Source organism: Thunnus maccoyii, chromosome 2 (assembly GCF_910596095.1).
Source record: "Thunnus maccoyii chromosome 2, fThuMac1.1, whole genome shotgun sequence".
Lineage (NCBI taxonomy): Eukaryota > Metazoa > Chordata > Actinopteri > Scombriformes > Scombridae > Thunnus > Thunnus maccoyii.
Window position 1 is genome coordinate 8,069,093 of NC_056534.1, and position 137,569 is coordinate 8,206,661.

The 137,569-nt window shown below is 39.3% G+C and overlaps 6 protein-coding genes across 11 annotated transcripts; 1 reads left to right on the forward strand and 5 right to left on the reverse strand.

Moving 5' to 3' along the window:
• Positions 1–19,565: 19,565 nt before the first annotated feature.
• Positions 19,566–56,294, reverse strand: ncf4 (neutrophil cytosolic factor 4). The gene is made up of 10 exons (XM_042432214.1): positions 56,110–56,294; positions 55,484–55,568; positions 55,223–55,382; positions 46,398–46,468; positions 45,550–45,677; positions 41,964–42,012; positions 33,366–33,464; positions 24,814–24,965; positions 23,883–23,948; positions 19,566–19,973 (listed from the first exon to the last, which is right to left on the reverse strand). The coding sequence occupies exons 1-10, from the start codon at positions 56,136–56,138 to the stop codon at positions 19,766–19,768; spliced, it is 1,047 nt and encodes a 348-aa protein (XP_042288148.1). The 5' UTR covers positions 56,139–56,294; the 3' UTR covers positions 19,566–19,765.
• A 112-nt stretch (positions 56,295–56,406) lies between these two features.
• LOC121910858 (parvalbumin-7-like) lies at positions 56,407–73,704 on the forward strand. Of its 3 annotated transcripts, XM_042432223.1 has the most exons (6): positions 56,407–56,464; positions 67,922–67,947; positions 71,909–71,977; positions 72,294–72,423; positions 72,566–72,675; positions 73,618–73,704. In XM_042432223.1, the coding sequence occupies exons 3-6, from the start codon at positions 71,917–71,919 to the stop codon at positions 73,641–73,643; spliced, it is 327 nt and encodes a 108-aa protein (XP_042288157.1). In that variant the 5' UTR covers positions 56,407–56,464; positions 67,922–67,947; positions 71,909–71,916; the 3' UTR covers positions 73,644–73,704. The 3 variants fall into 3 exon arrangements, with proteins under 3 accessions (XP_042288157.1, XP_042288173.1, XP_042288165.1); XM_042432239.1 differs by lacking the exon at positions 56,407–56,464 and having other exon boundaries at positions 67,903–67,947; XM_042432231.1 differs by lacking the exons at positions 56,407–56,464; positions 67,922–67,947 and adding an exon at positions 69,054–69,140.
• A 440-nt stretch (positions 73,705–74,144) lies between these two features.
• Positions 74,145–85,463, reverse strand: baiap2l2b (BAR/IMD domain containing adaptor protein 2 like 2b). Of its 2 annotated transcripts, XM_042432193.1 has the most exons (15): positions 84,547–85,463; positions 84,214–84,289; positions 83,275–83,361; positions 82,075–82,136; positions 81,386–81,457; positions 80,504–80,593; positions 80,109–80,240; positions 79,055–79,159; positions 78,232–78,334; positions 77,671–77,878; positions 76,787–76,852; positions 76,217–76,559; positions 76,000–76,043; positions 74,946–75,045; positions 74,145–74,213 (listed from the first exon to the last, which is right to left on the reverse strand). In XM_042432193.1, exons 1-14 carry the CDS (start codon positions 84,598–84,600, stop codon positions 74,970–74,972), a joined length of 1,518 nt encoding a protein of 505 aa, XP_042288127.1. In that variant the 5' UTR covers positions 84,601–85,463; the 3' UTR covers positions 74,145–74,213; positions 74,946–74,969. The 2 variants fall into 2 exon arrangements, with proteins under 2 accessions (XP_042288127.1, XP_042288134.1); XM_042432200.1 differs by lacking the exon at positions 74,145–74,213 and having other exon boundaries at positions 74,702–75,045.
• Positions 85,464–85,647: 184 nt separating this feature from the next.
• LOC121910310 (extracellular serine/threonine protein kinase FAM20C-like) lies at positions 85,648–120,837 on the reverse strand. The gene is made up of 10 exons (XM_042431485.1): positions 120,323–120,837; positions 118,923–119,098; positions 117,026–117,104; positions 116,609–116,701; positions 116,282–116,397; positions 115,887–116,067; positions 115,135–115,244; positions 87,696–87,777; positions 87,532–87,591; positions 85,648–87,097 (listed from the first exon to the last, which is right to left on the reverse strand). Exons 1-10 carry the CDS (start codon positions 120,835–120,837, stop codon positions 86,827–86,829), a joined length of 1,683 nt encoding a protein of 560 aa, XP_042287419.1. The 3' UTR covers positions 85,648–86,826.
• On the reverse strand, positions 88,064–114,265 carry LOC121910298 (dynein heavy chain domain-containing protein 1). 3 transcript variants are annotated; one of them, XM_042431472.1, is made up of 44 exons: positions 114,076–114,265; positions 112,642–113,128; positions 112,141–112,314; positions 111,850–112,053; positions 111,396–111,506; positions 111,000–111,156; positions 110,467–110,721; positions 109,989–110,132; positions 109,524–109,635; positions 109,108–109,340; positions 108,748–108,985; positions 108,373–108,530; positions 107,698–107,820; positions 107,257–107,533; positions 106,718–106,845; positions 105,971–106,169; positions 105,792–105,883; positions 105,373–105,595; positions 105,060–105,185; positions 104,866–104,963; positions 101,582–104,738; positions 101,377–101,476; positions 101,032–101,191; positions 100,664–100,946; positions 99,001–100,558; positions 98,555–98,660; positions 97,883–97,997; positions 97,586–97,772; positions 97,066–97,168; positions 96,535–96,663; positions 96,194–96,385; positions 95,543–95,962; positions 95,017–95,440; positions 94,467–94,565; positions 94,127–94,303; positions 93,577–93,755; positions 91,709–92,743; positions 91,430–91,604; positions 91,148–91,231; positions 90,513–90,738; positions 90,199–90,290; positions 89,964–90,113; positions 89,050–89,672; positions 88,064–88,908 (listed from the first exon to the last, which is right to left on the reverse strand). In XM_042431472.1, the coding sequence occupies exons 2-44, from the start codon at positions 113,037–113,039 to the stop codon at positions 88,507–88,509; spliced, it is 13,626 nt and encodes a 4,541-aa protein (XP_042287406.1). In that variant the 5' UTR covers positions 113,040–113,128; positions 114,076–114,265; the 3' UTR covers positions 88,064–88,506. The 3 variants fall into 3 exon arrangements, with proteins under 3 accessions (XP_042287406.1, XP_042287387.1, XP_042287396.1); XM_042431453.1 differs by having other exon boundaries at positions 101,377–101,479; XM_042431462.1 differs by lacking the exon at positions 114,076–114,265 and adding an exon at positions 113,934–114,058 and having other exon boundaries at positions 101,377–101,479.
• An 8,853-nt stretch (positions 120,838–129,690) lies between the features above and the next one.
• On the reverse strand, positions 129,691–134,452 carry LOC121913449 (dynein axonemal light chain 4). Its single transcript, XM_042436122.1, has 4 exons — positions 134,346–134,452; positions 133,734–133,813; positions 131,055–131,138; positions 129,691–130,848 (listed from the first exon to the last, which is right to left on the reverse strand). The coding sequence occupies exons 2-4, from the start codon at positions 133,803–133,805 to the stop codon at positions 130,684–130,686; spliced, it is 321 nt and encodes a 106-aa protein (XP_042292056.1). The 5' UTR covers positions 133,806–133,813; positions 134,346–134,452; the 3' UTR covers positions 129,691–130,683.
• Between the last annotated feature and the right edge of the window lie 3,117 nt (positions 134,453–137,569).

Below are 137,569 nucleotides of genomic sequence, written 5' to 3' on the forward strand. Positions count from 1 at the left end.
GTTGTTGACCTTGGTGTATATGCAGGGCCTACGTGTCACTGTGTCCTATTTAAAGTGTTAAAAGCTGTGGTGGAAGTGGTTAGTGAGTGAAAGAGGATCCTTCTCCCATCAAGTCAAGTTGTTGATAGGGGAGTGATGCACTTTGGCTAACTTCTATCCTTTATACACACTGAGGGTATCACTAAAGAACCAGTGTATCTATTTCCCTCTTCAGGATGTTTTGAAAGTGAAAGTGGAGCCTTTTCTGACTTTTTACTTGTGTGTATGCGGGTACATGTACACTCAGACACACACAAACACACCAGCATCTTAACCTGCGTCTGTCGCCTCTTTAAGTGGAATTGTGGTGCACAGGTGTATGTTGAGGGTTGTGGGCCAAGACACAACACAAAACACACATAAAGGTGACAGACAGAGTCTCCCTCTTGAACCATATCTGAGAATTTTTAAGAGTTTGTGATACATTTTACTTTAGGATAAAAGACAGAAAATAATCCCTTTTGTATAGAGTTATGCTAACAGCCACTGAGCGACTGTGGGAGCTCTATGAGTTGCTCAGGAGAACCTTTCAAAAGCCTGCTCCAGGATTGAAGTATTGTTAAGTTTTAAATGCATTATTGCTAATTTGAATTTATGCTGAAAAAGGTCCCACAGCCGGTGCTGACTCACTGCCTCTTAACTAAAAACCCAGTGTCAGACATTTGGAATATATTACAGTAACACCCAATCTCCTTATTTGCCTCTTAATGCCTCTATACTGTATATAGAGAGGCACTGAAATCAAAATATGACTGGTTAATAAACACTGAAAAAGAAACATTAAGTATGTATCTTTTCAGACTCAGGTTGGAGACTCGTAACCATGGTAGCCCTTGCCAATAATAAAGTCTGAACTCATTTAAAAAATATATCACACCTAGCAAAGTGAAGTTACTTAAACTGAAGCGTTAATGATGTTGCGCCAGAGCTGCCTTGGTTGCTGTCAGCCATTGTATGTTCTGGTATTATTGTTGTTGTCACTACTGCATTGCATTGTGGGGTATTTATGCCAAAATAGTGTCCAGTGCTTGCATACTGCAAGTATGCAATTCATAAATAGTATGCAATTCACATACTATTGTTTTCATACTAAGGTTTCAGAGATACTAAAAAATCTCTACTCTTTTAGCATACTATATTACGTTAGTTTGAAATTTCAGATGAAGCCATGGCCTTTGTGCAGCAGAAATACTCACATGACCATAATGGTATAGGACTCAACTGAAACACAGCCAGAGACATAAAACTACATTATATAATTCAGGCAATTGTCACTGACCTGTGAGCAGAGGTCAAGTGTCATATAATAAAATATAAGCTGTTCATGCAAAGTGTCTTACAGTAACAGTATTTGTGTGAGTTGTCCTGGTGTAAAGTGAACTTCTGTCAGTGTTACAGTCTGGCTCTGCCCACTCAGCTGACAGGATGAGGGGATTTAAACTAAGGTCAAGTATAAGGTCAAACTTAGGTTGTAACTGGGGAGGCATTGACAGAATCTTATGTACTGGACATCTATGCATGAAGGCTGACAGTATCTTACAACCATAGAAAACATTTTTTTTCTGCTGTGAAAATGAATAGCATTAGCTATTGTAGTCCTCCAAATTAAATGACAAAATACATTGTTTGCCCATGCCCTTTTGAATGACACATATAAGCAGCTACTGATCTGATGCCCCTATCAACAGGTTGACATTGTTTGTCTGTACCTTCCTACCCTCTGTTACAAATCACTGTCTGCAAAATGAATCCGTTGTATGACATGATAATACTATGGTTAAGGTTCAATTAGGTTCAGGCACAAAAACAATTTGGTTTGGTTTAGGGAAACATCATGGTTTTGGGTTCAAATCACTACTTCTTTACAGTTAGGAAACAGCCGTGGTAATGGTCAAGGGAAACCAACACTGACTGTCAGCATTTTGATGAACCATCCATCCTCCATCTTTTGCTCCTGATGGACAAAAGTCATAATTACTACAGCTGCCAGAGGGCTTTGCCACCTGAACTGAAATGACTGTTTGCTTTCCCTATTGTACCAACAATAGCTACTTTTTGCGGATTAATTTGTTTTGTTCTATATACCAATAAACTTTTAAACAAAAATGTTTAATTGGTGTTTCGGTTGTACCTCACATTGGTAAAAGACAAAACAAACATTGTTTCAATGTGTAGTACACGTTTAAATCCTTTAAAAACATATAACAATGGTTATCAATAGGAATTTGGTGGTCATGAAGATCAGATTGTATGCTGATGATGAGATTATTTTCATGGACAAAGCTTTCACATGACTAAAAACAAACAGTACGTGTAGTACTTGTGGATATCAATTGGCAAAAAAGGATGACAAAAATAGTATCTATTGCAGCACAGTGTGGATGTTCTTTTGACATGCAATGTTTTTAGCTCTATTGAAGCATTTTCTTCCATCTAAAATATGAGAAAGTAACAATACTTATTATACTCTACATTATTCCTAGTTGCTCTTTTTCTGATAATCACTGTGAAACAAACTGCAAAAAACAACTCAAATACTCCTCGGCTGGGAGGTGCAGATACTTAACTGCCCCCAAACAACACTGGAGGTGTGAGTCTTTCAGTGGTTTGTTTTTATTAGTCTATTCAGTCAGGTTTTCGATCAGCACACAGCACTGAAATAGCTCTGCTCAGGGTTGTGCATGACCTGCTGATGGCAGCTGATGCAGGCTCCTTGACCTGAGCACTGCATTTGACACTGTGGATCACACTATCCTCTTAGAGCACCTCCACACAGCCATTGGACTGTCAAACTCCGCACCTAAGAGATTTTAGTCCTACATTTCTGGAAGGACAGAGTATAACTCACTGGGAGGATGCAGGTCTAGGTTGCTCCCTGTCACCTGTGGTGTTCTGCAAGTATCAATTCTCAGCCCCATCCTGTTTACCCTTTACCTGCTCCCCCTTGGACGTGTAATCAGCTGACATGGGATCTCTTTTCATTGCTATGCTGATGATACCCAGCTGTACATCAAAACTGCCCCAACCCCTTCTGCAGCTATGTCACGCCTCAGCACCTGTCTTAAGGAGATAAAGGCCTGGATGAGCACAGATTTCATCCAGTTAATCAGCAACAAAACTGAAGCTCTGGTTATTGGTACTCCACACCAGATTCATTCATCCTCCATACCTCATCTCACCTTTGACAGCCAGGACATCCCCCTTTTCTCCTCAGTCACTAATCAGGGTGTTAGGCGAGACCCTCAGATGACTTTTGATAACAGTATAAAACATCTATGCAAAACCTATTTCTACCATCTCAAAAACATCCCTAAACTCTGCCCCTCTGTAACCCTGTCAGATGCAGAGAAACCTGCCCATGCCTTTATCTCCTCAAGACTGGATCTGACAGGAACTTTCAGAAGCTCCAGTACATTCAGAACGGTGCTGCCAGGATCCTGATGAGAGTGCAAAAACACTAACATATAACACCAATTCTCTTTTCATTGCACCGGCTCCCTGTCTCCTTTAGGACTGACTACAAAGTCCTGCTACTCACATACAAATCCATCAACGGACATGTGCCTCCCTACCTACTGATCATACCACAAACCACCACCCTCAGATCTGCCAGCAGCTTGCTCCTCCGGGCCCTCAGTACTAAGCTCTGCACATGGTGGATTGAGCTTTCTGCTCTGCTGCACCTTGCTTGTGGAACAGCCTTCCTAACCATCTGAGGGCAGCATAGAGCCTAGACTCTCTTAATAAGGCCTAAAAAACCTTTCTATTCAGGAATCCTTTTTCAACACACTCATTACTATTTTCTTTATGTTGTGTGTTCTATGTTATTAATACTGTAGCCTTTGAGTTTCACTATGAATGAAAAGTGCGGTGCAAATTAAATGTATTATTATTACCATTATCCTCATAAGGCCCATCAAGGGCAGCAGCTCTTTGTAAAGGCAAACCCTAATTACAGTTTGGACCGTCATGAAAAAGCTTCCGCTCTAACATCAAATACAAAGTCACTGTAGTACAAAGGCTTTAATTTTTTCCTTTGTTTCAGATGCCAGCACAGCAGAGGGACCGGAGGACAGAGGAGGAAAAGGCGGAAAGATAACGGGATTTAGAAAGAGCCGGCAGAGAAAGAGAATTGGACCCAGACAATAGCGGAGACAGAAATGGCGCTGCAAGACAAGGAGACAGACAAGACTGAACAAAAAATGGAACCATGATAAGAATGATGGATGTAGAGAAAGAGAGAGAGAGAGGGAGAGAGAGAGGGAGAGAGAGCTTTATACACACATCAAACCGGAGGAAATGTCTTTAAGTTGATGTGGATGACATGCACAGAGATGAAGCAGATAAGAACAATGAAACGGAGATAATTTGCAAATTTCATGAGCAAGTTGTCCCAGTTTTTACTTTCGCAGCCTATATCAATACAGTGTGTGTGTGTGTGTGTGTGTGTGAGAGTGAGAGAGTGGGTGTGCGTGTGTATTTGTTAGTGTGTGTGTAATTTTGAGGGACTTTTCCTAATTGTTTCCCTTTCTCTCTCAGTTAAGATTAACAATGGTCTATTCTGTGTTACACTGGACAGGAGACCGACACACCCACACCCATGTCTGAGCACCATCCAGTGTGTGTGTGTGTGTGTGCACGCACATGTGTGTATGTGTGTTGGGTTGTTTTTTTTGGCGGGGGACAGGGGACGGGGGGGATGGGGGACGGGTATTCTGATGACAGTGATGGCATCCGATGATGATAACAGTTTATTCTTATTCGTGTCTGTGTGACAAAGACATATTTGGTGTGTGTGTGTGTTCCTGTTTGTCAGTAGATTGGACAGTCAGTTTACACCACATGTCCTGAGGAGGTGTGTGTGCGCGCATGTGTTTAGAGAGAAGTCTGTGTGTTTATGGGTGTGTTTCTGTATGTGTGGGCTTCTCCCACATAATATCCGCTTCTACCTTTGTACTTTGCCTCCATATTTATCTCTGTTTTGTCTCCAAAAATGGACATTGAAATGACAAGAGAAGGATGATCAATTTTTCTCTTATTGTTGAGCTTTCACTGACACTCTTGTTTCTTTATATCTCTGAACATTTTTGTCCATTAATAACAAATCCAAAAGCAGGATGAGCATATAAATGCATTTCAACATTAATAGTGACACAGTATAATTACAGGTAACGAATAAGATCCACTGCAAAAACTTGACTCTAGACATTCCTTTATTCGAGGCAGACATTGCATAGATTAATCCTGTCTTTAATCCCAAATTAATCACCCCAGACTAATTTGAGAATTGGGCAGAATTTCTGCTTCATCGGCTGTCGTTTGATGTGAGGTTTGAGGGGGTCACAATGCCTGATTAATGGCCTGAACAATCAACGATCTGGCAGTCAGTTGGATTTCAGGTCACACATTTTGGTCTGAGCAGCTCTACAGTTCAGTCTCCCACATGCTTGTTGTCAAAAGATCCATTATAAACTGCAGTGAGCTTGTTTTATTATTATTGGAGTAGCATTTTACACATTGTGGCCAACTGCAGTCCTGAGACTGAGTTGTGATATAAATTAACAGACTATATTGTCTGTGTTTTTCCTTTTTTCTTTATGATGTCTATTCAGAGTAGAATTGCTCAAAGCACATGGAGCCATCATTTATGATGGAGCCATCATAAAATTTTATTGAAATTTTAAATGGACAAAACTGATCAGGGGTGTAAAATATTCAAAATATATATTATGTATCACTTAAAAGAGAACTAATCTCCGCGCAGGTGTCAGCCCAGATTGGCAACTCACCTGTTAATTTGTTTGTTGCATTTAAGTGGATTGCACTCCCTAACTTACCACAAGATGTTGGGGATAAAAGATAGCGTTTGGTCTTGTTCTATGGCTGTTGTGAGGATTTTTTTTTTCTCCAAGTATGCGAGCCCAATGTGAAGGGTCTAACCCTATGGCAAGATACATCTACAATTCAAAGAAGCTCTGTCAACTTCGGCCAGCTATAATGGACCATATCTCCCTAGATCTACCTGCCGAAATGAGGCCAAGAAAAAGAGGCTGGAGAGAGGGTGCATGAATCAGGAATAGGCTCTACCGTAAGTGATTATGGGCAACGTGCAATCCCTGGTCAAAAAAGTTGACAAGCTAGTAGTATTGAGGAAGCACGATAGACTTGATCACCGTCTCATATGACCACATCTGACCCCATGATGAACTGAGGGCCTTCCTCACATACAATGATTGGTCCATTTTTCATGATGAGGACAATGTTAGTATATTAACTTCTATGTTGATATGATTATCCCATGCAAAACCATCAAAAGTTTCCCAAATAATAAGCCTTGGGTTACCAGAAAGATCGAGATTGCTATTAATAACAAGAAATCAGCTTTAAAAAATAGTGACAAGGATCTGATTGAATTGGCACATAAAGAACTAAAATGTGTTATTTGACCGGGGAAGCAGAATTACAAAGATAAAGTTGAGGGCAAACTACAGCAGGGCGACACCAGAGGTTTGTGGAATGGCATGAAGATAATCACAGGTTATCGCCCTGGCATTACTAGGTTACAGGAAGGGGCTTTCAGTGCTGATGAGGATAACCACTTCTTTGCCAGTTTTGATGAATATGATTTCTCTGCTGAGTTTGAATCAGTCTGTTCCACTCTTTCTCTAAGTGGGTCTAATAGTAATCCCAGCTAATAACAGTCACCACTGATGAGGTCTGCTCCCAGCTGAGGAGGCTCAGGGCAAATAAGGCACCTGGCCCAGATGGGGTCTTGCCACGGGCCCTTAAGATGTATGCAGATCAACTCATTGATGTGCTCCGGTTCATTTTCCCTAGTCTCTCAGTCAAAGATCCCTTTGAGATGGAAAACCTCGTGCATTGTGCCTGTTTCCAAAAAAACAAATGCCCAGGGACTTAAAGCCCTCAGGCCTATAGCTCTCACCTCTCAGCTTATGAAATACTTTGAAAGAGTTGTACTTGGGCATTTCAGCGGGCAAGTATCTGCGTACCGAGAATCACTCCAGTCTGCATATAGGAAGGGTGCTGGTTGTACTCTATATGCTTCACAGGGTCAACAGCCCCATAGGGTCAGCTGGTTCTTGATTCTTGATTTATCTAATGCTTTTAACACAATTCAACAACACATTTAGCCAATATGCTTATTGATTTTAACACAAACAATTCTACTGTTGCATGGGTTATGGACTACCTCACATCTAGACCTCAGTATGTGAGGCTTGGAGGTGAGGCATCTGATGCCATTATTACCAACACAAGCACACCCCAAGGCACTGTTTTGTCCCCATTTTTATTCACTTTATATATCTCCGACTGCAGGCTGAGTCTGGCATCTGGCTGACACCTCAAAAAAAATTCAGATGATTCTGTACTTGTTGGTTTCAAGACAAGACAATCACCTAGCTTACCAACAGGAGGTAGATGGTTTTGTCAAATGGTGTGATGAAAACCATTACATTTTAAATATAAGTAAGACCAAGAAGCTTATCACTGACGTTAGAAAGAAAAAGGCTGCAGTGACCCCTGTCATGATTAAAGATGAGGCCATTGAGGTGATTTCCCCTTATCAATACCTTGGTGTCATTTTGGATAATAGGCTGGACTGGAGAAAGTCACTCCTGCACATGTTTTATCAAAAAGCATTTTAGCAAGTGTCCTATTTTATGTTGCTGTCTGTTGGGGGTGTGGTTTAAGCTCAGAGGACAGGAACAAGATCAATAAACTGATCAGGAAGGCAGGATCCATTAATGGCTTGACCCCTGACTTGCTAGAAGTGATCATGGAGCAAAGAATGGGTAGGAAGCTCAAGAGTGTTATGCAAAATGAGGATCATCCAATGTAATATATTTTTAGCAAGCTGAAGAGCTCTTTTAGCAACTGGCTTGTTATGTCCAAGTACTCTTCAGAGAGATTCAGGAAGTCTTTTGTACCTGCTGCAGTGAAGTTATTTTATGAACATTGTCATTGACTGTCACTGTTGTTGATGAAGATGATGATCTGAGGTTGATGACTAGGATGGTGGTTGTACTGAGGATTGTCATAATACAATAATTATTCTTCAACATGTTGCAAATTTATTCCCATTCCCCAGGATTAGATTACTATAGAGACCATGTTGGAAATAAATGTTTTCACTTTAACATGTTATCCGTTTGATTTTTGTTTTTGTGTCTGTAATCCATAGATAAATCGTATCGTATCATATCGTATCGTATCGTATCGTATCGTATCGTATCGTCGTATCGTACTGTATCGTATCATAACATATTTGTTAGATTAATTTCATATTGTGTGCCATTTAGTATATATAAATAGAGCCAAAGATGTCAGCTTCTTGCTGTAAATATTGAGAGGAGTAAAAAGACTGAAAAATTACTTCCAACATGTCTATATGGAGGCATCTATCATTTGGTTGGTATGTTGTCTCAGTAAAACCATCAACTAGACTTGTATCCTGATGTTAAATACGTTTTACCATTCATCCGAATCAAAATAACAACAAATTTCCAGTGATTAGTTTATTTCAACTTGACACTTTGACAATTTGATGATCCAAAAGTGAAGAAGGGTAATGATAAAAACCTGGCAAACAGTATTATCCTCTTTTGCAGCACGAAGCAGTGGGGTTTATGGGAAATGTCATAACTTTTCACAGTAAATTGCAACTTTTTTACATGCTACAGCTTAGTCAGTAGCTCGTAATTCCCTTTGTTGGCAACATGAGACTGTAAATAATCAGTAACCCGTTGTAAAGAGGTTACAGGTCAGAGTCAGAGTGCCCTCACAGTATGTACCTGTGATCCTCAAAGGATCATGGATGGCAAAGATAAGCAGAAAATAGATCCTTTTTTTATTAAGTACTTTTCCAGGATTTTAGACTTCAATTATTTTGCTTTTTTTCATTCCTCGTCAGAGGTTGATCTTTGATCTTATTTATGAAAATCTCCGCCAACTCTATCACTCACATCTTTAACACGCACACATAAGATAAACAATTTGCCTGACTTACTGTAATCCAGGAAACAGATTTGTTACTGTAAATCTCCTTTTATTGTTGTCACGTATACCAAAGTCCATTTTAACCCTCCCCCTCTCTCTCTCTGCTACCTTTCTATTTCTGTTTTCTATTTTACTCTCCCTCCACCCACCTATCTCAACCCCTTACCAAGTTCTCTCCCCCCCCCTTTTCATATCTAAGAGAGAGACACAGATTTAGGATTCATGCAGAGACATAAACACACCCCCTGACACTGACACAAACACACACAGTAGCCTCACACCAACATCTCAGGCCAAGTTCTTGACAACAGACTCCCAGCAGTCTTGGCCTCCTCCACAGCTTCATAATTGTGTGTGTCTGGCCATCTGTGTGACTCCAGTCGCCCTGTTTCACTGTGAATGCTACTCTCCCAATCCGTCTCCACTTATTTTCTTTGCCCTTTCTTTCTCCTTCATCTTCCTATCCCTTCAAATCCCGCACTCCTAAATGGAGATGACAGTATTGATAAATTTCTCCCTTAAAACTCCCCATTTTCCTCCTCTCGCCTCTGATGGAAAATTTCACCTAGTCATGCTTCTGCTCTGACTGCAGTATGGCATTAATCATGTGTAGTTTTCAGTCAGGCATTAAATAGGGCTTGGATCCTAAAATTTCAGTAAGATGAGGAGTATAAAAGGAATTAGCATCAGTTATTTTTTGACAAAAACAACATTACAAGCAGTAGCAAAGCATGCAGGAGTCAGTGCCATATGCACTTAATGTCCTGATTGTATTCCTGCTGACAAACAGCTGGAAACACAACAAGTAAAGCAGTACAGAGAGTAGTACAGGGTAATTTTGTCTTCCTGTTATCTAATCTGCAGCATGTTGCTAATTGTGAGAATGTTAATGGTCCTGATCCTGATGACCTTGATGATAATGATTATATTGATGAGGAAGCACTTTACTTTTTCAGCACACAGTCATCTGACCTATGCACCCAGTAGATCCACAGTGCCTCCCTGTGGCAAATACGGAAAAGTTAAGCATGACAAAATTATATTGAAGGGACCTCATTGCAGGAATGCACAGTTTTCTGTGATTATTACAGACATGAAAGTGCTATTGGAATTTTATTTTGTTGGTAAATGGACTGCATTTATACAACACCTAATTATGAATTAACCATAGTTTGCCTCGCATTCACCTTTTCACATACACAACTCACACACTGATGGCAGCGAGCAACCATGCAAAGCATAAGCCTGACCATCAGGAGCAATCGGGATTCAGTGTCTTGGACAGGAGGAGCCTGGATCAAAGTGCCAACGCTAACTTTAGTGGAGGGCCCATTTGTTAACAAATTTATTTAGATGTTAAATTGACAGCTAAGAAGCGACACTCTTCACAGTTTAATTAAGTTCTGATTGGTCCCTGTGACTAAATAATCAATAATTTGTCCAATCACACCACTTTCCAGTAACAGAACTGGCAACGCTGTTAACCTTTTTAATTAAATGTTAGTTGGATATCTGGGGTTGTTGGCCAATCACAGTCAAATATCTGTTTGTAAAACATTACAAACAAATGTATTCTCATCAACCACCAGACTTAATAACATAAGACCTTTTTCTCAGAGACAGGGTCTAATTTAATGATATTTTTGTGGAGGTTATTTTTGATAATGACAATGATGATGATGATGACCCATTTAACCCAAGCAGGACATTTTTGTCACACACCTCCTAAAGCAATGACACAGTGCCATCTTGTGTCACAAAAACAAACATCAAGTCCAACCTAGTCGGGATGTTTAATAAATTAAGTTTATTTGTGAATACAATCAACAAGATTTAAGTGAGTCTGGATAGAAAAAATGAAAAACAAATGTTCAGTGAGCAGCTGTTATATATGATCTAGTTCACTACATGTTTCAGATTTCTTTCTCTGCATGCCAAATAAATGAATGCATCCATCTGTTGCTATTTTTATGTCTATCTGAAACTGTCTGTGTGTAGTATGTGAGTGTGTGTGTCTGCTATCTGTATGACAGCTCCCTATACAATCATAAATGAGGATGAGGAGGGTGAATGTCTGCCGGCCTGAACAGAATGAGATAAAGATGGATTGACCTCATCGCCGAAAACCAGGAGCAGACGTACAGATCCATCTCTCACCAGCCACTGTGTGTGTTTGGGTCATTCTGTACATTCCACATTTAGAAAGAAAGAGCAAACACATGTAAACATTCACAAATGCACACACATCTGTCTTTGTTTGGCTCTTTGTCACTATTCAGTATCATTCATCACAGTCTTTCATCAGCAGAAATACAACAGAACACTGTGCTGCTCTCCTGTAATCTGTGAAGTCTCACAAATATAAATCCCTGTTGATAAGAAAAGGTTAGTGCAGCAATTAACACAACATAAATTAACATTTAGTTGGATCAGCCGACACTGCAGTACCACATAAAGACCAATGAGTGGCAGCACTTTACAGCACTACAGCTGATGTGTGAGAGGATCAATGCAGAAGAGCGAAAATATGTTTTTACTCCTCAGAATCTTACGTATCAATCAAAATATATTTTATTTTAAGTTCTTAATAATTAAACATACAGTTCTGTTCTCTCTCTGTTAGATCTACTCTGTCTTAATTCAACATGAAAATATACACACCTGTAAGGCACCAGGTGCTCCAAACCAGCAGTTGATGTCATTTGATGATGATTCTAGATATGACTAAAGGTATGGTCACAAGAACCTATTTTGTGGAACGGGCACGTAGTGTGGCCGTACCTTATGACAAGAATGAAGCTGCACAAAAAGGCTCAAACAACTGGATCATCTTACAGCATCTGAACTCTCCCTGCCTCTACGCATTTTGGACGTTGGATTTAGCATCAGAAAATTTCTTTGACTTTCCAAAACCGACAAGCGAAACAAGCAAACCCACTTCACAAAGCAGTTGGCCAGCGGTGTGGCGGTGTGTCAGGCTCTCTTTTTCCATTCTTCACACAACTACTTCAGCCACTTTTCATGTGTACAAATGCGCAGTACCATGAATGGCTTCAGGAGAGACTGTGTGAAAGTGTGTGACATTATCTCCATATGAAGGATTATCACATCTCACCTCTCTTTGATGGCAGGGTGTAAAGCCATTCATAACAGCTAGAAACACTTCTGTCTTCACAGGTGGTCAGACAACACGTTGTATGAAGTACTTCGTTTTAAGCATACCCCAAGCTTTTATCATTTTTGTGACTTTCAGAAACTGGCAAACCAGTAATCACACCCACTTTATTCAGCAATTGTCAAGGTGTGCAGAGGTGCAAAAGTAGTAAGGGTTTGAATTTTTCTTTTTTTCATTCTTCACACCACTACTTCCTTCACTATACAAGCACACAACAGACTGTAACACCATGAATGCCTCTAACAAGGCACCGTCTGAAAGTGTGTGCTGTTATCCCCATTTGAACAAATATGGTGTGTTGCCCATCTCCATGATGGCTGCCTTTTAAACACTTTTTGCCTGTGACTAAAGGCTATAAACAGTTGCAGATATGAAACCATCATGATTACCAAATAAAAATAATTTCCCCTGGGTTCATAACCATTATTTTGGGTTGGTTCCAGGGCTGTTGCTAGAGCCATCATTTCACTATCTTCAATTTTTGCACTTGTCTCCAGCCTGCTTCATTTTCCGTTGGTTAAACGGGATTAATTTGGCATATAGCTAAACACTTTTCAAATAATACTGTTGTAAAGGTACATGTTTAGCAAACATTTAGCCCACGTCCTGCAAAAAAAGTCCAAAGAACTATATTCTACATCTGCATCACTCAAACTGATGGCAAGTTTTACCTTATCAGGAAGCTTTAAATGGAAATCCTCTTCACTGCAAAGCACCTCTAAAAGCAATTTGGATCGCAGAATAATGTGATTTAGAAAAAAGCAATCTCCCAAAACAACTGCAGTAAAAAAACAGCCACAGCAAGGAGCAGTAACCTATCATGGCGTGATTTAACTGCCCCTTGTGCTATTCTGAGTGGACACCCACTATAAGTAGAAAACTGTTATTCCAGTAAGTGAGGGGTGAGAGGATTTATCTCACTGGAGTTGCCAAACGAGAGCAGGAGCGGAAGAGAGAAGAAGGGGAGGTTAAAGGAAGGTCAGGAAGGTAGAGGAGACAGCACAAAGAGGGAGCAAAGTCACACAGGAACCAGCGTGTTGAAATTAACACCGTCCACCAATCACATTTTTAGGCCGAGTCCCTTACATTCATCTATTTCACCGGTCACTTAAGAAGGTGAAAAACCACAATTGAAACCACCATTTCAATCTCTTATACTTGAACCCCAGTGTGTGCACCGATTAAATCCAAATGAGCTACTGCATGAGCTGTTTTCTAGCCGACCCTACTCTTTAACTCAATTTTGGAGGGTAACTGGTAAGACGATTAATTTGCCCCTCCATGATCATTGAGGAATAACAAAAAATAGTGATAGTTACTGTGGTCAGGGACCTTACACAATGGACCTAATTTAATTAAACTTCGTTACCAGGTAATCTATGTTGCCTTTGTATCTTATAATTTGAGTTTATTATCTGTTACCTTGTTACCTGGCTGAAACACTTATTCATTTGGCAGGCGCTTTTGTCCAACGAGAAAACAAATTAGGTACAATCCAAACTACAGTAGATCAAGGAAAAGAGAAAAAATGCCCCAATGCTTATTTTCAAATTCCATCTGAAACCAGTGCCACAAGGTCAACGGTGCATGCAGTATTGCATGCGAAATAAAACAGATTTCTTTTAAAGGGGACATATTTCTGTAGGTCTATGTTAAACATGGTCAAAGTTCCAAAATTTGAGATGACGATATTAAAATTCATGTCAAAAGCCCAGGCTTCAACCTGCTCTGAACGCTTTCTTTGCAAAGTTACAAAGTTAGTCCACATAAACATGATTGAATCATTGTCAGAAGAAACCTGGACTCGACTGATCCTCCTGAAGTTCTGGTGCTATTTGGTCCTATCAATGAAACACCAAGGAAAGACGGTGCCCACCTGATGACCCCAGTGAAGCGTTTACAACCTACCCCCATTTAAGGAATGCTTGCCGATTATAATACAGGATTGTAAAACCAAGTCCTATATGAGCTCAACTACTTCCTCCTCCGGGAGCCGTCTGTTACGTAGCCTTTGTTGCTAAGGTTGTTCCATGTGTTGTTCACATTGTCCGCTCACATATTTCGGATTGGATTCGGGCTTGAACATGTAAGGATGTATTGGAGAAGTTGCCATTTCGAGTAAAGAACGAGAAAAAGAAGTGAAATCCTGCTACTACTGTTGTTTATGTAGCCTCTAGGCAGTTTCTGAAAGCTAACCAATCAGAACAGAGTAAGCTGATCAGGAGGTTGGCCTTAAAGAGACAGGTGCTAAAATGGCCTTTTAGAGAGAGGCTGAACTGATAGGCTGCATAAAGGGCCATTATAAGATAACTAACTGACTAACTAACTAACTAACTTAACTGTAATTCATGCAAAGATAAACCAGCAAAGCCCCAGAATATATAGACCTGCAAATGTGTATGACATGTCCCCTTTAAGACAAAGAGAGTGTTAGGTGAGTAGGTACTCTGAGACGATGCAGACAGATCTGCTGACTGAATCAAGTTAGGTATCTCATTCCACCACCAATGGACCACACAAGAGAGAAGTTAGGATTGAGATTTCCTGCCTCACAGTGATGATCGCTGTTAATCGCTGTTATTGTGAACAGGACTTTAGAGCAAAGTAAACTGCCTGTTGAGCCTACCCGATGAGCCCCATATCTGCATTCAAGTCCAGTCTTCTACTTCCTGCAAGGTAGCATTCAGTGAAGCACATAGCAGCTCTCTCCACAGCACTCTGGCTGATGTCCTCCAAACCCTGGATGTCAGGTTTCTCCCCGCCTTAGCAGATATTTTAACCTTTCAACATCTGAGTCCTCAGTCAGTGCTCCAGGTTGTGTATCTCCCACAATTACTTTGATGTCTTCCACTTCCTGGTGGTGACTTTCACTGCTTTCCCGGCTAGCCCTCTGCTTATTTCCCAGTCAGCTACCTCTTTCCTGCATCTCTTTTGGCTATTTTCCTTGCCGGCACCTCCACTGGCTAGAATCTAATGTGCTTTAATGCTGACCTGCCTCTTGCCTGTGTCTTCGCAGCTTCTGCAGCCTTTTTTTATTACTGAGTTTAAAACCCTAGTGTGCAAGATTCTACAGTTTCAGCCTGCTGCTCAGCTTGACAAACCTTCAACAAACCAGCCCGTCAACTTGGAGATGCTAGGTCCAAATACTGTTTATCACATTACCAGTCCAGCCAATACTGACCTGCCATCTACCATCTGGTGAAATTTAAAATAAACCCAGGCCCTGCTGATTTTGCTCACTCACAAAACTCCCCTAACTGTTCAGATTGACTGACTAACATATGTAATATATAAACAAATTAAAAATGCAATGTTTCATTGAATTCTTTCAGTCAACTCTCTCCATGTGCATGAGGAACACGTTTCACTGACGGTCCACAATATCGCTGGTTCACAGGCTGACATGACTTTGGCCCTACTGACATTCATTATGAGCTTAATTAGATGTACAACAGGCCATCATAGCAGCAAAGACGAAGGTTGATAATTAAATTCTGGGCAAAGGTTGACTTGAGAACATGCTACCTAGATAGAGTCTGCCCTTTCTCACCAAGTAGGTTATGAGCTGAGAGAGACTCAGGATGACAGACAGAGAGAGATAAAGAGCGTGAAAGTGACAGAATATCTGACAGGCAGAGAAATACAGACGTACAGGAATAAAATGTTTGATGAGGATAGGGATAAAATGATAGATGAGGAAGTCACCCCTCAGTAATAAAATTACTCATCTCCTCTTGCAGTTGAGTCCTTTCAAAGTTTGATATTAGTCAAGTCAAGTCAAACTTTTATTTATATAGCACATTTCATACACAGGGCAACACAATGTGCTTTACATACAGTAAAGTGACAATACAACAGAAGATAAATATGCATCAGCAGGTGTTAGTGCAGTTATACAAGAATCAGTGCAGAATATACAAATGTCAAAATATACAAAACACACACACACATATACAAACACTTAGAACTTAGCCATACACTTGTGAAAAAGCATATCAATCAGACCCACCAGTCTAATTCAATGCCAGATTACACTACACTTTTGATAAACAGCCTCTACCTGTTAATGCATTTTATCCATAAATATCTCTAGATTAGCAAATTAGCCAAGCTGACCTTCCACATTCAAATTAGCCATATTAGCTTAAAGCTGGATACCAATGAAGGAATGAAATAACTGCCACTGCAATTTGTAAACACGTATTTAAAAAGTAAAAACACCAAAAATTCAAAAAGATCTGGAAAGATTATAAATTATACACATTTTACGATTGGCTGAGGAGGAAAAGGTGGTGTATCTATAAACTCAAAATGCAACAAAGTGCAATGAAGACAGATTTACATAAATAATGACATACACGAAGCATGTGACCTAAATGTCCACTGATACTTCTGCTCCACAGAGGAGACGGAAAATAAGGGCAGACCAAAATATCAGATACGTATGGAGTGATGAGCAGACTGTAATGGTCCTGAAATTAATACGAGATGGGCAGAAATGCCATATTTCCATCATGTATTTACATTGTTTATCTCAGTTTGAGGTTTGATAGGCGCTCTCTTAATTACGTCGTGTTGTGCCCCTGCTTCTTCTGCAATGCCCGGCTGGAAAATTAACACCACTATCTGTTTATCTTGATGAACCAACCAATTTGCTGGATAAAAACAACAACAAAAAAACGCTACATTTGGACACCCAGCTATTGAGATTAAAATCTCTTTTCCTAGAGAGACCCGCCAAACAAACATTTCTCAGTATAACAATATAATGTAATTTAGTTTTAAATTTTACTCAAATATGATTTCTGCCTCCAAAAAAACCCAGAACAACAGCTCTGTCCATCAGTAAGGCTTGTCCTTGAACAAGCCCATTCTCTCAGTGTTAAGTTGTACTGGATGAACACACCAGCCAAATGTAAGTGGGAAACGTGATGGCAAGTTAAGACTGAGGTGGCAGCTGTGGGCTCTTTCTATTATCGCAATAACAACAAAGCAGTCCCCGAAAGCAATCACAAGGCTTCATGAGCCGAAAGCAGAACAAATGCAGTAAACAGTGATTGTGTGCATGAGGCCTGGCTGCCTTTTGAGTCACATCACAAAAATTACCACAAAGTATTTATTTCACTTCAGCTCTGCCAAGGTAAAACCAATGACACGGTGGCTGTCAATCATTGGAATTAAGGAAATCTCACTTGCTTTTTTCAGAAATGAAAAAGCCAACAGACTCAAGAGGAAACACAGTAATATGTATATAACTTCAGACAAACTGTTTTTTTCTCTTTATCTATTTTATTCCCCCTGCACTTTGATTTACACATTTTCAGATAAATAAATGTGTGTGCATGTGATCACTTATGTGTCTTTGTGTCCCTGTATTTGTGCATGCGACAACTGTTGCTTACCACTTGGTTTGCCAACATTTTTATGCTTTCGTTTCCCAAATATCAATGCAATTTCATTTTTTTTTTTTTTTTTTTGCACAAAGCACACCAATGAAACATTTGTTAGAGTGAGTTACAGTGATACAGTATGCATCCGTAATTGCTATGCAGGGCAGTGTGCTGTCCTTCACAGGATCTGATCATCGCCAAAAAACCCATTAACACCTGAAAAAGCATAATTTACACCTACAGGTGTCCAGGAATCCTAGGTGTAATTTAGGATAGTGAATTAATGGTGTTTTAGCTGTCTCAAAATAATTGCTGTTTTGGACAATGGTCCAAAATAAGTCAAAAAATGCCCCTTTCAGTATAAAAATGCATAATTGTAATGGAGGACACAGTACTGTATATCCAAAACACCAGAGCTGCAGTGTAGCAAAAGGTATGTGAAGCATGTAAAATCATGTCCTTCACAGAATCATCAAGTACTTTTTTCTGGATTTATCATTTTACCAGTAATGTTGATTCCTAGATAAAGAACAAAATACACACCTGAATATGTTATAGAATAAAAGTGTTTACACTTAAGTATGGGCAGGTGTCAGTTGCCTCTGGTGTGATAAGCAACTTTTGAAGATGCATCACTTCCACAGTGCCTAAGAGAGATTGTTAAAAAGGAATATGAAGCGAATAACTTTGCATTAAAGATGAGGAAAAACTGTCCTGCCAGCAAAGGCAATATCTGAATTTCCTGAGGCGAATGTGAATGAAATGCAGACACACGGACAAAATGTGATTGCATAATGTGAGCGAGACCGAGCCATGGAGAATACAGTCATTTAGAAACACGCACGCGCGCACACACACACACACACACACACACACACATAAACAAACAATGATCCAATTTTAAGTAGAAGATTTTCCCCTGTAGCGCCAAATACTTTTACCACAAAATATCTGAAAGCGGTTGACTGAGTTTACCGATGCTCAGTCTTGTTTTGGAAAAATTCCGATTTTGATAGCTGTTCTCCACTTAGAGCGTGCAAAGGATGATTGGGCATGAAGCAGCTTGACAGATTAAGTTAAAACATGTCAGTTAATCCCTACCCAAAGAAGACAAGATGCTGCAGTTTAAGTGGAGAATAGTTTGAGCTTGATTGAGAAAGAGGAATCTTTGATGTTTTTTTAATTTGGTTAAAAGATCAGCGCAACAAACAAACAATTAGTTTTATTATCTTGAGCATTAAGATTCACTCAACCTTGGGGGTATAAATCTGTGGTAAATATTCTTGTGCAAGTGCAAGGTCCACTGGCCATTTGAGGAAGCTAGTTTCTGTGTTTACTGCAGGGTGTGATTCAGAGAAATGTTTGAAATTATTCATGTAAAACGTTCATTTGGAAAGCTTTAGGAGGCTCAGCAGCTTGCCCTGATATATGTTGCTTTGCACGAGCCCTTGTTTCCCTGAATCTCTATAACAGAGCCGGCAAGTTCAAAGTTAGCATGACCCTCAGAGCCATAATGGACTTATTTATGGGAAATACGCCAGGTTGAAATACACCAGAATTATCCTTATCAATTTTGACAGCTTTCGAAGAGCACACTGCCAACTAAACAGCAACCACCACGAACATCCCGATGGGGGTTAGCAGAAAACTCTGGGAATAGGTAAGTAAATAGACTGTGTGTTTACTATTTCGCCATAATTGTTGATTATTTCTCCTGATGAATCAATTGATCTTTTAGTTTCTAAATTGTCAGAAAATACTGCCCAACACAAATTCTCACAACACAAAGACACATCGTCAAATTGCTTGTTTTGTCCCACCAACAGTTGAAAACATTCAGGGTATCTAGGCTGTGTGCAGCTCCACTCCCAATGTGCCAGAATGTAGAGCTAATGGAAGCTTTTAACCACGAAAAAACTGAAGCATGCAAAGTGTAAAAATGCTATTAAATTAGTTTATTACTAAGGGAAATGTATGGGCCATTAACAGAAACAGCAGTGAATATTTTAAAATGAATGTAACTTTGAACTCATTGAAAACTTCATGTTCGTTTGCACATGCAATATCAGCAACGATATTCACTTGGATGAGTTCATTGTTCGGATATAAGAATACTAAATATTTTCTCTCCTCTCTTTCTCTTTTAGGCCTCCGCATTGTAAACAGAAAGGTCAGAGGCCATGGTCACGTGCAGTTCCCACGGAAACTGATTGACAGGTCTCTTGACTTTGCCCTGCTGACCTCTGCCCTCCTTGATCATCAGCTGGACATCCTCGTCGTCGAGGATACGGATGAGGTCGCCCTCGGGGTCGCGGTAGTTCAGGGCGATGTTGTCCACCTTGAAGACATTCCTGAGGGAGACAAAGGACAGAGAGAGAACGACATCCAAGTGTTCAAACGTAACTTCACAAAACAATCAATAATAAATGAAAAAAAGTTTTTCTAACTTTTTGCTATGGTAGAGATTGAAAAAAGTAAGAGACGAATTGAAGCATAACATTCAATATGTTTAAAATATTTTTGCAAACGCATGTGGGGCGATAAAGTCAGAGACAAGCAGCCACGACCTCTCTGTGACAGGAACCGGCAAGATTCATGGGAAATGGAGTCTCACTTTCAAAAAACATGGTACACTGATGCTCATTTTGCAATTTTGTTCAACTACAGTATCTCTATCTCTCTGTTTATGGCAACTGCAACAAAATCACTACATGTAACCAATTTTACTTTGCAGTGTCACTTTGCTGCTCACTCACTCACTCTTTATCAGCTGATAAAACCCTGATGGAGTGTTTTTAAATGGTTAAAAACTTCTTATAATAACCTTGCAAACTTAAAAGCACAAATATAATGTGATGTAAGTTGATGTAATGTGATGTGACGAGACGTGACTGTTTATTAAATTTACTGGTTTTATATCATTTTACACTATTTATAGTAGAGACATGTCATTATATTTCAATTTATTAAATTATCTGGTAGTTTTGCAACATTTTCAGTTGCTACACTCCTTCCTCGCTATTTTTTTGCTCTGTCCTTTTTCTTGTTTGATGTGACACAATCCCATCTTTGCTTTTCCAACTTACTATCTCTTCCACCACCACCACCACCACCACCCTCTCGTCCTCCTGCTCCTCCTCCCCCTCCTCCCCTGCTCCCTTCATTCTCTCTCTCCCTTTATCAGTGCTAAGCCATATTAAAACTCAGGATCAGGGTCTCATCCATCCTACTCCAGGGCACAATAGGCCTGAACACAGGAAAACAATAATGAGCAGATAAGCAGTGGAAATGAACTGATTATGAATGGGGAGGGCTAATCATCGTAGCGCTCACCTATCTAAATTACCAGATAATGAGAGATAGAGAGAGAGGGAGAATGAAAGAGAAAAAGACAGAGAAAAACAGACAGTGTAATGAGCGTAAGCATTCAGTGATGGTGGTGCTGTGGGAGGGGAGGGGGGGGGGGGGGGGGGGGGGGGGGGAGTCGGCGGTCCCACAGAAGCTAATTTGAGTTGAGTAATTTTAGTGGTGATGATTGGCAACTGGCGATTTGCAGGTTTGCAGACCACAATTGGTAAATATGGCAGAGCAGGGTGGTGAATTAATAGACTTCTGCTCATCCTTGTTTGTTCTGGAATTTCACTGCAACCTCACACACAAAATACTGAGGGAGAAAAATGCTAAACAATGTGGTCACAAATGTCAGCAATCACCTTAGTTCATCAGTACATCTCCAGAGGAAACACTAGATATAGAAACCTGTTCCTTTCTGCATGTAGTTGAGAACGACATGCAGCTGATGCGTCTTTGCTTTTACGGAGACATGGCTGAACAAAAACATTCCAGCCACCGCCATTTAGCTAGACACATTCTCTCTCTGAAGAGCAGACAGAATAACATCTCTGTCTGGTAAGACCTGCGGGCTGGCCTGTGTGTCTATAACAACAAAGCCTGGTGTCAGGATGCTGTTGTTCTCTCTAAGCACTGCACAGCACTAGTGGAGCTCATGTTTCTGAAGTGCTGACCATAATATCTGCCGAGGGAATTCAGTTATTATCATTGTGACCGTGAATGTCCCCCCACATGCCAATGCTAAGGAGACTTTGAATGAACTGCACAACATCATCAGTGAGCAACAAACAACCCACCCTGATGGATTCTTCATTGTATTGGGGGATTTCAACCAAACCAACCTAAAGACAGTCCTGCCAAAGTTTTACCAACATATAAACCAGCTTATATGTTGGCACCAGCTCAAAGAAGGCATACAAGGCATCCCCATGCCACCACCTTGGCTCCTCAGACTGCATCTCTGTTATGCTAACACCTGCGTATACACCCCAGGTAAAACTAGGTAAGCCAGTAAGGAAACGAATAAGAATGTGGCCTGTGGGGGAGCACCTCAGCATTACAGCACTGCTTTCAGACCACAGACTGGAGCATCTTCAGAGAGGCAGCAACCCACAACCACCATACTGACCTACATGAGTACACAGAGGCTGAGATGGATTACATCAACAAGTGCATTGATGACAGTTAGCAAGACAATAACTGTTCACTCCAACCAGAAACCATGAATGACAGGGGTGGTCTGCTCCCTGCTGAGGAACTAAGATGCTGCCTTCAGAGCGGGTGACAAGGTATCTCTCAGGACAGCAAGGATTAATCTGTACCCCCTGAAGATCAACAGCCACTTCACAGGCAACAGAGATACACCACCCCTGTAGCAGGGAATCCAGGCTCTCACAGACTACAAAGCTCCACCACAGGCCTGTGATAGTCACCCCTCCCTCCCAGACAAGGTACATGACTTCTATGCATGCTTTGAAGCCTCGAACATTACACCCGCCCTGAAAGCCCCGCCACAGCCCAATGAGCAGGCTCTGTGTCTCACCTCAGCCAGTGTCAGGAGAGTGCTGTCCAGGATAAACCCCTGCAAGGCTGCAGGACCAAACAACATACCTGGACACATGCTCAAGGACTGTGCAGAGCAGCTGAAAGATGTCCTCCCAGACATCTTCAACACCTCTCTGTGCCAGGCTGTTGTTCCGAAATGCCTCAAGTCTGTGACGACAACCTCTCCTTAAATGTGGGGAAGACTAACAAGATGGTCACACTTCAGAAGAGGCCGCACTGACCATCAATGAAACTGCCGATCAAGAGGGTCAGTAGCACCAAGTTCCTGGGAGTGCACACTGCAGACAACCTGACCTGGTCCACCAACACCATAGCTCTCAACAAGAAGGCCCAGCAATGCCTCCACTTCCAGCACAGACTGAGGATGGTGAACACCCCCCAACCATCATGACCACATTCTAACGAGGCACCATTGAGAGCATTCTGGCGAACTTCATCACTGTCTGGTACAAGAACAGCAAACTCTCAGACTTTGTAGAGAATAATGAAAACCTCGGAAAGGATCATAGGTGTCTCTCTCCCTGCCTTAGCTGACATTTACAAAGCCCGGTGTGTCCAAAAGGCCTCCAACATAGTAGCTGACCCCTCACACCCTCCCACTATCTCTTTCCACATGACTATGGCTGACCAGTGTATATCTGTTTTTGGTGAATGTATATCTGTTTTTTAGTTATTTTTAGTGACTTTTAGTTGTGTCTCATCTATTATATGTTGCACTGTAGAGAACGATATTTTGCTCCCATGTATGCCGAGCATGTACTACGACAGTAATAATAAAGAACTTGAACTTGAACTTAAATTTCGATTTAAATCACCATCTTTTGCAGTCTAATTTATTAAAATGGCTTCAATAAGACAGGTTAAATGTGTTATAAAGCAGAGGTCAGAGATTACCAGTCAACAATTAATATCTTTTCATTGATGTAATTCTGTGGCACAAAGGCCAATAAGTAAGAAACTGGAGGAAAAAAACTCTTATATAGGAATATTAATGCGAATGCTGTGCAGAAATGTGAAGGTTTACATGCAAAAATAGTTAAATTGCTTTCATCAAATATGGTCTATTATCACTTTTTTTTGGAACGTGTGGGAATTCACTCACAAGTGTGAGGTTGCAAACAATTATTTTCAGTCAGCTTTTCACACCCAAAAATCTGATCCTCACATTTCTCTTAATCACTTTTTCCCACTTGAGTATAAATGCAATAAAAACATCACAAAAAATATACTTTTATATGTCCATTAAATTCTTTGCTTCTCCCTAAAAAGTGCTTCAACACTACAAAATAACTGAAAAGAAGTTAATAGAGGTCTGTCTATTCAAGAAACCAGTCTACACCTACCTCATTCGCAATATCAGGTCCTTGTACGTTGGCTGGATGGTGATGTCCTCTTGTACACACACATCTCTGTAAGTAAGAATAACACATCCATCTCCTTGAAGCACACTTTCTTAAAAACTGAATATGTGTTACTGTTTGGAGGCCTGGCAGCCATTTCAAAGGATAATGCTGAAATTAAAGATTCACTCCTTAAGGTGTAATTCGCAGAGATGCAACAATAATTTCAGTTAGCGTACCCAGTACAAGGTTAAAACATACATGCATCTGAATGAAGGCAATTAAAATGTTGAAATCCCTTAACAAAGTAGAGTTACTTTGTGCACATTTATAAGTACAACTTTGCACAGTTGCACTTGTTATTTTGGAAACATGAACTATTAAGGAACATTTTATAACCCTTGCTGTAGAATGATTCATTTTTTATTTTGAGGACTTAAAATAATAATCTAAACATTTACAAAATCTTTTAGCCGTTAAAAGTTAAAAGTAAAGATCATTTTCATCCTGACATCTGGTGTGTATTTACAGAATTTGTGCATTGGTGAAAACTCAGAGTTTCCTTAACTTACAGTCATTTCCCCTTTCACTTATTAAATCTACACAGTCGTAATGTGAGTTAAAGAGGGCTGACTAACAGAATGATGACCCAAAGGCTAATCTTGTAATCCTTGCCCTATATCTAATATTCAAAGAAGGAGGAGAAGAGGAAGAAGAACAAGAAGAACAAGAAGAACAAGAAGAACAAGAAGAAGAAATGATACAACAAATTTCTGTATCAGGAAAGTTATTTTCACAATTTTTAAGCCAGGACTTGAGCTAAGTTAGTATATGGTTATACATATCAAATAAGTAATCACTCTCATACATCCTCAAACACACACACACGATCACACGCACTCACAGACTCACTCAGTCATTCATTTAAACAGACCTGGTGTCGACTCCGGAGGGGGTGAGCAGGTAGCAGCGCAGACAGCTGAAGGTGTTGCCTCTGGCCTCAGCTTCCGAGTCACTCTCTGGGAGGGGCTTAATGATCTTAACAAAGGATTCTGGGAAAATACCTGTCTGATTGTTCATTGTGCCCTGACAAGAAAGAGAAGAGAAGAGAATAGGAAAATGAGATTGTAATAAATGAGTATAGTTCCACTAGGTAGAGTGATAAGGGACTGATGATGAGATGGGGTGGTGCCTTAAAGGAGAGAAACACAAGGAGGCATCTAGAGAGACATTTTCCTGACTAATTAGCTTGTTCATAATACGTTCCTGATATTACAAGCACTTAAGACAACTATACAGCCTTTTTACTACACCCCAGATGTCTGAGTGTCTGAGTTAGTTGGCATAAACACATAACAAGACCATCAAACAAACCATCCAGTGCACTCACACAGCAACAGATTGCAACAATTTTATGTAAAAAGGCACCGATCTTACCAGGCTACATTTATAATTTGGGACATCTCAACTGTTGTGTTGTACTTTCAACCTGTTTGCTTAAATTTAATTCATGTTAATTAATTTCATGGAAATAAAATAAGCGTTTACAGTATCCCATGCTGCAGATTAAAGGCATCAATAGTGAGAATGGCTGGTAAATATTTTTGACAACTGGAAATAATGACTGGGTCCTACACTTCCCATAATACAATTCAATATTGTGATGTCATTTGAGTATTTTTCTTAGACTTTACAAAGCGCATCCAGAGCCACAGAAGATGTTATTCAACTGTCATGGTGTTATTCAACTGGCTTTGATGTGTAAAATCACCGGAGTTCCCTTTTTAAGGCACAATGGATGGACAGTCTGAGCACACATGCTTTCTTCCACTAAAACCCTTCTGTGCTTTAACACCTCAGAGCTGCTCAGTACAATCAGCCTCTTCAGTGTTGGCCACTGAGCAGCTCATTTTACTCTTGGAACTGTTTGTTACCTCTCCACTTTGGTGTGTTTGAAACATTTACCTTGATGCACCAGTCAGCCAGTTGGATTTGTCACGTTTTCCACCCACAGCCACTCTGTCCACTGACTAAATCAAAGGCACTCAGTTAACTTTTCCCAAGTTGTAAGTGTTGCATTAACCTCATCCACCTCGAAAAAAAAGTAATACTAGCATGGATGCAAAGTTGCCAACAAAGAACAACAAGGTAGCGTTTTTCAGTGTTGCATAATGATAAATAGACTATTGGTCTTTTCCAGGTTTTTTTTGGATCTCTCCAGAAAGCCAGGGGCAGGATAAGTGCATCCTCCTCCTCGATGTTGATTCTCACTCTCTCTCTCCCACCACATCAGCTTCCACCTCCTCCTCCTTTTCTCTCTCTCTCTCTCTCCCACTCACCCACTCCCAGCTCTCAAACTCTATCTCAACACCTCACATGTTTTTATTAAACATATTTCCTGACCTTTCTTTAAGTACTCTGTGACAAAGCAGAATTTCTGCGACAACTGTTTGCCCATGTTCGACTGTTGCCTTTTCATGTTGAGCAGCTAATTAAAATGTCCCACATCCCGTTTTGGACGGCAACAAATTACACGTGGCACTTGCAGAGTGTAATCAGGACATTTTGCTCATTATGTAATTGTTCCTACAAAAGAAACTGGAGCAGGGCGGGGGCTTCTGGTTGACAGCATGCGTGACTAAGTAGCATGAGAGTGTCTCTACAAACCCCTAAAAAGCTGCAAAACTACAATAAAAACATAGAAAGATACCTCAATGATTGCAAAAAAAAAGCAAAAAACCTGCACTCAGAAGTGATTACACAAGAGTTAGTTAAGAAGACAAAGAGAGAAGATAAGGCGCACAGGACAAACAAAACACAAAACGCGATGGCTGCTGATAAAAGCTTAGAACGAAGGCTCAAGGAGATGCCAAAGCAAATGACAGATGACATCCCAAAGCAAATAAGCGAATTAAGATCAGAATTTGAAAACTTCTCGGCCGAATCAAAAGAACTTTGAAAGGACATGACAGATATCTGCTCTGGCCTATATGACACTTCTGGTAAGCTCAGAGAAGCTGAATAGAGAATAAATGACTTGGAAGAGAGGGAGGTAACAACAAACGAGGCTCTAAAGTACCTGTTATGCGAAGAAAAGACAAGGAGGGATAAATTGGATTATCTGGACAATAAATCTTGGCAAAACAACCTGAGGATCTATCAAGTGAAAGGAGCTGAGGGGAATGATATGTGGGTTTCGTTAAGAAACTTCCAACCAAGAAGCTGGGGATTTCACCCAAGCAGTCATTAATAGTAGCAGCACATTGTTCTCTTTTAAAGAAGCCTACAAAGAAAGAGGAAACTCTGAGAACCATAGTGGTTCATCTCCTACAATGGGACACTCGCCAAAAAGTGCTACAGTCTGCCTGGGCAAAGAGAGAGATATCTCTCAGAGACAGTCGGATTTATTTTGACAGAGACTACTCGGCAAAAGTGCAACAAGAGCAGAGTCTGTATGCATCAATAAGAAAACAGAGATAAGAATGTAAAATCACACATCATTTATTCAGCTAAACTGAAGGTGTTGGAGAGGGGCATGCTACAATCTATGAGTCACCTGAGGGGGCAGCTGAACACCTGAGTGAGCAAGGACTTAAAAGTGACCTACCGCAAGCAAGCATCCAAAGAATCCTTAAGTCAACTCATTTCCTGAAAGAGCAAACGCAGCGGAGAAGAACAGACAGTGACAAATCTCCTCAGGGAGTTAAAGGTACGATCTAAGAATTTAAAAGACTGAGAGACTTATTTCAAACTGGTAAGCAGACTCAATGGGCTCTATACTGTTATGTTTTCGGTAATTCAAGTATTCTTGTGCTACCCTCTCTTGTCCAATAAGGACACAATTAATGGGTCCTGAAAGTGATTCTTGAAAGTGAAATTCCACGACTGGGAGAAATAACGTAGATGTAGCCTATTCAACCCTGGTGGAGCATTCACTGCAGGGTTATTTTCTTTTTCTTATTCTATTATTATTATTATTATTATTATTAGTAGTAGTAGTAGTAGTATTTTCCTTTTACCATAAGCTTAGGCCATTTCCTGAAGTAGTGCCATTGAAAGAAGGCAATAATTTAAATTCCAGAGAACATACCTATACTTGGAAGGGTGATCATAGATTAGATCAGATTAGATTATTTTTTACCATTATGTCCTGCCATAGCGCAACACTATTTGGCTAAGTACACAGGGAAGCGTAGAATTAGTTATTATACCAAGGCTCAGAAATGTTGCATGTGGTTGTTGACTCAAATCGTTATAAAACTGATTGTAAGATTGTCAAAAAGAAACAAAGGAACTTTAAAGCTGGTGGAACAGAAATTCTCACTGACATTTACCAACGAAACTCGCCTAATCACCTAAAATCACCTAATATAATATAAATGGCTGTAAAAGCCCTATCAAACATAAAAAGATATTACATCAACTCAAAAAAGATGGAGAGGATATAGCATTTCTACAGGAGACTAATTTAGATCAAACTGAAAATCAAACCAGATTACCCTATCAGATCATGCTTTAATATTGTTAATAATAGAAACAGGAAGGGAAAAGAGTAGAACACTATGAAACGCTATATTATCTGGAAATTGATGATACAGGAGAGAACAACCCAGTTATTATCTGGGAAGGTTTGAAAGATGTTATCCGAGGTGAAATCATCTGCTTTTCATCCCAAGACAAAAAAAGGAAAAGGAGACAAAAATTGAAAAGTTCATAAAGCAAAGGGTGGAACTTAAGAACAAAACAAGAAAGGAACGAGCTCTGACCTTCACTAAAAATATTATGATGGAGGGACACTAAAAATAATAGAAAACAATAGACTAAATCAAATATTGTTTTTAAGAATAGTACTACAAACAAGATGCTAATAGGTAAACAGGAGATTGCGGAAGAGTTTGCTTAATATTACAGACAGTTATATAGTTCAGACAAAGAAGTTGTTCAAACTCAGCTGATAGATTATTTGCAAGATTTGAATCTGGCACAAATGACCGATGCAGAAGGTCAAAGCCTCACCGCACCAATTACTATCAAAGAGATATTAAAAGCGATTCAGGGACTAAACCCAGTCATGAGCCCAGGCAGTGATGGCTTAACTGGAGAAGTCTATAAAGGAGTTCAAAGTACAACTTATACCTATTTAACATAAAGCATTTGACTGTACATTAACAGATGGGATATAAGCAGATACATGGTGTAATTCCATAATAACAGTTATACATAAGAAGGGTAAGGACCCATTGCAAGGATACAGGCCTATAACTTGTTACTAAATATAGACCAAAAGCTGCTAAGTAGTATACTACCCAACAGGCTAACTAAAGTTAGGCCTGATATTATAGACTTAGATCAGACAGGATTCATTATAAATAGATAATTATCAGGTAATGTTAGGCGTACACTGAACATAATAGAATATGTACAGAAAAACAATAGACAGGCTCTCATACTCACCCTTGTTGCAGAGAAGGCATTCGACAGAGTGGCCTGGCCTTTCATTTTTGAGACTTGTTGTAGCTTTGGCTTTAGTAACATCTCCATTTCTTGGTTGCAGGCTATATATGGAATCTCAAAAGCTCAGGTCAGAATTAATGGAACACTATCAAGTCCCTTTGAGCTTAGAGGAGGCACAAGACATGGGGATCCACTCTCGCCTTTAATTTTTGCTTTATGTATTGAACCACTGGCAGTGAGAATCAGGAGAAATGAAGAAACAGAAGGGGTAGAAATTACAGGTATACCGCATAAACTAGCGTTATATGCAGACGACGTCATCCTATACTTAACAAAACTAGAAAGTACTCTTCCAGCCGTATCAGGGTATAAATTGAATATGCAAAAATGTGTAGAGATAAGTTTGGGAGACCCTATCTCTACAGAGCTAAAAAAATGAATACCCATGGAAATGGGATGAGAAAAAGTGTAATTCTTAGGCATAGAAATACTTAGGAATATGGATCACCTGTATAAATCTAACGATGACCAACTACAAACCAGAATTACACAAGACTTGAATGGATGGAGTTTAGTCCCTTTGTCATTATTGGGAAGGATTGACACCATCTGAATGAATATTATGTCTATTTAAAGCATTACCTTTTTATTTCAGTCCAACTACATTAAGGTGTTGGGATCAAATGCTACTTAAATTTGTTTGGGACAACAAAATGAAATAACTTGAATTGGCCAAAAGGAATAGGGGGCTGGCTCTCCCGAGTTTGCAGACTTATTATTATGCAGCCCAAATACAGGTAATACAAACATGGCTACATGATGACATACAGGCAAAATGGAGGTCCATAGAGCTGTCCCTATGCAAAGGCATGGGAAAACTCCTGCCATTCCTTAGAAAGACTTCTGCTATGAGAGATATTGGCTGGGAGAGCTAAATCAGCTGAGTGCACTTGATCTGCTATGCCCAGTGGGCCCAAAGGAGACCATGGCCTTGCCTGGAGCTGCACCAGAGAGGAAACATCGAAAGCGGTGCAACAGGACGTGGAAGTGGGGCAAGCGCAGAGTGCAAGCTAGGCTAACTTAACCCATGGTTAACCCAAGGTTAACCCATACAAACTGGCAGTTCCAACAATAATGTTGCCTAATGTTCTCTGGACAGCAAAATGGATTATAAACTCCCCCATCAGTGCCGGTCACTCGTTGACATGCAAGAACTGTCTACATTGAACTGAGACATGTACTTTTCTCTCTACATGCTTTTGTTTTGTTTTGTTTTTTTTCTCTTTTAAAGGGATTTTTTAGATATACAGTATATTGTTATCCTTTCTGTTGTTGTTGCACTGCTGTGGGCTGAGAGGAGCAGCATTTTGTTTTTTTTGTGTATGCAAATACACAAGAAAATGATAATAAACTAAATCTTGAAAAAAGTCAAAACAAAAGATAGACAACAAATGGTTTAAAAATACACTTACAGCCTGGAATAAAGTAAGGAAGGAACTAAAGATTCATAATGAACTGCTGGTATTGAACCAAGAGAACAAAGAGAAAGGCATTTAATTTGATTTGGAATCAAAAGGGCTGAGCATATTTGGACAGTTTATAGACAACAAAGGAATTGAGCAATTTGAATCATTACAAAGATAATATGACTTGCCATATTCTCATTTTTTTGACACTTACAAGCTAGAAGCTATGTTGAGAATAGTGATATACAAAAGAAAATCATCACAGACCTTATGACAGTTTTTGGTCAAAAATTACGAGTGTGTGAATGTTAAGTATCAAATCTCATTACTATATAACATCTTGGCGAGTGATAACAAACCAGAAGAACTGAGTGAAAATATAAGATGGCAAGAAGAACTTGATTTAACTTTATCTAAAATTGATTGAGAAAATATATTTCTATCTTCAAATAAGACTCAGCTCTGGTGAGAATATGCATGAAAGTTTCAGATGAGATATTTTGTAACAACTGTTCAACAAGCTAAATTCCAACATCAGTATCACCAAAAGGCTGGAAGGACTGTGGAGAAAACCCTGCTGATTACAGACACATCCTCTGGTCTTGCCCTGTTTTGAAAATGTACTAGAAAAATATCATTTATGTTTTGAGAATGGACCTAAAAATTAACCATGAGTTAATTTTGCAAGGAAAAATGCCAAAGGGGATAGTCTGAACGGAAGACAAGTATCTTATTAGAATATTAAGTATAACTGCTCTCAAACTTATAACAAAAACTGGCTTCAGAAACTAGGCCCTTGTGTAGAAATAACACAAGATATGAAGATATTGCACCTCAGCTTAACAAAAAAGTATAGTAATTTTATCAGACAATCAGACAGCCAATAGATTGTTATTGTATAAATAGATATTGGGAGGAGTCAACAACCAAACAGGGGGAGCACATCCTTTTATCCTTCTCATCCTTTTTAAATTAATCATTATTAGTATCAACATTATTGTCATGTATCTATCTATTTATTTATTTCTGTGATTTACCTCTCTCTTTCCAGTTGTATTATGTTTGTATATGAATATTGATTGGTTATTTAATTTGTACCCTGTTTTTTTTATTTATTAGAATTTCCCTAATGCTGTACAGCATGTAATTTAACTTGTACCATTGTGTGACCTGCTTTCAGTGGGGGAGGATGAAGGAGGTTAATGATGCAATAGGCAAGAGAAAGACCTATGAATAGTATGAATTTGAATGTATACATGGATGAATTGTGGGGATTTTAAGGTGTGTGTGTGTGTGTGTCTGTGCTGTATGCTGTTGTTTGTCATTCTTTTATCCTTTTTTTCTTTGTTATTTACCTTGGTTATATATCACTATGTTATCTCACATCTTGAAAAAAAAAGAAACTGGAGCAGAGCACTACAGTCACATCAGTGAAGTTACTCTGTGGTCACTGTACGAGGCTGCTGCCATGTGGGGAAGACATATTTTTAAAAAATCTTCTTTAAGTGTTATAATAATCTGTAATTAATGTTAAAAAAATTTGACCGCTGCAACGTGTGAAGGAACTGTTTTGCGTATTTCCTTTGTCACTTATTTGGCAGATGTTTGATTAAAAAAAGTTCATTGAAAAGACAAATTTTAGGCATCAAATAAACCAATACAGAAATACACCACAGGGTTAAAAGTATGTAGACATTTAACCAAAGTATGTGGATGACTGAACAACACACCATTATGTATGTAATCAAAACTGTGGGTATTAATATGCTGTTACAACACCCTCCACTCTTAAAGATTTTGGAACCTAGCTCCAGGAATTTGTTCCATTTCAGCCATAAGAGCATTAGTGAGGTTAACACAAATTTTTATAGATAAGGTCTGGCTCACAGTGAATGTTTTGGTTCAACCCGAAGCTGCTAGATGAGGTTGCGGTCTGGACTCTTTTCAGGCCAGTTCACACAAGTTCTTCCACACCAAACTCCGGACACTGTCGGTGATCTTGTGTCGCAACGATGGATGCGGTACATGAACTCTTTCAGGTCACAACAAAATCTCCTTCTATTCTTCTACTTCTCTCCTTTTCTGTCAGTCCTTATTAATTAATCCCCCACCTTTCATCTTTCTGTTCCCCTCCATCTCTCTCTCGTCTGTCTGTGTTCTCTACCCCTCTTATCTTTGCATCCCTCCTCTTTATTTCTCTCGGTTGCAAGCACTTTTCCCCGTCTTCCCTTTTCCCTCTCTGACTGTTCCCTATCTATCCCTTTCTCCATCTCCAGCCCTTTCCTTGTCTTTTCTTCCATCACTCTTCTCTTTCCTCTTTCTCTCTGTCTCACTCAATATATCTCCTTTCTTTCTCTTTCTGTTTCTCTTTTTCTATCTTCTCCTCCACCACGTCTCCAATCTTTCCCATTCCTACCTCTCATCCTCTCTCATCTCTCTTTCCCTGCCTTCTACTCTCCCACTCTTTCCATCCCTCCCTCCCTCCTTCTCTCCCTTTCTCTCTCTTTTTCTCTCCCCCTTCCCTCTCCCATTGCCTCTCTCTCTCTCTCTCTCTGTCTATTCTTACCTCCAGCCAGTCCGAGTTGACTCGTCGCAGCAGGAAGATCACCTCTCCCCTCTTCAGGTTCAACTCCGCCTTGCCGTTGCCGCGAAAGTCAAACATCGCCTGGGATACACACACACACACACACACACACACAGCCACACACACACACACACACACACACACACACACACACACGTGAGTGAGAGGAGAGAGAGAAGAGAGAGGAGAGAGACGGACACACTCAACACAGAGAGAGACGAGACGGTGAGAGCGGACAGGTAGGACTGAACACACTTTTTGCGCGTGCTGATAGAGAATGATTGAGTGTGTTTAAGTGTCTGTAAGTGAGAGAAAGAGAGAGAGAGAGTGAGAGATAGAGGGGGAAGCTACAGAAGACAATGATCATTGTTTTAGCTTTTTTAGTAAAGATTTGTGAAGAAAGGAGAGATGTGATGAAAAAAGGAGTCAAGTTTGGAGCATAAAAAGATTTGTGTATGAGAGAGAGAGAGAGCGGAGGGATGGGAAGAGATATTATTAGACAAGAATCATTTTCATGTTCATAGACTGTACTTGCTTTTTTTCTGCTTTGTAATAGTACTGATTAATCCATGTTAGTGTATGAGAGTATGTGTGCAAGTTATTGCAGATTAGTTGCAACTATTGAGCATCTTGATTATCAATTAGTATGTTGATTATTTTATGAAAACAATGAAAGATGCCAAGGTCTGAGGAATCGTCCTTGATGCTCATTTTGTCTGACCAACAGTCCAAAACCTAAAGACGTTCAATTTAAAATGTTATAAAACTGAAAAAGGCTCCAAATCTCTCTAATTTGAGATGAGCACAGGAAAAAGTTTAGCATTTTTGCTCTATAAATGATTTATAATAATTAAGTTGGCTAATCAGTTCATTAGCAAATCATCTCAGCGCTACTTACATTCGTGGATGGAACACTTATGTATGTAAATGTGTGAAAGTGTACGCGTGTGGGATGAGGTAAAAAGCATATATGCAGAGTTTTGAAAAGTGGTTCAACCTGAGGAGATGCTGTCAGATGCCCGGCAGAGTTGAATTTACATTTAAAGTGCAGCACAGTAGAGTCATTACCAGTGCTTTAAACCTATTCCTGTGCTTTTGCAAAGAGACTCCTCCAACGGATGGATGATAAAGCAGCCTGTTAGACACACACACACACACACACACACAAGCTAAGAGGCACAGTGCTACAACAATCTTTTCAGTGTATTAGAGCTTGTACTGTGCAATGACAAACTGAAATGCAAACACATGTGCTCACTCTTGCCGCTATTCAGTTGCGCAGACAAGTGAGCGGCGACATACATACACTTTATGTTCACTGATATCTATAGAGGAGGAGAGAGACAGAACGAGAGAATGAAGATCACAGTACGAGAGCGATTGCACGAGAAGGGGAAACTGACAGAGAGTTGGAGAAAGACTCACAGAGGTAGAGTAAGACTAAAAAAAGAATTAGGAGCAGTTAAAGCAGTGGGAGGGAGGTGAAAAAGAGGAGGAGGAGGAGGAGGAAGAAGAAGAGAAGGAGATAAGAAAAGTGAAAGTTAAACATAAGTGCTGCAGAGAGCTGATAGATCACTGCTGTCTTCATGTGGTCGCTTCACAGCGAGTGAGGAGCTGTGCTGTATGATAATGATCTCAGGACAATGAGTGAGTGAGTGAGTGAGTGATAAAGAACCCAAGCTTTCTTGTACCATGGGGGCCAAACGGGATAAACTTTAAGTTATCATGCTTAAAGCTGCAATAATCACTATTTTTACATTAACCATGGAAAAAATGATTACTCACAGTGACCAAGCTACAGAAATTTGAGTCTGCAGTCTCCCTCAGATGTAGAGTGTAGCGAGTGTCTTTAAGATCATTGTTTTGGTTTTACGGCTTTGCCATTTTGGTTCAGTCTCACTGCTCTCATCAGTGTCACTTACACATAAAGAAGGCAGAAAGGTCTAATAAACCCACTATATGCTTCCTGCCCAGCACCAAACAGCCAGTGAACACAATAGAGCATTTAACAGCTAAAGACCCAGATATTTCTCTCAGGAGTTGCTAAAGGCGAGTGACTAATGGATTTCCACTCATCAGGTGTCCAGAAATATGACTCTAAATTAGGGGGGGGGCCAAATATGTTGAGCGCGATCGACCAGTTGATTTCAAAGGCCATGCTGGTAGATCGCGTACCATTAAAAAAAAAACACATCTTTTAATATCAGATTTTTCAAATTTTCATCCCTCCTCATTATGACATCTGCCACTAGATTGACATAAAGAGCAGCAAGACTGCTGCTGATTCAGCATTTTTAACAGCTCTGACCAACATGTTGAATGAGTTTAGTTTAGAGCTGCGAGGAAAAGACAAAACTGTGGTCGACATCATCAGCTCAGTGAACGCTTTCAAATGAAAACTACAACTGCTTTCTTCAAAGTCACAGCGCCACAATTTGGGGAACTTCCAAAAAAAAAAAACACATCTGAGGTGGAGAAGAAGGGAAGGGATGTATGCAACTTGACAAGTTGACAGCAATTTAAATCCTGCAAAGGAGAGGCGGACTCCCATTAAAAGAATACTTCCCAGATTTAGCATTGAACATTGTCAGACCCACACTCATGTCTTCTTGTTTATTCTATGCATTCTTCTTCCTTGTCAACATTGCCTATATTACCCACAATGCAACTCGACTCAATTGACTTGACTGTACAGATTTGGGTGTGTTATGATAGTAGTAGCTAATGTAATGTCAAGCCGCTAGCCTCAAAGAGAGATGAGGAGCGGACTACAGAGGTCTGGTAACCTCATCTATTTCTAACTCCCCGACTTTATTCATTTTCAGACTTGTAGTCTTCAGTCCCAACTGACGCTGACTCAAGTGACTCACGGCAAATTATCAGATTTTGCACTGCTCCCTATGGAGACACAGAAGGCTTTATATGACTTCTTTCACAAAAGCAGTAGTGCTCCTAAAGACCTGTAAACAGACTTTGACACACAAGTTTACCCTTAAAAATTTAAAATACTACTTAGAGAGACAATTGGGTGGAAAAAAAGGTATGAAAAAAGATTTTTAATATGCTAAAAACCTTAAGACTTTACAGTACATGTGCAAAGAGAGTGTGTTGATGTGCGTGTGTCGTGAACTAATAAATGAATGAGTGAGCGAGCCCGTGCATGTGTGTGTGTGTGTGTGTCCACAGAAAATGAGACACGGCTAGTGGCAGATTAATGAAGCTGGGGAGAAAGGGAGCTGGCTGGATTAACAATCCGTTGAGATTACCCTGACCCTGAGGACACACGCACACACACACACACACCAGCACACACACTCTCTTTGCGCTGCTATTTTTAATGTATTATTCCAGACACTATTTTATTATACTGTTGACCTGCTGCTGGCTGTAATTTATAGATGATGTGAGAATGTGTTTGAAGGCGATAAGCTACTATCTCCAACACAAACACCAAATATGATGTGACAAAGCAATTCCCCTCTCGCTATATCTCCTTTAATCTCTTTCTCTCTCTCTCTATCTCCATCTCCTCACCATCATTGTTCCACTTCTCTTTCGCCTTAACTTTTACTTGTCTGTTTCTTACACTCTCTCTGTCTTCATGTGTGTCTCAAGGTGAGTTACAAGGTGTGATGAGGGTGAAAAAGGAAAAAAAACGATCAAAATCAGTGGTTTGAAATGTAACAGTGAAATATTGCAAAAAACTTTACAATTTGCTCAGTGCGTGACACTGTTCAACACAATCTGTTGTGTTTGTGTTAGCCAATTTCTGTAATTTTGTCTTGTTTTGCCCTAATCAATCAGTAACAAGTGATGTAACTGTCCCGCCAATGTCATTTTTAGTCGACACGGAAGCAGTCATTGCAGTTACTTGGCGCAGTTAACTTTAAGAGATTTAAGAGTTGTTAGCTCTGTAAATTGACTTACACCAACCTGAGCAGCTGCGTCCATCTCATCAAAGCTTCCACAATTTTCTATCGCTATTTTTATGGATGTAGCTAGGTAGCCAGTTACTGCATGTAGGAAAATTAGGTCTCCAGTTTTAATCTCTCTGACAAAGCTCTGATTGATAAACTGTTTTACCAACCTGGGAAACAGTCATCATGAGCACAACACCAGACAACATTGGACCTGTTGCTTAAACAAATCTAATAAGAGCGCAGCAATTCAAAGATATTGAATCAAGCTGTTACAGTTTGGCCGGATGTCAAGATTGGTGTCTCCATCCAAAGTGTTTTACAGACTAACAAACAATGCAGTTCTTAGGCATCGCTTGAAATCAAAGAGAAAGACGTTTATTCTGTGATTCAGCATTTTGCAACATTGCTAAAAAATCATGCAAGATAAAAACTACCATAGAAGAAGCAGAAAGATACATTTCTCTACCTCCAGCATTAACAATAGACTAGAATGGCATGTAGTAATATGAGTTATATGAGCCTCCTCAATTACGTTTTCTGGTAAATTAACTAACAATGTGAACTCGTTTTGTCTCCTGTCACTATGCTGTAGTTTCTCCAGGGCAGGTATTTTGTGTCAGTGTACCGCAGGTGCCCACTAAAAGGCAGATCTCTAAATGTAGCCACACAACCCTTGGGTTCAGCCAGCCACAAGAGCAATCATCTAGTACAATTAGACTGGCGCCGACCCCGCCTTAATGAGCTTGTTAAACCCTTGGCTCGTTAGTCTGGCAATAGGGAGGTGGAAATGAGAATTGAGGGTTTTTTTCTCTTCCTGACGTTTAATGAAATTGCATTTTTTTTTTAACTAGATGGCCCACTTTCTATAAGGCCCGAGGACCATAGGAGGATATTCATATGTACAGATCAGTGTGTGTACTGGGATTGTGTGTATATCTGTGCAGGTGACTTCTGCTTTTCACCTGTCACACAGAGACAGAGTCTATTCTGGCATAAGCTGAATCAAAAACATCTACTGTTAATGTATTGACTGTGGACATTTTGCATGCATGAAAACATCAGCGGGTATACTGCATTATGATAATCCAACCTGAAACTGATTCATGCAATTAAGTGTAGGTTCTTCCTTGTTGTAAGCGGTTAAAACATTTGAATTACAACCAAGTTTTTCCATTTTCTTGGCAAAATTCTAAAATCTTTACCAGCTAGATGTTAAAATTTCTTCATCAGTTAGTTACTAACTTTGTCTGTCTGTTCTTTTCTGCTGGGAAGTTACCATACAGTCAGTTTGTTGGTTATTCGGAGAGCGTTTGCTGCAAACAGCTGCCAGAGCGATGAGACTGAACCCTTCAATTAATGTGCTGTGAGATCAAAACACTGTTATACAAGGTGCTAAAATACTCAATAGAGCTGCATTGGGTGCTAAATCTTTGCAGGTGTTGGGAGTAAAATAAGTTTGAGAAACACACACACAAATATTCACCTGCTGGAACATCGATGTATCAGTTTTACCTTTATATTCAATGTTCAAACTATATGCATGTCCACAAATATATCCGCTGAGGTGAACTGGTAAAAAGCAATGACACCTGCTAAATCTGTGCATATTTCACCACAGTGGCACACATCCACATGCACCAGTGATCCTGCTTCTACGCAGTTTTCATTTCATTTAGTACATTTAAATGAACTGGGTTGCATTGTCATATTTCTTCCTGGTGAGGATATAAACGTACCTGCATATCAGCCTTTTTTTTTTTTTTGCTCTGGTACATCCTTATCTAAAATAGGATCTAATTTCTGCTTTAATGGCTCTCGCTGCAAAAGAAGAAAGGTTGCGCCTCAGTCGATTAATATCTGCTTGATTTTCATTTTTTTAATTTTATGGGTTTTTCTTGCATTTTTGCACTCCGTCTCTTTTCCCCCTCCGCCTCTTTTCTTCTCCTTTATCTATCCCTGCTTCTTTGTCTGTGTGTCTCCGCAATTTTTTTATTTTTTTACATCAGACAAACGAGCCCCCCCCCCCCCAGCTCATGCATTGTTAAAACCTCATGTTAACCAACAGCAGTCTGTCCCATTGACCTTGTTTGAAGCTCATAGTGCCACAGCCAACAACAATTACTCATCACGCTGTTTGGGGTTAAGCCTGAGCTAATACCAAGTAGAGTGGAATGAAGTGTTGTAGTGTAAACGCTTGCACCAGCTCAACTGTGACAAATGCCCGTGCTCTCCTCTTATCCATCAGGCTCAAACCAGACATTGATCACTATTTGGACAGAGATTAACAGCAACTTCCCTGTGCTGAAAAAACACACGGCAGGACTCCGCGCTAACATACATTAACATGGCGAGGAGCACTCTTTTTTTTTTTTTTCTAGAGAGAAAGAGAAAGAGCTAAAATAAATGTTGAGTAGGCTGGCAGCTTCGTGAGTAGAGTACACCAATGTTTTACTTCTGTGTGGGAGAGAGGGGAGGCAGAGACAGAGAAAAAGAGGGAGAGGAGAGTAAAATGGAGTTGCTGCTCTTACTTTGGCAATAAAAGACCACTGGAGTGTTCAGAGACGGATACAGTGTGTGTGTGTGTGTTTGTGTTTGTGTGTGGACAAACTGCACCCTTCTCTGTGTAGTGCAAGGTTAGGAAAAGTTAAACGCTTTTGCAAGGGGATAAAGCACACATAGTTCAAGGGCTGCAGAAACAGACACTTCACCTGCAGACATGTACTCACACGCGTACAATATATGGGCTCATCACACACACAGACACTGGAACTGCAAAAAATCTCCAGTTTATCAAGTCATTTCTGTCTATAACTGAATTCTGAAACCTTATATTTTACACACGTGAAAAAATCAGCTAGTGCAGTGAGAATATTTCAACTTCTGACCAATAGAAATCAGCAAGTTTCAAGAATTCTTTAGAAATTAGTAAAAGATTAAGAATGACCGCTTTGTTACACTCAAGGAAAATTTAGATTTTTGAAAACTACTTTAAATAAGTTGATTTGTGCTGCAAACACATTAAAAAAACTTGTTTAAAGCTACAATATGGTGTATACACATCCCAAAATATTGTATCAAGTCCACTAGCAATACAGCAAAAACAATTATTTGTGTTTAAGCTGACATAGTTGACGGTAGAGCTCAGTCTAGTACCAGTGCTGGATCAGGTTAACTATACATATATGGACTTTCTTAGTCACATACTGAGTATAACTAGTGAAAACATAATCATAGCTGTACTAAAAAAATCTTTTTAGGAGATTCAAATCAATGTGTTTTCACATTTCTCTAGAAGAGTCTTTTTAAATAAAATTAAATGTATATTATGGACAAAAATGACTTCATAACAACACACACACACACACAAACATTATACATAAACATATTTTTTCACACACTACAATGCACTTAAATAGATCATAACAATAGTGCTGCATTTGTCATCCATCAGTCTGACTGTACTATCAACATTACTACTCCCACACAAACATTATTACACACAGTGACTACAAGGCATTGTTTATATACTTTAAAAATAGACTTATGTTTTATGTGTGTGCTCATGTACTAATAGCTTTTAAAGGACTGATTTTGGTTTTATTTGAGTTTACCTATACTGACGTGCTATATAAATCAAACTGCATTGCCTCGTCTCAGATCAATGAGTGTGTTAAAGTACAATAGTGTGTGTATGTGTGTGTGTGTGTGTGTGTTTAAAGGACAATCTAGCATTGTGCTGACCAGACAAAAAACACAAGCCATTTTTCGCCTCCTTGAAGGGCTTAATTGGCAGTTCATTACTACTTTAACCTCTGACATGCCTGAAAAATGTCCTACAAACCTGAACCTGAACTTATTAGCTACAAATCTTCAAAACACATATCTTCTAGGCAAAACGCCTGCATATGAACAGAGTTTCCATTTCCCTTTTTTTTTTTTATGGCATCAAGGCGGAAGGTGTGAACAGAATAAAAATGAGAGGATGTGAAGGAGGAGAGGAGGAGGCGTAAAGAGGGATGAGAGATGGTCGCAACCTTGGAAAGAGACAGAGGGAGAGGAGAAGAAAAGGAAACAAGGACGAACTTAAAGGTTGTTCAAGGAGAGGGGTCGGGAAGGAAGGGAAAGAGGGAGAAGGAGAGAGGGAGGCTAATAGGAGAGAAGAGATGGATACAGAAATTAAAAAAGGAAGTGAAGCGGGGCGGGAACTATTGATGAGGTCAACGGAGTCACAGGCTAGATGGAGGAGAAAAAGTGTGACACAACACTTGACGAATTAAGTCATCCTTATTGATTTGTCACATCAGTCGATATGTTTGTGTATGTTGTTTCTTTTTTAGTGTGTGTTTTTGCATGCCGAGCCTTGCAAAGTAATGCAGTCCCATAGGCAGGACTTCTGTGTGTGTGTGTGTGTGTGTGTGTGTGTGTGTGTGTGTGTGTGTGTGTGTGTGTGTGTGTGTGTGTGTGTGTGTGTGTGTGTGTGTGTGGCTGTCATGAGTTGCAGTAACGCCAAGGGTGCTGACAGGATCATATGATATTTTTTTAGGTGATGTAGTGCATATTGCGTGGTTGTTTGACTGAAATGTTGTTCCTCTGTGGGTGGCCATGGAGATTGCAACCAAGGCAACAACAACAACAAAAAAAAAAATGTAACCACACATACCTCGGCCCTTGGGGAGGAGAAGAGGTCCATATTCGGTTTGACTGTCTTCCTAAAAGACAAAGAAAGAGAGAGACAAGAAGACAGATATAAATGAATATGCAGTCTGCAGGTGGGATCGATAACAGGATGCATTATCCTCTATAATGACGTCTAAATTGAACCATTTTAGGCCTTTCAACGTCTGGAAATTTGACCTCCAATTAAAGCTGCTGTCAGAGCCAATCTGTGTATTTTTAGCCATGTTTGCGGCGTGGCTTTAGGGATGGCAATGTCAGTCTGTCAGTCCTTCCATCACTGCAGTCTAGACTGAAATATCTCAACAACTATTGGGTGAATTGCCATGAAACTTGGCACAGACAGTAATGTTGCCCAGATGACAAATCCTAATAATTTTGATGATCCCCTGACTTTTCATCTACCAACATTATCAGATTAAAATTTCAATTAGGTGATCAAAAAATAATGGCATCAGCTGTACTTTATGTTTATTGCTACTTAGCAAATGTTAGCATGCTAACACACTAAACTCAGTTGGTGAACATGTGAGCATTTAGCTCTAAGCACTGCTCTTCCTAAAACACAGTAGCTAACACGGCTGTACTCAATGCACAACCAAAATGCATCATCTGCACATTTTAAGAAAATAAGTTCAATGGCTTCTAAGATTCTACATTTAAGTTTAAGAATGTTGAACTCTAATTAAAAGCATGTATTTTTTATGCAAGAACACAAAACGTATTATCTCTTTATCAACATTGGACCAATTTCTGGTCCAACTTTTTTAATCTTTTTGTAAAAAATATGGAAGATGAGACTAAAACTCTTAATATCAAGAAAATACAGCCAGTAGTTTAATGGTGCAAGGAAACTCTCACTGAGGTTGAGTAAAACTTATCATAAAAAAGTAAAAGTAAAATATTGGACCTATATGACAAAATGCATCTGGTAGCACAGCTCTGGGACAATGACAGAAACTTGCAACATTCAGAAGAGGAAATGTCACAGTTCCTTATAATATCCTAACACACAAACTAATTATATGTCCATATGAGTGAAGGCAGATCAGATGCAAGAGGAGAGGAAGTAATGAGAGTCTATCTTTGCCTCATTTCCTGTTGAGAGTCCCCCTTTACCACATCTTCTGCTGGTGTAACCTGACCACATGGAAATGGGCCAATCAGGAGCCCCAATTGCCGTTATGAATGAGGAAGTAGACCATAAAAACGGTAATAAGTCTCTGTGGGTTTTTCCTCAGTGCCAAATTTATGTGTTCTCGCCTCCATCTCTTTCTCACTACTTAACTCTGACCATTTACGATGTGAAGGAGAGTTGATAAGATGTGAGGAATCCAAGCTGCACTTATTTGCCAAATGGGACATCATAACTCAAGACAGATTTTAATCTTATACCAAATATTTATGATGTGCTATACAACTGTATCACCTGTCGCTGGTCTTGTAGGTGATTGTCCTGTATTTTACAGCCTTGCAAGTGCTGCTTTTTCCCTGTAAAAATGATCACTTACTTACTTACTTACACTCTTGCACACTAAATTTCACAAGCTGAAGTGATTTCAGCCATCAAGTAACTTTACATGTTGTTACATTTATAAAAATTTCAGTACATTATAAGATAACTGACGTTCATTGCCACCACAGAATATCTAAAACATTCAGTTACAGTCCTTTCTCATCAGTATCCAGTTAGTGAGCACAGTTCCAGGCCAAGAGGTTTTTACTTATAACAACTATTTGGACAGCATTTGTTAGAAAATACTTATTCTGATAAAAGATTTTTGAGGGATTGCAATAGTTCTAGCAGAGCCCTGAGGTCACACATCAGCTGCTTCATTCATGCTTCACCATCAGTGGCTCATTCATCAGCTGCTTGGCTACCAGCTGACTAGTAAAATCAGGATTGGGAGGTCTTTATAACCTGACACTTCTCACCAACTACTCTGTTAATACCTTCATGCCATCCTTGTCATAAGTTATAGGATGGAGTAGATGAGGATGCGTGAACTGGGGACTGGGAAGAATCCAGTTGTATCGGTGAATCAGCATTAGCTTTGTTCAAAAAGGTCAACACCACTCCTGTTAAGATAATGTCACTTAAAGACATGCTGAACAAGTTCTCAGACATTTACAAGCAATTTTTAGTGTCCTTGAGATTCAAGATACTGTCACAATACCAGACGATCAAGCGTTTCTATTTAGCAGATTAAGTGTACCTCAAAAGAAAAGATTTCTGTCAAAATACTCTACAGTATGATCCTAACCCCCAATGCTCATTTACTCTGAGTCACCTTGGATATGAGAGTGGGCTACATGCCTAATAATGTAGTGTTCTAGAGGAAGTAAGTGCTTGCATAAGCACTATGCAAAAAAAAATGTGGTCGACTAACCCTGAACTCACACAAATAACCTCACTGAACAATTAGTGGGTGTGAGGCAAGTTTAAGGGACAGATACACATCAGTTCTTCCAGCTGTAGAGATGATTGCTGTACGTTTACCAGAAGTACACAGCAACACTTCAATTAAAAAAAAAGCAAAGAAACCAGAAAATAATCACATTTAAGAAGCTGGAACCACAGAATTTTGGCATTTTTTCTTAAAAAATGACTCTGATTATCAAAATAGTTGGCAATCAATTAATTGACTAATCATCGCAGCTCTATAAGGAAGTTAAAGTCAAGTTTTAGGGCAGTTAAACAATAAAGTAATACGCAAGCATGATACATTAGCAGTATCATAAAATTATGATAACTTATAAGTCAGTTATCAGTTTATCAAAAGCCATCATTACATGCTGAATACAATTTGCTGTTACCAGTTTTTTGGACAACAGTATCATTGCTAACATTTTAAATGCAAAGGTTGCTGACATGTGGTTTATGTATTTCTGTGGTTATTGGATATTTATGCAGTTTACTGGTTTAGTTAACTACTGAGATTTTACAGACTAACATTGGAAAGGTCATATAGTCAAGACCTTGATTGATTTAACTCACAAGATGTAGTTTTTTCTCTTATTGACAAAAAAAAAGCAAATCAATTCATGGCACAAACAAGCCCTTGAATGCCAATAATTACCTCGCTTCATCAATAACTCCAGGTCCCTCACGTTTAAACCTGATTCACCAGGGCGGTCACCTTCGAACCCTTAAACACTCCATACTATTTAAGTTTGTTTCTTCTGATCAAAGGTTCTCATTTAAAAAAAAACAACTAAATAAATCTTCTTTTCTGTCTTTATTAGTGGGAAATTCTTCTATATTGTTGCAATAAACTTGTAGGCCATTTATCAAAGGGTCTCACATGCACAAAACCTGTTTTGGGCAGGTCGTTTTGAGAGCTGCTAATGAGGTGTTTGCCTGTCACTGTGTGCAGTTAAATAAATCCTAATTAAAGAATGGAGATCAGATTCATGTATTTCCCCTGAAAATGTATATGGAGCGTTTTGGAGATTACAGATTCATATTTATTCACATCTGACCTGGTAGTCCTGGGGTTCAGCTACCTGTTCAGCATTACTATCAGTCAGTCTCTGCTTCCGCTTGTTAACAAGGTGTGCGGGGGGCTTACACTTTGCGAGTAGGCGGGCGGAGACGCCTGAGGGCTTGTGGTTGGTGTTGGCTGTCCTGTTCCGTCTGGTAGAAAAACATCCTGAGAGCCTCGTCATGCAACAACCATGGCGGCAGACCCAGCAACCTCTGGGAGAGAAAGAGATGAGATGATGGAGAATGGGATGGAAAGAGGTTGGAAAACAGGAAAATAATGGAAGAACGCAGTAAAGAAGGATGTGAGGAGTGATAGAGTGACAGTGTTTGAAGTGGAAGATGGGAAAGATGAAGGAAAAAATGGGAAAAGAGGGAAGTCAGGGTGCATGGTCATGTGAGACAAGAGGGGTGTAAGGAGAGTGGGAGTTTGATGGAAGAGGAGAAGGAGAGGTAGGGTGGTGGGAGAGTCAGAAGGAGTGGATGAAAAGAGAGGCGATGAAGCGAGAAAGATTACAAGTGCAAGGCGAGTGAAGGCGAGAGAGTGTGGCAAAGTGAGAACCACGTAGGTTGCGGGAATAAAAGAGTAAAGCAGAAAAGAGAAGTGAGTGAGTGGGAGAAAGAGAACCTGATCATGTTTTTAGCGATGGAGCAACACTGAAACATGTCAAAAGTCCCACAGCTACAGTCAGTCAGACGTAATGTGGGCACAGGGCAAAGCAAAGAGAGGAGAGCAGCAACGCCTACATGTTGAGCTCGATCTGCAAACTACTGCTGAAATATCCAAGTCAGTGCTTATCCACCTACAGCATCGTTCAGCCCACAAGTTGTAGGCTACTGTAGTGCATGCTGCAGAAGATACCGAGCATGCCAGCTATTCTTTCCTTATTGTGCAGAATAAAAGGCTCCACTGTGCACAAAATTTAATTTGATTACCTTCATATACGCGTTGAGTTCAGGGATTCTGCTTTCTGCAATCTCTCGTTTGTTGCCCATAAAGATTTTTCCTAAATAGAGACATAAATAGACACATTCACACATAAATCAAGGTGGCATGAAGGTCACAGGTTCTAGCAAGACTGACTTTTAGACCTGGAGACAGAAGTATAAACAATAAGTACAAATAAAAAACATACATAGGCCATTTCAAACATATAGGTCTAATCTTGCATTTATAAAATTCTGCAGATTATGTGTACATATACATTTTCTTACATGGTGAAGTGGAAATGGATAAATAAAGTGACAGAATCTAATACGCTAGTTATCTCTTTGAGCTGTTAGACTGAGTGTATGTGATTTTTCTGCAGTCTGCACACCCAGCACAGACTGTTGTGTGTGTGTTGTGTTGATTTACTTCTTCTATTTCTTCTTTGGGTGTTTTCTATTGTTTTATCACTTCCCTGTGTTTGTCATTTTGAACTTTTCCTTTTTTGTGAAAGACTTTGTAAAACCTGTTTCATTATGAGTGCTATAAAAACATGGTGACACACATAGATGCATCAGCCTCTTTAATCTTTATAATAGGGTCGCAGTAGCAGTGCTTTGAGTTTTAGTATATGCTGACGTCAGCATGCTAACATGCTCACAGTGACAATGCTAGTATACTAATGTTTAGCGGGTAGAATGTTTACCATGTTCACCATCTTAATTTAGTGTGTTAGCATGCTAATATTTGCAAATTAGCACCTAACACAAAGTGCAGTATAGCTGAGGCTGATGGGAGTGACATCAGTTTTGCAGGTATTTGGTCATAAACCAAAGGATTGGACAAATTAAAACTTTGACTTGACGATGGCATTAGATGAAAAGTCTTGGGATCATCAAAGTCATTAAAATTCACCCTGAGGGGAACATCAATATCTGCACCAAACTGGACGGCAATCTATCCAGTAGTTGTTGTCATAACCACAAATGTCAACGTGATGATGGTGGTGCTAAAGGAAACATCACCAATGTCAGCAGGATTCATTCTCTGGGAACCATCCATGCTGTAGTTGCTGAGATATTTCAGTCTGGACCAAAGTGATGGACTAACCGACTGACCGGACATTTCCATCTTGAGTCACACTGTTGGTGTGGCTAAATAAAAGGAGAACCATGTGTATTATGGCTTTAAAAATCTGAGAAAAGGAAAGGCTATGTATGTATATTTCTGTGTTTGTGCGTACAAAGAGTTTAAGTCTTTACAGAGTTTTATGTAACTGGCTTCTGGTGAAAGTTCTCTTGGAGTTATGTTTTTACAAGAACACCACATACTGTATCAGTGTGTGTAGTTAATGACATGTTATATTGAAGCCAAATTTATATTATCTCAAACTAGACGTGAATACTCCACTAGAAAACAACCTTCTCGACAAGATATTACCCTTCATCCCCAATATCACACCAAGACCAGTCAAAAATTATGAGGCACAGCACAGACTCCTAATGCCCGAAATCAGGCTCCTCAACAATTCATCCGAGGCCATCTCACACTGCTGTTAAATCAAATTTAGCACAGTCTTAATGACCCTCAGCCACAATATTCAGCCCCTCTCTCTTCTCTCAATTTCTCTCATCTCTTTCACTCTTGAGCACAATAACTGACTCAATCATTCGCGGACACAAATTCACTCATTTGCTCACTTACTGATGAATCATTCACTCATTCGCTCACCTCTGTCCATCTCCTGGGGCCTCGCTGAGTAAAACGGTCTTCTGACCTTGAAGCTGTCACATAATAGTTTCTATTTCTGTTTCCTATTGTAATGTCTACATGTTTAACCCAGATAATATTCCTGTGGATATCACAGATAACATACAGTATGGAATGGAGAGATATTAAATTGATATATATTTATATTTTGTAGTAATTGTAACAATAAAATAGCAGCGATGCTTTTTAAGGAAAAATAAATACATCTCTATTAATTGACCAAAGTGGTATATATCCTTCTCCACTAGTTTCTTTTCTGTTCCTTCCCATCTCCCCTCTGTCTCCCTCCTCCCTCCCCCCTGTCTCTCTAATTCCCTTTCCATCTTGATGAGATTTGGCACCGCAATTAAACCCATCAGATCTAATATTATCCAGCAAACTCCTCAGTGGCAGATGCTAAATCAGAGTTTGTAGAAAAGTAGAACTTTCCCAATATAGCAAGTGACAATGAGTAGCACTGATTTAAAATCCTATAAAGAATTTATGTTAAAATGTTACAATAAAGGCATCAGTAGTCTAATATGAGTCTAAAAGATTGTTGCTTTTAGACAAATGAAAAAAAATCGACATGTATCTGCAGTTATCGGAGGGACTAATTAAGTCTGATAGTGAATTAGTCTGAATAAACTATAAAAGAGGTCAGAGAATACACAGTATCACATCCTGCTCATGTAACAAAGGTTCATAAAAAAAGGAAGAAAGAAAGAAAGATGCAAACAACATCAGTGTTACTATCAGTCAGACATTTTTCATTTACTAGTACACCATGATGTAACCATTAAAATCATGTACTTCTAAGAGTTTTTTCATATTCATACATGCATTATAATATGGGCAAACAGCTCACAATCATAAAAAGTACTATCACATTTCATTGCAACTCTCACTTCTAAATGCATTTCCATGATTTCTGGCGCATACACTATGTGGCAAACTCGCCACAGTGCCAAAAATAAGAATCATTGGTGCCTTTTACCCCTTGTCTGGCACACAACGCATACAGTGAGCAACAAAGGAATAAAAAACTCAGGGTAGAGATCAGAGAACAGCAAAAGCCTTGTTTTAACGGAACAAATCCTATCCAGCTCTGGCAGAGCTCCAGCTGTAAGCCAACACCACAGGTGCACCATGAAGATGAGACGGATGAGGCTACTTTGGAAATGTGACTCTAGAATACACAAGATCAGTAACATTGTCCATTGATCACTGGTTCCTGGCTCACGAGAGTTGAGATTTGCTTTTGGACTTTTCTTCTAAAATACAAAAATACATAGAATGTCTTCTCAGTCAAACAGGTGATTTTTAGGAGTAAGAAATTTGCACATACGGGTTACAGTCATGCTGTAATGCCAGAGTTTATACAGTGCATGTTTAAAATATCGCTGGTTGTTGGGGGAAGAAAAGTAACTGCAGTACAACTGAAACACTGCTGTTTTCAGCCACGTTGAATTTTGTACAAACATTCATAGTCCTCAGAGAATGAATCCTACTGACGTTGGTGGTCCTCTGACTTTTCCTCTAGTGACACCAGCAGGTCAAAGCTTTCACTTTTTCAGGATGACATGTGATCGCTTCAGTGACTTTTTATCTAATGCCATCAGAAGGTCTACATTTAACTTTTTAAAATACTTTGGTTTATGATCACACATTCCTACTAGCCTCTGTAGTACTTTGTCTTTTGTGCTCATTGGCAAATGTTAACATGCTAACATGTTAAAGGAAAGTGTTATCATTGTGAGCGTGTTAGCATACTTGAATGTCTAAGAGATAACAAGCTTTTTAATCTTGGAATTCAGAGCATCTAAAAAAGCAATTAACCTTTTTTTATTATTGTGTCTGAAACGTTATTGTTTAGGCAGCAGTTGTGACGATGTACAGTCATCGTCCTTATAATCAGATACTGCTCTTCTGCAGGGATGCTGTATACACATGGGCTAAATGTGACATTTCATTTGTTTAACACACTTCACTAGTTGATAGCAAAACTAAAGTCAGTTGAGCCTGAACAGAAATAAACCTGTGTGTGACTTAAGTGTGATTACAGTGCAACTTGATTCTCCATCTATATGCAATCTACACACACATGCACCCCTCACTCTGTCCTCATCTCTCCTAAATCGATGGTCCGAGCCACACATTCAAAGCCTTCAGGCTTTTATTGGTGCAGATGTTGGTTTCCAGTCTCCGATAATCAATACTGACACTGACGGCGGCTCCCAGACAGACAGACTTATGAGAAAACAATGAGCTAGAGAATAAAACTGGAGCCACGGAGCAGATGAGGACAAGAGGACAAACACAGACACACTGACTGAAGCCTTAATACATGTTAAGTGAAAATCTTATATCTCCTGGCTCAATAATTTTGATGTTTTATGTTAATTTGAAGGAAAACGCAATCTTCTGTTGGCTGAGAAGGAAACTATTTAATAAACATCACCAAATAAAATGAAAACTGCAAGCTAAAACTGTTATTATGCAAGTATTTATAGTATCTCAGCGTAAATGCCACAATGACAAACTCTTGTATAATCAGTGTATTTAGCAGTTTACACTAAGTGAGTTTGAAAGTGGCCTCTGTTTGCTCAGCATGACTTTGAGTTTTAAAAAGCACTCTTCAGTCTCTGGCTCGTTATTGCACTTGCTGACTCTTTCTAATTTAAAGTTTAGCTTTGATTGTGGCCAGAACAGGTTCTCCCTCCCAGCACTTAATCTTCTTTAAACAACAGCTCACTTGCATGGGCCAATGAGTTTTCTTCCTTGGACTTCCCATTAACTTAGATTATTAAACTTCCCGACATGCTCCGGTGGTTGTATGTCCTCTTTCTCTTTATTTCTCTCTTATTTCTCTTTGCACAACTTAACTCCTTGTCATCTTGCAACTTTATACCACAATCCTGCTCCCTGTGGTTTTATAAAACAGTGGTTTTATAAGTCAGCAAGAAGTAACGGCGTTTTCAAACCTGCAGTTCATTTGCTCTGGTCCAAATCAGTAGATGGGTTGGTAGACTTAATTCTTTTCACACAAAAAAAGAAATTGAAGGAAACCGAAATGTATCACTAAAAGCCATGTGAGAACATCCACTCATTGCTCCATAGATGTGTCTGGTGCAGTAGTGAGAACGTAAATACAGGAAGAAGGTCCTGAAGAAGATCCTAGCTCAAACTTACAGAGTAAGCCTTGTAGTTGGGTCCACCACAAACAAACCACTCCAGAATTCTTTTGTGACTGAACTGAGACCACTTCCTCTACTGAGTCTCAGTCAGTGTGGTTGTTTTGGTCGGCACCCAAGTAAAATGTCTGCGTTCAGATCTGCCCAAATGAATCATACCAAGGAGAAAGCAAACCAGAGTCTGATTCAACTAAACTAAACAACACAGGTCTGCAAACACCCTAAGACACATCACTGCTTTGCACCTGTGAGCTGTCAATGTTTGTCACTGTTCATAGGGCTGGATGTGCTACAAATCATGGCTTTTCCTTAATAGTGTAATTAGTAATAAGTAGTCATAACTGTCTTATTTTCTACATGTTACTGGTGTCCTGGTAGCTCAAAAGAGGCCCTAACAGAAATGGAGAATTTCTGGAAGCAGCGTAACCCACAACTGACACAATACCATCACTCCTGTGTTGCCCCGTGCTGCAATACAACATGTTGAACATGGTTCTGGTGTCAGAAATACTGCGACTTGTCGGTGAGATACAGCTCATACTGTGTGTAACTATAGAACTTGCATGCTTTTCTTGAGGGCAGGAGGAACTACACAAAGCTAAAACCTTGAGACAGAGTGGTTTTAGCATTGGGAAAGGGATTGCTGGTGGTCTGAAGGGGTTGCAGAACCAGCGTCTTTGCATGAGAAGTTCAAGGCCAACAGAAGGTGTCGTGTTAACTGGCTGACAGATGCATTGTGGGCCATGAAAATGCCAATCTGAGGGATGGATGGAAACTAGTCTTAGGTCCCACCGGCAAGATAAAGATGATGATTGTGGAGGAAACCCTAACCTCCTAAGTGGTGTCCTCCTAAGCTAACCTTAACCTCCAGCGATTTCATAAGAACGCTTGTATTACATCTATAATTTCTTGCTATGACCTCAAGCCAAATACTTTGATTTATTGATACAAATTAAGTTTTCCGTTATAAAGTCGGAGAAGGCAGCCAAGATAAGAGTTGGAGGATTGCTGGTCCTCTCTTACAGGGCAGAGCAAGGACATCAGTGATTCTGGAGGACCTCGGCATCAAACTGGTGCCACATTAGAGGCACTTATTACGTCTCCCAATTAGCATGGGATAGCTTGGGTAAACTGGAGAGTTATTAGTAATTGCGGAAAAGGACATTTGGGTTCTCTGCTCTTTTCTGTTGCCATCATGTACCTGAAGAGGATAAGCCACTTGAAAATGGATGGATGGATGAATCTGTCTCTTCCCACACCCTTTCCCTTTCTTTTTTTTCTTCACAGTTTGTCTCCGTATTTCCCCCGAGGCATTCATCTGTCCCTATCCATCTGCTCTTTTCTGACTGTCCATCACTGTGGACGATACTTACTTACTACAGTCATGTGATTTTTAAACTGACCTTGTAAGGTACTCCTCAGTGGCACCGCAATGCCTAATGTAAGTTTGAAATGCAGAATTTTCGCCATTTAGCTCGATAGCATGGCACTTTGCTACAGATGTTTCAAAAAATAAAGAGTTTTATTCCAAAATGCTTCAAAGATCTTATGAGGAGAGAAACTATACTAGGCTCAATGAGTTCAATAGTTTATAAAAATGTTCACACTTTATTTTTCAGTGATTTTAATTACTTGTTATGCTTTACAAATCATCATTGTCCTTACAAAGTAACTTTTACAACAATTTTAATTCTCATGAATAAATATTTTCAGATATCTCACTGGAGAGTGTTACAACGGAGCATTTCAGTGCTCAACTCCACATTATTATGCAGCAGCATGTGCCTAAAATATGCTGTCACTATACCCTTGTGGTTTGAATAGAATTGGATTTACGGAAAAGTGATTTCACACCAAACTTGGTCTAAATTGTAATCAAATCTGTAAGGACCACAGCAGTAATTATTCTCTGCTACATCCTCCATGATTTCACATATAACTAATGTATTTTGAAATTCATCAAGCAAATCCAATCACGCCTCAATCCACTTTGAACTCTTGGGAACAAAAACAGAAGGGTATGTTTGATTTGTGATATCTGACATGACAAATCTAGGTCCAACAGCAGAGCAGACCTTGGCTTTTAAAACCATGTTCAGATGGGTTTCAGTTCTTCCGGCCTCAGGGAGGAAATTCAGCCAGCTGTCACCATAAACTCAGTCTGCTCCTCTTCATATGCATGAAGGGGAGCAGAATGAATGTGCATTCAAAGGTGAAGGTTACAGAGTGACAAGGCAGAAATGATGTAGTAAAGAACAGTCTTCCCTCTGTATTCAGTCAGCAGCAAAGCCCCACCAGAGTAAAATCACTGTCATCACTGTGAAACAGTAGCCCTGCTGATTCTACTCTACTCTCTCTAAACCAAAAGGAAAATAACTATCATTAATATAATATACGCTTTCAGTATAGTAAAGGATCCAAAGGACATGCAGCATACACAGTACTACAACTTTAAGAGCAAAATTGTACAGAAGACGACCATCTACAGTCAGATATCCATGTGTGTGTTTGTTGTCTGCTGGATTTCTTATAAGCACCTTAGAGGAGAAACAATCACTGTCCCAACAAAAGTCAGCAGGCAGTGATGTGAGGAGCAACATAATCATTTTTAACACTTTTCTACTTTTTACTCACTAGCCGTTTGTTGTCAGCCATGACTACTCTAAAAGAAAAAACAAAACAAAAACACATTTTCTGTTCATTATTTGCTGCATTACTTTCTGGATGTTAGCACTTTGACCTATGACCTCCCCACTGGAGCATGATTGGTCATGGACTGGAATTAGGAATTTAAGCTCATTTTACTGTTACAACTACAAAGGTTTAATATTACACTATTCACATGGCAAAGCAACTAACAGCGGGAATGTGTGCTTCCATATAATTGATTGGCCAACACAGTGCGTTGTTGACATTGCATTACGTTGCAGCAGCATTTGAGCGAGGTACAACTAACCTTCCAGACCACATCTGGTCTAGAAAGCCTCTGTATCAGCACTCCTGCTCTACAGACCAAAAGGTCTCATTGAAATGAATGAGGGGGCTGCATTTTTTTCACACAGTGCTGCTGTCTGTCTGAACACGGCTTACTCGTCAATAATCAGTGATGGGTAGGCCTGTAACTAACGATTATTTTCATCATTGATTAGTTTGCTGATTCATTTCTTGATAAATTGTCTATAAAATGTGCTTCAAATCCTCACATATGATGACCTGCAAACAGCAAATATTTGGCATTTTTCCTTTATAAATGACTAACATGATTAATTGATTATCAAAACTGTTACCAATTAATTTTCAGTCATTCGACTAATTGTTGCAGCTCTACTTTAGGGTCATCCATGTCATGATTGAGACACTTTTTAAAACAGTTTTCATGTCCTTGTTCTCTTGCAGCAGTTGCCCTCACATAAACCTGCAGTTGAGGTCCTCACAATGTTGTAGGTTCAAATCACAACCAGCTATCCTCAGTATTTATTATGTCTTTTGGCCCTTCAGTCCACATTGTCTCAACTTTTAAAGAACAGATTCAAATGTTGCTCAGAAATGTATTTAGCAGCCCTAGTTGGGTTAGCCTACGATAGCCTTTTATGTAAACAAAGTCCTGCATGGTAGCTCCTGGCATTGTTCATCTAGCTAAGAAAGCAACTTAACGTAATTGGAGTTAAGAGACTGTGACTGTTTACATAGTTTGGGTCAGACATTTCCTCATGCCTGTCAGACTTCAGAAGATTAAAATCAGAATTAAAGGGTATAAAAAACTGTCTGAGCTGTGGGCTCCCGATAAACATGTATTTGAACAACGTGAAATCTGACACCGTGTTGAATATTGTGGCGTGATGTGTTTGCATGCTGCTGCAGTTATCAGTGCTGTGGACACACTCACTCACCTGGAAGGGTGGGCAGGACGCAGGTGTTGGGACCAGGTCTCTCTGGGTCATCAGGACAGTATTTGGACTCGAGGATCTGGTGGAGGTTGAAAAATTCTCTGTACCTCCTGTAGATCAGATACTTACTCCCTCCTTTAGTCTTAACTTCAATCACAAACATCTGGGAGAGAAACAAGAGATATGACCTTTAGAGAAAGAGATTTATGTTCTTGTCTCTATAAAAAAAGATAGAAAAGGTTGTGGACATTTTATCAAACTTACAAAATAGTCAATGAAGCCTTTTTTCTCCTCAGTGTCAGCGATGGTGGCACTGACGGGGATGTTGTGAGGCAGCTGATCAAAGTCACTGATAAGACAAATTATATGGTTAGAATATTTTGATATACTTGAACACTAAACTCAAATACTTAAGTAGATTTAAATCCACCTGTCCATCAGAAGCTACTGCACCGGCACATTTTGGCTTTTTTTTTTTTTTTTTTTTGAGGTGACTCACCCTTATGTCTAGTCAAATATGCTTTGCTGCATGATTTCAGTCTATGACAGCAATAAAAACACCCTGAACTTGTTTATAAAAAGCTGCAGTACTGTATTAAACTTTTTACGGGTGCAGAAATGAGTTGCACAGCCTGACAACTCTGCGCATATGCAGAAAAAGTCCGCGTCTAGTTTCATTACCCTGTTGTATTTTAGGTGCAAATCAAAGAAGAAGTGAACTGAGATATAATAATAAACTGATTAAATAGGCTACAACAACCACTAGAATAGGACAAATAGATATTTCATTAACTTTTATTGCCTGTTTATAGGTGCCGCAGACACATGTTAGTTAATTCATACAGACACACAGTTGTTTTTTCATATTTCAGTCCGCCAAGAAAACTCACCTTTCATCTCGTAACTGCTGCAGCGACATGGTGTAACGCGCAGTATCGACTGCAGACAAAGAAAGTTCAACTTCTGTGCGGACAAAAGCGCTACTGACAGGCTTTCAAACGAAGACGACAGTCTTCACTGACTGAATCTGCGTTTGTGAAAGAGTCTGTAGGCGCAACTGTGCGGAAACAAGCAACAGGAAGCGAGAGTTCCCCAAGAAGACCAGAGGATGGTGCGCTCATTTCGCCGTGCCGGTGTGCCGCACGTACAAGGGCGGGGAAAGCCAGTTAAAACTGGGCGCAGGTGGCACAGAGGGGGGCAGATATGATGGAAAGTCTGTATCAGCTGACGATCAATCAGCAGCAGGTAGAGTGACAACAGTTGTAAAAGTGCTTGTTGAGGATGACGAGTGAAGGCTGCTAAGTTGTAGAAATGGGTAAATATCTAGTAGGACTACAAACAGCTTACAGGGTGAGTTTATCCATCACCAATAAATAAATACATAAATGAATACATAAACATGTTCATTTGCGCCTGTAGTTGTATCCTGCAAACATCTTGGTTTTATCTTAAACTTTTGCAAGTCTGGAATTTTGTTTATGAAGCTCATAGCATTGAGATTCAAAACATTTCACATATTCAACATGATATGGTAGCAGCAGACATGTCAGTTTACTCAAAACCAAAACCAAAACTAAATGCATGGCTAGATAACACTACAGTTCAGTGAGAAGTGTGCTTTTTTTTTTAAATTTTGTGCTATGATTTGGGCTCAGCATTTTAGACATCTTTAAATTGTTGACAAAGACAACGCAATACATTTTAGATTTGGAGTCGGTCATGCAAAGCTTTAAAAGGATACTGTATGTGTTTAACTTGCTGTTGGTACAAATGGCTTGTTGTTTACTTGCCACTCTGACTGTTCCGGGGTTTGACAGAAGTAACATGTGTGTAAACCACATCCAACTTATACAAACTGGCAATACACCAGTTTTGAAAAGCACCCAGCGTGACTGGATTTAATCAGGCATGGGTATACAGACAGTTGATACGGAAGAGGATCTTCCTGTTACTGATCATCACATTTCTTTGTGTGTTCAAATAAAGTTGCTGGTATGCAGGTATTTGTGTTGCACAGGTGAAGGCATCTTATTAAGTTGCTGCGAACCAAATTACATAATCTAACATACCTCTGATACTGACAGCTGGCTTCTTAACTGATAAAATAAATCAAAACTATCTATGTTAAGGTCCTATTTGAGATTATTAAGTTATTCAGTTACATCTTGCATTTCATTTTGTACCTGTTTCCTTTACATTAGATTACAGTAGAAGGTTAACACATCAAGTTTACTGGATATCCCCCTGGTGTTGAGGCCTCTATGCAAAAAATCACGTACTGTAAATGAGTTCTCAAAAGCAGCTTTATAAATAGTTGCATCCTACCACGGGACCCATCAAGCGCTTCTCAGGAAGTGCCCTTTCATTGATTATTTTTACAGCACTTCTGTTTTTATTAGTCAAAAAACAAAACCTAAAATGTGAAAGAGGGGAAGTAACATTAAGTAAGAAAGAGGCCGGGCTAATTTTGCATTTGCATTCCTTTTTTTTTTTTTACACCAAGAGGGAAACATGATCATCAATAAATCACTCCCACACTCAATTTGACTGAATACTGTGAACAAGCAAAATGGCTGTTGATTAGCAGCAGCTTGTATCCTACAATGGACGACAAAAAGCACAACCTTACCGCCTTCAGATGTTCTGTTTTAAACATGACATTAACTTGCACAGTCAAATGGATATTGGCTATTCACAAATGCTGTCAATTAATCCAAAAATTCAATTAAGGTAAGCTGTGATTAATCATGATTAGTTGAAAATTTAATATGAGGCAATTTTCTTAAAACTGAAGCTACAGCAGTTGAATAAACATCAAGTAAACAACATACTGTAGAGCTTCTTTCTGACCTTTTATTTAATGAGACACAGTAAGTGATGAAGAGTGTGTCTACAAAGCAGACGATTCAAGCTGGACACTGCTGGGATGTGCAAGTTGAAATTAAATCTTTAATAAAAATCAAATGTTTTTAAATGAATTTTGATAACAGAGCTAAATAGTCTAATTTAAAGACACAGAGTGAACTCTCCTTTTTCCAGATCCTTCGATTGGAGACAGATATGTATTACACACTTTAGCTGAGGCAGACTAGTTCGTTTATTCTACAGTGTTCTCTATGTTAACATTAGTTTCAAGTGGAAGACTTGAGCTATAACTGTAAAAACACTTTGCACCATATAGTAAGAACATAGAGTTCACATATAACTTTTACATTTACACCTTCCCGAGCAGGTGTAAATCACTCCTTACTAACTGTCACAGTGGAAAGGTTTGAAAGATGAGATGTAAGACGAGCTTGAAGAAACTGATGACAAACATGCACACAGTATTCTACTGTACAGATACTGTCTCTCGGATCCACTTGAGATGGGAATCACTGCTGACACCATAAACTAACTAATATATACGTTATTTATGTTTTTATTTATTTATGACCATCTTTATGTGATTCCATCCTCACCTCAGTACAAAGTACAGTAGAAGCTAATGATATATGACTGTTGAATTATTAAGCTATAGCTCAAGTAGAGATAGTGCAACTGGACAATGAGGCTAGTTTAGTGTGAAACTATAACGTAGCGGTTTGTGTTGACTTTAGATTATGAATGTGATCCCATCAGGAGTGGCATTTTCTTATTTCTTCTCGAGGACAGTGCAGTCAACCATCTCTGCTCTCTGCTTTGCTGCTGCTGTACTTGTACTTTAAACTATAAGATGTCCATTTTCTCCTTCTGTTTGTTGAGGTCATGAGTAAATGCAGTCTTGAGGAGAACCACTAAACGTACATTTGAGACATGAGATGATGTGATAAAGAGCTCAAACTCAGAGAGAATTTGTCATATACAGCTGCATTAATTTAAAATAACGTATTTATAATCATGCCTGTGCTAACACTGCCAGCACTTCCATTAACAAAGGCTGTTCTCAAACTTCTGACTGGGAAATATATCGGTGGGCTCAGAATTTTCTTGGTTATTATCCTTTGTGTTCCTGTCCTCATGTTCTGTGGTGTCTCCTCCACCCATTTAGTCAACTTTTTTCTCACAGCGCATGCCAACATTCTTCTTTTCTTTTCACCTTTCTTATCTTACGTGAGGCAGAAAGTACACATTCTCCAAATCACTAGCATTACAACACAACAACACACACCCTCACAGTGTTGACTTCTCACCGTTCTTTCGCAGTTGACATTGATAGTTGAAACTGATCCGGAGGGAAATAATTGGAGCAGCTCCAACATGAAATCTGCAGTGATTAAAGCTTATAACACTAGATGTCAGCAAAGTTGTTGCTGTACTGGAGAAGTGTGTGTGTGTGTGTGTGTGTGTGTGTGTGTGTGTGTGTGTGTGTGTGTGTGTGAGAGAGAGAGAGAGAGAGAGTGAGAGTAACAACCATGATTTATTGTCTAATCTCTCTCGAGTGCTCAAGATGACATGTAGGTTATTGATTACGGTGATCATTTCTAATCAATCATGATCCATCTGATCTCTCATTGTGACGCCGTTTCTACCGCAGACTCTCTGGACACCGATAAAAGAGGAATATTCATTCATATGTCAATGAATCAACACACAATACAACATCTAGTCAAGGCAAACGACTCATTTCGGGATAGAAAGCTAAAAAGCTGCAATTGCCAAATAAAAAAGAGCGTACGCAGCACTGCACTGCAGCAAGTTGTTTACTTTTTAACTACAACACCTGAACTGCATCAGTAAGTACATACATAGATTGAAAAAACGTGGAGAAAAAAAAGAGGATTAAGGCATTTACATGTTTCAATAAATCAAACCATGTGTGTTCAAAGTGTTTATATGCAGTAAATGTTTAAGTTAGGTTAAGGTTGAGTGTGTAATGTATATGGGTAAAATTGTGGGCGTGAATATTTGCTTATATTTGTGATACAAAGTCAGAAATACAGTGTACGTGACTGTATGTGTAAGAAAAAGGCAGAAAGAGTGCAACAGAGTGTGACAGTGCAATGAAGTGTGTGTGTGTGTGTGTGTGTGTGTGTGTGTGCAGCGCATATTGACTCCATATCTATTTTCATGCAGCCTGAGATGGATCCTTTGAAGCACTGCTTGTATAACAGAACATCCCCGGCCATAAATTGCAGAAACATTTTTCAAGGGTGTATTTATCATCAAGGTCAGGCCAGCTGCTGGAGTCTGCTGTGTGTGTGTGTGTGTGTGTGTGTGTGTGTGTGTGTATACTATGAAAGACAGTTTGTGTGTGTACTGTAACTGTGTTTGTATATAGTTTATTGCCTGCTAGCCTGGGAGTTAAACTTTAAAACACAAGTGCACTTTAAAAAATCTGCTGATGAAATATAATAAGGCCTTAAGTTGACAAACAGGTATCAGCACACACACACACACACACACATTTGCACATAGAAACAGAAGAAGTGAGACTGACAGAAAGTCTCAACAAACATGCAGCTTGTGTTTACCATGATGACAGCTGGTTACTGTGGAGACGTCATAAGGGAAGTAGAAAGAGGAAGAGATGATCCTGAGTAGAGGGATAATCTACATACTGACACTAACTCAGAAGCTTTTATCTAAACTAAGATTTCCACCAAATGTGATACTATTATAAGATAATAATATTTTATACCATGGTTTGGGTGAATGCTCTTTTCTGATTGGCCGGCAGGTGTGAGTTAAAACCGTTTAATGCACACGAAGTTCGGCTCAAGTTCAATCACCGTTCTAAATTTATGCGCTACCTAGCCTGTAATCATAGCAACATTAAAGAGCACAGCTGTCAAAGCTTACTTGTTATGAAATTTTGAGGAACTTGTTTAACGAGTTTAACGAGTTTAACCGTTTAATACACACCTACTTACATAAACGACTTTTTTCACACTTATGTTTGTAAAGAATAATCGCTCAAATAAAGGAGAGGTTGTCAAAGTTATGATAAATTGTTACAGATTATATCACGTTGTCTAGATGTCACAAATAAAAATCACCAGCTGGAGAAAGCACCGATTTTGTTAAGTTTTAGCTTATATGTTACATTTGCTGCACCTGTTACAGTGGGACAATTTACACCTTTACCATTCTTATTAGTGGAGTGAGTTTGTTGATATCACATAATTCTCAGCAGATAGTAGGTCTGCCCAACTTTAACCTGAGCAGAAACCTAATGAGTCTCAATATCTGAGAACACCTGCGTCAGTGTGCAGGACCTTTAAGGGTTAAAGAAAGCTTCTACAGTAAAATAGACACATTTCCTTTGTCTGTAAATAATAACTGCAGCCATACGGACACCAGTAGTAGCTGCACCTCTAGTGATTTTTGCTTTATGTAAAAATAACTAAAACATAATTTAAACATGTTTATCATTTATGGTTAAAGGCTGTAAAGCTACATAATCTCATGTTCTTACGAAACCGTATTAAGGGTGAGGATTAGGTTAAACTGAAGTTTGAATTTTCTCAGAGACAATTTCACTCACCTGCTTTCCCTTCACATAGTAGACACTAAACAATCAGCATGACTAACTAGATTCTACAAGGGAAATATGGAAGATGTGGTGTATCTCATTACTTAACAGGTTGGCTGCGTAACAGGCCAAACACCCAACAACTTGGTGCATTCCTTTCAAAACTCACCATCTCCCACACACGCCCACACACACCAGCCGTAATATGAGCACTAAATATATCACTAGAACCAAAGCCTGCAGTGCACTCATGCACATATGGCAAACAGGGGGGCTTCTTCTCCCACTGTGCTCTACATGCCGGCCTGTATTGAACTCATGACGTTATGTGTAGTCATTTAGTCAAACCAAATGAGTCCGAATTGACGATTTGCAAACTCCTTAAAGTCCCCTTCCACTCAAAAATGTGAGGGGCTCATCGTTACTTAGATATTTGAGCTTCGCTGTGCTGAATGATGTATGTGCAGAGTTTGACACTAGAAGCCTGTTTTCACTTTCATCTGCTGAAGGGGCAAAGTTTCTTTGTACGAGTATGATTTGTGACATCACAACTAGTTTAGAGCCAATCCTGGTTGAATATGCAACTTAAACAAGTGTGATGTGGAAACTGGAAGCCTCCAGTGCAAATACTGTGAGAATGGACTTTTTAGTGAAGTAGGAGACATCTTGTGTCCAGCAGTTGAACTTCTGAAATGAACAAATATTTTCATATTCATAGATTCTCAATTTTTATAACAGATGAGAAGGAATAGATGTATTTTTATAACTTTTATCAAGGTAATTTAATTTTTTTGTGGAAAAGCCATATCAGACACAAACTATCATTAAAATCAGAGTATTTTTCATGTCTTTAATGTTAAAAAATGAGTCCATGTCAAAGTTGAGCCTTGAGCCTTTGGTACTTGAGGTTGAGACTATGGAGAGACTATGAGACTATTAAAAAATAAGTAGTCAATGCATTTGTTTTCAGACTTCAGATAATAAATACGAACAGCTGTCACTCCCAAATGCTGCTGTTTCATCTTTTTTTTTTCAGTGGTTGTGTTGTAAAATCCTGTCTAGATGTGACTTTATACTGTTAATAAACCAGCCCGAGCCCTCGCTGTACACTAGTCCTAGTCAAGTATCCATCTGGTCAACAGAGCCCCCTAACCCAGTACAATCACTGGGTTCCCCATGTTTATTTTTAGGGATATATTTATGCTAATCTTTTGGTGAGTAGATAAGGGATACCCCAGTGATATCAATACTACACACACATACGGATAGCTGTAGCTTGTATCTACTGCTGCCATGACTTAATGCGCATAGCAAGTTGGTCATTAAAAACCCATTTAATTCCTCTCTCTCTCTCTTCCTCTATCTGTAACTCTGTCTGTCTTCATTCCTCTTTTTCATTTGATCCATGGATGACTCTGTGTATCTAACATCTATTCATGCATCACACTTACTGTACTGGCATCTTTGCATTGTCTATTTTTATTCTCACTCCAAGGATTTAGTTTGTTATTTGGTTATTTAATAAGTTTTATGGCTATTGACAACCACGAGTATTGAAAAATAAAAAGCAAAAAAACATATTAACAATGATTCTGTCTCTGTTCACTAGACCCCATACTTTTTTTATTCTGCTCACTCCAGTGTTAATTAACATTGTTCCTCCGTCAATACTCTCATTATTCATCTTTGTCTGTCTCTAGTCTTTATCCTTGACAAACTCTTCTTTCGTCTCTCCTCATTTATAGGCATTTCATTTACATTAACCCATCCATATGTATCTCTACATCTCTCTATCTTCCTCTCTTGACCCTTCGTCCCCACTACAAATCCTTCCTACGCGTTTTCCTCGCCTCCTCACCTCGCCCCTCCCTCCCTCGTTCTTCTACAATGCTGTAAAGTGCTGATGAAGGGTAATACAGTAGAGAAGAGAAAACTACGAGAGTGTCAGGACAGGACACTGAGAGAACAGAGGATCAGTGCACGACATGAAGAGACAAAGACAGACATAAAGACTGTCAGACAAGCATTCAGTTATGCAACGCAGTTCCAAAACTATATGAGAAGGTACATAAGCTCTGAAATGCAGTTCACATATTATGTTCTGTGTGTTCCACTAAGAAGGTTGGGGGGTTAGTGTTAAGTAACTTTGGTTAAGGAAAGCAACTGATGATGGGTTTTTGCTTACAACGAGCTATGTTTACTTTTTGATAACAAGTGACCTTCTGTGGTCGTGACAATAATGACCGTCCTCTCTCAGAATTAAAGGAGGAAGAAGTGTGATGTCGTTAGAGTGGACTCTGACACAAGAAGCCATGTTTCAAAACCTGTCTCCTACTACCCGTGACACAATCTTGCTTTAACCTTAACAAAGTAATTTTAGATGTCTAAACCCAACTCAACTTTATCTTTTATAAGGAGGACAATTGGAAAACGCTCATAAAAATAATTTTGGAGGCACTGACGAATGGCCCAGCTTGTCATTTCAGTATTAAGACTTGTTTCTGAATGAGGGTCCTCTAGAAGCTGGGCTCATTTTTTAGCAAACCTTAACATGTTTTCAAAGGTTTTCATTGATGATTTACTGTATAAAACGCTTGTGGTTAACATGTCGGTAGAAAATGGTGATACTGCAACACACGATTTGCAGGTGAGTGCGACCCAGATGAACTTCTGATTTGTAACTAAAGTCTGAGGTGAAATTAAAATATAAAAAGCAGAAACACTGTGTTATTATCAGGTATTAACTCATAGTTGTTACATAACATCCAGTGATCACAAAACAAATATTACAAGACCTCATGCCCTTTCGTTACACTAGCTACAGTCTAACAGCTAAAGAAGTTCTCTCTGACTCTTAAAAACATGTACTCACCATAAATTAATTTCTCTTTTGGCCTTGACTAAGATGGTCTAGAACATCACTCACCAACAGATAAGCGAATGAAAGGGAGAAAGATCGTGGGAGAGACAGAGAGTCTCCTAAGCTGTCGGGGTTCTGACAGGATGGCGACCGATAAGTGATAAAGGAGGAGGCATGAGAAGATACGGATGCAGTGAAAAAAGAATAAATTTGTCGCTTGATATCGAGAGAGGAAAGTGTAAGGGGAGGAGACATGAAGGAGAGATTAGGAAGGTGATGTATGGGGAATAACAACACTTTACATATCACAAAAAAGCTGTGGATTTCATCTTTCTTTTGCCCTTTCTTTCCCTTTCTTTCTCTTTCTACATGTTCTCTGCGCTTAGGATTAAACTATATAATGAGCAGGTCTGAAAGATTCTTAAAAATCTCCCTGTGGCAAATCAGATACTGAAGGTTGTTACATGGAATATAAATGGTTCTCATAGCCCAGCAAAACGTAGGAGATGTCTGGCATATTTAAAAGGTAAAAATGTGGATATAGCCTTTATACATCCATTTGACAGTATTAGAAATAATGAAGAGGAAAAGAGACTGGGTAGGAAACATAGTGCAAAGAAATGGATGACCAGGGAGTTCTTTGTGTTAAAACCATATTATATGGGGTTAAAATGAATCGCTGTAATATCTATGCTCCTAACGTTGAGGACCATGTTTTCTTTCATAAATGAAATGATATTATTATTTCTAAAAAGATTAAGACTAGCTATCTCTATGTTGATGAGAGATCTGGGGTTAATTGATATGTGGTGATTACTGGGAAGGAGAGTATTCCTTTCTTTCTCATTTTCATGGCACTCAGTCTAGGATTGATTATTTTTTTAATTTCAAATCAATTTACTGAGAGCATAATAAATAGTAACACTGGGGCTCTTTCATTAACAGAACATGCAATGGTAGATTTCCAATTAGAGATTCAAGAAGAGAAAGTTTTCATGGGGTACAGATGGTACAGTCTTAATTCATTATAATCATTACAGAATTAGTAAGTTAATAATTCAATCACAGAAGACGTGCTTGTTTGTTTTTTTCTGAAAGCTCTACAGAAAAAAATGCAATAATATGGGAGACTTAGAGTATCAGATACTACAATTGGAGAAGAATATTAAAGCACAATGCTTCAAGAAATACAATTTATAAATGTAATATAAATAATATAATATATAATAATACAATTGTACAAGATTTATAATGCTAAAGTGAAGTCTGCTTTATTTCAGATGACATTGACTTATTATGAAGAACAAGATAAAACTGGGAAACTTTTGGCCAATCAGATAAAAAAAACAAGAAAATAACAGCAATGCCAGCTATTCTAAATGAACAAAATAAACTTATTGCAGACACAAAGGGCATTAACAGAGTTTTTTATGATTTCTATAAAAGTTTTGATGAGTCTGAGGATAATTCAGGAGAGGAGGACTACAAAGCTTTTTGATGGAATAACTTAAGTTACCTAAACTTTCCAAAGAACAGGTAGAAAGTTTAGAGGCCCCTATCACAGAGGTAGAGGTTAGAAAGGCCATCTTACAATTAAATGACCTGGGGTTAGAGGGTTTGCCCATAGAGTGCTATAAATCTTTCATTGACATAATAGCCCCAAGATGAGCAGATGTCTTTACAATAGCATTACAAATAAAAAGACTACCTGAGTCCTTTAGGGAGTCCCTGATAACTCTAATCCCCAAAAAGGAAAGAGATTTAATGGATCCCGTTTATTGTCCTCTTTCATTGAGTAATGCCGATGGAAAGGTGCTATCAAAGATCATAGCTGCCAGATTAGAGAGAGTTCTCCCAAGTATTATTCATAATGACCAAGTGGGTTTTATGAAGAATAGGAGATCAACCGATAGCATTCGGCTCCTTCTGCATGTTATTTGGCTCAACAGGTCAGCATCCTGCCCTGTCACTACGCTTTCTCTGGATGCAGAGAAGGTCTTTCACAGGGTAGAATGGAAATATCTGTTCATTGTTCTTGGTGAATTTGGTTTTGGTCTTGATTGATGTCTTGTATAGTGACATAAAGGCCACTGTTCAGACCAGTGATTTCCCCTTTTTTACATTATCAAGGTCCAACAAGCAGGGGTGTCCTATACCAACCCTGCTATTTCTTTTAGCTTTAGAACCATTAGCTATATCTATTCCAAAAAACGCAGAAATAAAAGTAAGTAGAGGCAGGGAGCAAGGAGCATAAGCTTTTTTATATGCTGATGATATTTTGATGCTGCTAAGGCAATCTGTTTCCTCAATTCTACCTCTTTTGAAACTGGCATAATTCAGAAGCAATGTATGTATCTGCAAGCTGCACATCAGATGTGGTTACATATTTCAATTTCAAATGTATCCAAACTGGTACTAAATACCTTGGCATATCACTAACGCCAGACTTGGACACAATAGTAATTCTGAATGCATTACCAGTTTAACAGAAGATAAAGCAACATTTAGAGAAATGGGAATTATTGAAATTAAGCTTATGGGGGGAAATCAAGGCTGTTAAGATGACGATTATTCGGAAATTTAACTATATGTCTATGATGCTCCTGATAAACTTCCCAAACATGATTTTTAAGTAATATAATGCTCTTATTAAAGATTTTCTCTGGGAAGGAAAAATGCCTTAACTCTGTTTTAAAATATAAAAAATATTTTCCATTGTCTTTTGGGGTCTGAATCATCACCACAATTATTAACAATGAATGAATGAATTTTCTAGATTGAGATTTTAGAGGAGAACACTTTGAAAATAAAATGAAACAAAGATATTTTCTGTCTCCGTCTGTTTGCTCATAATTGGGCAGGAAAAAAATCTAAAAAAAAAAAAGCAATTTCAAATGTTCTCCCCTATCTTTAGCCCCCATCCTAAAACTTTTAGCGGAGAGAAAACCGGCATTATAACATGAGGATTTCAGAATAAATCAAAGCAGATAAGAGTAAAAAGAATTGATGTGTGTAGAAACAAAAGAGGAAGAGAATCACACAGAGAAATAGAGAAAGACCAGAGTGGAGATAAAGGTCCGAGGGAAGTAAGATAAAACGGTATTATGAATAAGCCTGTGTGTGATTTGTTAGCGTCGTAGAGAAAGTGATCATACTGCAGGGCCAATAGTGTAGCGCAACCCCCACCTTTCTCAAAATGGAGAAAGGTGGAGATGCGGTGAATGGGTGGGGGGTGTATGGGATAAGTGTGTATGTGTTTTGAGGCAGCTATAAAAGTCTAATTGTGTCCTTCATCCAACTCGCTGATCTTTACTCTGTCTCTAACCTTTCTCTCTTCTCACTCTCTCCATCACCTTTCCTCTTGCCCTCTCTCTCTCTCTACTCTCAGGTGCACTCATCCACCCCTTCATTCAGGTAAGACAGAAAAAATATATTAAACATTGTACCAGAAAACTGAGTATAGCTATTTAAAAAACCTACAGAATACAAAGCAGATATCTTTTAGGTGCTTTGGACAGTGACAGTCCAAGTGAAGGCTGTGCGCTCGAGGCCATTTTGGAAAGAAGAATGAAACAGGATGATTGTGCAGTTTATCTGACAAGCAGATATCTTGCAATTAAATGGAACCCATTTGAATAATTAAGCCATCGTGATACACAACAATGCAATATTTTGTAGCTTTAGGGTGTTATACCAGGAGTACTTTTGTATAAGAATTCAAGTCAATGCTCTGCTAGAAACTGAACTGACTCAGAAAATCCATCACAAGCATCAACGATTTAAGCTCAGTAAGGCTTATAAAAAACATGACTTGAATAAAATACAATATGCTGTAATCAATAAAAAGTTTGAGGCATATATCAAAGTGAACACGACTAACAAAAAATCTGAACAAATCATAACATCACCGAGACAAACTGTATAATAATACATTTTGATGTTAAAGAAAAGCTGAAATGAAAGTGTGCATCAGTGCAGAAAACCATGTAAATACAGCGTCGGGATGAATGTGAAAACTCTCAAAGTGATCAATAGTGGGACCTAAACCTCTGATCACTTCAAAGGAGTTTCTTACACAACACATACTGTTTTTTAAAGAATTTGAGATTATTTTTTTATAGGTCCCTAAAGGTTTATTCCGTTTGATGTCAATCTGGAACCTCTTACGTTCCCTGCATGCTGCAATGTGTTGTGCCCTTTTTATTGTTTTCTATACTGTCATAGCTTGTGCCAAATTAAAAGGTAACGGAGCAGGTGTCAGTCTAATGGGTGTTTTCTTAGCTCATGTGTAATCACTGTTATGTTGATAAGAACAGGTGTCTTATGACTTTAAAGGTGAAGTGTGTAGGATTTAGTTGATTTAGGTGAGGTTCAACTGAAAACCTCCCCCACGAAACCTCCCCCACGTCCTAGCATGTAGGAGAACCTACGGAAACTCACGATAAACACAAGAATCCCTCTCTACTGCCAGTGTTTGGTTTGTCCATTCTGGGCTACTGTAGAAACATGGCAGAGCAACATGGCCGTCTCCGTGCAAGAGCACCCGCTCCCCATGTAGATATAAAGGGCTCATTCTAAGGAAAAGAAAAGACAATTCATATTTTCAGGTGATTATACACTAATTAAAACATACTAATGAATATCATATTCCATTTCTGCCAAGTCTGTACCAGTAGATGCCACTATATTCTACACGCTGCACCTTTGAGTACAGTAATGCATTTTCCGGATGTTTTTTTATTGATTGTTCAGGTGCTCACTGGGACTACCTGTTTCAATAAAATATGCTTTATAAAAAATATACAGTACTCTGCATGACTCACTGCTGACTGTGCTGTTACCAGGATTTCTGTGTATAACTCGCAGAGACCTGTGGAGTTGTCAACCAGTGTAGACTGACACTTCAAATTATTACACTTTTCTTCCACAGGAAAAAAAGTTGATAGCAAGTGTAGGATGGAAGCAACTTTATGGTGGAAAGGTTAACATGCAACTTCTGGTGTTTATTTATAGCTCACTCAAAGACGAAAATTACTCTCATCCTCCAGTGAAAGTGTGTCATTTGATGAATAGACATGCTGTGGTGCTGACATATAACTACACCTATCCATCACAGCAGTATGGCTACACTCTACTGGAGCAATTTACCGTGAGAAAACAGCTTTCAGCTCAAGGACACTTGAGCTCAGTTGCCATAAAGTGTGATGTAAGATTTGGCCTCTTGATAACAGGACATTTTCTCTAACATGAGCTACAGTATCATCCTCAAACCTTAAAGTCAAAGCTGTTGTGAAAGAACCTGTAAGCACTGAATGCTGTCAATCTTATGAATGCCCGGTATGACTGAGATGGATGTGTCATGCTGTCTGTGAATTTTTACCATCATATTAACAAATCATGATGTTGAACAACTTCCAAGACCAGATCTGTCTGTCAAGGTTTATTGTTGATGAAAGTAGGTAATCTTTCTGTCTTAAACAAACCAAAAGAAGATGGTCTGAGGTGTCTTTAGCTTTCTATTTGTAAAACATTATTCCATGGATGGAAAAAAGTTTGCACATATCAAGACATCTCAAAAACCACAAAGCTCACTTACTGGCTTTTGCTACCAAAACATGCCAGACACATAACAGGTAGAGAGAAAGTTAAGAAGACGTAGATCAATCAGTCAGGAAGAGAATAACGTTTTTTTAAATTAGGTCACTCTTTCCTTTCTGCAGGAGGGGTGAAGTGTTTTGTTGGGGTCAAGACAATACAACCTGCTGAGGTGCTAATGAAACTACTCAACTGGGGCTCTGCAAGTCTCATGCACACATATTATCACCATAGCATTATGTGGTACAAGAGACACATGCACAGAGACACACACACACTCACAGAGGTAACACACAGATTAGTTATCTTACAGGCACAAACACATTTATCAAACATCTGTCTTGACAACTAAACACTTGGTCCCAGCACTCTAAACTGATAAACAAGGAACCTGAGGGACTTCAGCTCTGTTCTGATACCTACTGGCATCTACAGGATACTGCAGTGTACTGCAACTGAACGGCAAAATCGACATTTTTTCACCCTTTAGTGAAACATGACTGAGTAGGTACATTACACACCCTGCAACATACTACTTCACATAGAGCTGCATGGTCTTCTGCTTGGGGGTCCTGAACATTTTCACTGGACTTGTTTAGGGTTTAAATCCCTTAAAATCACGTGTCATCCACATATAAAACAATGAATACTCTATATGGAGTTGGGGAAAATGCTATCATGCATGTATATAGGCACATATGACTTTGGATTCATTGTAATGGCTGGTGAATGGGTGAACAGGTACATGCAGTATGTATATTCAACTATTCAATGATTGTGTTTGAATTCACAAACATTTGAGTGGAGAAATGAACCTACATTACCCCTAAAATGTATTTATTACAAATCTGATTTTAAGAGAAATTTGACCAAATTTTCAGTAGGTATCCTCCAGTTTGCATATCAGCAATTCTGATTGGGCTATACACATAGATTTCATGCTCTTTATGTCTAATAAATGATGTTTTTATTGTTCAACATGTTGTTTTTGAGTCCTATGTGTTACTGATGCAATTTTTCATATTGCAGAGATGCAAGTGTACCACAATGGACAATACAGTTATATTTATGCATTTTTCTGTTTGTAAATTAGAAGCAAAGACCAGTAAAGGACCCGCGGGTGCATGGTGCAATCCTCCAGTAAGATGTGAAAGTGCCAGCGTCTTGTGTTCGTGTATTAAGACGACAGTGTATTTCCCCAGCAGAGGGACGCAAGGTGGCAAATACGAAAGAACATTGAAGACGTGTCGTTACAAATATACCTTAAGGGTTTTAGAAAGTTAGAGAGAGAATTCAGAATGATTTGTGTGCTTATATGTTTATGTTGATAAAAGTTAAGTAGTGTGTGTGTGTGTGTGTGTGTGTGTGTGTGTGAAAACTGAGGTACGTGTGTGTCCTCTTATGCGCAAAACTTAAATTCTAAACTACAAGCCTTTGATCATCTCCCCTGTTGTACCAAGTTCCACTGTGGCTGTCTGTTGAACGCCTGAATGAAATTCTTCTAGGCACATTGGGGTCAGAAGGCTCTTTTGTGTGTGTTTCATCTCCAACCAACAGACTAAATGATTTTCCCTTCATCTAGTTATGAAGAATCTATGGCTGTAATGTTAACAATTTAAATTTGGACTTTAGCTTTTGTATCAGATCTTCCGCTCTTGTGTTTACATCTTACATCTGCGCTAAACTCTTTGAAATATTGTTCATTCATCTCTCACTTTGTACCTTTTGTGTTCTTTCTGTCCCCCTCTCTCTCTCTCCCACTTTGTGTCCCTCTCGTCAGCTGACAAAATGGCGATGACAGATCTGTTGAAAGCTGAGGAGATCAAGAAAGCTCTTGATGCCTTTGCAGGTCTGTAACCGTTGCAGAGTTTGACGTGATGTTCTCAGCTGAAACAGACCTACAAAGTTCCAGAAGTTAGCTTTAGATTTTGACAGTTGCAGTAAATTGACACACATTTTGAATTGTCACTACACATACACAACTCTGTCCTGCTAATTTACAGCTCATGAACAACTGACTGAGACAGAATTCACTATGGCCTCTTTGACTGATTAGAAAGGTTGCAGTTCCAAAACATTTCTAATAAATGTTCAGGTTGGTAGAAGTTAAGAGTTGTTTGATGGTTCATTCTGCACTTTCTCTCTCTCTCTCTCTCTCTCTACAGCAGAAACATTCGACCCTAAAAAGTTCTTTGAAATGGTGGGAATGAAGGCCATGTCTGCCGAAAACGTCAAGAAGGTCTTCCAGGTTCTGGATGTGGATGGTAGTGGATTCATAGAAGAGGGCGAGCTCAAGTGAGGAAATCACACAGATGCAAAAAACAAAAAAGAGGCTAAGCTTGCCCAATAGACATTCTGTACCTAGTCTATTTCCTGCACATTGTCAGGTGTTCATTTAAAACTGTGCTTTAGTTATCTTTTTCTGTACTTTTCACAGGTTCGTACTGAAGGGCTTTTCCCAGGAGGGCAGAGATCTGACTGACGCCGAGACATCAGCATTCCTTAAAGCTGCAGACAAAGATGGAGACGGAAAGATCGGCATTGACGGTGAGGAAAAAGAGAGGAACATTGCATAGTGTGATAAAGTTTATTGTTAAAATAATATGAGGGGGAGGAAGAGAAGATAGAGGGTGAGAAGGAGAGGGAGGAAGAGGGGGAGTGTACAGGTTAGCATGTGGGCTAAGGTTGAGTTTGCTCTACATGTGTGGGATTTTTATGCTATCATTTCTGTCACCCTGTTGCTTCTTGTTGCAAAGAGGACGTTGCTACTTGCTTACTTCTTTAGAAAAACAGACTTTGACAACAGCCTGTATGTATCCCTAAGAGTTAAGCTAGTTAAAACAATGCTATTAGAACAGTGGAAGTTGGCAAATGCTTTGTATAACCTACCTTAAAATAGAGACCAGTATAAGATGTTGTCTCAGCAACAACTCATTTTTTTATGGAAATCGTACTGACTGGAAATGCTGATACATTTTTTTTGATGAAGCAAAGATGTAATGAGCACCTTTAATAGTTATTTTTACTGAAAACAATCACAAGCACAAAAATATAACTTCTGATGTTAGCATGTGTTCATTTCTCCATACTTTTTGACTTCCCTAACTTGTCTGTGGCACTCAGCCTGAGCCCATTTGTTTGTACTGACGATGTAAAAACAAGTCATAATAATATAGTTTCATTTTTTAAAAACCTACTCATTTCCTAAAACAGCAGGTCACTAAAATTTTTGGCAAAAGTTACTCAAACAGGAATGCACATACTTCTAGCCGCAGATGAATACACATTTGATGTGTTTTGTGAGAACAGGACAGCGTATGTGGGATTGACTCAAAGTGACCACGTTCATTGTGATGAAGGTGCATATCTCCCAGTGCAAGACTGTCGCTCACTGATGTGTTAAAACAAGTTTTTGGACAATCATGGAGGTCTATGGCACAGAAAAATAATAATTGTGCATACCTTTTCTTTCTTTTTTTTCTTTTCCAGAGTTTGAGGGCTTGGTGCATGAATAGAGGACAGATGAACATCCTTGTCCTCCTCCTCCTCCTCTTCCTCCCTGCATTCATATTTTGTAACTGCCACCTTTAAACTCCTCTCACTTCCCTTGGGACCCAACGCATGGAGTCAGACCAAGCCTGCTCTCTACAAAACCCTGCCAGAAACAGGCAGACAGGGAGTAACTGTGAGGAGGAACATAACAGGCACCAGATTCATTTTTAATTTTCCATTTTTATATATATATACATATATATATAGATATACATATATGGTCATACATGCTGAATGGGTTTCAGAATCATTCTTAATGATTTTGTGAAGATAACTTGTGGTCTCAAACAGGTAGTGGTGTAGATGGTGTAGATGTTATAAAGACTTCATTTCCTTCTCTGTATTTCAGGTTGTGCATTTTGTTTGATTGGTTTTATTTCTGGATGTTCACATATCCGTGCACTTTCCTTTCACTCCTTTTCCTCATGCTCCTTCCCTCACCTCACCTCACCTCCTCTCCTCTTTCCCTTCCTCCTCCTCTTTCCCTGCCTCCGATCAGATGATGTAGTAAATAAAATGATATCAATGGAGAGCTGTGAAGTGAGAAAAGATCTGAGTAAGAAATGACAATAAAAAAAACTTGAGTAATTGATGTTTCTTTACTTATTGTTACTCACAGTGGACACAAAAACATTTAACACAAATCCTTATATACTGAACATTGCAAAACATTTTTTTCATGATTAAAATTCTTGTCAGATACAGGACAGCGAAAGGAATTACAAATTTACAATCACTAGTCGAGAGGTTGTGGCTGCAGTGTGAACGTAAAGGAAGAATCTGATATGTACAGCATTTAAAAATCAGATTTGTAAAGATCATATTTTTATGTTCAGATCTGTCAAATCAGATGTGTGTCGCATGAACAAAAAGCTTGATTTAGGACATTCGCTTATAAATTATGACAGATATGACAGTTTGAGTAAAAAATGAAACATTCAACAATCAAATTATCATTTATAACATAAGAGAAAAAGTCTCATCAAAGTAAAAACTAAAATACTGTACAAAGAATTGACAACTATTTTAAAAGTTTACCGTTTTGATATTTTATTATTTAGTTGATGAAATATTTTTGCCTTTTGTACAAGAAATGCCTCATCTGGAGGAATTCACTACATCTAACACTGTACAAATAACTCACCAATCTTCCTCCCTCCCTCTTAGCTCAAAGCCTTCACATTTCAGAGATGACATTACATTCTCCTGAAACAAAAATGTATATCCTTCCTCCACAACCTGATCTGGCAGCCTCAGTTACAAACCCGGCCTGTGTGAGTGCTGATGGATCAGTGGATCCGAGGAGCGGATCTGTCATTGGTCGTCGTGGGGCGAAGCTTTACAGTGGCGAATGGGTTTGTCCCTCTGAAATGAGAGGACGATGGAAAATGTTACACAATACCTCACATGCTCAAATGCTTTCTGCCAACACAAAAAAAGGCACAAACACACACATGCACACACAGCAGGTTGGGAAACTAACACCAGCCACTGGCCAAAGGATGGTAGATTTTGACTGTGGTTGGTGATTGTGCTAAATTGGACTACAGCTTACTATTTCAAAAATTGGGGGATGGAATTACGTTTAAATCTAGGTCAGTTTTTGAGGGCTGATACCAAAGACAATTTTTCCTGGATTGAAGCTACAGTACGGCTCTATAGTGGAAATGTAAGTGATAAAAGATTTGTGGAAGAAAAGCCAAAAATGACCTAGAAGCAATTAAGTCAAAATACTAAAATTATTAACACAAACTGACAACCACTTAACATGTACGTACATCTACAAAATAATGTACATGCACCTACACTACACTCAAGATGATCTCTATACATCTGTGTTTATTTATTCAATAGCTAATAAAATGTATAGGTATTAATAATTTCAATACTATAAAACTACCCAAAAAATGTAATACATTTTTTTTTCCAGAACAGCATTCTTCATGAGGATGCAAAACCCTCAGGAATACTGCAAAACTACTTAAAAAGTACTTATAGTATCAACTGAAACCCAGGCAACCAGTAGCACCTCTTCCACTACTGCTACTATTCCTAATTCTGATATTTATGTAGCTGGGTGCATGGATTTCATATGGAGGCAAGACATAGAGTTGTTCGGGCAAACGGTTTCCCAGATACAAAGTCAAAGTTTTACAACACAAGAATGAAACAAAATGCGACATATCTATCATATCAGGGCCAAACCACACTGACAGACCATTACAAAACGTTTAAAAGTGATGAAATTCATCAGATACTGAAGCCAGTAAATGAAAATCTTTTTTATGTCAACACAGATACAGACATGTCGGAAATTACCTGGGAAAGAGTGGGTTTTCAGGTGGCCCATGGGGTGATAATGTCTAAAAAACAGAGAGGATTGCCAATGTGAACAAACCCAGTAGTGGAAGTCAGATTACTGAACTAGTACTACTTTGTCAAGAATAAAAGAAAAAAACAGATGACAAACTTCTAAAAACTTCATACTCTATCATTCTGCATGGCTGATTTCTCAAACAAATTCCACGTCTAGTACCTGAACATCAGAACCTGACTCGCCCTTCCTGTCAGGGAGGGGAGAAATCGGTCGAAAATCTACAGAGCCCCTTCTGAGATTCTGACTCGGGGGAGGAGGCGGCGGTGGAGGAGGCGGAGGTGGGACTTCATTGTAGCTCTTGGTTTGACTGGGCTTTGTCTCTATTCCTGGTTCTGCCTTCTTCTCTGGGAGCGGAGAGATTGACCGGACGTCTACAGAGGCTCTACGGTTGGGCGTGGCCAGAGGAGGGTCATCTCCATAGGTCTTGCTCTCTGATTGGTCACTGTAGGTGTCAGTGGGGTCCAGCAGATTGTTCATACTATGGCTTCGTAAAGAACCACCACTGGGGAGTCAAGGGGTACAAAGAGAAATTTCAGTGTTTCATAAGACAAGATCAAAACAGATAATAGAGGATAAAGCCTCCTTGATATGTTTATGTGTCAGATCTGATAGGTGGAAGGTGCTGCTGTCATATATTGGTGCAGCAGGCAAAAGTTTGGCCAGAAAGATGCCCTGATGTCATTTAAAATTCCTTGATTCTGTTGACAGTTATAAAAAGTTATTTTTTACCTTGTTGCTAAAGTGTTGGCAAAATCCTCAATAGAAGCCACATAAGCAGCAGGGAACCAGCCTTGACTGGAGGAGAAATAAAGATGAGACAACAGCAAAGAAAACAACTCAAACTCTATAAATCGTACCATCCTTCATGTTGCACCTGAAAACATTACATATAAAACATCAGACAATACATAACATACTGTCAATATATTGTATTATATATAATATATTGACAGTATATATTTTTCAGATTTGGACTGAATGTACAGTGTCAGAATGATTTGTTTACTGTCATACAATAGATTTCATTTGCAGTATATGCAAGGTCCTATCACATTGTTTATGTTCTTTAAACATGAATTATGTACTGCAACTCTTTTGTACTTATCAAGATGGAAACCTGTGAAAACCACATTTAATATCTTATCTCATAGCTTTGAGTGGTCAAAGGTTATTCTGTAATTTTACAGCTCCAATGCACAAAATAAAACCTCTACATCTGTGTTGCTTTGTTGTGTTGCTGATCATTACCAGTGACTCAACTGTTACATTGAAAAGTGCTGACTCAGGCTCAGTCTGTTCTCTGTTTACCAAGGCCTTCAACCTACTGCCCATACAAGCATTGTGAGACATTTTGTTCTCAGCATAAATAAACAAATGACAGCATTGTTATCACTGGTATTAAAATGTATTTTGTATCTCTAATAATTAGCTAGCTTACTCATCTCTGTTGTGAAAATACTGAAGCGAAGGTTGCGCCAGACATTTATCAGTTGCATTTGTTTCTGGTTGCTGGGAATTAATGATTACAGATGGCTCAATCTAATTTAAAAATAACAACAGCTCTTGCACCTGCATTCAAACAAATACAGTCATCTTTTATCTCAGCTACCCACCGCAGGCTGCTGTCAGTGCGTCCATACAGCCAGCCGTTGCGAGGCTCCTGCACAAGTACAGTGACAATCTCTCCCCTGTTGAAAGGTAGAAGTTTGGGGTTGGATGAGGAGGGATGAGACACCAGGGCTCTCATGGTTCTACCTCCTCCCAGACCCAGAGATTCCCCCACTGAGCTGGAGCGAGAGCGACTGGGGAGAGGAGACGGCGCTGCAGGGGAGGAAACAAGTGGAGGGGAAATGCAGAGATGAGAAGATGAATAGGATTGGGGAGACAGAGAGTAAAAACAAACAGTCAGGGAAAAACTTTTGTGCATTGGACTTTCATTTTGGGAATATTTGTGCATATCCACAGGCAAAAATAACATGATAACTAATTTACTTGAGCATTTATGCAAGAACTCTGATGTTAATTTATAATATACATAACAGAATCTAGTGGTTGTGTGAATCTAATGCTGCAGAGGCAAACACTGCTGATACTGCTGATTGTTTTCAAAGCTTGTCAGACTATTAGCAGATTAATATACAGCAATCATAGACATTGTACAGTCTACAGTCCACCTCTAGAGGGCACTCTGCCCAGCGCCTGTTGCTCCCGCCTGGCCCAGGACATGTCCTCATCTCTGGCTACTGTCTGCATCAGGGAGCTCACTGAACCTCGCAGCTGGGAAGATGCAACATACCGATATCATAAATTAACTGCTGTGTACTCTCACAATTTTTAGCTGAAATTTGGCGCTGTAAGGTTTTTTACTCTCAGCGTGAAGCCCACACCGAATTATTGTCTGGAAAACTGCACACGCAGCATTATCATCAAAACAGACATATCCATACTCATGTTAAGTATACAAAAAAGTTGTTTTTAACAGCCATACTATGACTACATACTAACTAATAAAATAACTGTGATCAATTCAACACTTCCTACATACACAGTCTTTGCACAGTACAAGTCTTTTAATTGTAATCAACAGATAAATCCCCCGATACCACTGGAAGTGTTTGTGTGAAACACATGGAAGAAGTGTTTCATTAACAGCACACAGTAGCAATGGCAAAATAGCACGGTTTACTGATAAAACAAGGGAATCACAAATAATAATAATCTAATGATTTTTCTCAAATAAAGGATCGTTCCCTCTTCAGTCAATAATAATTTAGAAGCTGGCCCCATATGAGAATTTACAGCACTGTGAATGTAACACAGCAGTGTAGTTTTTCATAAATCATGTCACTGTGGCTTCATACAGAAACTGGTGCAGCAACCCAAACCAGCACAGCTTCTTTACAGGCGGTCTAGTGCATGGAATACTAATTTAATACCATGAACCATAGTGTTCACTTTGGATTAAAATAATTTACTAAACCGGTAATGTGTTGGTACCTGTGCCTCTTGGTCCAAATGGGTGGGAGTTCGAGGTCTGGACCCTCTGGTTTCATTTACTTTCTCCTTCCATCCATCTGCCTTTTGCTGGAGAGATGCACCAGTCTGAAAACAGATGAGAGAGGTGAGCACATCATTAGATCTCAATCTGATCGGGCAGCAACAAAATGAACAGAAAGACTTCAGTAAATGAGACAATCGAAACTGAGACCAGAGTCTTATTAGATCATCAAGCAATTAATATGTTATCACATGAGTGGAATAAAAATGCTGGACCGTGCTGTGTCTCAGCTGTGTTGGCTCAAGGGAAACATTTTACTGATGTTGTGATAATGATGATGGCTTTGGATGGCGCCTTGTGATGGAATGTATGGCCTGTGATCATGGCGCCATTACAAATCAGCCATTGGCATCAAGTTGCAAATTCAGCTTAGTCAGGCTAGAGTGCATTACAACTCACACTCATATGTTATGGAAATCATAATTGTAATTCATAGTATACACTACATAAAAAGAAATAACAACTAAATTATTGTAAAAAGATTACTTTATGAAAATTCCCATCTTATATTTATAAAAGTTCTACAATCCTCTTTCTTATTCATTGTGTTATTCCATCAGCTCAAACAGAATGAATTGAATCAATTGAATTATGTCACCTTTTTTCTGATGTATGCTACAGGAAATGTACATCAACCAAAAGGTAGTTTTTAGTGCATTTTGGAATTATTTCTGACATTGTGTTGGTTAGTTTGAGATTCTGAGTAACTGTTTGGTTATTTTTTAATTAGACAGCCTGAACTTATGTTGCTCTGGGGCTTGTTAGCCTTGCAGCACAGGGAACTATGTTACAACTGGTGTCCAAACCATTTTCAACTTAGCCAGCTTTATAAATACTAAAAAATACAGGGTTAAGTCCAAAGTTATCTCACTAAATCACTCCTTTCTCTTTGTGAGACAGATCACGGGAGGAGGCAGTCTCTTCTGCTTTGCCCAGCTGTTGCTGTGTGGTGCTGGTGTCTGTATGTGTGTGTGTGTGTGTGTGTGTGTATACCTTATTTATTAGGAAGAGCAGTGACTGCGTGAGTCCACAGTGTTTCTCTGCCAGAAAGCGATACCTCCTCTCCTCTTCCTTCAGGATCTCCTGCTGGCTCTGCCTCAAATACAGCATATAGTCACTGTTCTCCTAAAAACACACACAGAAGGATGCAGACATAAATACACATTCAGTGGTTCAGAGTTATTGCTACTGGACTGTGTGTGTTGAGTGAGAGTGTGAGTGTTATGTGGATATACATACAGGTATATTATGTGTATAGAATTTATATATCAGTCTTTTTGTATCAGTGTGTGTGTCGGTGTGGATGTACATTACGTATATGGAATACACATTAAGTGAGTGCATGAACCGGAAAGGTGTTATGTGTATGTGTGTGTGTGCATAATAACCAAAGAGTCTCTGTAGGCTCCTCGTCTGAGTTGTTTCTCCAAAGCCTCTGCCTGGTTCCTCACCTCCAGCTCATAAACTCTGCGACTACCCTGCAGCACAGAAAACAGCTCTGGTGAAGTAATTAAAAGTTTTTTCCTAGAAGCATCTCTTTTTGCAGGCAGTTTCTGACTGGCATTTGGACAAAATGAGCTGGTGCTGTTTGTCAGTCAGATATTGGTATTGTGACTGTTCTGTACATGAGGACATAAAGCTGGTTTGTTGTTCATGTAGATGAAAACTGAGTGATTGTGACTAAAATAGTCAAATGCATGAAAGATTGTTCACAGCAAAAAGGAGGAGAGCAAAAGTCCTACTGTTTAAGACTGGCTAACAAAAAGGGACCAAAATTATTGGTCGATTGCAGAGTTTTCTTGTGTTGTTGGAGGAGTAAAGATGAACTGTATCAGAGTACCGTTAATTTAGCTAAGTTTGTACTCCACATATACAGTACATATATAAAACCAATGGCTGCAATATGTTGCACCACAAACAAGTAGTACTCCTAAAATTAATTCAGTAACTCAACTTTAAATGTAAACATTAATTTGCAAAACATATACTAATAACTATCTTACTGAGTCTTTTCAGAATTTTCTCTTTCTATTCAGCCAATAACTGGAAAACTGTTGATGCATGTACATAATAAAGAATACACAAATAATTGCAATACTATATTTATACAGACCCTTCACCAAGAACATATAATAGAATAGTTGCCTAATTGTTAATATAAACCAAACTCTCAACCTAAAATAGCCCATTAAGTTACCCAAAATTCTCCATAACTGGTCCTCAGGATAGTAAATATAGAAACATATGCTTTCTTCCCTTTATAAACTCACATCAATGTACTCCTCATCCAGTTTGACATTCTTCTCCATGGCTTGCAACACTTCAACCTGGAACCATCGGAACTGTAGCAGGATGAAAAACAATGTCTCTGAGATGTAGCCAAGTCATTATGAAAACCGTCCCCTTGTTCAAACACTAGTTTTCATTATCGGGTTGATTGTTTTGTTTGACTAAATCTATATGCTAATGTGCTACATCCTCGGGCCAACTTTTTAATCAGAGGCCATGTTTTGCTTATTCACATCACTGAAAGCGTTCAAGTGGCACTATGAATGGCAAACAAGCAGCGAAATGCAAGCAGGAACTAATCTCCAAACAGCTTTTTCTGTATCTCAGCTGTGGTCCTCCAGTTTGTAACGGGTCAAAAGTGATTCTACAAATGACCCTTACAAATTTCTTAATTAACAAGGACTCTGACATTTTGGGAAATACAATGTTTTTGCTGTAATTCTCAGTAAGATAAGAGGATAGATATCATCTCTGGGTAAAATACTAACAGGAGTATTCCTTAAATTACATGATTTTTTCCCACAACAATTCTACTTCACATAAGCATAATAATATCTGAAAATATTTTAAAACAGACCTTTTTAAAGCACCTAAATTAAAATGTCCAAGACTACAGGAATCCTGTGTTTTAAATTTTAATAATATGAGTTGAGTGAAGACATGTACTCACCACTCCCTCCATCTCTGCAGTGAGCCTCCTCTGTGTTTCTGATATCTGGATCAGGACATCACCTGTTTAAAATAGAATAACTTGGCTGAAAAAGAGAGTTGACACACATATCACACACATCAAAAACCTGCTGCAACAATTCAAAATATCAAAAAGGTCTCTGACATTTTTTTCTGAACTGCTTTTAAATGTTACATATGATAGTTATATTACTTGTTATATATTCTATATGAGAATACAGTATACTTTGTTATTTTGTTGCAAGTACAACAATATGGCTATCTGAAAAAAGAATGTGGGAAGTGTTTCATTAAAAATCTCTAGAATATAGCAAATCTAGTGACATTTTGCTAAACTTACCATCTATACTTTACAGTAAAAAGGTATTTGTTTTCATTTTACTTTTGTGCTACCACTCATGTCCTTTTTGTAAAAGATAGGCACAATAATTTAGAAAGAATGTCTCAATAAATGACTTTTAACACAATTCAACACTACTCAAGTCATCAAGGTATTCTTTTGACCTCACTAACTGGGCTGCGAAGACGATGGAAAGTTAGCCAAGCCTTTTATATTATTGGTGCCTCTGATCGTGTCTATTGTCATGGCTTGTGGTTGAACTAATGAATTGAGTGCAGCTGAAAGACTGTCCCCATCTATAATTTAAGGGCCGTCACTCAATAGGGCCCCTGGTCACGCTGTGGCTCCCTGACCTTCTCAGTTAGCCAACCTTGCAGAACCACGTGTGTTACGCTATGCTAGCAGTGATGTATAAGCCCACACACTCTCAATGGGGATGCGCTAGCATAATGCTGTTTACCACTAACAATGCTCTAGCACGTCGCCAGGGTCAGAGTGAAAGTGAAGCTGGTGGAAAATATGCACTCATGCATGCACTGCTCAGGACTGCGCACACACACACACACACACACACACATACGTGAACACACACAGAAACATATACAAGAGAGAATAAGAAAGAGCAGAAGGGGTGAACAACATTTTAAGGTTACTGAGTGTGTGTGGTATTTCATAATTTAGGTTGATTCAGTATGATTGGGCTTGATGTTAACTTGATAGAGCACTTAGCCATCACTAGAGGACAACTCCTTTTCTGTAATGAATGCAATAAATTAAGGTTGAAACCTGTAATGGGAGGACTGAATAATCAATCATACATACAAACACACAAACACTTACCAAGAGAGCGAGATGATAGCGTGTGAAGAGCTTGGTCACCCATTTTAGCCACAGCGCTGAAGTAGGCTTCACTGCAAACTGCTAAGGCTGCAGAACACACACCAGCACACAATAAACCAAAAGCTTTTCAAATACTCAACATTATAAACCTATGAGCTCTGGAGTAACATCACAGCCAGCAGAACTACTAATTGAGTCAATCAATTCTCTTTTTATTCACTATAAACACAAGCCTCACAGCGCTGACATGTGATATATGATTTCGGTCTAGGAATAGCCCCATGCCAGTGGGTATAGTTTTACAACGCTGCCTAGTTGCCCTGTGACTGACGGCTTGTTGTTGTTTTATCATGCAGAGAGGTGCATTAATGATACATGCTGCTCACCCATTTACCAACGTAACACACATGACAAAGATTGGAGAAGCATAGACAGGAAGGATCGGTGAGGTCAGACAAACACACACAACAGGATTCACACAAGAGCGTCAGTTCTAAACTTTGTTATATGTGTTTTTAGGGAGAACACTATGTGAAGGTTTATATTCTGCTCCATATTTCTATCAGTGCTAGAATATAAACTCCCTCTTACATATTTTATGTTTACATAATGTAAGTACAAACTTTATTTTAGCTCATTACTATGCTTATCAATTAACTGTATGGCTCCTAAGCTAATGCTCCATACAGGTCTAGTGACTTCTAGCTTTAGGTTCTACATTTTCACAAACACAACTTGACTTTTTTGTGGATTTTGTTGTAGTAGGTTTAAACTTTTCAAATGATAGCTAAAGATAAAAAGGTAGAGATAAGAAAAAAATAACTATTAGCAAATGCCTGTGTCTGTCTCGTACACACATGTGCGCACACACTTATACACGCACTCATCCGTTCACCCAGCTGTCTATTTACACAGCCAGTCACTCACAAACTCACTCACCTTGAAAAGCTTTGACATAGCTGGTTCCTAAAGCAACAAGCTTCTGGAGGCCTGGGTTGAAGTGCTCCATCAGGTTCTAAAGTGACACGCACACACACAAACATTAGTCTTTTCAGCTATCACTACAGACTCTGGAATTAAAATGCTTATTACTTACCAAAGTCATTCCACATTAGTGACAATTAGTCCTAATGACTAGAAACTAGGCCCAATTTACATATATATCACAATTCCTTCTCCCATTTAAAATGCTATATTACAGCCCGTGGGCCACATCATGAGTATAAACCAAAAGAAGTGAACAAGGAGACCAAATAGAAAGTTGCTACTCACTGAATAGACAGTTAAAGTTGATCTGTGCAGCTGGTCGCTACTGGCTCCCGACATAGTGACAAATTTGACAAGAAATATGAACTTCAAGCAGAGAAAAAGCCTAAAAAAATGTCAGGGACAGAATAAGTTTGTGAACAGAGTCTGTATTCCCATTCAAACTTCTGAAAAAGTTTCCTCAGACGTTTCTTGTCCTGTGTGTATCAGTGTCTTCAGGCAGTGAAAGTCACCTTCACTGCCGTTGGTCCAAAGACCGATAACACCTGTCTGATAGAATGATAGCAGTTTCCTTGCTTTTCTGTCTCCTTTTTTCTGTCACTCATTAATGAGTTCTTTTACTCCCTTGTCATCAGCAGTTCAGTAGTTTTCACGGAAAGCGCGAGGGAGGGAACGAGGGGAAGAGAAAAGGGAGCAGGTGCCATCGATATGACCAGGCCAGGTAAATTATTGATTGGAGCCCTGAAAGAAAAGGAGAAGGAGGACAGCCAGCTGCCCAACTAGCTGTGACGTAGACTCACACCTAAGGGTGAACCTCTATTTTGGTGAAGAAAACTACTGCCTTAAAAAGCTAAATATGAAGTTCCCATATGCAGTTAGATACAAATACATTACATGTTCATGTAGCAGAAGGACCCTGCAAATGCTATGAGGAAATATCTCAAAGTCTATCACACATACAGGCACATATGCTTTATGACTCGCATATCAAATATCTATGAGAAATATACTGTAAACCTAGCACACCCCAAGAACATGAAAATAATATAAGTCTGTAAATCAAACAGACTAAGATATTGAATTCAGATGAAAGCTACTATCTCTAACTCTAGGTCCTCAAAAATATCACATGTACATTAAATAATCAGATGGTGCAATTCAAAATTTAGAAGGTGCTTCTGATTTTTTTTTCTGTACTTTATAGTGTATTTGGACCACAGTCCATTAATAGTTGTTTTCATTATTTGTCAAGTAGCTGAAATCCTAACAGATATTTATATTAATTTTCATTATAACAATTTTGCTACTTTTCCTAGAATCTGAGGCCTATACATTTATAGTTTGGTATGTAAATTTATACTATAATAATTTGTGCATGTGCAATTTATAGTTTACCAGTTTAATTGCCGTTTCTTAGTTTAGTGTAAACCAACAAACCAAAAAATATTGATTCAACACAAATTAAATGAAGGAGAACATTATTACTTTGTCTTCCCCCATTTCAATTTCCTTGTGGGAATTTGTTGAGATTATTTCATCACAACGCTTTTGCTTAACACGGTCAATGCCAAGGACATATTTTTTTTAATATTCCAAGGACCACAGTGCATATTGGACCATTCATATATAGAGATATATTTGGGAAATATAATCCAGGGGGAAAAAAACAGGGAAAAATGTCAGAACAATACTCAGCCATATACTATAAGCTATATACTGAGCCATATAACACTGTACTGTTAATTGCATTGGAGAGAATAATCAAATAACAAAATGGACCAAAATGTGGATTTTACTAAAAATGTACATGACATTATCTGTAAATCGCCTTTGAAACATATTTGTTTCAAATAGCGGTCATCACAGTCAAAGTAATTTGTTGACATTGAGGGAAATGATTTCAGAATGCAAAAAAATGGACAAAACTAAACTAAAATACACGGTGTACACAAGTACATGGCACCATTCCCCACCAGTCAAACTGCATCTGCAACACATGGTCACAAATCCCCTTCCTGACCGCACACACAAAGACACACATATATTAATCTATAACAGAACAATTTTGTTTTCATCACATTTAAATGCATCAATTTTCAATTAAATGGCAAGAACAATACAATATCTTTCTTTTTCTCTTCTTAGTATTTTTACATCAAAAATTCAATACTTCTAGGAAAGTTGTATATTAACAGCCCTCAAATCTAATCATAAAACCTATAATTTAATACTAAGTTGGCAACATGAATTTGTAATGCATTTTTGGATGCTACCCCTCTGAAAACTATGTTCCCTTTTCCTGGGACACCATTACATTCAGTGGCTGTAATGTACAGTATCTATGTTGTAGAACCCAAAATTTGTGACAGCTCAAAAAAGTGTGACATTAAATGTGGCACTTAATATAACTGACACCACTTGCATGTGCTAGTGCGACATGTAATATTATACAATACCAGTCAAAAGTTTGGATACACTTTCTCATTCAATGGCATGGGAAGGTGTGTCCAAACATTTGACTGGTACTGTACATATATATCATAACATACCAGAGGTGTTACTTCTCTACCCAGCAGGAGTGACCATGTCTTTCAAGGAAGCAATGTCGTCGTAGATGACCTCATCATTGCTATCCTTACTCTGTCGCTTTAGACAACGACTTACAGTTTCAAGCACAGTTTTCAAACGCCGATCGAGAGCAGTGAGGTGGGGCTCCGACAGCAGTGGGGCCACACTGTGAAGGGGATCATGGGATAGCGAGGCCCGCATGACATCACTGAGACGATACTGAGGCAGAGACAGGAGACGCAGGCGTAGCCAGGTGGATCGACGGATTCTTAAAAAAGAAAGTGAGACATGGAAAAGAGGGAGGGGCATGATGGGGGCATGTGAAGAGGACAATGAAGAGAAGAAAATGAGAATAAAATGTTTATGAATACATATAATAAATAATAAATAAATAAATCATTTGTAGGTAAAGCATCTCTTGATTATAGCAAATATTTGTATTTAGGAATGATAATATCCAATGTTATTACTTCATGATTGCACTGTACGGTTTTGAGGTGATACTGCATGTTTTTTTCTTGCAAACACATTTGAGGCAGAAACTGTACAAAATTGGATTTGCCTCACCTGAACTGATAAATCTAACACCATTTCATTTAACTAAATGCAACAAGAGAAAGTAAATGATTTGAGTGCCAAGAACAGGAGACAGGAACAATTCTAGTAAGAAATTACAACATTTTATCGCTTTCTTGTTTATACCTGCAACACTGTTCCAAAGGAGCTAAGATAGATGGCTCATCTTTGGAGTGGCGCCCGAATCTGCAGTGAAAACAGACCCAAACTCAGTCACAATGGCAGCCATTTTAAACAAAAGGAAACCTGAACATGTAGACAAACACATTTGACACACCAGAAATACTCACGCTCTCCCGTTGTCAAGGTGTAGCAGAAAAGTATTGTTGCCAAACTTCTCAAAAGTTTCATAGTGGTGCCTGTCCATGTTACCTAGAGGAAGAGGAAGAAGTATTCAGTTACTAGTCAACTAGGTTGATTTTTGTGCTGCAACTATCCAGTGGATACTGTCAATCAAAAACTTAAGTTCTTAAAATGTCAAAAAGAACATGTCACATTATGGTCTTACACATTAAAGAAATAGAAATTATTTACTGTATTGTTTATTACCTTGCAACATAAAATATCTTCCTGTGTCAAAACTGAACAGATGACACACGGATGTACTGAACCCCCCAGCTTGAGGACAACCACAGCTTATTCAAACACATTAACAGTGTACATGTCAATGTTCCTTTTTAATATTTTTTTTTTTTTCATTTTAATAGCTTACAATAGATTCAGTGACATTTTGTCAAGATAAACACTCTCCAGTCCTTTTGGGCTCTGTGAGATTTAGCCGGATCAAACAAGTTGCCATAAATTGCTGTTATAACACTGTACAACTTCAATGAAAAACAAAATTAAAAACATTACAAAACATAATGTATAAAGATACATTATACAGTAACTGCAAATTCACATAAGTAAAATCATGTGAACATTAGTCCTAAAAATGAATACATACACAACATGTCTCATGTGGCATCAGTATTATACATAAAGAATCATGACTCTGTTTTATATTTCTGGTGTTGCTTATTCAGTACATGTGTCTAATTGCATCAGTGCATTTTTTTATCTGCCAGGTGCATCACAGCAGTTAATAGCAGGCTGGTTCACTCAGAGCCTACTCACTAGCCTCACCCTTCTTAAACTACACAACACAGGATTTAACTTGGCATGAAGGGAAAGTGTAGTAATAATGTTAGCATCAGCCAGTCCCCAGTTTCCTGTCTCTTGCTCTTCGTCCAGATAAAGAGGGCATTGATAGACTGGTAACTGAGGGGCAGTCGATGGAGAAGCATCTGAGACTTGGACATTGCTGGCATCCCTTAAATATGAGCTATCTGTTTTCTTAACTTGAGCCTTGACACAAACAAGAGGGAATGAGCAAGGCTGAGGAGAGTGTGTGTCTTGTACGGCTCCTATCTGTGTATCCCATGATGCCCCTCTCAGCTCCAGGCCACACAAATATAAAGCATCTGTGGGAAGTGAGGCTGGGTATGTACTATCACTCAGAACCTGGAGAGACAAGAAGACTATTAGTTATCATCCTGCAAGACCTGCAAATGGTTAAAGTCAAGGTAGTAAATTACTTTTTTTCACCCACTGGGTTCCAAAATTGAAAAGCTCTTTTAGTTTTTCATTCTTTTTATACTTTACCTGAAAATGCAGAGTTATATCACTGACATATTTGCGATTTACTTGAGCAGCCTCTCTCATCAATGCCACCAGAATGCCTCTGGCATTTTTGAAAGCAGATAGTCGGTAGGCACCGGGTGGATCTGAAGTGCTGTAGTGCCAGAGATAAGCCCTGAGCAACTCTGCCCTCCTCTCCAAGCGAGACAAGTCAGTGAGCTTGAGGAGGGAAGCGAAGGTTGGCGTGCTGTTTTGAATGGGCTGTTGGAGCTGTGAGAGGAGTGAGGATACTGAATCAATGAGATCATCCCACTCAGCCTGGAGGAAGTCACATAGGGGACTGTGAGAAATGGCTCCTGCATTTGTATATCTGCTGTCATTCTTGTGTGTGAAGTAACTCTGCAGAGCCTGCAGTCGGTCTCTAGCGTGGCTGTAGGCTGGCAGTGTGACAGGCTGGTTCAATTCAGTGCTGAAACATCTTGTTGTTCCTAGAGTCTGGGAGGCCTGCAGTAGTATGCTCAGATTGTGGCTATTGATCTTTACTATCTCAGCTGCCACATCAGCACTGAAACCCAACACAAGGGTATCACTGATATTTGCTGAATCCCAAGGACCCTTCTCCAAAACCTGCAGCAGTCCTGACAAATCTGAGGACATGAAACATAGCTCTTATCAATACACTTACACAAAACATTTGGCAACCAAACACACACACACACACACACACTGGCTCTAATGCTTCTAAGTACTTGCTACTTGTTGTTTACAATGTTGATTTAGTAGATCAGCCTAATTTCAATGCTGCAATCATGGAACTTGCTCTACATCTGAAAACCTTCCATGCTCCATTTCCTCCACTTCACTGTCCCATCACTCTGCGTGTAATCTATATACTGTACTATGCAAAATACAGTATTATCAGGAAGTTGCTTGGTTACCAAAGTTCCCAGTGCTGCTGATAATATTTGAGAGGATGTGTGGTCCACTGTCCGAGAGAGGTGACACTGTATTGAAACAGGTCTTGGCAACACTCTCTACCACCTCCAAATCCGCAGAATCTAGCACATGGCCGCCATGCACCAGATTGACTATGATTAAAAAAAAAAGAAAGAAGATTAGACCATAACAGCAACTGAACTTATAGGACAGTTTTAGCTATTCATGCTGCCTCACCTGCTATATACTGCAAAGCCTTAGTCTTATTATGGCAGAGACTGGCAATGCAAATGTATGCGTCCACCAAAGCCTGGAGGTCTTCCTGGCTCCTTTAAAACAGGCAGAAATCCTTGATGTATATAATAATATCATCAATAATATGAAGATTATATCCACCATTTCAAAAACACACATCGGCTTTGAAACACTGGTTTGGTTGGTTTTCCTCTAAATTGAAGCAGAAGTTTTCAATTTGTTAAAACTAATTGAATGAATGAAGGAATCTACTGTATATTATCTACAGTTTACAATATATGAGCCACTGTCCTCACCAGCAGTGGATTCTCCCCTGGCCCAGGTATTTATAGGTCTGTCTCTGCAGTAAGACAGTATGGAAGATGGCACAGTGTAGAAGGAGCTCCAAGTTGTCGGCTGTGACACTTGACAGTGATTGACGCTGTATGACAGGCACCACCTGTCGCAAAGAGCAACTCAACTCCTCCTTCACATCCAAGGCAGAGTCACAGACCAGAGGCAGGGCACACATTCGCACTGCCACTGTTTAATGATAAAAATGATAATCATCATTGTCATCATAATCATTATTGCAACATGAGTAACAAACGAGACAAAGGCTAATGTTTTTACTTAAGCACATTTTTTAATTTGCCATGAATTAAATTACAGACGAACAATCATGAATGTTATTGAGAAAATATAATCACAAAGATCATGACATTGCTTTAATTGAGAAAAACTGATGTACACGTACTTTTATCCTCTGACTGCACACCAATATTGTGAGTGTATAGTGTTATGTTTGTAGAAAATCAGACTGGAAAATATTTCTAGCTTCATACTGAGTGGTTGTGGCAAAAAGGAAAGACTGGTTCATCTTTCCTGCAGCTATGATGACTAATCCTTGGAGACTTCGATAGAGCAGTGCAGACAAAAATTTTAAACTTACCAGGTATGGAGGAGGATGCATTTTCTTGAGTTATAAACCACAGCCGGAAGAATGGGTGTATCTGGCTTTTTATGTCTGGCTTCACTGTGTGGAGGTATGTAGGTTGGCAGAAAGGCAGATAGGTAGACAGAGATGGATGAATATGGTTAGTCAGTACTGTCATTGCATGCTCTCTTTTAGGCTTTTGAACAGGACTCATAAATTTTGTTCTTATCATAATATTTGTTAATGCTAATGAATGATACAAATCCAGCTTACACTGGTTCTTGACGGACCACCCACCTTTGAAAGAGGAGATCACCTGATTGAGGTGCATCAGTACTTTATCATCCCATTGGTCCAACAGGTGACAGTTATTAAAAACCAACCAGTGGCCATTATTAACTGCTTTGTCCAGAGTTGAGAGGATGAACTCTTTGTCACACAGACCTCCAAAAGAAATTACTTTCACCTGAACCTAAAACACACAGTATTCATTTAGAAAAACATCAAAGACTGCATAGATGTACAGTGTTTACAGCTATTAACTTGACACAAAATAAATCAAACAGTATATATTACCTCCTTTGTTTCTGCTACACAGCAGGCCAATTGTTTTATTAAGTGAAGAGGCTGAATGCTTGTCCAGTTATCTTTGCATGGACTAGGCAATGTAAGAATGATGGGTCCCTCATGTTTGACAAGAAATCTAGAGAGGGCCTCTGGGTTCCCAGTGTGAGGCGCCTCAGTTCCTGTGGTCTGTCCAGACAGGCAGAGGTGACAGGCAGCCATGGCCTCAGCGAGTTCCTCTAGGCAATGTGGGATCAGGGTCTTCCAGAGGAGAGCCCGCTGTAGCAAGGACAGATGGGAGTGAGAGCGAAAAGGAACAGCCCCTACTACAGTGGAGGACGTAAAGTGCAGGTACTCCTGCCACTGAATGGGGGAAGTGGCAAGAGAGGCAGTCAACCCTCTGAAGGATGGGATCCTGTCTAAACAGAGAAGTTCTGGGTAGATATGAGGGGATATCCAGCTGGGCAGTGAATTGCAGGACTGTGAGGCGGTGGCAGGAGAGGAGCAGGGTTTCACTTTAGTGACAGGACTTTGTATGTCTACAAGGCCCTTGAAGAAGGCTGCCTTCTCTGCCTCAGAGCAGAGATGGTTGTGCTGGAGCAGAGCCACAGACACCAGTAGCTTCAGAACAGCAACATGGCTCTTGAAGAGACAAGGTCTGTATTGGACCAATAGTTGGTCTACCATCCTGTTCATGATCTCTGGTATTATGCCTGCTGACACTTTCCCAATGGTGTAAGACACAAATGGCCTGCCCTTTATAATGAAGGCCTTGCGCAACAATGTGATGAAGCCAGATAAGGAAAAGTAGTAGGCAGGGGAAAGACGAGACACCTCCTGCAAAGCCTGGTAGAGGGTGGCAGCTAGCCTCATTAATTGTCGAGGAGCAGCAAACAGGGACTCATGGTACTTGAGCTCCTCACTTAGACCCTGGATCTCCGCCTGTAGTTTCTTCATTGCTTCTTGACAAACAGCCACACGAGGGAGAAAATCAGATTCCTGCAGCAGTGTGGTGTTACACTGCAGTATGTAGTCCATCAGAGCATCCTAAGACAAGATTGCATACAGTCAATTGGTGTACAGCAACTATAAACAAAAGCAGATAATTTAATTATTATTATTTATTCATTATTATTATCTATCAAGTAGAATTTGGCATGAAAGCACTACATTCTGTTTTAGTTTGACTTAACAATAGAAATTAGCTTTTTCATCCATTGACCACAGACACAGCAGTAGTTTCATTAAGACACAGCATACATTACAAGATTCAAATCTGGAAAATATCGACCGAGAATCACTCAAGTCTGACAAATATCAGCTAGATCAAGAGGCAAACTGCGGAGAGCATTTAGATGATGACATGACTTGCCACCTCACAAAATTCAAGAATCCTGAGAAAAATATTTCAACAAGGTATTTTAGATATAATATGTAGGATTTTGCAAGGACATTGGCTCAAATTCACAAACTGATTTTGGTGCATACTTAAGAAGAAAACTAACAATGACAGCTGCTATGGAAACAAAGACTAATCTAATTAAGTGAATGAAGGGTTGATGCTGATGTGTGAGAGGAAGCGAAAACTGTCACACACACTTTACAGCCAGCTTGTAATGATGTAAATTCCAAAATAATGTGTATTGACCAAGACCAGGCCTCAATGAGCAAAGCAAAAATTTTGGGCAACAATTATAAGGCAAATGGATTGTCACAGTCAGGCAGGAATGGTGCTGTATGCCAATTTTGTTTTGTTCAAGAGAAAATATATCCCCCTATGTCCAACAGTAATTTGACAATACTTCACTATATCATATGAAACTAAGTGATCAACAGGAGCAGAATTTGCTTGATATGATTGTATATACTGGTTTAAGTACCTCTTCTGCAACCAGTTTCTTCTGCAGCAACTGCTTGTTATTCTGGAACCGCAGGTGTTGAATCAGCAGGTCTTTACACTCAGACTGCAGCAGCTGTGTCAGCATCAGCTCCTGGATCTCTTCTGAGCTCACAGAGAGGTCAACAACACATACCTGAGCCAAGATGGACGCAGGGATCACTGAGGAACAAGAGCAAGAGTAAATGGTTAGTCACTACTTTCCAATAAAGAGCTCATTTCCAAAATGTTCAGTGTCCAGTTCATTTTTTCTGTTTTAATATATTCCATCTTAGGATGAAATTCCTTATAAGCAGAGTAATACAGCAATAACATATTTTTGCACTGTGTGCGGAAATATTCTCTGTGAATAGCCATAAGTGTTATCACTGAATTACACATTTAGACAGTCACCAAGACAAATTCCCGCACATTTATGGTGCTGGGGTGATAAATTAATTTGAAAATCCTTCACTTCTTTTGCAAGTGAAATGCAAAAATGAGACAGCTTTAGCCAAGTCTATCCCTTTACAGTTGTATTGCCTCCTTCTTACCACTGCTAAGCAGTCGGACAGGCAGATAGGTGCTGAGGAAGAGGCAGAACTCAGGGTGGGTCAGCTGTACATGCTGTTTTAATCCTGGAAGGCGACATCCAGCAGGGCGTGCCAGTCTGGCCATAAATTGTGGACTGGGGACAGCACGTTCCACATGAGTAACCAAGACTCTTAAACCTGCAAAAAGAAAGGTTTAGAATGAATATAAGGCTGAAAAAAGGCACTTTTAACTTTGAAATGATACCATATTTGGCACCAAATTAACTACTACATCATGCAAAACCAAATAAAAGCAAATATCAAAAGTTTTGTTTTATATGTGTAACCTCCACTAACTCACCTTTCTCAGCAGCCTGGTCCAGTTTGTCCAGCAGCTTTGGATCATCAGCACAAACCACCATCCCACACTCTAACTCCTTCTCAAGCATGGCCTTCTCTCCTGTAGAACAGACACTTACTGTACTGGTTTTAAGATTTATAATTCTGATCTTATCTTATATGGAGTCTGTAGACTACAATAACTGGTGGCCTTAAACTATCAACATAGACTTTGTGGAGATTTTGTCTATACATAAAGAGGATAGGAAAAACTGTGATTTTCTGTATACAGTTGCTTGTAATGTTGGTTAATCAGGCAGGTAATACAATCATAGTAAATTGAATACCTTTGGGTGTTATAGCTATGGGCAAAAAATAAATTGATGGCAAGTTGTAATGGGGATTAGTTGCTAATTTGATGAATAAAAAAAAGGTTAAATTATTTGTAGTAGTACATGACTGGACTGAACTGCTATTACAAACTTTGGCAAAGATCTCAGAGAGAATGGATGACACAGGATCGAACAAATGGCCAAATCCCAGCACAGACATTTGTAAATCTAAGGACATACCTTTGATGAGGAAGTTTTGGGAACTTATCTCCAGGTGATGCTGGGTGTCTGCCAGTAGAGGCCAGCGCTGAACCCAGGTATTCCTGCAGCCCCACAGCAACAGCTTCACTACCAATCTGGCAGATGCAGCATCCTGGAGCTGCCACTTGTTCATACCTAATGCCTGACCCAGAGGCAGCTGTAGCCTCTTAGACACAGGGATAGGAAAACCGAGTGTGGGGTAAGGAGGTGCTGTGTCAGGGTATGTAAACAGGGAGGCTCTGGGGTCCTTGGGGTTTATGTCGATGCTTCCTGTCTGACATAGCTCCCTCCACTTGCTCAGCAGTTCTGTGCGTACATCAGGTGCAAAGGGGCCTAAATATGAGGTGATTGCAGCCAGGATAAGGGCATCTCCTGGTAAGGTTTGGTTATTCAACTCTGCCTCCTGAGGGGAAAATTGAGAAAAACATATTTGTTTCAATAGAAATGATAATAAATTAAGTGGCATGTTTAATGACACATACTGTATATTTGCAAATTCTGTTACCTGAGCAGCAGCCCTCCAATCTCTGACATGTATCTCTAACTGCCCTACAGCTGTAGCAGCTTCTCTTTCCATGCTCTCAGCTCTGTGCAGCTGTAACAGTTGCTCCTTCAGGGCCTCCTGTACAAACTGCAGCTGAAACTTTAAATCCTCTAGGAAATAATATGCATCCTCCTTCTGCTGCTTGGCCAGGTACAGTTGATTTTGTGCCTCTCCAGCCAGCACCTCCAACTGCTGCTTGACCACCAGGTGGTACTGCATACAGCAGCACTCATACACAGCCTGGACCCATTGGCACAGGGACTCGCAGGCCTTGCTCACCTCTCGCACAGACTCTGGTACAAACAGGGGGCTTTTAACTATCTGGCCAAGCTGCTGCAGCTGTTCATTTGTCAGTCTGTAGCGGTCAAAAAATTCCAACTCCTGAGAAAAGGAGAAGTTAACCAACCTGAGTAATCTCAAAACAGCCACTAAATTTCAATTTCAAAACTACAATGGCAAAGTAACTGACACATTTCTACACAAATTGGAATGATAACTCAACTTTGTTAACCTTGTCAACCTTGTTAATTTGCATGTAATAGTACTGTATTATGTCAAGCAAGTTAGTAGCGTCAAATAGTTTGTCCTGATATAGATGTTTTTCCCACATACCTGGAAAAAGTTGGATTGTCCAAGAAGCTGTTTAGCACTTTCCCAGCCTGGTGGACGATTAAACAACAAACAAATAGCATCCATGATTTTTACCACTCCATCTGGTGGATCTCTGTAGTGGCGTACCTCCTCCAGGTCAGATGGATTCAAACACTTAAGAATCTTGAGGCCTGACTGGAATACAGATCTAATCTGGGAAACAAAATTTAAAATGTCAAGGTCATTTTCTGTGAAACTTCTATGAGATGTTCTGAATTGTTCTAAGGATTTGACAACACAATATCAGAACACATTATTATGATTTTATCTGTAAATAATACAAAAATTTGCAATCTGCTCACCTGCTCCTGAGCGTGATTGATCTGCTCTTCAAAGTGATACAGCTTGTTCTCCGCTTCTACACATTTCTGCTGGGTTTCCTCAAGCAGGCTCCTCTGATCATCTATAGCTCTTAGGAGCTCTTTCTCAAGCTGCAGGACAGAGAGAAAGGGGTCAGAGTGGTAATACAGATATCTAAAATATGTAGTTTTCACAAAGAAATACTGTGCTACAGTATAAATAATACAGACAAAACTCTAAGAATTTTTTTAATATTCAGATTGCAATTATTATTTATGGGATGGTTCAGGGTCACATAATCACTTTTTCAAAAAATGAGATGCAAAAACTAAATGTTGCTTTTGAAGAGTTTCTCAATTAATTAAATAATAAGATGCCCTTGAATGCAGTACATTTCTACAATATATTTGTTTCAAATGTTTGAATCATGACTGCGGTGGAAAAGAACCTCCTGTGGTATGGACACTGTGGCAGTCAATACTGCTGCAACCATACACAGACTATTGATTCTGCTTAAACTGCATATACACTACCTGCTGTGTCTCAGCGACTTTCTCTTGCAGTCTTATTAAGTCCTGTTTGTACTTCACAGCTGTGCTGCTCACGACATCCAAATGAGACAGAGCAGCAATAACTCTGAAAAACAAAATAGTTATTGTAGACCTGCAAATTTAAGTATGATTAATTAAGTAGAAGAATATTTAAAGGATGTCAAGAAATATAATTTAGACCTGTACAGTCTCCTGAAATCATATAAAACAGCCCTGCAACAAATGCTTCCTTTGCGAAGGTTACTATCTTTAATTTTTGTTGTGACTGTTTCAGATATTGATCAGGGTGTAGTTTGTGGTGCAGCTGTGTTTGATTGCATGATAATTTACAGTGCACCAAATATTTTGTTTCTTTTAGATATGATAGAGGGTCACAATATCAGATAAAGTTGGCAAAGTATCATCACAAATATATTTGCATTTGTACATCATCAGTCAGCACATTAAATACTAGAGACACAGGGACAGGGGAAAATGATTCTTCAAGTGAAAGACCAACTACCTGTTGGCTTGGCCCTGCCATTGCTTGCGCAGGTGGTTGCAGAGGTAACCAAAGTGGGCAATGAACTCCGTATACGTCTGGGGGCTGAAAGGCTGAGCTCTTAAAAGGACAGAAGCATACTGACATGCAGATTGATGGATTCCTGCCATAGCCACAGACAGACTGGCCTCTGAGCCTTCTCTCTTCACTAAGTTAAAAGAAAAAGAAGGGTGTATCTTGGTACCGTCTGGAATAATACTACCAGTAGAAACTGGTAAACATGAAATGGATATGAATCACTTTGGTGGTCTGACTTACTTTTTGGGTCACTCATTTTCAGGCATTGAGAAGCAACTTCCACCAAAGACTGATTGGACCAAGGCTGGTACACCTCCACACAGCAGCTGAGGCTCAGGGCCTTGGCCATTTGTACCTGGATCGCAATAGGGTAAAATGTTCTCCATAAACCTCCACTATTTAAAATCAAATTGGAAATGTAATAATTTCTAACATAATTTCCAATTTTAAGTTAATTGTGCAACATACACTTAGCATACAGAGCTATTGCTATCCAAAATATCACATCACAGTAGAGACCAGGACTGTGTGAAGGCTGTGTACACTTAACAACATAGGCTACAGCTGCAGTGTGAACCTCACTGACTTTGCTGTGATGTGACAGTTGGTGTACAAAGGTTCCTGCCCCCATTCAACTTAAAAAGACCAGTTTGATAGATATTGCATCAATCAACCTTGTTGTCTTAAATGGTTGTGCCTGTACTGATTTCTCCACCTTACTGCTTGCTGGCTTAGTTTTAAAATTCATTTTTCATGACATGATCACATTTTGCTTGCAAATGTTTGTTGAATATGAGGTGTAGCTACACTTTTTTGGATGAATGTGGTCTGAAAAGTACTGTTTGTTTTGTTATGCAATACAGATACAAAGTGTCAACGACGAGTGTAGTCATAAAAAAAATACTTATTTACATTCCATCCAGGGGATCCATTGTTGGCAGGTATTTCACTGCTGTCTGAAATGGTGAAGGGCATCAACAGGAACACATGTACATTTCTGTGGATTCGGCTCAAGTACCTTCGTTAAAAAGAAAAGAACAAAAAAGGTTTACAAAGTACACACATTTTCTTTTCCGAATACTTAACTGCAAGCAGTTTACTTGTCTACAGTACCACTAACATATAACTGAATGTATTAATGAATGCATACATCAGAAGTACATTAGCACTACATTACACTTTTGGATGTTAGGATGTCAGTAAATTCCAAATGAACACTGAATACATTGCATGTATTTCTAGGCCTAATCTTTCAGTGATACAATGTAACAGGAGGGTTGAATACTAACAACTACTAGTTGTCTCTATGTTAGTCCTAAATAATGTAGCAAACTAGGTCAGCAATTAGGTCTTCTTACTTCTCAAAATTCCAACTGTCCCTAAGATATCTTCTGGAGTTTTTCACAGCAGTCACTCTGGAAACAAGGTTCCTCAGGTCCTCCTCTGTGTGGAGCCCGGGGTAGGTACTGTGGGCCATAGCCACCAGAAGTTCTTCTCTGACAGATGGGCTAATTCCCTCATGGACAAGTATGATGACATTAACGCCATCCATTCTAGTTTGACTCCCAGCCTGTTTTAGGATTTTATGCAACTTACTCTCATTACCAGGATGTATCTCCATCAACTGGTAGCCTGTAACATAGGCGGCTAAACGCACAGATGTTTTGCGGCCTGTGCCTCTGTCTGAGCCAAACAGCACACCATGACCTCCTGGAATGAGCAAAGCCCTGAGGATATGTAACAGCTGACACACCCTCTGTCTGTGTACGATGTATTTGGATGTGATGTTGTGGGCATTATCAACTTCCTGTCCTTTGTCTTCCTCTTTTCTGTCCATGAGTGCAGAAACCTTCTGCACTAGTACATCAAGGTCTCCCTCCTGGTAAGAAGAACTACATTTGAAATTGTGTTGCTGAGTCATTGAATTCAAGGCCTCAGAGAGCTCAGGACAATATACAAGTTTAGCCATTACATCCTCCATATGCTGAAGAATCTGGGGTTGCAGAGGGTGGGGTTTTAGGCTTGTATCTTCTAAATGATTGTTTTCAGATGGAAAGGATGGATCAGTCAATGTATAGTCTTTCTTCAGGTCTAATTGGCCAGCTGGTTTTGGTTCTTGTACCAGATTTAGTGTATCTGGACTCTGACCTATTGGCTTACAGGTGCCTGCTGTGTCAATGGGTAGTGTGTGAACAGTGAGACTTGTGACAGCAGGTGGGCAATCTAAACTGTCAGAGTTGAGTTCATTGACCAATCTAATTCCATAGTGTGTTGTTGCTGCCTTGGCTATGAGTGACTGAAGAGTTTTGCTTTCATCCTCTGAGCATAACCTATCACTGAAAGTACGCATGCACTCATGCATCCAGAGATGTGCTATGTCAAGCACTGTTGTTGCAGGCCCTGTCAGGACTGGAAGAAAACTTGGTGTTGCATACTTCTTTTTCTGCATTGTCGCTGTATTTGGGATGTTAGGCTGCCACAGGCACATCCCCCGAAACACCTTTTGCAGGTCATGATGGGAGAACATAAAGTAGGGCCTCTGCACATTGGGCTGGAATTTTTCACCAACTGCATGATACAGATTTTTAGTTGCAGTGATGATACAACATGCCATATCCGCAACACTCTGGATAAATGGCATGTTTTGGAGCCAAAGTTTTAGCTGAGGAGAATGGATAGACAATATACTGTCTATGGTTAAGCTAGGAAGCACAAAGATGGAGAACAGGCGTGAGAGCCTGGAAGATATCAAGTGACTGTGGTGGTTGCCCAATTCAAAGACACAACAGGTAGCCATGTAGCTGATGGTTCCAGGACTCAATAACTTGAAGTGGTTGGTATCAAATGTAAGAATCCCTCCTTTTGAAATACTTTGTCGTAGCGTCTCTAGGGCCTTTGACATCTTCCCAAACACATCTATCAAAAGGAAAGATATACTAAATTGATACAGTTTAACACATTGTACATTTAGATTTAAATTTCAACACATTTACTCCCCCTAAGGTACTTTTTCCTACTCACCACATGGGGCTTCATGCAAATCATCCACAAAAAGAAGCAGGCTTGACTGTTTGGTCATGGAACCCATGGTATCTTTGCAGGTCCTCTGGCAGCTGATGCCATTCAGTATTGAGCGCAGGTCTCTGGAGCTCAGGAGTGGATTGGCTGGTAGGCTAATGTGTGGCTTGTCAAAACTCAACAAAGAGTTACACAGAGTGGTTTTTCCTGAACAGGGCTCTCCTGCAACCAACACTGGCTGATTTGCCTCCAACATGAGGTTCAGGAGATATGTATATTTCCTGTACTATGTAAATACATTAAGACTCTTATTAGTTCAGATATTAAAATGTACATGAACACTAAATTTATGTATTTTGTTCAGGACAAACCTTGGGAGTGATGGAATTTGTCAACAGTGATTCCCTGGGGCATATCTTACTGTCGATGCCAAAAAAGTGTTCAAACACAGTCTCTTCATCTGGAACCACAAGTTTGTACCGGCTATTAAACAGAAGCTGGCGGGCTACAGTGTCAAACTGTGGCCAGTGGCTGAAATAAAAACATAAAATATACAGTATGAGAAAAACTATGACTTGTATTCATTTTGGAGGCATTTTGGTAAAAAAGTTACAAGACATTTTGATGGCAATAATACACGACTAAAACATTTGCCTGGTGTGTGCGTACAGTATGAGACAGGTGACAACATAAAAGGTCATTTAGGATTGTCATACCGAGGATGCAGATGTCCACCAAACCCCCAAATATAGGCCACCAGAAAAAGCCCTTCTTTCATTTCGGCATCTGACGTGTCAGTTCTATGTAGAGGTATATCTGCTGGTATAATCAGTGATAAACATAGCAGTTGTTTGAAAAGTTAAATCCCTAACTTAACTACTACTTATGTTAAATTTTTAAGAACATGAGTAATGGTCATACCTCTTTTGTCTATTTGTGGTGCTGCTTCAGATTCCTCTACTTCCTTCCCAAAATGTTGTAGGAGGGCACGAAGGATCCGACTGAATGACATGATTTCTTTCATGCCATATATTGAGCTTTTACAAGATTCTCCTTCACTATGAATTGCATTTTGCTTAAGCAAACTCAGAGTGCTGGAGAAAAGATCTTCACCCAGACGATTCCACATTTTCAAGGTCCCTTGATCCAGTGTGTGTTCACAATGGAGAGCATCCATTTCACTCTTCCACACAGCCTTCCACAGATCAGTCCCTGTGAAATAAACAAGGCTGCAACGAGTCACTACAGAGGGACTTGCATCACTTAGGTCAGTGATTTCCATAAGTAGCTTAAGGTGTGATTGGGACGGCACAAGTGTTTCACCTGATGACAGGTACAGATATGGGTCCTCGAGATTACACAGTGTGGTTAAGTAATCTAACCAGCCAGGTTGCCCCACAGGCTCTCCATCCATTACAAGCCATTTCATTATTGTGGTCTGATCACTTTTCTTCTTATTCTTGCACATTTCAGAACTTGTGCGTTCACGTCGTTCTGAATCTCTCAACACCTTTGCAACAGCTCCATCTTGCCATCCTCTTTTTTCACAGAAGTAACCAAATACCTCTTCGTGAGACATGGCATTAGGAAATAAGACCACAGTGTCAATGTAGCTCCAGGTTAAAGCAGAGATCTGTGACTCTGCTTGTGGGGTACCTTCTTCAATCATATTGTCATTTTCAAACACATTTTCCACTGCCTTGGCAGCCAGACTACTGAGTGCTCCAGCTAGAGCACTAAAACAGGTTGTTTTTCCACTACCTGTGTGCCCTACAAGCATAACAGCCTGAGAGAATGTCATGGTATGGTAAAGTGTAAGAGCACTGCAAATCATTTCTGTGTCAGAATGAAACAATTTCCTCTCTAATTCTTCTGTAACTGCCTCTTTAAGTTGCTTCTTTTCTTCTTCATCAATATATTGTTGAAAAAGAGGAAACTGGCATGCTATGGGGAATGTGTCCTTGAAAATGATGTAGAACTGTGAGGCTTTCTTGGGCTCATGAATAACAGGTAATAACACAGAAAGAATTGCTTTGACAATAGCTGTCTCCTCCATTAATCCCCGTATAATTGAGAAATGAGAGCTGCACGACATTGAAGGCTTTTCAGCTTCTTCTCTATCATTCTCAATAAGTCTGGCAGTCACATTTTGTGGAGGTGTAAGATCAGTTTGTTCTGCAGCCAATCGTTTAGCCTTATCTGAAATTTCTCGTTGCCTTACACCTTGTTGTAACTGTATTTCAGAGGCAGAGATGATCTTTTGCAAGACCACAAGATAACCGCTCTGGTCTTGAGTGATGACATCAGGCAGATAGAGCAAATCCTTGGCCAGGCTGATGAGGGACACCAGACGTCGACTTAAAGACATGGCCTCTGAGAAACCAATGGAGGCCAACATTACTTCTGCAATGATCCTGTAATCTGGATGGGTTAATGCAACAGGTCTGGTTGCAAATCGGAGACTTTGTGGAACTTCAGATGTGTACCCCTTTGATGAAATGAGAACACATCCATAGCTTAGGCTAGCAGAAAGGCTTTTCCCTGCAAGTACCATATGGCATTCTGGATCCACAATGTTTTTGCAACCTGTGACCCCATCAGTAGTCCCATCCTTTAGCTCCTCATTCACACTTTGATTCTTCTTTTTCATTAACTCAGAGAAGGATTGGTGAATGTCTTCTAGATACTGTCCCAGTGATGACTGGATCCCTTGTGTTAGTAAGTCCACAGAGTCCAGCACAAGCCATGCTCCAGTCTGGAGAGCACCAAACAACATCTGCTGAACAACATTGGGTCTCATGCTTGGACAGCACTGTATAATGACAACCTGTCGTCCCAGCATTTTCCCTAACTGGACCACAGTCTTTTTCTTTCCAGACATGCAAGGTCCACTCATAAACCCACACCTGTAGCTTGTCAGTGCAAGGAGAATCCCCACTATCCCCCGATCTGTGGAGGGAGTGTGCACCATCAGCCAATCTTCTGGACCAAAATACTCATAACCATACTGGAGTCGATGGCACAAAACATCCACATAACATGTTGAATCATCATTGCCTTTTACACTCTGATCATCTGAGGTTATACAATACTTCATTAAACTCAGCCATTCAAAAGAAGATTCCAGCTCACATTTCACCTCCATGAGCTGAGATAGCTGCTGTGCATGATTCATTGTAAGTTGCACTAAAGCACGCAGGCACATCATCATGTACTTAGAAACCAGTGATTCACTTTTAGACCCTGTGATTCTATCCCTTATGGACTGGCCAAGGGTTTTCAGTTTTGCACAGTTGTATGCCTTTATGTTGCTTAACTTCATCGAGCTTGATTCTTGGAAAGCTTGTAGAACAACTCTGAACCATACTGCCTCCTCAGCCACCAGCAGACACTGAAGGGGATATTCAGACAGCATATCCAGCACAGGTTGTGCATTTTTCCTCCTATCAGCAATATGGAGCAGGATGTCTCCAACTTTCGTATCACATGACAAGTCTTGATTGGATGGTTTAAGTTGGCTTTGTACATCAGCACATTGTTTCAGGAGCTGTTCCATGGTAAACTTGAATTGTTTCTCAAAGGCACAAAGCCAAACCAAGGGATTGCAATTTGGTTCCAAAGGAGAAATAAAAGTAATGTGCTCCTGTAGGCTGCCAAAAACCCCAAGCACCTTCATATGTCTGTGGCTAACAGATGTAGCCCCACAACCTTTTAGATCTCTTGTATTAGATGGCATTTCATAGTCCACCTCGAGCCAACGTACCCCTTTAAAGAATTTGCGTACAAAGGGTAGCAGTGTGGAGGGTGTTGGGTGAAAGCAGAGTAGTTCTATTACTTCCCTGTCACTCAAGAACCAGACTCTTGGAAACACTTCACAGAGGGCATCCCGGAGATCCACCATCTGGTTGTATATAGCTTCCATTGTAGAAAGACCATTAATGAGGATCTGGCAAAGACTATTACCATGGAATTTATCATTTGTCATCTTGGAATGCACAAGGTTCAACACACGAAGGTCAGTTGATATAGTATGCATAATGTTCTTAAATGTTTCATCAACTGGTTGGAAACGCTCCAGCTATGGAATAAGAAGAAAAATAAGCATTAATTTGACATGTAAAAATAAAGCAAAGCACTGACATTCATCAGTTTCAAAGCATTGTAAAAATGATGTTGGTTTGACTTTTGATGACACAGGGACATACCAGGTCCACTCTCTGAACACTAAAGGATGTTTCATGAAACACCTTGGTCAGGAAGGCCCATATTTGCTGGTATCTTTCAAATAAATCAAGCAGCTTCCCTATAAATATTGAAAGGGAAAGCAAAAATCAATAAACTGTATTCTCACAAGTATGTTCTGTTTCTGCACTTGGAGGAAAATACTGAAAATCTTTACCGAGTTCTTGTAGTGACTGAATCCAATCTTCCACCTGCAACCTGAATTCAGTGCTGTGTGAGGACTTCAAAATGATGGACAAAGACATCAAATCATTTTCGGTCTGAGCAAAGTGGATTTTCGTATCTAAAAAAAAGCATATTAGCAGATCACAGAATATCATTTCTACATATTTCCTTCTGTTGATGGGGCCAAATAAGTAATTCAATAAGCATGCAGTAAAAAGTAAGACTCAACACCAACTACAACAATGACTACATCTGTATTATTAATTTACTAGCTTGTTATTCAGTCAGTTGTTATTCAGTCTCACCAATGACGATGAATCTAACATCATTACAGGACTTTTGACTGGCAGTTTGGGAATTTGAAATGGTGCCAGCTGTGGGCCTCTCTGTTAATCCATGTTGTTGCTCACAATACTGCCAAACAGGAACTCTGAATTTATCCAGCTGGAAGAGTCTGGCTTTCCATTCCTGTTGAAGCCTTTGGAAGGCCTGCTCCATGTCACACTCTGCTTGTGCATCCCTGCATATCTGACAAAGTAAAAGTTACTGTAAGCTAAATCAGTTGAGTGTCACATTTCAGTGATATATGAGGATAATTTGGTGTTGGTTGAGCCTATCGGTTTTCACCTGAAATTTTTCAACAAATTATTTCTGCCCTTATGTTTCCTGATTTTAGTACCACTGCCACAGCATGCTCAATATGTAACATCTCTTTGGCTCCCACCTTATTAATTAGTTCCTGGTGAACTTCAAGCTGTTGAGACATCAGTTCAGCAACAGTCACCTTCTTCTCTGGGACATATAGTAGGCCCATGCCTGTCAGATGGAATGTATTTTGATCATATTAGATATGCTGTGGTTCACAGAACATGCATGTGTTACACTATGGGCTGAGTATCTGACCTTGGAAAATAGCTTTCCAGTGTTTATGTTTGAGTGTCGGGCTCTGCAGCTTGGCCATGACTGCAAGCTGATGACTTAAGCTCTCTAGGATTCCCAAAGTCTCCTGCAGCACTGCATCATGTGTAGGTATGGTGCTTGTTAGAGATATAGCTTGCTCCTGCCACTTGGCAATTTTCTCTTGAGCTTGTGACACCACAACCTGACAGAAAAATATTTCAGAAGATTAATATTAGCAGTAAGGTCAGAAAGATCAAAAGATAGAGAAAGAGAGCTGTTTTTTCAGGTGAAATACTGAGTTGTTGTCTTGGCTTAGCTGCAATTTGATAGCAGCCTCTATATATATTATATGACATGACAGGGGATCAAAACACATGGGTTAATTATCTCTTGGTTCAGATCACATGGACAACGATGACAGCTCAGTGTTTTTCTATCTTTAAAAAACAGTTTATTTAATTTTAGACCTTGTACTATGCTATAGGGTGTGTTTGCTAACACTTCAGATGCTAACATTAGGCTTTTTTTTCCAAGAGAGAAGAAATTTTAGAAGGGTATCAATTAAGACCAAAGCAAATTCAAGTTCAAGTATATTTTAACCAAAATATATAAATTGTGATTGCTATAACTACATATTGGGACTATAAAGAGTATTTGTTTAAAATGTACACATCATTTTATACAAATTATTAACTGTTTGTAAAATATCATCATGTCAATAAGCAGACAGAGGTTCATTTGGCATCTTACCTCAGTGAACAGCAACTTTCTCCACTCTTTTATCCATGTTCTGTATAGAGCTGTCAGCTCCCACAGCTCCTTACGGGCCTTGATTTTGTGAACATCTGTTGTTAGAATGGTCAAATCCATTGGATTTTCTAATGGAAAATCATGGGAAACATAATGGTCTAATTAGAAGATGAGAGAGTGGAAGAATCTTTTGTAAGTTAATGGCATGACAATAGTATTTTCCATGGATATTCCAGGATCAAAACCACTGTTAATGTTCCATTTGTTCTCCTTTTTCAGTATGTAGTTTGAATGTGGCAAATCTGCTGCTGCAACTGTCACACAAGACAATACATTTGCCTTAGTGTGGGTCATGCATACTGTAATTTAATAAAAAGTGTTTTGCTGTGGTGGTCATGTTCAATAATAACTTTTTCATGCCTGTAACTGCTATTTTCAAATTCCCAGGTCTACCGCAATGATACAAACTCTCAATATAAGGAAAATAAACAAATGACTTATGATTTATTCATTCATTTATATAATTCAGAACATCTCACCTTGTAGATTTTCACTGTTCCTACTAAGCTGTTCCAGCTTTGTTTTGAGAGTATGCACATGAGCACACATGTAGTTCAGTTTGGAGACCATCTCATCAGCATTCTTGGATGGATCAAGGAATTGTCCAAAGGTAGCTTTAGAGACCATATTTTTAAGGTCACAGACCAAAAATGAGAACATTGTGTCCAATGCGCTAGCCATTGAAGGAAGATGATGGCACACAATGCTATCTGCTTGTTTCAAGAGAGGAAAAAGGCAATCCCACAAGCCCAGCATCTAAATATAGAACACAAACAGAAGCACACACACTGCAGTGTCAAAGAAGTCATAACTCAGATGTGATCTAACTGCTGTAATCTTCTGAAGTTATGCAATAAATTGAGCTGTACAACTTTAATGTGACAATTCATTCAATCATTTTCTCTTTTATGTCAGCAGACCTTTTCTTTTAAAGTCCTCTCCTGTTCAGTCATTGTCCTATAGTTCAAGCAGATGTCCCGGAGGGAGTGAATGTACTCCAAACGTCTCTGCATGTCAGACAACTTTTTCACAGACTCCCTGAGCTGCAGAGAGAAGAAACATTTAGGTTTGTTTAAAATAATTTTTGACATTATATTCAACATGTAATTAATTACATTTAATTCATTTTCAAAAATATATCTTTAATTTTGTTAATTTTAGATTTTATCTAAAATAAAATTGCACTCACTCATCCTAATTCTACAATTACATACTGGAATATATTCATTAATGTTTATTTAAATTATAGTATTGCAACTGTTGAAATATACCATCTATCACCTGATTATGCTTGGATTATAAAATATAAATCCAGAGCACATTCGCTCTGGAAAGGCAGGTGATAAATAATTCAATTAAAGTGAATATGCGACCAAAAGAGGAGTTGCTGGGAATCTGAATCTTCCATTTGCCATCCTTGTTAAATAAAAAAAGGTATTGTCTTTTTATAGGATCTTTTATTACCCTTTTGGCTGTTTTATCCATCCTAACCATAACCAGTAATCTACAGTATTTCTCTTCTTTACATTTTGTCTTTTTCTTCTTTAATACTTTATTTTTTATGCAGGTAAGTAAAGTTTAAAGAGTTTCTATACCATAATAGCGTATTTTGAGAAGTCATGTAAGTCTCTGGGTTCTGTCTTGAGTTCAGCAGTAGCCCTCTCCAAGTCTGATACGAGGCTCTCTGAGTACAGTCTGATCTGCTCAGCTAGCTGCTCTTGAACTTCTTCTTCAATAAAACTCAGATGTTGCCCTGGAGAAACAAATGGAAAAAGCATAGAAGATCAGAAAGTAAGTCTTTCTATTTTAACAAACCACAAAAATTAACTGGCTGTTTCTTATGGGAATGTCCCATTTCATTACTCCTTCCTGGTTTGGGGCAATGATTATTTAACTTCAAGGAATCAAGGAATTGAGTTTTTTATACACAATGGGGAGAAGATTAAGTAAGTCATGTAGTGCAGACATACCCAGATTTTCTTTTATTTGGGTGCAGAGGATGATGAATAGCTGGTTGGAGGTAGAGACTGATGAGGGAAGTGTGTGGATTCTTTCAGACCAGTGGCGCACCTTCTTAATATGCTCCTCATACAGTAAAGCAGACTTTACGGACTCCAGAGAGGCTGGATTCCACTGACTAATGAACAAATGGATGTCTACCAACCATCTGTACCTCTCACACAGCTGCTGGATTTCTGATTGAGCTTCCTGTTCAGTGACAATAACAAAAAACTGTGACAATATCTAGAAATACATGCAGATACTGAAAATATTTTACATGTGTATTGATTATGATCGACTTTTTCTAGAAATGAAAGTCACAGTCTTGCCTGCATGATGTTGATCTGCTCTTTCTCAGTTTGTTTTGAAACATCATTGCTGCTGATCTGCCACACCAGCTGTCCTTTTGAGAGAGGATAGTAGCTGCCATGCATCTGGTTGCCCTGCACCATTATCAAGGTCTGTTCTGGCAGAACCAGCGAGTGAAGTGACTTGTCTCTGAACAATCGCCAGCAGCAAAACTTTCTGTGACAAGCCATCCCATCATTGTCCTTATTTTCCCCTGGGGGTTAAAACACATGGAAATCATAATCTACATTTTAACTAAGTAAATAAATTAGCATTGTGCATTCTGACATGCAAAATTGTATCTGTATCTTTACCTTTAATCTTTAATCTTGATAAAACAATATTATATCTTTAAAACTGCAAGCATTAACGACAACTTAAATGCAAAAGGCTGTACCTGTAAAAGCAGGATATTCAAGTGAACTGAAGTCAGAAATTGAGTCCTGAGCAAAACCAGAGCTGAAGAATCTGTTGCTGACCTCCAGGAATAATCCACAAGTGTCACACATCTACCAGAGCATAAAACTGTTATGAGGCTGGTTATAAACTCATGATCAAGACACTCGCAATATATACCAAATTTAAAATAAGTATGACCATAGCTTCTGTGAATTTTGAGATACTAAAACCTACCATCTTTCACAATTAAACATATTTTAGTAATCGAGCCACCAATCCTTTTCAAACATTCACAAATATGAGACACACTTTCTAGTAACAGTAATACCATCCAGTGCCAACAACTGAAAAATATACTGTATAGTAGATGTCAATGCCACAAAGGGTTAAGTTACTCTAACATTTAGCCAGCAAACAAAATGAAATTCATCTGTATTTACAACTGTGGAAATGTATAAATCACCTGAATTACAGAGTCGCCAACAGTCAGCAGCGCTTCACTCACTGCCTCTTGGAACTGATGTATTGGTGGGTTTACAGTCAGCTGACCACTAGCACTGACACACAGTTCGGTTTGGAAGAGACAGCCCTGCTGAGATTTCTCCCTCTGACAAGTACAAAAAACAACATTTATTTGATTAAATGGTCATTAACTGCTTTGTTATTTTTTTTTTTATCTGATGCTTCCATTATATTATGTAGCAGTGGTGCATCATAGTAATTCTAGATTTGGCTCCATATCTTTCCTGGTAATAGCTATAGAGCAGGCTGCAGCAGTGTTCAATCGGTTTCCATGACTTAATCTTAACTTAAAAACCTATGTGTTAAAGACAGAAATTACAATGCTATTATTTTTTTGCCATTTTTTCTAGCAGGAAGGTTTATGTTTTTGTAGGGATACACTGCTACATGAATGGAGTTCACAAATGATCTCTTGTCACCTTCAAAACATTGTTGAGGAAAGAGGTTACATGTTGTCTGATGATCGTGATGAGACTCTGCACAGTCATTTGATTAATGAGAGCAGCAAAGTTGCCCAGTTTGTCCAAGTTGCTTTCAGCCTGGGACAACTCTTTCTTCAGTTCCTGCTGGTGAGCCAGATGGAGGTGAATGGGCTCGAAGCATTTATTTGGCTTTTTAGCATATTCCATGTGCAGCTGGAGCTCCTGGTAGGCCTTATAGCTGTTCTCTTTCACCTGGGGATAAAAGAGCATTACTACAGTAGTAACATTTGAATAGCTTATCTTCTAAAAACGATGCCACCCAGAACACTGACCACATGCCCATGAAATGGACAGGCTTCTTTCTCAGCTGAAACTATAAAAGTTCTCATTTCTCATGCTCCTGAATGTTACTCATGAAAAAGAAATGTCATGCTCTCAAATACTCAATAATTAATGCTATGCTATATAAATTACACAGGTTTTAGTTTTAGCTAGTTTTGCATTACGTCAGAAATACAAAAATGAAGTACCACATTTAGGATGACAGTGCGATACTGTGATAACTTCCCCAATATCTGCAGACACTCTTGATTATTAGTGATCAGAACATTCTTGAATTCCAGCAATGTGTAGGTTCGTGACTCATCCTGAGGCAGCCAGCGTGTCCTTTTCAGTTCTTCAATTGCTCTGTAAGAGATATAATATTATTAGTGGGAAATCTGAACATTTAATGTTAACCCTGTTTGTCTTACACCTTACTGTACATGAAAGCTAAAGGTCAGAGTTTAAATTAGCTTAATAATAGCATATTAAGTATTATAACAAAAGCAACAATTCTGCTAATACTGAATCAAAAGCATCACTTGCCAGCTGACATTAATCCCATTATTGTATAATTCAAGACTGGAATATTTGATGCGACTCACCTGGAGAAAAGAAAAAGGGCATTTCTGAACTGAGGTACAGATATGAGCAGCATACCCTGCAGTTTGTCACACTTGCGCTGAAAAAAGATCTTGCGCACATTTCTACGCCACCTGGCACAAAAAACACCAAGCAGGTAAAGCCTGAAAAAAACATCACTTACAAGACAGAAAGCACAGCTTACATGTACTTTTACTCAATTTTATACATTGTATGTATTCTATGTTTTCACTTTGTTTTTATTTTATTTCATTTTGTATTCTATTTTCACTTTATCTTATATCAAAATGTTTTATTTCTTTGTACATTTACATGTTTTTATGTTCATTTTATGCCTTTTATGACTTTCTTGATGTGAAGCACTTGGTGCATGTAATTTCTTCTGTATTTTATTTTGTATGAAAGGTGCTATACCAATAAAGCTATTATTATTATCATTATCATTATTACTATTACCAGGTAAAAGCTTTCCGCATTCTGAAGTCCCTGAAAAATGTGATTTCCTGCAAAGCTGTCCACAACACAGACTCTCTGTACCACTCTGCCAGACTGACAAGTCCACCATAACCCCTCTCTGTCACATGTAGGACAGTATGAGAGGAGAAGACATAGTGCTCAGAACCAGCTTCACTGGAATGGACCACTCGCAGGTCGTAGGGCCTAAAAGAAGAGAAGACATGTGTGCCTTTATACATTTCATTCATATTTAAACAGTGTGCATTGCAGTAGAATAACTTTCAAGTGTACCTGTAAGAGTCACTCTCCACTTCTTTCAGGTGATAAAGCTCCAGTTCTCCCAGGTCTCCTTTCCTAACAAATAGTTGAACTACCTCTGTGCCAGTGAGAGGAATGTTATTTGGTTTGGTCGCCTTTTTATTCTTACTTGTTGTTACTTTCATTGATTCATCTTTCTCTGTGAAACTGAAACAATAAAAGTGAGTGTAAACAACAGAGGAAGGTATGCTGTAGGACTTAGCATAAATCTGTCAGCTACTTTTTCTGTCACTTTGTATAGACCTATGCCTATTACCTACAGGATATCATAATTATTACAAATTTACTCAGGCTCATTTTTCCTGATGTAGTATGATAACAGCATTGTATTTGTTTATGTCATAAATTAGTACAATATTTCTCATAAGCTTAAATTGGAAATGACACTCATACCCAAAACTTTTAAAATTGGATCAGATTGAATCAGAGCGTGAGTCACATTCTAAATCAGATCTCTGTAATTATTTAATTTACCTCTTTGCTGGTGACTCATCAGCAGTTCTGACAGGGATGTCAGTGGCTAATGCTGAGGCCATTAGTCGAGGTCCTTCTGTCCATTTTGCGTCACCAATGGCCTTCCCTGGTCCTACTTGGGCTATAAGACGAGGAAGTTCCACCACTGATAAAGGTCTGTCAGAGGGGACACTTTGACGGATGGAGGTACGACTGAATAGAGACCTGCCCAGTGAAGCTGCTGAGAAGCATGGTGGCTCTGGGTGTATAGGAGGTAAAGTCACTTGATACCCAGAAGAAATACTGACAGTTGGAGAGTGGGCCTTTTTCTTGACCTTGGTATTTGGCCTAGAACTGTCTTTTCCACATGTCTGAGATGTTCCACCATGGGATCTTTTCTCTGAAGTGGCAGCGAACATGCTGCTGATCTCTCTATGAATATCATCAGCAGGTTTAGGTACCACAAACTTTATCTTTCCAATCTACATAAAGACCTTTTCTGGAATTTCTGGAAGGTAAAAAAAATACATTAATGAATAGTGTGAGTCACCATGCACTATCATATTATGCTTTACCTATCCTGCATTAACTGGCTACATACCAAAAACAGAATACAATATTCTAGACTGGGATGTCAGACACATTTATTACTGTTGCAAGAGCTCTACTCTTACTGACTGTAAGCAACAAATTCAGTTTTAGACAGGTGAGGAGTGTACTTAGGCAATAAATAATTGTTTTCCTAATCTACTGTCTAGATTTGCACTAAAAATTATAATACCATATAAGTCACTTCATTATAGTGTCACATATCACATAATAATAATAACAATATATCGAAATGGTGACATATTTTAGGATTTGTAGTGTCAGCATTTCGGTTTATAACTGGTATGTAACTTCTTTTTTTCCAGATACTCCGTCCCTTGCTAGAATTGGGAAAAGCTGCATTTTTCTACTGAGATTTAGCAAGTCATAATGAAATAAAGTGCAAAGATAAAATCTTGTCAATACCTCCTCTATGTGTTAAACTAACGTTAGTTACTTTCAATTGCAGAAACAGCTTAATTAGCACAGTCTAATGGGTCAAAAGCACTGATTTACTTGCTTTAACCGATAGTTTTTTATCCTATATGAATTCTAAACTTAACATGATGCTTTAAATTAAACATATAACTTTTTGTGGGTTTCGTTATTCTCCATTTCAGTAGTGTATAACATTAAAAAGTTGTACTGTTTACTAACCTTTGTTAGTTAGTAACAGCTAACCTAGTTAACTAAGTAGTAAACCAAAGACGTTAGACTTCCCCCACCTGTTCTTAATACGGCTGAAGTTCAAATACCAAAACAACTAGAAAGCAAAAGGTGTGTTTCAGAAGTTAAATAACTTATTCAAAACAACTAACTAGCTACAAAACTACGAAATAACAGAATTAACTTCGGTGACTTTCTTACCTGGCTGAGCAGAAGTTGTCAGTGCAACCACGGCGACGGCTCGTTGCCTCGGTAACGCACAGAAACTTCAGTTGGGCAGTTGGGCTGGTCTCTTTGCTGGTGAAGGTCAAGTATGCAGAGTTTACTCTGCTCCTAACCTTTAACCTTACAGCTTTTTTAAAAAATCTAATGTAGTTTGTCGCGACTACAGCGCAAAACCGAAAACTCTGACATGTTATGTGCTTGTAACAAAAGTATTTCCCCTGCTGTCTGTGTACAATTTGTATCCTTTACTACAAATAAAGTTTCTTTTATTAGCTCAGTTGCTCTGAACAAGAACACATGGGCTGTAGATGTTGTTATTGACCATAAAATGTGGCTAGTCTACTCACAAAGACAGAGTTTATAAAATATTAGACACCTCCCTTCTAATATTTACTGAAACAATACATTTCTCTTTTGGCTGAAGGTTTAAAAATCCCTCTTCGTTGCCCCATCCACAGTTTTTCCTCATGCTTTATTGGATTATTTCAAGAGGATTAAAAGATTCAGTCTTCCTTGCATTTAATACACATGAGTAATGTGTTGAATTTACCATTTTGTAGAGGTGAAAAGTATAGCCATAGGCTATTGAGTGTGAGCAGTTTCAGCAGCAGAAATAATTTGTAGTTTTTAGCTTTAGGTGGCTTTATGGTTTAGATGAACACATAATCCTGGCATCAGAGTTGATGCAATACTATCTGACTGAACATGACAACTGATCAGCCTGATAGACCTTTTTCACAGCATACATTTTAATTATCGCCACAGGAAAAGCACACCTAATTAATATCATTAATGGTGGTGGCTCCCATGTAGGTAAATTAGATAGTAAGACATGCCCAAGAGCTATAATACCACAGGAACAGCTAAACCAAAATGAAATGCAGCCATAATTCATGTTATTATTAAACCTGTGGTTTTCCTGCTATGAAGACAAGGTGTCAAAAGTCACAACAGTGATGTGAACTCTTCTATGACTTATAAAGAGTTTAAAATTTGAATTTGACCTCTTAAACACAATGTACAGTATACACCTACTCATCAGGAAGTCCAGTATGACCATATCTATTAAGTCTACCAGTCTTGTGCCTTTGTTGTATGGTGGCGTCTTTTTTATTGTCGAACAGTAGTCTGGTTCTGTCTCCCATCTGCAATAGACAGACATCATTCTTGTTAGGCAGGGAGCACATGAAAAGAAAAGACATCCTTTGGCATGATCACCCAAAAAGAATCTGTGGTTGATATGACTGGTAGCTTCTATGTCTCTCTGGTTATATTGTTGACGTTTTTCATCATTAAGACTACATTTCTAGTATTTCAATTTCTTCCTGGCACAAAGGGTAGTTTGACTTTACTGAAAACAATAAACATATTTAAAATAAATGGTGCATCTTTCCGTAATTCCGCCAAGCTTTAGTTCTGTTTATGCTGCTGCACAAAAGAGCTAATTTCCTTCAAAATCTGACCTACACATGCAGTATTTACGGCAGTAGAAGCTCACAATCTTGTGTTATTTATGGCAATTCTGCTACTGTCTCACGACTTGTGTGGTATAACATGAATTAATGATGATATATTGATATTAAAATGCAACACAACTGTTGCTGTAGTTTAAAATTAAAAATTGACTGAATGATAATCTTCAAGGAAACAGAGAGTTTAGGAAGATCTTTTGTTCAGCATGTTTTCATGTGGAGCCACATAGTTTAGTTTTGGGAGTCCAGTGAGATCATATGTGACATACTATATGGATCAATTTACAACACAGTAGTTTCTAAAGAACTACTAACTTTGCCAGCTTGCTGCGGCTGTAGGAGCGTCTCCAGGGGGATCTCCACGACCTCCGGGACGCCAGGGATAGATCAGGCAGCATGACAGCCAAAGAGGCCTCCAGGGTCCTTGGACGGCCGCACACGGCATGCTCTGTGGAACAGTAGTACGTGCACTGGCCATAGAAACAGACACTTCCCACTAGGGGGAGCCAGAGGAGCACACAGAGGAGAGGAGAGGCGAGGAGAAGAGAGGAGAGGAGGAGGAAAAAAATAAAATTAGGATGAAAGAGGTGGTGGGTGGTGACTTGTGACTAGTGAGAAAGGAAGAACATCCAAAGAGATTCATAATCAGTTGACATATGAGGCCATTTTAAGGGAGGTAAATGAATAATGGAGGAGTACATGAGCAGTACCAGGGGAGGTAAAAAAGGTGCGGGCCAGTTTGCGGTCGATAGTGATGTCTTTGATCTCCTTGACCACATCCACCTGCCTCCCAACTACTGGAGGGACTCTCCTGTAACCCAAAATCCTGCAGAGAGAGTGGAAGAACATATGAGATGAGGACAAGCAAGGAGAGACAGATAGAGAGATAAAACCAAGAGAGAGAAGGGAGGAGAGAAGAAAATACAATACAATGCTGGGTAACATGTATTGATTGTGTGACCATTTTATCCACAATTTTGTGCTCACTATAAGGTGTTATATTGCAGTTTTCTAGATAACAAAACATAACTTGGTACCTGTCCAGGTGAAAAGCTGCAATTTCTGCATTGTGTCTCTCAAAGTCTGAGAAATAGTAGAGATTGTAATTGGTTTCTTCATTTCTCTCTTGCCTGACAGGAAAGAGGCAATGTCAAAGTACAGTGAATACAGTCATCAGCAATGTGTTTACTTCAAGTGAACAAGAGGTTGCTCTGAACAAGAACACGTGGGGTGTATAGGTTGCCATTCCCCACAAAATGTGGCTAATATTTACTCAAACAATACATTTCTCATTTGTCTGGAGGCTGGTGGCTCCCTCTTCTTTGACTCATTTACAGCATTTCCTCGTGTCTTGTTAGATTATTTAAAGAGGATTTAAAGGATTCAGTCATCCTCGCATTTTATAAATTCTTTGTAATATGAGTAATGTGTTGGATTTGCCATGTGTGACTCACTTCATGGGTTTGAACATGGCTTGTCCATAGTTGTGAAATGACATCACCAGCTTCAGTTGTGTCCCCCCAGACTTCTGCACTGGAAAAACAGTGCTGAGAATATTACCATAGCAACTAAGCACGCAGTACAAACACACACACACAGACACAATACACCATGCTGTGACCAAACACATCACATGTTAATGGCACACACACACACATAAAGCAAGATGTAACACAGAAAATGCTGTGTGTGCGTCATCACCAACATATAAAACAATTGAATCAATCTGTGGATAGTCACGTGTCCATCTCTGACTCTCACACACACATACACACATTTGGCTATATGGCAGTATATTGGACTACTTGAATGATACCCAATGTTTACTATGCAATGTGTCATACGAAGGACAGATTTATACTAATGTAAGTTCTGTGTAACATTTAGATCTTCTTTACCACAGATTTCAATACATTTTCATTTTTTTTAAATCTGTAAATGTTCGTTACCTTCTTTTCTTTTTCTTTTTCTCCCTTTTATATATCTATATCTCAGGAGTTACTTAGATCTATCCACATGCCCCTCTTTTTTGCGCACTAGTCCAAAAATTGAATACCTAAAATAAAATACTGACTTTTTTTAAATCATTTTGCCTGCAGTCATGATTGTGATCTTCGCTCTCTCAAGTTTACTCTGAAAAAGTCAGAATTACAGAGGCAAAATGAATAATCTTTTTTTTCCCCTTGTCTATTTATTTAATGTTTTATTTTATTATTCAACTGTCCTGTTTTGTGTGCACTCCTGCCCTAAAATGAGTCACAGTAATATTGGGATCTGTAAATGGTTAGACAGGAAGAACTGTGAAGCTTTGTGCTTTTATACAAAATATAATTTGCATTTGCTCAGTTCAATACGCTCAGGGGGTTCTTTCTGCTCCAGTTGTACTGGTCTGGTAAACTTTAGATAGATATTGGTGCATAACTAATATTACTGAGTTAGTTTGCTGACTTTATGACTATTCTCTACTTGTGATACTGCTACACTGCATTTTACCATTTACCATTATCCAGTAATTGTCATATGTGGCCACACTGGCTGTTATTCAGCAAAAGTTACATAGTTTCCTGTTAAGAGATCAGTTTACCAATAGTAACCCAAGCCCTAATCTAAACACCAAACTTGAATTATCATTTTTCACTGAAAGGCCCAGCCAGAATGTCCTCACAAAAACAATAGACTGTCAGAGGTCAGTCCTCACAACTTGAAACCAGACCACATACACAAATTGAAAAGCGTTACACTCAATATGAAGAAGTTAGTGTGAGGGAACATGCATGACTGACTGATGTTGAGATGTTTACCACATTGGCAGTGGCTCATAGATTCCTGCCCATCCTCTGCTAAACCTCCAAGGCCTCTCAAAGGCTCAGAGTAGGTTTCATTGCAGGAAGACATCAAAGTGAATCTGCATTTGAAAGGTTAACCCTAAAAGGTGTCAGCTATACAGCATAATCACGACAACCCTCCTCTCAATTCTGCCGTGACCTCCACAGGTTTGATCTGGGGGTAAAATTTGTTTTAGTTCTGAAAGATCTACTCCTTTTCAGGTTGCTGTGTCATTCTTGTGCAGAATACAGTCTTACAATAGTCCGTAATACAATAATTTAAGCAAGAAGTTCATTGCGTCACCCTCTGACTAAACAAACCCAGCTCCTGTCCTCTACTTGATAAACATCTCTCCCTTGCTTGTCTGACACCTCCTCTGTCATGCATGGAGTAACAAATGTCAGGCAATAAGGCTCTGACATTACTGTGGTGGAGTAAAACTAATGATAATACAAAAAGGAAAGATTGCACAGACATAGACCACCCAATGGGAAACACAACTCAGAAGATGCATGGATGTCAGACCTGCACTGATGATGCGGTGTGTGGCAAGCTGTTGGGTCAAAAGCTCCATGTTGGGGTCATGATGGGGGTAGAGCTGCCAGCGGGAGATACTCAGGTGAAAGCGCAGCCAGGGGGGGTGGCTGTTACTGCTGCTGTTCCACTGGACATCCTCGTACCCTTCCTGACTATCAGTCACCCTGGACAGAGAGTTAAGGGGTGGGTATGGCGTCGTTAGATGAAGAATTGATGCATTGCCAAAAAGAAGACCACATAAAAATAGTAGATGGTCCTACAGACAGCACTGAAGATGGGAAGTGCCAATGGAAAAATGCAAAACAGTCCAAATATGCCACTCAGATTTCCAATAACTTCTTAAAACTTGAGTTCATGTCACATTTTTGAACGGGTTGTATGCACATGCAGAGACACTGCAGAAACCTACACTGTGACACCTTGACACAGAAGTATAAATCAGCTTTGACACCAAGGGATCTGCTCCCTGCAGGTCAACCCATCTGGTGGAAATCTTACACGCCTATCTATATAGATCGTTTTTTCAGATGAATGGGCAGAGAAAGAGTGTTGTAAGCCAATTCCGAGATGCTAAAAAACAACAGGAAATTCAATTAAACAATTGTGTTTGGTTTCAAAAAGGGGAAGACACAAAGGTTGGGGAATGCATTTCTTGATTTCAAGGATGATTAAAGATTATATGAAGACTCTATGAAATGAACACTTACAACAGTTACTTCCTGGAAATCAGTGCATCTTCACTGATGACCCATGCTAGTGTTCAGTATGTATAATCAAAAAGTCCAAAAGTTAATCACAGTGTTTTGAGAAATCCAGCATTTCTGCATATCCTATTAAATTACAGTGCCATTTCTCCATAATTGGTAGCCCATTGGTTTAAAAGTAAGATTGATCCCTCACTAGTAGAACCAACTAAAAATGAAATATCTCCTCTTTTTACCTTATTTAGTTCTTTGTGACAGTGTTAGCAAACGGTTTTTGACCACCCGATGAATGTAAGTGAAATATCCACTTTATTTGTGGCTCCTTACGCACCTAACTGCTCCACTATGTTCGACAGCTAGTCACTGACTTTGTTTGTCTGCTGTTTGGTGCAGTGGGTTTATCTGAGCTTTCTGGCTAAAAACAGCTCTCTGCTGCATCTGGAAACAAGGTTGATGAATTTGCAGGATGGAAAACCAAAACCTAAAAGAAACTCTATAGAACTGAGAGGAAGTGCAGAGTTGGGTGATAATTGTCAGTGGGTTTGTCACTACAGGCAACTCCTTTCAAATTACATTCAGTAAATTTATCAGTTTTTCAAAATAAAAATATTGATTACTTAAGTGCAGCTTTAAAGAAGAAATTTTAAACGCACAGCCATTCATTGTATAATATACAATACTGACCACATCTGGGAGCTCTTCTCACTGGCCTTGACCTTTGGTTTGACTTTCAGCAGCCAATCTTCCTCTGGAATGGGTGGGCTGGGCATATTGTAAAGGGGGTGGTCGAATAGTGCCACCAGCTTTGACAGCCCAGACTCCAAAGGTTCAGCTTTGCTGGCGCCATCATGAACAGCACTGACTGGCATGTTCATTGAGGCATTTTTACTCTCTTTCACTGGCAAGCCCTTGACAGGAAGTGTTTGCACATGACCTTTGGCATCCTTATTGGCATCTGAATTGGAAGAATCTCTTTGTGTGGTATCAGTTGGTGACTCAGCTAGACTACTGATCCCCACAGAGGTGTAGTTTGCACGTGCCAGGTCTCTCAGGATGTGTGTCCTGGGTGGCAGTGGGGGGTCACAGGGCTGGTGGTAAATGGAAAGAGAGACAAGTGCCAGGAGGAGGTGGAGGAAAATCGAGACGAAGGCCAAGGACAGACAGATTGTCCTGGAGCGACGGCGCATACGCCACATCATCCTACCAAGAAAAGAGTGAGAGAGAGATAGAGAGGGTCAGTAGAGGTGAAAACATGAGAAAAAGAAGAAGGAAAAATTAGAGTTTTATAAAAAATGTTAGCAGAATGTTGAAGAGAGAGAAAGCCATATGGCGTAAAGCAATAAGAAGTAAAGTGGCAGCATCAAGCAAACCAAAGCCAACATAATGAAGAAAATGGCCTTAATGAATGCAATAAGGTAGCTTTTTATACTTTAATTAAAACAAGAATGTCAATCTACTTCTACCTGCTCCCATATTCATATGACCTTGTAATCAATTTACTTGAGTCACTGTATAAATCATCTTAAATATGAGGAGAAAAGGCAACTTACACAGCTTTATGTTGTTTAAAATGCTCTGTCACCCCGCTGCTGTTGTTGTTTCCCTGTTTCCCAGAAGATGGGAATCTGTCTAGTATCCAGTCAGCCTTTACCCAGTTGTTTGTACTTTTCTCTGCATCTGCTACCAGGCTCACGTTGGGTAAGGTGCCAGGTTAAAGTGATCTGGGTATTGATCAATGTGTTTACTCATCTCTTTTAAAGTGGGTCTGGACAGTAAGAACTGGAGCTAATTCTGCAGTTTCACTCACTGGAAGTCACTAGAGACAAGAGAGTGACTTTGAAAAAAGACAAAAACTTAAATGATAATGTTTATTGGATGAAAAACAGAATATACAAAGCATTGGAGTTGCTATTTGCCCGATCAGTTCAAAATGAGAGCCTGGACTGTATTCATGAGCTACCTAAGTACACACCCATTCACAAACTTTTTGCGCACTAGAAGCAGATTGAATTGATGATAAAAAAAATACTCTCTATGATGGTTTGGAATTGTTAACACAGTTTTAAAGGAACCATAAAAAGCAAATCAATACAAAATCATGTTTATTTGATGTAGAAACTGGGCTGAATGGCTACCATGAAAAATAGTGGCAGTTATACTCCAAATTCAACAATTTCTGAAATAAGTTCTCCACCTGACTCTGCGGGCAGGAAATCATTTTTGCACCACTTTCTATGAGCTGAAACCTTCATTTCTGTGAGGAAAAATTTAGAGATGGAGAATCTGTTACCCTGGACACACACTGTCATTCACACTCTAAGTCACTCTGTTAAAGCAGAGGTTCATTCTTTTCTATCTTTGAATTGCTGAAAAAAGTGGCAATGTGGGCAGCAATACAGAGGTCTGGACCAGCTTTACTTCCTAAGACAGGTTGATTCAAAGTTTTGGTTAGATTAGTTAAATAATAGAAATACATACAGAGAGTCAGAGACGAAGGATTAGTCAGTGTATTTCTGACAGTGTTTTACACTGTATGTGCATAGACAGTAAATTATTTGCATTCTGTGAGAGGTTTTTGAAGAAGCAGGCTTCATAACCAGGCAGTGGGTGAGACAGATGTTTCATATTCTGTGCGTGTTTTGGTGTGTTGGAGACTTTGATTCAGGCATCTCAGACTTCATGGAGATTCCCGCAGGATAAACTGTTCCTGTGAAGTATGGCTCTTTAAAGTCTGTGTGTGTGTGTGTGTGTGTGTGTGTGTGTGTGTGTGTGTGTGTGTGTGTGTGTGTGTGTGTGTGTTTGTGTGTGTGTGTGTGTGGAGGGGGGTATCTACATATTGAGTATGTGCAAGCAATACACACAAGATTTGAGAGAGTTTAACAAAATGCGTCTGTCATACCCATGTGACTATCTGTATATTGACTGTGCAATGAAAAAGGATCACCTTTTGTAAAAATGCCTCATCGACTGACTAAAGAGAATAAATAAGCGTACGACAGCTCAGGTTTATTTTAGCTGGCAGGATGTCTCGGCGAGTCTCTGTAGAGGGTTCACACAGATCAGGACATCGATGGATGTTTGTTGGCTTTCCAAACAGAGATTTTAAAAGTTTAAAGGCCTTGATCCGGAAGAAGGCAGTTTGCCTGATCTTGATTTGTTGTAATAAATACATTTGTGTTATGAGTGTGTGGCTTTCCCATTTAATTAGATATTTAAAGGTGTTACCCGTAAAATGGGACATCTTAACAGAGGCAAACTTAGGGTGAACCTGAACCTAACAAGGGACCAAAGGAGAAAATGTTTGAAATAAGGTGAAGATGAAAAGTTTGAAAGTTTAATGCTGGTTTTGAATTAGCATTTTTAGCCACACTAGCACGCTTGCAGCTCTTTGGATGGGAATGTCGGTCAGTCGACATTGCTGACTCATCTCCAGACTGAGTTGTGGTAGCATCTCGGTTCAAGCCTTGCAGCTTGTGGGACTGGTTCATATTTTATATGGTTCTAAAGGTTGTCAACACCATTTAGAATTAAAGTGCTCAAAATATGTTGTGACCCTCTGAGCCACTATCGGGATGCAATAATTTGTATTTTCTTCACTTTCTTATTTTCGTTGACACATTTGACAGGTGAAGCAAAGAGTTCTCGAGGATATTTTTAGCCTTCAGCGAGGCGATGAGAAGAATCAATCAGATAACGAGATGCCAGCAGCATCACAACTGTCATCTGAGTGTCTTTTCCTCCAATCTTTTGATTTGTTTTCAGGTTACCTAACAGCCCTCGGGGCCTTTTTACTTTTTGCTAAGTGTCTTACTTTTTGTCTAATGCACTCTTTCTGTCTCTGTCCCTTACTGATGTATTATAAACAAGCTGTTTCAGGCTTGATCCACACACACACACAACAGTCATCTTTTATCTCTTTACTCTTGCTTCATTTCACCATTTCTCTTCCCACCCTCTTCCATTATCCCAAAACTTATGGTCCCCTTTTATTTCACTCAAGATAAGAGCTAATGAAACACACAGCCACAGCTACTGACGGCCAAAATGTGAGCTACCTCATACACACACTCGCAGAAAGACACAAACACACATATTAATATTGGATTGTGTTTCTCATTTCTCAATAAAAAACAGCCCACTTGAGACGTTCAGATGAAAAATTTATCCCCCCCTCCTTTTTCTAGTCTGCTGCTGTCCTCCGTCACCCTCCGTCTAACTCTCTGTATCCTTGACTGTTGAAATCTCTTCTTTTTCTCTCTGTAGACTCTCAGAAACCCAGCTTCCTCTTTATTACCGAGTCCCTTTTTTCAATACCAGCTATTGAATTCTCTGAGTTGTTCAGCCACCTACGGATTCCTTCTCTCTTAGGCTACCTCCTGTGTCTTGCACTCACGCACACACTCAGGGAGGCTCCAACCTTCCACCCATCATCGCAGGTGGTAAGGAGGTTGCTAAGATACGGCACTGAGCTTTCCAACACAGAGAGATGCTTGGAATGAGGACACAGTGTGACGGTGCAAAACTGTTTGAAGTTCAACATCAAAAGTTAAAGTGCTAATATATGGTATTTCAATATTAATAAAACAATTTTTTTCCCACTGCTTATTGCCACCACCCCTGCACATCTTTTATGAGTTAGTATTTTTTTGTTAATCTAAAAACACTTGAACTTTAGGACCCCAAATTCTCTGAGAAAACAAAAAACAAAAAACACAGATGACATGAACTCTGTACCCTTGGATGATCTGTTATCGCTGTGTTGGTGTTGTTCCTATGACATCATAATTCATGTTGCTCCTGGACCATCAATGCAACTGACCAACCATGTTGTTGTGATCTCATTGCGACTCGGGGGAAAAAGATCGGAAAATACAAAAGTGCAGCTCCTTTCCTGCTCACATGCATACTTTATGCAGTCTATATTGAAACGAATCAAATCGGAAATCGAATCGAATTGGGACATTGGGTTGTGGGTTCAATGAGAAAATGAAAATAATTACAGTAAATATAATTAACTGGCCCATGATGTGGAATTTGGCTTAAACGATTACCTATGTAGCTAGCAGTATTTGTCCAGGATTAACTTGCATGTTTGTCCTGGGCCAAAGTTTTCATATTTATTTAAGACATCTGTTTTAAACTTGACAAAACATTTCCTTTTATTACAGAGTTTCTAGAGGACCAGAGTAGAGCTTGTGAGACACTCACCAAGAACTTCATTAGGAACACTTTCTTCTCTGTTTGTGCCAGTCATCTGTGTCCATACATGTCAATAGACTGCATTAACCTGGTGATCAACAGTAATGGATAAAATACAGCAGAAATGTAGCTTTGGTGTTGGTTTGGGTTTGTGTCTCAACTTTGGCAGCACTTGTCTTTAAGACAGGGGGTGGGGGCAGGTTCAGGTCCAGTTTTAGGCCTGGAAGACTTCAAACTCAGAGAAGTTTGCCATCATGACATTGCACTCAAACACCTAATTAAGTCATAAATAGTAGAAGTACAAGTTGTCACATCATAGTTCAACAACTAATGGACAGATGGCAAAGAATGTAGTAGGTTAAGGAAAATACTCATAATGTAACAATCAATTTACTTTCTTTTTTCAGAGCTTTCAGCCACATGTTGTGGTCTTCATCAAGGAATGGCCGGCTCAGGTATCATCATTTATGTGATTTAAGTACTGAACTTTGGTTAAATATCCCCATAACTTCCATTTTATTATTATAAAGGATTGTAGCTGGATGTAAGTAGTGATAAACAAAATGTCTAGACTGCTAACAAGGACACTTTTTTATTCTTGGCTTCTATGTTTTGCTTTGCATCCTACTATCGCATTTCCACTGGTCCATTTCATGTAATTTAGTTACTAGTAATGTATGATCATGTTAACACAATCTTCTCCTATACCTGACTTAGTGTCATGATCCTGTGTCTCCCTAACCTGCTGCCACTCTCTCAGTGGCTCTCTCGCTCTCTCTTCCTGTGTTTGTGTGAGTGAAGACAGGTGTGTTGGAGTCAGAGCAGAGCCGCACCAGCTGCACCTCATCTCAGTAATCAAGCCTTCTTTAAATACTGAGCCCTGCCACTTCCATTCTGCCAGGTTGTAACCTCTGCAGTCAGTCTGTGCTTTGTGCCATTTTTCTTGCATAACCAGTTTTCTAGTTGTTTCTTATTTTTTCCCTTACCCAATCCTGTCTCCTGTTCTCCTCCAGCCCCTTGTCTCATCAGCCCTGCTTCCCTGCCCTGGATCCCTGCTCTTCCCAGCTTCAAGCCCAAGCCTCAGCCCCAGTTTTCCAGCTACCAGCCCAAGCCTCAGCTCCTGCTTCCCAGCTTCCAGCCCAAACTCCAGCCTCAGTTTCCCAGTTACCAGCCCAAGTTTCCCCAGGTCCACATTTGCTTTTCTCCAGCCTTTGCAATAAATTAGAGGTCGATTGATTAATTGGTTTGGCCGATTATTCAGCACCGATAAGACATTTTACAAACTATTGGATTGGTAGAACTTGGGTCTTAGCCGGTTTCTATGCAGGCTGCACCGGTCAGCCAGAAGTAATTAATCAAACCACCTGTTCAAGCATAAACATGTAGAAAAGCAATACTTCCACCTGCTTTGTCCACAGTCTCCCAGCATGTTTTACATGACCACAGTGCGCTTGTTAAGCTAATAGCAAATTGTTACGAACAAGCTAAAACTAAAGCTATCCATCTCTGTTTATCTTAGTTTGCCACGAATCTTAAAATTTGGCAAACTCTGGTAAACTTAGCTACTGGCTGACACAGCAGCCCCGCCTGCCTCAGTGGTACCTGCAGTAGTGAATCACATCAGCAGCAGACGGAGGAGGACGACAGGAGGAAAGACTGATAGTAACTGATGTCTGTGTTCTTCATTCTTTCTAAACTTCACTTCTCTGGGAGGACCACTGCAGTGACACCACAGTGATCTTTTTTTTCCAACGCCAGCTATAAAAAAAAAACCCTGATAAGATGCAGATCACCACATCAATGATTTGCATTGGAATTAGGGACATGTGTGCAAGACATTTAACATTTTCCACTTGTAGTAATGTGTCCCTAACTAAACTTAAAGCTCACGCAAGCCTCTTGCACGATAATGAGACTTCTTCCATTGCACTGATGAGAGCTTTTCATCATCGAGACTGAGCAAACTACCGGAGGCTTTAGTGTGACTCTGTGGCTCTTTGTATGAATATTTAACAATGTCGAGGAGACACAGGGAGAGGGAGGAGATATATAAAGAGTGTCTGAGGTGAATTATGAATGAGATGCATCACAGGGGTAACCATGTTTACTGACACAGGACCTACTGGATTAATCAGCCAAGCAAGTGAATCCAGATGAAAGCTAACAGTGTTAAGCCGAGCAAATCCAGATGTATCCGTCAAATCCGTTTCAATCATTAAAAGTTCTGTAGATGCAGAAATTTAAAGTAGATGATTGTAAGCAAGCGATGCAAAACCTGAGTTCTTTCTCAGTGTCAAAAATAAAAAGAAATGATTTGTGTTGTTGAAAGGGAATTTCATGCCAACACTGTGGCAAGATCACAAGGACAGAGATGAAATCTGGCAGAGTTGCAGGTGTTTTGTAGTGACAACACCACAAAACTGGCTGATGTCAACTACAGGCTAGTTCCCTCATAAGAGAGCAATTCTCAGAATAGCATTTACTGATTACAATGAAATACAGGGTGATGGACCAGTATACAATAGCTAATTATGGATTGTCTCTACTGCAAATGTTCTCAAAACATTTCTCAACAGAAAAGTCACTGACCCATGAAATTTTGGGAAGTTTTGGGAATGCAACATCCCCGCCTCTCTCTCTCTCTGCAAATGTTTCCTGTTTGTATCCAAATGGTCATCTGTCCAGTAAATTCAAAAATGTGAAGAAACCATCTGTGGTCAGGCAATGGTGTTTGTTGCAGGCTAACCAAGAAGTTGGCCTCTGCCATGAATGCATTCTTCAAACATCACCAACGCTCAAAACATGTTCAGTTTCAGGCTAATATGTGAGCTAATATAAATTATACTACATTTGGTAATTTGTACATGTAGAGTAGAAAATGGAAAATTTAACTGAAAATTTAAAAATTAGAGGTAGCCTTTAGGTGGGCATGAATATTTTGTGACAGACCCACTGTGCAATTTGTTGGCTTACATTGTTAGGGTTCAAATGTACAAGGATACTTAGTTTCTTTTAATTTATGCAATAAACATAACAAAATTTTTCAGGCATTTTAACCAAAGTCACTCATACTTAAAAAAACAACCAGGATTGGATAGAGACAGCAGAGGAAGCAAAAGGAAATGCATTCATCAATGCGTGTATAATTAACCGTCTAAATATGTGACTTACACGTGGAGGTGAAGAACATGATATGACACAATACAATATGATGTAAAATAGCCTTTATTTCTAATTTGGGTGTGTCTAATTTGATGCTCAATCATCAGGTGACAGACAAGTAAATCATTATAACTTAACTATTTCCTGCAATTAGAGGTGTTTGAGTGTGAGCAGAGAGAGAAAGTAGTGACAGAGAGGGTGGACAGGATGATTGTCCTGTTTGTGAGGCCAGGGTGCAGGCTGACCTGGTTTGGGGTCATGGTGTTTGGGTACATAATGGTGAGGTTGACGTTGGCAGCTTCTGCTATTCTGACAACAACACTGACCCTTTTCCCTCCACTCCTGGGTCAAAATGCCCTCTGTGCTGTCATGGTGCAAGAGGCACACTTTATTACATCACATTATATGTCTCACGCTTTACACACATCATGTTTTTCACTTTCTAAAAGCTGCGGTGCCACTATTTCAAATTGAGCTTTTCTTGTGGTCAGCTGTGGATTACTTACTTACTACCTTTTACATTCTGTTTCAGTACATGTGCTCTGAAGCTAAGTGTATTTTGTCCTGGTACGTATGTTGCATGTTGTAAACCGTTTATTAAATGTTTGTTTGCTGCTTAAGAAAACGGTTACCGAAAAAATAAGAGATATATTTTGATTAAAAAAAAGAACATTTCCCAAAGGCAAGTCTATAAAGGTGAGTCTTGATCAGCTTTTTAAAGATGTCAACAGATCTTAAGTCCAAAAGGAGATGATTCCAAGTTTAGGAGCAACCACCTCACTCCAGTTTTAAGCTTGGAGCGAGGAACAACCAACAAACCCTGATTAGTAGACCTTACTGGTAATATGAGTCTACAGTTGATCTCTAATAGGTAGGTGCCTGACCATACAGAACTCTAAAAGTACAGAAATCACAAGACTCTTGAATAAGATTCTGCAAAAATTCCTGACAAAGGTTAACGGTAACCGTTGACAGTGTGTGAGAGCTTTTTTTTGTTTTGTCCTCCTACACACCTGTCTGTGAACAGATGCGCAAAGACAACCTTTCATTGAGACAGATTTTAACTGATGTGTTAATGCAGTGATGCGTCTGAAATGGCTCGAATACACTGGAGCATCCGTCATTGAACCACAGAGCAGAAAAGGCGGTCTGGGTGTAGCTAAGGTTGCTTTCAATAAGGAACTCCACAAAGACATCTCAGGAAAACTGACAGTGAGAAACATTTCCCCAAAATATGTCAACTGCCTTCACAGGAAAATAACATTCAAATAGCAACTTTCTTCAGTTTCTCAGGGAAAACCTGCCTCATCCGCCCTTCATCCTCCACTCTGACAAGTCCCTCACACTCCATCATTTACTGTTTTTCCCTATGAAGAAAACCCATGTCAAGTACATTTGGGAGCCTCTTTGTTAAGTCTCCTCCTCTGTGTATTTCTTATGCACAAAACATATTGTAAAAGGAAGCTGTTGGCATTTTATTCTCTGTGTGAAACATTTACTTTTACCCTTTTCTAACCTTTCAAAACCAGGCATTTGAACTCCAAATCTATCAATACATGAGAAAAATGTTTATAAATTCTGTTTCCTGAAAGAGGAAAAAAAAAAATCATACCCGTTCTCTCGGCAACTATTCTTTTTTTCCCCCTAATTGGGATTAAAAAAAATTGACAGAAGAAGAACACAGACTGCAGTTTAAGTTCCTATTTCACCACATTTCAGAGTTTATTGTACAATCAGGTCAGTTCACACACAATGGTCCATTGCACTGGATCATTAAAACTGGCGTCAACATGAAAACAATCACATTGCTAATATCTCCCAGTGTGGCGATATCATTAGGGATTATTACAAACACCTTTACAGGGAGAAAAAGTGGATCAGGTTTAGTGTTGTTTGGGCTCAGGAGATTCTGAGCCTTCAGTTGTAAGAAGATGACACTTGTCTTTAAAAAGAATTTTTTCAAGTCGCATCAAAATATATACACATAAAAAATATTAAAAATTTTATTGAAAGACAAGTGTGGTCGTTTGAGAGAGAGAGAGAGAGAGAGAGTGAGAGAGAGAGACAGAGACACGTGTGGAAAGTTACACAGATGGCGTGGACGTTTTTACTGTTGCACAAAATCTGATCATACAGTTGAGGAAGGTGACAATGTAATGTTTGTCTTAAAAAAACAGTGTGTGTCCAGCACACACAAACATACAAACCCACTCACACGCACACGCACTCCCTGAAGAGGAATGAGGATAAAGGACTTTGGAGACCCTGGCTGGCTGTTGTTTTTTTGTAAAAGTTGAACTTAGACTTGCAGACACACACACACACACGCACGCACGCACACACTCACAAATGTTTAAGACCATGGATACGGCTTCAGAGACGGATGGAAGGTTGAAAGCAGAGAAAGAGAAAGTGACAGATAAGGCAGGAAGCTATTTTTATGCCTACGAGCCAGAGTGTGCCGCACTCAAAATTCCCTTTCAACTATTTTCCCTGCCAACTATTTTTACATTTTTTAAACCAGACAAGATCTCCATATGATGGTTTATTATTTGCCACAGTGGTTGGTACTGTGGACAAACTAACCTGCTGCAACAAAAATGTAACCAGCGTCTGGCTGGTAGCTGGTGTTCATTCCCAAACCAGTGACCACATCAGAGAGGAGGAAAGACAGGAAGGAGGTGCTAGGAGCATTTCCACACGCACACTGCTAGACTTCCTCCGAAGAACATGTAGAGCAGGTTCTTCACCTCGTGCGTGACCTCAAAGCCGAAGCCTTCGCCGATCACCACGTGCCACGAGCTGCCGAATTTCTTGTCCATGGACTCTTTGATCATCTTAGCTGCACTCTGGGGAAGACAGCGAGAGACAAAACGGATAGAAAAAACATCCATCAATGAAGAATGGGAACTTGTTATGAATTAAATCTTAGAACAAAACATCTGACACAATACCTTTGTCTCCGTTTCACTACATACAGCACAGCAGGCAAATATTTATTTCTAACCAACCTACCAAATAAACATAAAAGACTGACAGCACAATGTACACATACCTCATTGTTAGTAGCAAACTTTTCACAGGCTGTCACACACAGCTCCATAGTCTCAACCCTCATTTCCTCGGGCATGTCTGTGTGCTGAAGACAAACACAAATCACAAAAAACATGTTTTTTTTCCTGACTGAATATGAATCTGTTCCATTATATAACATTATGCGAGTGAGTGTCAGACAAACAAGAATTACGCATTCTGACTTCAAAGGGCGAAAACTATTTCAGAATGTTTGACAGAGTTCAAAAGCCGTGGAAAACAAGACGTTTTGCTGGATGCTGCAATCGCGAGTGTAAAGCGTAGCGCGCATCAGCTGCGTTGCATCACTCGATGCCCGTAGCACACACTGAGCGCATTATAGTGGAGCTGCAACTAACTTATTTTCATGATCAATTAATCTGCAGATTGTTTTCTTGATTAATTGATTAGTTATTTGGTCTAAAAAAATGTCAGAAAATGGTGAAAAATATCACAGTGTTTCCCAAAGCTGAAGATGACCTCAAGCAACAATCCATAACTCAAAGTTTTCACTTCACTGTCATAAAAGACTAAAGGAATTAGAAAATATTCACATTTTAGAAGCTGGAATCAGAGAATTTGGACATTTTTTTCTTAAAGAATGACTCAAAACAATCAATCAGTTATAAAAACAGTTGGCGATTAATCTTACAGTTGCAGCTCTATATCATACAGGCGAGGTACAGTAGAGGGGATGTTCTGATCCGGGAAGCAAATATTATCAAACTGCTGCTTTTCTGACCTACGTTGATCCTGGGAAACAGGACAACAGAATGTATTGACAAGTTGTTGTTGATCCACGATGACACACGTCATGACACACCCAGCGTGTGTGTCCCTCCAGAGTCAGAGCAGTCTTAAAGGTCTCTCATCTTTACTTTATGACAAACTCAGACCTGCACTATCTACCATGGTGATGCCAGTGTTTAGTCTGTATGTTGTGACTGCCCAAATGTGACAACACAGACATAACGGCTGAAAGAGCGACTGTTGTTGAGCTACAAGTCATATGCACTCTACACTTACACACTTTAGCCATCACAGAAACAGTCTTAACGCTGCTGTGATGTCTGTCTGCTATGGTTTGCTAATGTTAGACTACAAGCTGAAAGGGTTACTAAAATTATAAATAAAAGAGATCCATTTTGATAAAATAGAACACTACCCAAAGGCAAGTCTAAAAAGGTGAGTCTTGAGCTGCTTTTTAAAAGATGTCAGCGGATCTCAAGTCCAACAAGAGACGATTCCAAAGTTTAGGAGCCACGACTTCGCTCCAGTTTTGAGCCTGAAGCGAGGAACAGCCAACAAACCCTCATTAGTGGATCTTACTGGTAATATAAAGTCTGCGGTTGATCTCTAATAAGCAGCTGCCTGACCATACAGAGCTCTAACAGTACTGAAGTCTCAAGACTCTTGAAAGAATGCCCGACAAAAGTTGACGGTAACCGGCGACAGTGTCTGAGAGCTTTTTTAATCTTTTGGTTATCAAATTTCCTTCCTCCGTCCCCCCGTCTGAGGTCTGTATTGTGTGCAGAGTTCACTGTACGTGTTTAGAGGAACTGACATTGTTATTGTTTTGTTGTACTTGTCAACCCATTTAAATTGTTCTATTCTGATGTTTTGTACGGCCTATGTATAGTGTTGTTGGATGCCATGGCAATGCTGTAACTGTACTGGTCACTGTATGTACTGTAAGTGCAAACATTGATTATACAGAACTGTGCAGAAGTTTTAGACACTTTAGATGTTTAAATTATTTTGCATAATGCAACACCATCAGGGTCATGTCTGATCGGTCCCAAATTCATTCTGCGGTATGACAACGACCCCAAACATCCAGCCAGAGTCATAAAGAACTATCTTCATCAATAAGAAGAATAAGTAGTCCCGCAACAGATGGTATGGCCCCCACAGAACCCTGATCTCAAGAACTGTGGAAACTCCTCCAAGATGCTTGGAACAACCTCCCTGCCAAGTAACTTGAAAAGCTGTGTGTAGGTGTACCAAGAATTGACGTTGTTTAAAAGGCAAAGCATGCTCACACCAAACACTGATTTCAGTTAGGTTTCTCCTGTTTACTTACTTCTTACTTTGTAAGAAGTTAATTGACGAATGAAAACTATTCATGGCATTATTTTTGAGAGCATCCGCACTTTACTCTTAGTGCCTACAACAGTACTGTTTTTGCCAACTATTAAACTAATTTGCAACTATTTTGATAATTCCAAATTCTCTGACTCCAGCTTCTCAAATATGAATATTTTCTGGTTTCTTTAGTTGCAGCCCTACAGAGCACATATCTCCTTGTGTTATCAGTTATGATTACATTAGCTTGTTAACTTGTAATTTGTATCAACATGTGATGTAGCATTCAGTGACATTGAGATATGTCCTTACATCACATAAGAGATGGTTCATGCCGCCTCTGATTTTAGCTGGTATGTATGATTATTGAATTTAATCATACTTGCCTAACTACATTTCAGCTTCATTCCAGTTGCAACCTGCAAAAACAGCTCTACTAACCTAACTGCAGCAGCACAAAACTGCAAAGAGTAACTTATAAGCAGAATACAGTTTAGATCTTGTCAGTGCAGAATAAGTTATGCAGTTATGATGTTCTTGTCCTCTGCCCAGAGGCTCTGTCCCACATGTCTCCTACCCTGATGAGAGGGAAGCTGTGCAGTCTCTTGTAGTCGGCCTCTTCTTTCTTTCCCTCGCCAGTCCCTGCCATCCCGACTCCTGCAAAAGTACCAACATGGGAAATATTAATCCATAAGGCGCTTGACCCCTTAGTTTGGACGGGGACAAAATGTATTAAAAACTGAGAAGCATTTCATGTCATGAGCATGGACAGTCCAGTATAGCAGAACAAGCTCCCACATCTGTAGCTAACAACACTCTGTAACAGTACCCGGCTACAGACGAGGTTAGCTTTATCACTTAGCCAGTGCTAGCTAGCAACAAAAAAGTATCTTGTCATAGTTTCCATAAAAATGTCAGGTTTCTAGTTTGAAAAATATCGACACATATGGCCTGTTACGGCGGGTTTGTAAACGTGACCAGGCTTCATCAGGTGAGCAACCGTAACTAGCGAACCAGGTTACTAGCCAGCTAATTAGCTTAGCGTGTTTGGTAGCAAACAGCTGATGCTACCGGTTAATGTTTTCTATCCCAAATTCGACTTATTCAAATCCACCGTCGTATGATTACGAGTTACAGCGTGTTATCGATAGTTAATAAATACAGGGTGACATCGACGTGAGTTACTTACGAGGCGTTTGTTCAGCGAAAACTTCTGTTTGGCTCCCAGTTCGGTTGTTAAGGAGACATTTTAAACAAGAGATAACCGTGCAGGGAAAGCCCCGCCTACTACAGCCTAGCTTCGTTCCTATTGGTTCAGAGACTGTCAATCAACATAACGACAACCGTTATAAACCGCCCCTTGTCACCAACTGCTGAATCAACTTTTTTCTGTTATTTTCCGTTTTCCAAGGACTATGTTAATGGAAACGTTAATTCAACAGTATAGCAACCAGTGGTGGTGGTCTTCACTTAAGTAAAAGTACCACTAGAGCAATGTAAAAAAAATACTCTATTACAAGTAAAAGTCCTGCATGAAAAATCTACTTCAGTAAAGTACATTATTAGCAGCAAAATGTAGTTAAAGTATTGCAGTAAAAGTAGTTGTTTGGTCCCTCTGACTGATATATTATTATATATGACATCATTAGATTATTAATACTGAAGCATCAGTGTTAGAGCAGCATGTTAATGTTGTAGCTGCTGGAGGTGGAGCTAGTTTGAACCACTTTATATACAGTTAACTAGTTTAGTCCAGTGATTCCCAACCTAGGGTTCAGGTCCCTCCAGAGGGTCACCAGATAAACCTGAGGGGTCACGAGATGATTAATGGGAGAGGAAAGAAGAAAAAACTAAGTTCTGTTTTCAGTTTTTGGACTTTTTCTCTAATCTTCGATTTCTGGTAAAAAAGTGGATCATTTGAACATTTATTGAAATGAAACCATGTGAGAAGTTTAGAGGGAAAAATCACTATTTGGTGGAGCTGTTAACAACTCAGACATCTGAAATGTGACCCTGAGTACACACTGCTTTTTATAAGACGTCAAAAGCTAGAACGGTTGGAAACCACTGGTTTCATCTTTAACAATGTGTGGTATTTGAAAAGCTTGTTATATTATCCATTGTGCCAAATCTATCTATCTAGCGATGGAAGTAACCTATTCAGATCATTTTCCTCCCCTTTCTAACCTCTGCAGTTATGTAAAAAAAAATCATTAAAAAAATCTTCTGCTTTGAACAATAATATGAGTCTGATATGGTTTTCCCACAAAAAAGATCAATAACCTTGTTAAAAATCCTTAAAATGACCTTAAAAACCAGCATCTGTGAATATGCAAATATTTCAAAAGTTCAACTGCTGTACACAACATATCACCTTCCTCACCATCCTCAGTGTTTGTGCACTGGAGGATTCAACTTTCCACATCACACTTGTTTAAATTGCATACTGACTCCAAACCAGTTGTGACATATCATGATAGTAGGTACATGCCTTTAAACTCAGACTTTTCTCCTTCAGCAGATGAATTTGAAAACAGCCTTCTAGTGTCAAATTCTGCATGTACATCACTCAAAGTAGACTTTTAACTGCTTTGCAACTGGGTATTTTATTACTACAACAACACATAATTTTTATTTTATTTATTTAATAATTCAAGCTTAAAGAAATACAAACAATATACAGAACATGATATGATACAGAACAGGACCAACCCACCAGTGCTGCACAACCACAACCATTGGTTCATAAAATGATCATATATTTTGTGTGCAAAATTATAATCTGAAAAGTACCTATTTCTGTCAAATATATGTTGTGCAGTAAAAAGTCCAATATTCCCCTCTGAAATGTTACAATACATAGCATAAAATAGAGATAAAATAAATATTTAAGTAAATAAATGTAACGAGTAAATGTACGTTTGTTGTCATCACTCTGTCATCTGTCAGCTTGTCTGCTCTAAAATTACACCATCATCTAGCAGACTGTGCGTGAGTAAAAACCGTTCTCTATCCTTCCTAATCAACCCTCTTACTGAATCTGACCCACATTCAGCTGGAAACATCTGGGTGGAATCCCCAGGTGGAGAGTTTTGACCCAGAATTGTCAGTCTGCTCTACGCACTTTCGCACACAGACATATAAAAATCCACAAAGCTCTGAAAGTGAGACAGTCCCTGACTCTCTCTGTGAGAGTTGTGTCTGTTGTCGTGAGGTTGTGCATTTAGCCTCACACGCCCACTGGTGATGTTTAACCCAGACTGAAATAACTGCAGCACCATCTGGATTAATTTGGAGTCTGAAACAATGACTCCCTCTTGGATTAGAGTGGATTATCAGTCCCTTGAGAGGCGGGCAAACAGATCACATTATAATCTTTCTCTCCTTTTCTCTCTCTTCTGTCCTTGTCTTTACCCCTCTTTCTGTGTGAGGTGATATAGATTTTAAATCCCTCACCTCACCTCACCTTTCCTGCCTCATCTGCGCTGAAGAATGCTTCCTTAGAGAAATAGGGAGCCATTAACTAATTACATAGTAACAGATTATGTTATGTAATGTTTTGGCAAGGTCTCCTATCAGCCCAATTGACCCGGTTTGGTTACATCATCGGTTAAAGAGCCAGATAAATACATTCTACTTCAATTTGTGCATATTTATCCATGTACAGTGTGTGTGAATAGTTGTGTGATCAGCTGATCTCAAGTCAAAAACAAAACTCCAATGTTGTAAAATTGAACGAGAGGAGAGTAATTTTAAGAAAAAGTAGGATATTAAAGATGAGCAAGAAGAGAGAAATTATTAGAGAAAGAATGTAGAATAGATATTACATCTGCAGACATTTAATTTAGATATTTTTTTCAGTTTTTAGGATTGTAAGCACAGAACAAGACATGCGTTTTTCTTTTGTTGTTGTTTGTTTGTGATTTTTTAATGAATTTTATTATATACACAACATTAAACCAAAACAAACAAGACATACAGTAAAAAGAGATGACAATATAAGTAAAAAATACAACTATAGCCACCAGACTAAAAATAAGAACAACAACACATTAATGATGGATACGAATCAAATCAAGTATGGATAGTATTCAGTAATACTAAAATAATGGAAAGGGTTCAATATTTTTGAAGATGCAACAGAGGAGTTTTTGTTCCACACATGAATTCTTAACAGTTGAATTTCGGATAATCTCTTGATTGCAGCCACCATCCCGAACTTGAGGCAGTTACTGAAAGTTCAGAGCAGCCAATTAAAGCGTGCAGTGAATATACAGTATAGAATCAAAAATCTTTGACCAGTGGAGACCAAGTCAGCGCTGCCAAATGTCTGATAATTACCATATTTGTATGATTATTTTTCCCTCTGTAAGATATACGATCAAGTCCCATAATGTATGATAATTTGATCCT

Bases quoted from the DNA above. Each gene is read 5' to 3' on its own strand.
- ncf4 (XM_042432214.1), bottom strand. From the start codon at position 56,138: ATGTCGCTGCAGCAGTTACGAGATGAAAG. The intron at 42,013-45,549 runs GTAAGCCCCCCG...TTTGTCTTTTAG, and splicing joins CGCCCGCCTACTCGCAAAGT to GAAGACAGTCAAACCGAATA. The intron at 33,465-41,963 runs GTATGTGTGGTT...TGTGTATCCCAG, and splicing joins TCTCCTCCCCAAGGGCCGAG to GCGATGTTTGACTTTCGCGG.
- LOC121910858 (XM_042432223.1), top strand. From the start codon at position 71,917: ATGGCGATGACAGATCTGTTGAAAGCTGAGGAGATCAAGAAAGCTCTT. The intron at 72,424-72,565 runs GTGAGGAAATCA...TACTTTTCACAG, and splicing joins ATAGAAGAGGGCGAGCTCAA to GTTCGTACTGAAGGGCTTTT. The intron at 72,676-73,617 runs GTGAGGAAAAAG...TTTCTTTTCCAG, and splicing joins CGGAAAGATCGGCATTGACG to AGTTTGAGGGCTTGGTGCAT.
- baiap2l2b (XM_042432193.1), bottom strand. From the start codon at position 84,600: ATGTCGGGAGCCAGTAGCGACCAGCTGCACAGATCAACTTTAACTGTC. The intron at 82,137-83,274 runs GTAAGTGTTTGT...TATTTTAAACAG, and splicing joins GCTATCATCTCGCTCTCTTG to GTGATGTCCTGATCCAGATA. The intron at 75,046-75,999 runs GTAATTTCCGAC...CTCTCATTTCAG, and splicing joins GAAAACCCACTCTTTCCCAG to AGGGACAAACCCATTCGCCA.
- LOC121910298 (XM_042431453.1), bottom strand. From the start codon at position 113,039: ATGTTCGCTGCCACTTCAGAGAAAAGATCCCATGGTGGAACATCTCAG. The intron at 106,846-107,256 runs GTGAGATGTTCT...ATTTTCCATTAG, and splicing joins GAACAGTGAAAATCTACAAG to AAAATCCAATGGATTTGACC. The intron at 93,756-94,126 runs GTAAGAAGGAGG...CTTGTTCCTCAG, and splicing joins TGTCCGACTGCTTAGCAGTG to TGATCCCTGCGTCCATCTTG.
- LOC121910310 (XM_042431485.1), bottom strand. From the start codon at position 120,837: ATGATGTGGCGTATGCGCCGTCGCTCCAGGACAATCTGTCTGTCCTTG. The intron at 116,702-117,025 runs GTGAGTCACACA...CTTTCCTGTCAG, and splicing joins GCCATGTTCAAACCCATGAA to GCAAGAGAGAAATGAAGAAA. The intron at 116,398-116,608 runs GTACCAAGTTAT...CTCTCTCTGCAG, and splicing joins GCAGCTTTTCACCTGGACAG to GATTTTGGGTTACAGGAGAG.
- LOC121913449 (XM_042436122.1), bottom strand. From the start codon at position 133,805: ATGGCAGGGACTGGCGAGGGAAAGAAAGAAGAGGCCGACTACAAGAGA. The intron at 131,139-133,733 runs GTAGGAGACATG...GTTTGTCTTCAG, and splicing joins ACAGCTTCCCTCTCATCAGG to CACACAGACATGCCCGAGGA. The intron at 130,849-131,054 runs GTATGTGTACAT...TGTCTTCCCCAG, and splicing joins AGTTTGCTACTAACAATGAG to AGTGCAGCTAAGATGATCAA.